This window comes from Miscanthus floridulus, chromosome 18 (assembly GCF_019320115.1).
Source record: "Miscanthus floridulus cultivar M001 chromosome 18, ASM1932011v1, whole genome shotgun sequence".
NCBI classification, from domain to species: domain Eukaryota; kingdom Viridiplantae; phylum Streptophyta; class Magnoliopsida; order Poales; family Poaceae; genus Miscanthus; species Miscanthus floridulus.
In genome coordinates, this window is record NC_089597.1 from 7,067,191 (window position 1) to 7,208,110 (window position 140,920).

The following is a 140,920-nucleotide window of genomic DNA, read 5'->3' on the forward strand; positions in this document are numbered from 1 at the left end:
ATACTATAGCTGAGGGCTTCAAGGGTCGTAGGCAGCTTCCATATGCACACTGGATCACATTCCTAATGCTTAAGTTTGTGCAAGTTAGGACCCCAGAGATGGTTGCCGAGTACAAAGATGACACCATAGAGTTTCTGGCCTATAACATGGCACAGAGGATCAGGCACAGCACACCACAGGCACCCACTCAGCCTAGCCATCGTCCAGATGTTCCAGAGTCAGCAACTCAGTAGGACGAGATTATCAGAGGCATAGCCGCTACTGAGGAGGAGCAGCTTGAGGCATAGCAGGAGGTGACAGAGTCTAGTGACAGCTCAGATGACAACTATCTACCGATTCCTCATATGCCTCCACGCAAACATGATGCAGAGGCCGGCAGTTCCAGCTCAGCTCCACCTGCACCGTAGATGGACCTCGCTTTGATTGCTATTCTTGAGCAGATGCAGCAGGATCAGGCACGACAGGCTCAGGAGACCGCTGCTAACTTTGCATAGTTTCAGGCTCGTCAGGACAAGTTCTAGTGGCAGCAACAGCTCCTTTAGCAGCAGCAGCAGATGCATCAGCAGTAGTTACTCATGCAGCAGTAGCTTATGGGATTTATACAGCATGTAGTAACAGCACTTGGGGCTCCACAACCATAGTTTTCGCCCCAGCTTGCTCAGCCTGCCACCACTACGATGACTCTAGCAGTACAGCCCAATGGGCTTCAAAGTCAGGGACAGCCTCCAGCTCTATTTGCTTCTCCAATAGTACAGGTGTCCCAGTGGTTATCCTCGCCAGTGTTAGCCCCATGTTTCACACCACTTCAAACAGGCTTCACACCGGAGCAGTCATCCTCGCTTTTTGTGCCTGACACGTCAGTCTCCAGGAGTCTTGGAGCATCTTTCAGCGAGTTGATAGGCATGCCTACATCACCACATATGCATGCCACCAGTCCTTCTATAGCAGCTCCAGTTGTCATGACTACTTAGAGGCTCTCGTCTTCTGTCGCATCTTCAGATCCTACGATAGATGTTCTAGCAGCTTCACAGGTAGCACCTGCCCTAGCTCAGACCCAGACCGCTTCAATGACGCTTCTTGCCACAGAGGGTCAGTCAGTACAGAGCTCAGGGTCAGATGATGATGGCGCCCAGTTTCAGCTTGCCCCTCATACTTCAGCGCCCGGCTCGTCCGCTACAGCCCCACCAACCGACCCTTAGGTTTTGGTGTTTGACGCTAAAGGGGGAGATGGTTCGAGTATGTAGACTCATGGGGAGCGATGTTTAGGGGGAGTCTTAGTTAGTTATTAGTCTATTATATACATTTAGAGTTTTATTTGTGTGATACACTATTACTATTATGCATTCGTGTGTTTACTTTCATGCATACTATTATATCTATGTGATAGTGATATCTACGTGATTGTGATATATGACATGTGTGCTCTCTACTTTGAATTCCTTTATATGTCATATTACTTGTGTTATGTTCATTTGCCTTTGCTTTCGCGTTTATACTCTGATACAAATGAGCTTTATTACTTGTACTCATGCTTAATGAATATCCTTTGAGTACATCGTGTTGGCTTGGGTCATATAAGCTTGCCTAACTCTTTTGTTCTTATTGACAAAAGCTTATATGAACCAAGCCCGTTAAAAACCTCACTCTTTCAAATACTCGAGGTGGTATTATCATCAATCACCAAAAAGGGGGAGATTGAAAGCATCTAGGCCCCTTGTTGGGTTTCGGTGATTAATGACAATACAAGATTACTATGACTAACGTGTGTTTTGTAGAGGCAATTAAGTTAGGTCATGGTAATGAAGATCGATTGGGCAATCGAGGTGGTCATGCCCCTACGATGGAAATCATTTTGGTTTTCAAAGGATGGATGATAAGGTTAAGGATGACTAGTTCTAAGTGTCGATTGGAGTTGGAGAGACACTTAGAGTAGTTTAGGACTTTGTTTTTCATTTGGCCGTACTATTAAGAGGGGTATGGATGGGTAGCTTGACCTAGTGAGTCTAGTGAGTTAAGTGTGGTGCACACTTGTTAAAATTAGCACTAGGTAGCTCCTATGAATGCCTAAGATCTTTTGGAGCAAACTTCATTCACATATGATCGAGAGTTAGAAATGAATGGAGGGTCAAATGCTGATCGGACGCTGGCTTCGGTGCGACCGAACGCTGGCCGCAGGGTCCGGTCAGTTCATTTGATCAAGCAGATTGCGTTCGGTGCGACTGGACGTTGGAGTGGTCAAGTGACTGGACATTGAGAGGCAGTGTCCGGTCGACTCCAGTAAGGTTCCAGAGAAGGGAATCTGTGACCGGATGCGTCCGGTCAGTGCTGACCGGACCCTAGGGGTTCAGCGTTCGGTCGAGTACAGTAAGCATCCAGTGAGGGTTTAATGCGACCGGACGCGTCCGGTTAGTGATGATCGGACCCTGCCAGCGTCCGATCAACACGTTATCACTGGTTTGCGGGTTGAACTGACTGGAGCGTCCGGTCACCCCGCAGAAGCTCATAATGGTTCGTTTTTTAGGCTGCCTTATAAATAGAAGCTCCACTCATGTGTGGAGTGACTTTTGCTCATTCCAACAGCTGAGAAACACGTTTGTGAGTGCCAAGAAGAGTAAGGTCCTAGTGAGGTGATTGAGATTTGAGAATCCAAGAGAGTAGCCTCATTAGTGAATCAAGAGTAGCAAAGTGTGCATCCATCTTCTCATTAGGCTTCACGTGGTCAAGTGAGAGTTCGTACTTGTTACTCTTGGTGATCGCCATCACCTAGATGGCTTGGTGGTGATTGGGAGCTTGGTGATCACCCGACGGAGCTTGTGGGTGACCCAACTCAAGTTATGAGCGGCTTTGGGTGATTCACCACGATAGAGTGTCAAAGAATCAACATGTAGAGAGCACTTGCTCCTTACGCGGATCAAGGGGAAGCTACACCCTTGCGTGGATGCTCCAACGAGGACTAGTGGGGAGTGGCGACTCTCCGATACATCGGCAAAACATCGCCGCGTTCCTCTCTCTCCATTTACTTTGAGCATTTGCTTTGAGCATTTACTTTGAACAATTCAATACTTGTTCTTACATTCATAGAATTGTCATGCTAGAGTAAGTTTGGAACATAGGTTGCAAGTCCGTTGTGCGTTAGATTAATAGAAACACTTTTCTAGGCACAAGGGGTTAATTAGGCTAACCGTAGGATTTGATTATTGCAAGAAAATTTAGAATTAGCCCAATTCACCCCTCTCTTGGGCATCTTGATCCTTTCAAAGTCCAAGGGCGTTATGGTCCAACCCGGGGTAATTTTGATTCAATGGCCACCGCGCCTTCTCATGAGATAGCTTTGCCTCGACGCGAACTCCTCAATGCCGTCATGTGCCGTCCGTTCCTCCTCAGAACCTCTGCCCAAGTTTTGTGGCCCAAACCCGTAAACCCACCACCGATGGTTTTGAGGCCCAAACCACCGATGGTTTTGAGGCCCAAACCACCAAACCCGCTCGTGAGTAGCGTACTCCATATGCGTCCCCCGCCGCTCGACACGTGTCACCGCCGTCCTCGACCGGCCGGGCGCCAAGTCTTATGAGCCCTGCTCGGCTTGCACGTCCTCCGTCTTGACTCGGTTAACACGGTCACCCATGTACACTTGCGCTCGTCGATGTCCCAGGTGCCAGCCACCACGGCTAGTCACCCGGCCTCCTGGTCCGTCGGTCCAAGCCTCACGTCCACCACTCCTGGTCTGTTGGCGCAACACGTCTCTACCTTCACCTCGTCGTCGACCACCGCCTCCGAGCTCCACACCTTCATACACACAAGCCATGAGACATGTCGCACAACCCAACTCACGCCGGGGTTAGGTCACACACTCAACCTACGCCCTGTTCGCTTGGCAGAAAAGCCATGACAGAAAGTATTGTTCGCTGATTTGTTGTGAGAGAAAAACACTGCTGAATGACTGACTGATTTGGCTTATAATCTCAAGTGAACATGGTGTAGATCGTGAATCACGTTGACAATCACTCATCACAAAACGAATCACAAGGGTACATCTCAACCTTGTGTTCGCACATCTGCAAAAGTAAACATGGTACGATCACTTAACGTGTTATATATTGATGGTTCACCAGGATATACGTATGTTAGGACAGGAAATTAGCTAGACCAAATCATCCAGTCAGTCGGCATCTATCACTGAGCTCCTCAGATCCACCAATCTGTTCATGTTCTGCAATCTGAAAAGCATCATACTCTATCATCCTCAGTTAATAATGGCACCGACAAAATGTTTCTCAGGTAGCGCAGATGTAATGATTATTGATGTTTGCTGTTGACAATTAACTTGACACGTACACTTACTTATCTAACAAGCTCGAAATCTTCCTGTGTTCTCACAGGATGTCATGTAAGGCAACAATCATCATTCAAGGAAGAGACATCTGTTAGAATACCCAGACATTTGATAGATATGCTGGCAGGTATTCGAATGCCACTTCCCAGAGTTGAAGTGCTTCAAAAAGGCCGCGTCAGAGCAGTTTTCACTAGCTACATCAGAAATAATGAAAAGGAAGTTAGCAGTTGTTACTAGCTACATCAGAAATGAAAACAAGGGGCAGAATCGATGGATATACAAAGGAAATGAAATGACGGAAATTGTAGTATTTTGTTCCCAGAGTAGAAAGTTGTTATTACTGGCTCAACGTGATGATTATAACAACCTCTCAGTGTCAGCCGCTGATCCACAAATGTTATTACTTGCTCCACACCAGCGGTGTAGATACCAGTGTGGAATTTCTTTCTGAAAATGAGACAGCACCAAAAAGGGAAAAAATAAAGAAATACAGGAGCTAGTTCGACACTGAGAGGTTGTTATAATCAGGAAAGAAGGTTAACAAAAAAAACATCACCCATAACAACCGCAGCCACCGCACTGGTTGGAGACATCAACAATAGCTCGTTTAAATAACATCTTCTAGGAAAATATAGCAACTCTTAAGTCTTAAGATATGAGACAATGACACGGAGACATCAACTACATTTAAATAACACATCTGAATCAAGCGAGTTCTAGGAATATATAGAAACTCAAGTCTTAAGATGTGAGAATAACATCAGTACCAGGTACTCATATGACAAAAGATACCACTTTTACAACTTAAATACTACTAGTACAAGAAGCTGAATATCTCTGAAACAGGCGAAGGTTCATCACTTATACTAAAATATAATATTATGCTAGGCAGCCTTAACTCGTTACCACACCAACCACACGTGACAACAGTGCTACACCAACTTGTGGTCATCGTTTTCGTCATCCGTGACCTCCACCTGGTACTCAGCATACCCCTTGATGAAGGAATGGCATTGCAAGTACTCAAGGAACACACAATCAACCTCATCATGGGCAGTAATCATATCAAGCATGTGTTGGTTCACGTAAAGCGTATTGTAGATTACAGGCTTGGGAGGGGGCTGATTCATCAAAATATCAAGGAGAAATTGGCTGGCGAACACCCACAGTGGTGGTCGTTTGCTGACGAACACCCAAAGTGAAGCAGTATGCTAGAAGACACTCTGGTTTGTTGTAATTATGTCAGAGGACACCGTGGACCGGTTTCCACCGGTTGAGTAGAGAGAAAAATTCAGTTTGGACATCCGGTGCCCCTGAGCCACGTTTGGTCTGGTCCAACCAGACCACGACGAAGCGGTACAGCGGGAACGACCGGCTGTCCGTGATCCGGTTCGCCACGGGGGCGGTGCCCTCGGCCACGACAACGCGGGCGGCCTCCACCTCTCGGGGCAGCACCGCGCGGAGCTCCTCCTCGAACTTGGTGATCTTGGAGAACATGGAGGGCTCCCGCTCCGCGTCGCCGCTGCTGAGGGCGTGGTCCACCAGCACAGCACGTAGCTTGTGCATCAGCGGCAGGCTGGCGCTGGCCGAATCCTCCGCGTACGTGAACACAAGCGCCCTCGCTGTCGATGGCGGTGATGAGCTCCTTCTCGCTGAACCACGCGCTGGCGAGGTCACCAGAGGGGTTCATGGTCAGCACCGTCTTCGTCACCTGGGTCACCGTGTTCTTCACCGACGTCTTGATGTTCTCCTCGAGGTGGCGCAGGTCGATGGCCTGGCACAGCGCCACGATGTAGGTGGACGACATGAGCTTCAGGATGTCGATGGCCTCCGCGGTCTTCCTGGCGGAGATGAGGCCCAGGGAGTTGACGTCCTGGTTGTGCTGCTCCGCGCTCTGGACGTGGTTGGTGATAGGGTTGCCCAGGTACTGGAGCTCAGAGCAGTAGGAGGCCATGGCGATCTCTGTGCCCTTAAAGTCGTAGTCCAGGCTGGGGTTGCGGCTGCCGGCCAGGTTGGAGGTGAGCCCGTTGTTGTAGAACTCGTTGACGAGCTCAGAGAACTGCGTGAACATGAGCTTGCCGATGTTGGCGATGGCGAGGTGGGCGTTGTCCATGGACACGCCGATGGGCGTGCCCTGGAAGTTGCTGCCGTGCAACGCTTTGCCACGGTGGACATCGATGATCGGGTTGTCGTTGACAGAGTTGACCTCGCGCTCGATGGACTTGGTGGCGGCGCGGATGACCTCGATCTGGGGGCCCAACCACTGCGGCGACGTGTGGAGCGCGTACCTGTCCTGCTTGGGCTTGAGCAGCGGGTCTAGCTCGTTCACCTTCTTGGCTTGCTTCATGAAAGTGCTGCCGTCCAGGTTGTGCTCCATGATGGCGGCGGCCTCGATGGACCCCGGGTGGTGCTTGAGCTTGTGGGTGAGGTAGTCGGTGTACTCGGGCTTGCCGTTCATGACCTCGCAGAAGACGGCGGACAGGACCTTGGACAGGACGGCGAGGACGTTGGCGTCGTACATCACGGTGGCCGCGAGCGTGGAGCCCATGGAGGTGCCGTTGACAATGTCTTGAATGCCTCGGCAGCGTCCACCTTCCTCCCGTCGACGGTGGTGGCCTACGCGTTGGGGCGGCCCTTGATGAGGCCGACGATGTAGGAGAGCGAGACCAGGTCGCCCGACACGGTGATGGTGCCCCGGAGCGGCAGGCACGGGCTGACCTCGGTGTTGAGCAGCTTGGTGATGGCCTCCAGGATCTCGAAGCGGATGCCGGAGTAGCCCTGGAAGAGGGTGTTGATGCGCACAGCATCGCCGCACGGATGACCTCCGACGGCAGCGTGTGGCCATCGTTGCCGGTGCCGAAGATTCTGGCGTTGAGATGCCTGCAGGGGAGCGCACATGGGTCAGTCTGACAGCACCGATAGATGGCGAACCGGATCACGGACAGTCGGTCGTTCCCGCTGTACCGCTTTGTCGTGGTCTGGTTAGACCAGACCAAACGTGGCTCAGGGGCACCGGATGTCCAAACTAAATTTTCTCTCTCCTCAACTGGTGAAAACCGGCCCGCGGTGTCCTCTGGCATAATTACAACAAATCATAGTGTCTTCTAGCATACAACTCTACTTTGGGTGTCCGCCAGCAAACGACCACCACTGTGGGTGTCCGCCAGCCAATTTTGTGACAGAACCGACCAATTATACGAAATTAAGTAAGAAAATCATCCACCAGAGCAGACGATTGACAAACTTAAGCCCGTATAACCCGGTAGTCCGTGAAATCACGAAGGATTTCAAACCAACTCGTGTCCCAGCCATGATCGTAATAAGTTTAGCGGTCACCATCACATATTACATAAAAGTTTGCATCACGGATACATCAGAGTTTCAACATAGTTATTACAAAACCAGTTCGGATAAAAGTAGCGGAAGTCATTTGTTCAAACCACACACACACTCACGCAGAGTTTAAATATAGTGCCAGCGAATGATCATCTCCAACAAAAGCATCAGATAAGACATAAGGAATGACCATGCCCATGGTCCTAAGCATCACCCATCGCAGGATAAAGGCAGTTGATACAGTAGCCATAGTACATCTGCCCATCTGCAACAAGTGGGAATAAAACCCTGAGTACGAGAAGGTACTCAGCCAGACTTACCCGACATAACCGAAAATAATTGACACCAAGGATTATGAAGGGCTTTATAGTAGGGTAGCTGACTCATTTGCAGAAAGAAGCATTTTTAGCATTTCAAGAACCTTTCTAAAAGCATTATTGACAAGTTAATTATTATTACCTGTCATCTAGATTTGCACCTTTTCTAGAGTAAACATGTGATTAAGCAGATAATGATAACCAATGATCATTAAGCAACTTCCATACTGTCATATTCACTATAACTGTCCAAGTGTTCCATAACATTTACTACGATGAAGTAACTCAAGTCAAGTGCTCACTATCCAGGAGCGATGGCGATTCGAATCGATTCCTAACCAGCTGGTGATTTATTCTTTACACAAACCTCACTCACCCGCTAAAGTGAGATATTGATCACCGAGTCAACTTTCCAGGAATCTCGAGTTTGCCAGGAACCTCATGTACCCGGGGGCCGACCGACTGCACTTTGGTCTTATCATCCCGCCCCCGTGTCCTACCACACCTGCTCCGGTACAGTGCGTTGCGGGCAATCTACTCGGCCCGAAAAATCTCCCAGCTTCGCGGTCGGAAGGTACTTTATCCGGCCAGCTAAATGTAAGGCATGTGTTCAACATGACTCGAGGCCCAACAACGGTCGGTCCTTAATCGACACAGACGGAAACACTACAGTCCAAAACTCTGCAAGTCTCCGTCTGGTCTCAACTTCATTTAACCCTTAGTTATACCATGACTTCATAGTCATCCAAGCAGATCCAGATAACCACCTATAGCTCGCAGGTGACAGGAAATCACCCGACTTCTACCGGTCTAAGCCAGCTAAGCATTGACTCGACTGCGGATACCAGGGTAACAAGGATATAGTATAACAAAGGTAAGCAAGGTATAATGCAGCAACGGTTGCAAACAACTCCTGAACGTAATGCATCCATTTAAAGTAAAGTATTTAATTAAATAATTGCAAACCGGGAGAAAATGCTCCGGGGCTTGCCTCTCTCGAAGGAGCTCGGGCGGTGATCGGGGCACTCCGGAAGTTCCTCAACGTCCTCCTTGTCGACTTCTGGCACTTCCTGCTGCTGCACCTCGAGCTGCTCCTCGGGCTCCTCGGGTATGACAACTGGGTTCTCGGTTTGCGATCCTGTATGATGCAATGCGCGTAAGTGATTATGCAAACGGTGCATCGAAGGAGATGAATGTAATGGATATGTTGAAATGCAAGGTAGTCAACATCATCCAAGAACTATACTACAAGCACATGTCATCTACTGCATTCTCTTCTACTACTAATATGTTAAGTTAACCTATCTTATGAAATGCTTCAAAGATACACCAAAGCTTTACTACTTTCTTAATCACACTTAAAGCAACACTTGCTTAAACCCTAATTAATAATAGGTTTGAATAGCAACCTATATTTTTGATGCTCCTAAAAATCTAAGAAAATTGCAGTAGCATACTACTACCCTAAATAGACTACCATAAAAATTTCATGGCATTTGGATAAGTAAACTATCCTACACAAAAATGACAAGCTATAGCATGAAGATGAGCATGAAATTACTTTGTACTATGAAAAGTGTCAAACAACAGAATTAATATTTTTCCTAGGTTCTTCATAGCATATAATGACTGTACAAAAATTACCACATGCATGTTTTATACAAAGTTTGCTCTCTATCAAAAATAACAAAAATCAGCCATTAAAGACACTTGAACTACACCTCCAAAGTTTTCCACAGCACATGCATGAAACATATTTTCCTTAGGAAGTACATGACATAAGAAGATGAACAAACTTGAAATCATATTTTTCTAAAGCCTATATATTTTTATACACATTTTTCAAGTTATCAGCAATTTACATGATTAAATAAAATCCTATAGAAAAGTATCTTAAAAATGACATGCAATAATTTTCCCAAGTAGATCTGGTGATAAGGAACCTAGAAAAATTTGTTTCAACAAATTTGGAGCAAGTTTGATCATCCTAACATTTTTCAAACCATTTTTGATTTCAAATAACAAATAATAAATGGAAAACAATTCACTTAAGCGCTGCTGGGCCGGCCCAAAGGGACCCGACGGCCCACGACACAGCGCAGCCCAAGCCTGGCTCTCTTCGGCTCGGCGACTGACATGCGGGACCCCCGTGTCATTGACACGGAACAGGGGAGACGGCACACATCGGCGCGGCGATGGCCGAGCTCACCGACGGTGATCTCCCTGACGAAACCGACGGCACCGGCGTGTTCCTAGTGACGATACGCACCTACCCATACCCTTTTCCCGACCGCTACCACTCTCTAGCTATGACTACGTCGGCAATGGCGGACTGCGGCGAGGTCGCTGTGGAACTTCGGCGACAGCGAGTCCCCATTGCCCAGACCAAGCTCGGTATGAGCTTCACGGGGTCATGGTGACGCTATCCAAGAAGAGAAAGGAGAAAGGAGACGCCCCCAATGCTCCAGCCATGGTGAGCCCAACTCCGGTGAGGTCGAAGCATGGCGGCTGCGGACTCGGTGTAAGCGCCAACGACACAGCACGATAGGCTCGACCAGAGGGAGGAATAGGTACAGGAGATGGTGGGAAAACTATGGGCAAGATGTAGCAAGGTGAAACGCAGCAGCGAGCGCACGGGAGCTCGATGGAGTTCACGGCGGCAATGGCGTTCGACGCGGGGAAGAAGAAAGAAAAAAAAATGCGAGCTCAACTAAGACTCACCGGCTCAACCGCGAGGTGGACGCGCTAAAGGCAACTACGGCAGCGCTGTGGCTAGCTGAAGGCGGCAAGGATGCAGTGGCGAGGGAGATGGAGGCCGCAACGCTCTCGGCGGCAAACAGAGGGCACTGCGCTCGGCTTCCACGGGTTCTGACGAGGCGAGACACGGCGTAGGCGAAGCAAATAGACGAGCCAACAGCCGCGTGGCGATGTCGTGGCAGCGACGGTCTGACCTGCGGGGGCGGCGACGGCGTACGGACTCCACTTGGTGCACTTGGCTTGACGGCGGTCGGCCACTCGGCCTGACGAAGGCGACCATCAGACCCGCGATCAGAGCCTGACGGCGCAATTTGACAACGTTCTTTCTACTAAACCGTGAAGTATTAGCTCATACCATCTACACAAGAGTTGTAGCTCTAAGTACCATCTGTAATTCATCTTAAATGATCAAGACCTAATTTGCAAAGGACAGAGAGTAAAATCATGCCAAAGTCGGATTCAAGAAACTGAAAACTGAAGTTTATACTTAGAAATTTCTAAGTGTTGAAATCAACCCAAATTCTGACTTGTGGGACCATTTTGAGCATGTTGTGCACATTTTCATGACTTGGTCACAAAATAACTTTTGTTCCTTATGTAATTTGCTACAACTTTGTTTTAGGTTGCTCTGACATGCAAACATTCTAAGTGGTATTTTTTAAACAGTCAAACCAAAAAGTCCTAGGGTCAAAACAAGTCAAACCATGATTTGAAATCGTAATTAGGCAAAATGATCAACATGAACATGGTTCCTAATGACTTTCTAAGCATAGCTAAGATGTTTAACAATATATTTAGCTATACCACACCTTGGTCATACAATAATCAAGCACTAAAGATACTAAAACGATGAAAAACACTTGAAATGATACATTTGTTTCAAAGTCATGTTTCCCATGTTTCAAGTGACATATGCTCATGAATTGATGAATGATGCTCATGAATATGAAATGCAAGTGCAATTAGGCAAGAATAACACCAGGGGTGTTACAGCCCTCCCCCCTTATAAAAAAATCTCATCCCGAGATTTGGGTTACGAACCATTTGTTATAAAATTCTTCATAAGCTTTCTGTAGATACTCTCCTGTTTCCCAAGTTGCATCTCCCTCATCATGATGATCCCACTGTATCTTGTATGTTTTCACCACACTATTCCGAGTAGCACGTTCCTTAGTGTCTAACACCCGGACTGGTTGCTCACGATACACCAAATCTGATTTGAGTTGAATACCTCGAGGTTCTATTCTTTCCTCCGGAACACGCAAGCATTTCTTGAGATATGATACATGGAAAACTAGGAAAACTGTACTCATTATCTCAGGTAACTCTAACTTGTAGGCTACCGGACCTCTTCGTTCCAAGATCTTGTATGGTCCTACAAATCTCGCGGCAAGCTTTCTTCGAATTCCAAACCTTTTCTTCTTCATTGGCGTGACTTTCAGATAAACATAGTCACCAACTTCAAACACAAGGGGTCTCCTTCTTTTGTCTGCATAGCTTTTCTGACGTGATTGGGCAGCTTTCATATTCTGCTGAATAATATGAACTTTCTTCTCGGCTTCTTCTACAAAGTCAATGCCATAATACCTTCTATCACCAGGCTCGATCCAATTCAATGGTGTTCTACATTTTCTGCCATATAAAGCTTCGAATGGGGCCATCTTGATGCTTTCTTGATAACTATTATTATAAGAAAACTCAGCTAACGGTAACCATGACTCCCATGATCCCTTGGAAGACAATACACAGGCTCTCAACATATCCTCCAGAACAGCATTTACTCGTTCAGTCTGACCATCTGTCTGAGGATGATAAGCGGTACTGCGAATCAAACTAGTTCCTAAGCCTTTGTGTAAATGTTCCCAAAAATGAGCCGTGAACTGTGAGCCTCTATCAGATACTATGGTCTTTGGTATTCCATGTAACCTCACAATTTCTGTGATATATCTCTCGGCATATTGAGGTGGTCGATAATCTGTTTTGACAGGCAAGAAATGAGCGGTCTTGGTAAGACGATCCACAATTACCCATATCGAATCATGTCCTTTTTGAGTAGTGGGCAAACCCGTGATAAAATCCATGCTGATGTCGTCCCACTTCCAACTAGGGACTGATAAGGGTTGCAACATACCAGCAGGTTTCATGTGAATGGCTTTCACTCGACAACATGTGTCACATCTGGCAACATATGCTGTAATTTCTTTCTTCATTTTGGTCCACCAATAGCGAGATCTTAGTTCTTGATACATCTTACTACTTCCAGGATGGATAGATAGCTTAGAAAGGTGAGCTTCATCCATGAGTTTATTCCTAAGCTCTCGATCCTTGGGAACCACAAGACGGTTGTCAAACCACAACACGCCCTGTTCATCCACTTTAAAGTGTTGAGACGGCTTTTCTTTTATTTTCTCTTTGATGTGGAATATCCCCTTGTTAGTTTTCTGGCCTTCTATTATCTTACTCTCCAAAGAACAACTAATCTGAATACTATGTAACACAGCAGGATGCATTAGATCGAATCCATCTTCAAGTAATGGCTGCACATTCAAGTAATGTGACTTTCTGCTCAAAGCATCTGCCACTACATTGGCTTTACCAGGATGATATTGCACATTCAAGTTGTAATCTTTGATCAATTCCAACCATCTACGTTGTCTCATGTTTAGCTCTGGTTGGGTAAAGATATACTTAAGACTCTTGTGATCCGTGAAAATATTGCACACATTACCAAGTAGGTAATGTCTCCAAATTTTTAGGGCGTGCACAACTGCAGCAAGTTCAAGATCATGTGTTGGGTAGTTGACCTCGTGCTTTTTTAATTGACGTGATGCATAAGCTATGACTCTCCTTTCTTGCATAAGTACACAGCCTAATCCAGTTTTCGATGCATCGCAAAACACATCAAATGGTTTCTCAATATCTGGTTGTGCTAGAACAGGAGCAGTGGTCAACAGTTTCCGCAAAGTGTGGAAAGCTGCGTCACACTCCTCCGTCCACACAAACTTGTAATCCTTCTGTAGGAGGCTTGTCATCGGTTTGGCGATCTTCGAGAAATCTGGTATAAAGCGACGGTAATAACCCGCTAGTCCTAAGAAACTTCTAACCTCAGGAACTGTGGTCGGTGCTTTCCAATTCATAACTTCTTGCACCTTACTTGGATCGACTGAAACTCCATTCTCTGACAGAATGTGACCAAGGAAAGGAACTTTCTTCAACCAGAATTCGCATTTGCTAAACTTAGCATACAATTGATGATCTCTAAGTCTGGTCAAGACAGTTCTCAGATGCTCTTCGTGATCTTTCTCATTCTCGGAGTACACCAGAATGTCATCGATGAATACTACCACAAACTTATCCAATTCTGGCATGAAAACTGTATTCATCAAGAACATAAAGTATGCAGGAGCATTTGTCAAGCCAAAAGACATGACAAGATACTCATACAACCCGTATCTGGTGGAAAATGCAGTTTTCGGTATATCCTGTGGCCTAATCTTAATCTGATGATAACCGGATCTCAAATCTATTTTTGAGAACACCTTGGCCTTGGATAATTGGTCAAACAGAACATCAATATGTGGCAAGGGATATTTATTCTTGACGGTCACAGCATTGAGTGGCCTATAATCTACGCACATTCTCAACGTGCCCTCTTTCTTTTTCTTCACAAACAAAGCGGGACATCCCCATTCAGACTTGCTTGGCCGAATAAACCCCTTTTTTGACAAATCTTCTAATTGCTTCTTCAGCTCAGCTAACTCATCTGGAGGCATCCGATAAGGTCTCCTTGAAATCGGAGCTGTTCCGGGGACTAGCTCGATTTCAAACTCAATCTCCCTATCCGGCAGAAGACCAGGTAGCTCATCCGGAAATATGTCTGGGAATTCACACACTATCGGAATCTGATGAATAGGTGTGACTACCATAGCACATGTAACACTTATAAGGTCTGTCCTTCGAGGCAATGGTACTTGAAAAGTACCCTCACCTAGGGGATCCTTAAGGGTAAGTACTCGACTTCCAGTATCTATGATTGCTCCCCAATCCTTCATCCAATTCATCCCTATAATGACATCCAAGACTAACCCAGGCATAACTATCAAGTTCACTCGGAACTTCCTGCTACCTAATTCAAGGGTTGCCCCTCGAACCATCCGGTTGGTCAAAACATCAGCCCCTGCTGAACTTATACGGTAACCATAACCCAATTCTGTGCATAGTTGTTCATGTTTCTGTGCAAATGCTTGACTCATAAAAGAATGCGATGATCCAGAATCAAATAGAACAACTGCATGGTTTTCATTGACAGGAAACTTACCAGCAGTGACGGGCTCTCCCTCTGGAATTTCATCCACTGTTGTACTATACACTCTAGCGTTATAAGTCTGCTGCTTCTTCTTGGGCGGGTACGGACAAAACCTCGAGAAATGACCGGGTTGATCACAGTTATAGCAGGGTCCTCTTACTGTCCCGGCAGATCCCACAGTTCCCTTGGAACTGCCTTGTACCGCAGTTGCGGCTGCTTTGTTGGGCTGTACTGCCATCTTGTACGGCTTTTGAGGTCCACGGAAATTTTGGCTTCTTGGCTGAGGTGGCCTGAATCTAGCGCCAGGTGCCGATGGGCGATAAGGAGGACGACCTCCCATAGGTGCTCTAGCTTGAGACGGCCCACCTTCGAAGGCTCTCTTGCGTGTCTTGGCTACGGTGCTGGCGTTGTTATTCTTCTTCTGCTTCAGACAGTCGCTGATGAAGTCGTTGAATCTGACGCGGTTGTTGATACCAACATGCTTCATCATTTTTGGATTAAGACCCCTCTTAAAACTGGCTATCCTTTTAGCATCTGTGTCAACCATGTCGGGAGCATAGCGACACAAGTTGTTGAAGGCATGCAGGTATTGCGTCACGGTTTTGGTGCCCTGGTTCAATGCCAGAAACTCTCCCAACTTCATCTCTGTCAGTCCGGGTGGAATATAGACTCCACGGAAGGCCTCGGCAAACTCTCTCCAAGAAATTTGAGCATTTGGAGGGAAGGTGGTGCGATGGTGCTTCCACCACATTCCCGCCGGTCCTTGCAATTGAAGTGCAGCATATTCCGTTTTCAGCACCTCAGTCATTCTCAACACACGGAATTTGTCTTCCATCGTGTTGATCCATTCCTCAGCATCGAGTGGCTCTGTTGCTTCCTTGAATACTGGTGGCCTGGTGTCCATGAAATCTTTGAAGCTGCTATATTGGTTCACTCCCATGCCACCACCTTGATTGTTACCACGTTGAACGTTGTTGGCAATGGTTCTGAGAAGATCCTCCATGTTCTTCTGAGATTGTTCCGTGTTGCGCTGACTCCCGAGCAGCTGTGCGAGGAACATTTCGGGGGTAAACGGGGGAGGAGGTGGCAAATGCGGTTCATGGGGAGGTTCATTGTTGTTGCTGTGGTTTCCACCACCACCACCACCACCGGTCCCCGCACCGTTGGCACCGGGCTCAGCGGCCTCATACGTGGTTCGACGAGTGTTTGTCATCTGCATATTTCAGCAACAAGTACGATTGAGTGACGCTGTAATAATTGCGAGTGAAGGAAAAATTATGCCATACTGAATTTACTGGAGAGAATAAATTCATACAATAAAAACAGAGGCACAACAATCGCATTCCAATTAAAACAACAGCACTTAATCGAATTACTTCAACGGCAAACATTGCGTCCATACAATCACATTGCCAGCATACATACACTGGACTTTTTATGCATTCAGATATCGCATTCTAATATCAAGTTCCAACCATATGCCAAGTCTCATACATTCGAAGCAACATACGATAGATTACATGCCAACAAAAGAAAGGTCATCGCGACAAGACCTAGATACTAGCACAAAGCAACTAGCCTACTCCTCGGGGCCATCGTCGGGATCGGAGACGTCACCATCGCCCCCAGGTGAAACTGCAGGCTCGTCCTCGTTGTCGTTGTCAACGTCCATACCAGCGACGTTCGGTGGAGCATATGGGCCAACCCCATTGTAAAGCGCGTGAAACTCCTCGTGCAAGTAGCCGTTGTATTCCTCTAGCTCATCGACCCTCTGCAGCAGAAGGTTTCTTGCGTTCCAGGCTTCATTCCTTTCTTGAACCAACTGTCCAATCATGCGATCTGCATTGTTGTTGGCTTGAGGCAACGTATGCACTCGCTGCATAGCTCGATCACCTCTCTCAACCGCTTGGTCTCGCTGTAAGTTCATATCAGCCAACTGCTCCTGCAAGCTAGCTATAGCTCGTGCCTGTCTCTTCTTCTGCTTCTTCCCTTTGAGCTTATCCTCACTACGCAAGCCAGTCAAAGTCCAGTAGGTACTCTTGAGACCCTCATATGCTCTGATGGCGGCGAACATAGCACTCATTGCCTGGTTGTCGCTAGCCTGTCCCTCAGCTGGACCTCTGACCAATGCACTTCCCGGAGGCTGAACCCAAATGGCATCACGAGGATCATCCCTAGGAAAAGTACCAGCTAGAGCTGCAGCAAGCTCACTGGGAAATCTGCTCATAATGTCCCTGATGACACGGAAGGCTGCTCCCTCTGCACCCTTAGCTGGGGTGCGACCTTCAAACTCAAAATGCCAACCATCCCAATCTGGAGCATCACCGAGAGCAGGAACTGTGATCTCCACCACTGCAAGTCCATCATCTGCTAACTGGCTCTCATTCCAAGAGTACACCGGCTCTTGACCCTCTGGGTACCCCACATCATGGAGCACTCTCCAAAGCAAGGTCGGCATGCCAAACTCGCTCAAGAAGGTGTCCATGGTGTGGTGCTCCCTCAGGGCCAACGGACGTCGGGGTGCTCTTCCTCCGGTGGACTTACGGGCGGTCTGCTTCGTGCGGGCCATCTGTAGCAAAAGTTCTCTTATTACCTCGGGGAAACATATTTTAGGTGATACACTTTTATCAAAATGAGATAATCAATTTATAAGGGGAGGTATGCATGGGATGAATGAGATGCACAAGTAACATGATGTATGTACGGGTCGTACGTTCTCACAAACTTAGGAAATAATAATTTCTAACGACGAATTCGGTGGCATAACAACGATCTCTCAAATACGTAGTTAATATGTTCTACACGACAGCGTTGTTATGTACCTGCAGAAGATCCATTTCAGCCCAATTCCCAATGAATGCATAAAAGCAGTAAAGTTTTATCTACACGCTCTACATGAATCCCCAGATACGTGTACAACGGTAGTAACTACCCGAACCATCGTCCTATTGACGGCATCGCCTCCACAGACGGAAGACCCATACATGAGATACCTTTGTAAAACATGCGTAGAACATGTAATTACTCCAGCATCATATAAGCATTCACCCTAGATCGGCGGTGTATCCGATCATGCTCTCACAACTCACACTTACCGAGGTGTAGAGGCAAATGATCCATTCATTACCACTCAAACAAGTGGCACTCATACAATAGCACGCCGTATGAGCGACGAAAGAGAAATATGATGCAAGAACCCCAGTCAGTACTTAATTAAGCCACCTAAAGTCCTTAACTGGGCATAAAGGATATGATCACTGGCACACTTTATAGTTTTAAAATCACGTTTTCCAAATGTCTTTTTGTTTTAAATACACTTGTGAACAGTGACACGTTAAACCATACTCTGATACCAGCTGTGACAGAACCGACCAATTATACGAAATTAAGTAAGAAAATCATCCACCAGAGCAGACGATTGACAAACTTAAGCCCGTATAACCCGGTAGTCCGTGAAATCACGAAGGATTTCAAACCAACTCATGTCCCAGCCATGATCGTAATAAGTTTAGCGGTCACCATCACATATTACATAAAAGTTTGCATCACGGATACATCAGAGTTTCAACATAGTTATTACAAAACCAGTTCGGATAAAAGTAGCGGAAGTCATTTGTTCAAACCACACACACACTCACGCGGAGTTTAAATATAGTGCCAGCGAATGATCATCTCCAACAAAAGCATCAGATAAGACGTAAGGAATGACCATGCCCATGGTCCTAAGCATCACCCATCGTAGGATAAAGGCAGTTGATACAGTAGCCATAGTACATCTGCCCATCTGCAACAAGTGGGAATAAAACCCTGAGTACGAGAAGGTACTCAGCCAGACTTACCCGACATAACCGAAAATAATTGACACCAAGGATTATGAAGGGCTTTATAGTAGGGTAGCTGACTCATTTGCAGAAAGAAGCATTTTTAGCATTTCAAGAACCTTTCTAAAAGCATTATTGCCAAGTTAATTATTATTACCTGTCATCTAGATTTGCACCTTTTCTAGAGTAAACATGTGATTAAGCAGATAATGATAACCAATGATCATTAAGCAACTTCCATACTGTCATATTCACTATAACTGTCCAAGTGTTCCATAACATTTACTACGATGAAGTAACTCAAGTCAAGTGCTCACTATCCAGGAGCGATGGCGATTCGAATTGATTCCTAACCAGCTGGTGATTTATTCCTTACACAAACCTCACTCACCCGCTAAAGTGAGATATTGATCACCGAGTCAACTTTCCAAGAATCTCGAGTTTGCCAGGAACCTCATGTACCCGGGGGCCGACCGACTGCACTTTGGTCTTATCATCCCGCCCCCGTGTCCTACCACACCTGCTCCGGTACAGTGCGTTGCGGGCAATCTACTCGGCCCGAAAAATCTCCCAGCTTCGCAGTCGGAAGGTACTTTATCCGGCCAGCTAAATGTAAGGCATGCGTTCAACATGACTCGAGGCCCAACAACGGTCGGTCCTTAATCGACACAGACGGAAACACTACAGTCCAAAACTCTGCAAGTCTCCGTCTGGTCTCAACTTCATTTAACCCTTAGTTATACCATGACTTCATAGTCATCCAAGCAGATCCAGGTAACCACCTATAGCTCGTAGGTGACAGGAAATCACCCGACTTCTACCGGTCTAAGCCAGCTAAGCATTGACTCGACTACGGATACCAAGGTAACAAGGATATAGTATAACAAAGGTAAGCAAGGTATAATGCAGCAACGGTTACAAACAACTCCTGAACGTAATGCATCCATTTAAAGTAAAGTATTTAATTAAATAATTGCAAACCGGGAGAAAATGCTCCGGGGCTTGCCTCTCTCGAAGGAGCTCGGGCGGTGATCGGGGCACTCCGGAAGTTCCTCAACGTCCTCCTCGTCGACTTCTGGCACTTCCTGCTGCTGCACCTCGAGCTGCTCCTCGGGCTCCTCGGGTATGACAACTGGGTTCTCGGTTTGCGATCCTGTATGATGCAATGCGCGTAAGTGATTATGCAAACGGTGCATCGAAGGAGATGAATGTAATGGATATGTTGAAATGCAAGGTAGTCAACATCATCCAAGAACTATACTACAAGCACATGTCATCTACTGCATTCTCTTCTACTACTAATATGTTAAGTTAACCTATCTTATGAAATGCTTCAAAGATACACCAAAGCTTTACTACTTTCTTAATCACACTTAAAGCAACACTTGCTTAAACCCTAATTAATAATAGGTTTGAATAGCAACCTATATTTCTGATGCTCCTAAAAATCTGAGAAAATTGCAGTAGCATACTACTACCCTAAACAGACTACCATAAAAATTTCATGGCATTTGGATAAGTAAACTATCCTACACAAAAATGACAAGCTATAGCATGAAGATGAGCATGAAATTACTTTGTACTATGAAAAGTGTCAAACAACAGAATTAATATTTTTCCTAGGTTCTTCATAGCATATAATGACTGTACAAAAATTACCACATGCATGTTTTATACAAAGTTTGCTCTCTATAAAAAATAACAAAAATCAGCCATTAAAGACACTTGAACTACACCTCCAAAGTTTTCCACAGCACATGCATGAAACATATTTTCCTTAGGAAGTACATGACATAAGAAGATGAACAAACTTGAAATCATATTTTTCTAAAGCCTATATATTTTTATACACATTTTTCAAGTTATCAGCAATTTACATGATTAAATAAAATCCTATAGAAAAGTATCTTAAAAATGACATGCAATAATTTTCCCAAGTAGATCTGGTGATAAGGAACCTAGAAAAATTTGTTTCAACAAATTTGGAGCAAGTTTGATCATCCTAACATTTTTCAAACCATTTTTGATTTCAAATAACAAATAATAAATGGAAAACAATTCACTTAAGCGCTGCTGGGCCGGCCCGAAGGGACCCGACGGCCCACGACACAGCGCAGCCCAAGCCTGGCTCTCTTCGGCTCGGCGACTGACATGCGGGACCCCCGTGTCATTGACACGGAACAGGGGAGACGGCACACATCGGCGCGGCGATGGCCGAGCTCACCGACGGTGATCTCCCTGACGAAACCGACGGCACCGGCGTGTTCCTAGTGACGATACGCACCTACCCATACCCTTTTCCCGACCGCTACCACTCTCTAGCTATGACTATGTCGGCAATGGCGGACTGCGGCGAGGTCGCTGCGGAACTTCGGCGACGGCGAGTCCCCATTGCCTAGACCAAGCTCGGTATGAGCTTCACGGGGTCATGGTGACGCTATCCAAGAAGAGAAAGGAGAAAGGAGACGCCCCCAATGCTCCGGCCATGGTGAGCCCAACTCCGGTGAGGTCGAAGCATGGCGGCTGCGGACTCGGCGTAAGCGCCAACGACACAGCACGATAGGCTCGACCAGAGGGAGGAATAGGTACAGGAGATGGTGGGAAAACTGTGGGCAAGATGTAGCAAGGTGAAACGCAGCAGCGAGCGCACGGGAGCTCGACGGAGTTCACGGCGGCAATGGCGTTCGACGCGGGGAAGAAGAAAGAAAAAAAAATGCGAGCTCAACTAAGACTCACCGGCTCAACCGCGAGGTGGACGCGCTAAAGGCAACTACGGCAGCGCTGTGGCTAGCTGAAGGCGGCAAGGATGCAGTGGCGAGGGAGATGGAGGCCGCAACGCTCTTGGCGGCAAACAGAGGGCGCTGCGCTCGGCTTCCACGGGTTCTGACGAGGCGAGACACGGCGTAGGCGAAGCAAATAGACGAGCCAACAGCCGCGTGGCGATGTCGTGGCAGCGATGGTCTGACCTGCGGGGGCGGCGACGGCGTACGGACTCCACTTGGCGCACTTGGCCTGACGGCGGTCGGCCACTCGGCCTGACGAAGGCGACCATCAGACCCGCGATCAGAGCCTGACGGCGCAATTTGACAACGTTCTTTCTACTAAACCGTGAAGTATTAGCTCATACCATCTACACAAGAGTTGTAGCTCTAAGTACCATCTGTAATTCATCTTAAATGATCAAGACCTAATTCGCAAAGGACAGAGAGTAAAATCATGCCAAAGTCGGGTTCAAGAAACTGAAAACTGAAGTTTATACTTAGAAATTTCTAAGTGTTGAAATCAACCCAAATTCTGACTTGTGGGACCATTTTGAGCATGTTGTGCACATTTTCATGACTTGGTCACAAAATAACTTTTGTTCCTTATGTAATTTGCTACAACTTTGTTTTAGGTTGCTCTGACATGCAAACATTCTAAGTGGTATTTTTTAAACAGTCAAACCAAAAAGTCCTAGGGTCAAAACAAGTCAAACCATGATTTGAAATCGTAATTAGGCAAAATGATCAACATGAACATGGTTCCTAATGACTTTCTAAGCATAGCTAAGATGTTTAACAATATATTTAGCTATACCACACCTTGGTCATACAATAATCAAGCACTAAAGATACTAAAACGATGAAAAACACTTGAAATGATACATTTGTTTCAAAGTCATGTTTCCCATGTTTCAAGTGACATATGCTCATGAATTGATGAATGATGCTCATGAATATGAAATGCAAGTGCAATTAGGCAAGAATAACACCAGGGGTGTTACAAATTTCCCCAAATATCAATGGACTTCTTGTCCAACCTCTTAGTCACCATCTTAGTCTTCCTATTTCTGACAGCCGATTCGCTGTCCTCCATCTTTGCCTCCTCCTTCGGTTGAGGCTTGACAGGGGGCTGATTCAAAATCTTGACGGTCTTCTTGAGCAACCTCCTAATCTCCATCTTAGTCTCCCTATTTCCATCGACCGATTTGATGATGTCCTCAATCTCCATTGCCCTCCATCTGTTAGTTAATGATTTCAATTTCATTAAGAAAAACAAACTAAATAAATGGAAAATAAAAATAGATAGAATTCCTTTATTTTTTCTTCAAATCCAAAAGGAAACTCTTTTTTATACATAGGTCACCGATTTGGCATTTTAAAAGAGGATGTGTGCCCTTCTAGTAAATAGTTCCAACTATTTTATCGATATAAGTGTTCTATATCATACAAATTCGATGCTAGCTATTTCCCGCTTAAAGCATTTCGAGACTAATACTAATGTAGTTAGATAAAGAGTGCCCTTTTTGCCCTGAACTTCAAAGCGGTTTAGCTAAAAAAGAACTCATTGAAATAAATATTTTATTTTCCTTTTACCATTCTCATCTATCCTTCTAATCGAACTTGAAATTGAATTCAAAAGAAAGTTATTCTGAAAATAAAAGAAATACCTCGCTCGATCTCTTAGCCTTCTTTGATTTGCTGCCTTCGTTGTCCTCGCTCTTCGCTGTCTTCTTCTCCTTCAATCCTCCACTAGATCTCTTGCCCTCCTCCCTCGATCGTTTTGACTTCTGCTCTGATCTGGCGTCTGCCACCATAGCGTCGTCCTCCGTCGCAACCTTCTTCCTCTCCTTCCCACCCTACGATGGAAGGACAGCCATCAACTCGCTGCCCTCCTCCCTCAAGCTCTTCTTCTTCTCCTTCGATCCGGGGTCCGCTACCATCGCCTTGTCCTCCTCATCGAGCCCGGGCTTCTGTAACAGTGAACGGAAGCAAGTCGGGCATGCCTCTAGCAGCGAACCAGAGCAAGTCGGGCACCTCTTGGTCTCCATCATAATCCTCCACCTCCTCTGCAGAACCTGCCACTGCTTCTTCGTCGCCTCAGCCGGCTCTATCTCCTGGAGGGGCCCGTGCAGCAGCACCACCTTCATCAAGTCTCGCATCTTCTCGGCTTCCATCACCACCTCCTCGTCAGGCTTGGGAATGGCTGTGCGCCTCTTCCTGAACACAAAACCGGAGCACGTGGAACACATGACCCACTCCGTGGGGGGGGAACCTCTGCATCGTCCCACCCCCAGTTCTCCATCGCCCTCCTAACCTCCGCCCGGCGATCAGCTCTTCTTCTAGACGTGGATGGTGAGCTTGCGGCGGTGGTTGGCTTATGGACCACCGGAAAGACAAGTCCGTAACGACATGCGGCCGCATATCTTATCTTCTGCCGTCGAACAAGCTTCAAGATCTATGTGCCGGTCAACTGTCTTTCCCACCCCTCCCGTTCCCCCACTCGCACACCTCCTTTCCCATGTTTGCAACCATTCCCTCCTTTGTACCGCGCCCCTCTTTATTGATGAGAAAAATCATTTAATTCCGCAAAAAAATGATTCGATATGATTAATATATCTTAGAAAAATCATATTTTTTATGGAATTAAATAAAAATAATTTTTATATGAAAATTATAGATCTCGACGAGATCTACAACTTTCTAGTTTTGAGTTTTTTTCATTTGAAGTCGTTAAGATGCTAAAAAAATTAATAACATATTTAGACTTAAGGGTATTTTCGTCTTTTCACACCTGCAGTTTGACGGCGTTAGAGCCCAAACCGACGGAAGTGGCATGGAGGACACGAAAAAGTTAGAGTAGTTGCGCTGAAGACCGCTAAACTTTTCCAAAGGCACACAGAGTATTGCGATCTTTTTTAATGGAACACAGTAAATTCCCCCAACATGAAGAGGGCTGCTGCGAGCGGACTAGCGCCTGGCAGAGGCTGAGCACTGGCCGTCTGGACTCAAGATGGCAACGGGCACAGAATGCCCGCATGCCCGCGGGCATGGAACCCGATGGGCAAGGATACGGGCACCACTTCTTGCCCGCGGGCTCAAGCGCGGGCACCATCCTGAACCTAGAGGATAGTTCTTCGCGGGCAAAGAAATTTGCTATCCTCGCCCGCTTATCCACCAGACCCGCTCCACAGGTCTAACATGTGGGACCTACAAGCAAATATATGTATATATACACGATTTGTTGTGAATATGTATCTTCGTATCTCTTGTAATGCACTATGATTTATGTATATGCTCAACGTGGCGGGCACACGGGCATGCCCGCGGATGGAGGGCGTGGGCGTGGTTTGTTGCCCGTGGCGGGGCACGGGCGTGGGCGCGGGCTAGAGATTTAGCTGGCGGGCGCGGGCGTAAGAAGGTAGTATCCGCAGGCACCACGCTCATTGCCATCTTTAGTCTGGACGGGGCCGAGTGGCCGACTGACTGGCGGAGCCGCGGCCAGGGCCCAGACCTAGGGTTGGCGCCTTGGTAGCATGCGGCGGCGTCGGGTGGATGCAGGATTTGGCGGCGCTGGTTCGCGCGTGGGTGGGCGTCGGTGCGGTCGGCTCAGGCGTCGGGGAGATGTCGCACACGGAAGAAAGGAGGTGGGCCATAGGATGTGTCAGGCTTAGAAAGGGTGGGACGCCATCTGGGCCTTACTAGGCCAAAGAAGGAAAGGTCGACCAGTGGGGAAAAAACCCAGGTCGCGACTCCAGTCAGGGACGTAGCCAGCGGTGGGGCTAGGGGGGCTTCAGCCCCCCTACCCATCCTGAGCATGTGAAGTTTTCCTAAGTCCTCTCTTAAATTTTTATACATACATGTATTAGGTAGGAGGGGCTAAGGTTAAGAGAAGATAAAAAAACCTCTATTCTTTTGTTTAGCCCCTCCTAATTTTTTTTCTGGCTTCGTCACTGACTCCAGTTGTCTTCAACCTCCAGATCGGGATCTCAGCACCTCCTCCTCTTAAAAAACTGATGCAATGGTTCAGATTTTTTTTTATGTGCTATTAGATCCCCTTTGCGCATTCGCTTTTTTTCATATGTTTTTTCAAATGTATTCTATAATTATGATTACCGATTCTGAAAAAAGTGCCACCACTACTCTTGGGTCCTGGACTTTATCAAGTGCTTACTCCCTCCGCCCTAATAAGTGTCGGTTCTTGTTTCCCGATAAGTCAAACACTTTTAATATATATAAAATATTTATCACAAAAATATTAATATTTATAGTATACCACTAATATAATTAGATACTCTCTCTGTCAAAGAATAGAAGTCATTCTCGCTTCCTGAGAAGTCAGCTTTTTTAACTTTGATCAATTATATATAAAAGAATAATTATATTTATACATAATTAGTATCAAAATTGAGAAAGTTAGACCAGCACACATTCCATAACATCATCTACTTTGGGATAGAGGGATTAGATCGTTGAATCTATTTTTATATTAAACTAATTTTAAGATAAGTATTACTAATATTTTTTATAAGTTTAGTTAAACTTAAGAAAGTTTTCACTGACATGAATACTGTAGGGACACCGAGGGGTACTGAGTATCTCTAATTGGCAGTGACATATTCAGGGAAAAAGGAACCTCGGAATTGGCAGTAGTGCAATTGGAAAAAGTTAGAAAACGGTATGGATATTTTTGGACTGTATTTGAGACCGAATCCGTTAATAGGGGTTCAAATCTGTCTATATCCGAGTCCGGATATTCAACATCTGATACCGTATCCGTATCTAAATACTCAATTCGTATATTTATGATGTCGATATCCAATCATATTATATCCGGCATGACTGACACTATCCATATTCGAATTCGAATTCGACCAGAAATATAGAAACAAATATGATATAAGTGATATCACTCCGTATCCCCATCCGTTTTCGGCCCTACATGCATGTGAAACAGTGAAGCGGTGGCACGGTGCTCCATGAAACCTGCAAAAGCAAGAAGGGACGGGACGTTACTGAGCAAGGGGCAGTGCCCAGCCAAAATCATATCATGGCACGGACATGCAAGCTGTTAATCAAAATTTGGAAGTGATGAACAAAGCTACTAGAAGAGAACCGGTTGCATGGGCGACGTCGGTAAAAAGTATCAGTGCAAAGTTGTTCAAAAAAAGTATTATCGCATAACTACTTGAACCCTCAGATTTTTTAGAGGTCATGGTAGTATTTAAAAGGGTTACAGGAACAAAAGGGACTAAGGGATTACAACTAGTTAGTGCGTTTGATAACTCGAAGGAAAAATCATGGAGACAAGTAGAGACAATACTACAAACACTGAAGGTTTTTGCTTGAATTGAATTGAATACTCGCCGCACAAGCCATTGACGCTGCACGTACGTCACATCTTCGTTGATTTACCCAATAATGCTAATTAGAATTATTATTATTATTTCCTTATATATTTGATCAAAGTTGGAAAAAATAGCTTTTCAGAAAAAGTGAGTTTTTTTTGGGACAAGGGAGTATTATAGCATTTCGCATCTACTCCGACAAATTCCCTCCACCCAAAAGAATGTAAATCTCGCTACGAGGAGTCAAAGAATCAAGTTTGACTAAATTTATAAAATATATTATCAACATTTGAATTTTTAATTAGGTTTGTCATGAAAATATATTGCGTGATTAATCTAGTAATACTTATTACGCATCATAAATATTAATGGTTTTTTATATATTTGGTTAAAATTAAAATTGTTTGACTCGAGAAACATGAGATTTACATTCATTTTGGGACGGAGGGAGTACGAAAATGATATGTATTTGTTTTGAACATTGAATCTAAATACTAATGAAAGCTCACCTGCGAATTCATCAATATATAATCCTTGACGTCCCTGCCAACGAATTAATTTATTTATCATTAAATTTTATTAACGCCACAATTTTTACAAATATATTTTGTTAGATTCATACTCATAATTGCTTTGCCGTATCCTTTATTAATTCTTTCCATAATAAAACAAATTTCACAGCATATTTTATGAGTATCCTCCTCCAACGGACCCACACTCATATTGCTTTGCCGTATTTACTAGTGCTCTTTTAGTAACGCCTCACTTTCTTCAATTGGTGACTGAGATATCCTCAAACAGTCCCCCAACCTGAATTTTCATCACCGATGAACAGTAAACTAACACCATCATCATCCGTACGTATTGATCCATATAATGCCAGTTGCTTTCTTTTAGCTTTTCTGAAGATCTTTGCAAGTAGGTGACGCGTTGATGCTGGCGATCGGCATTTGATACTAAAATGGATAGCTAATCAACAATTAGGGTATTTGGTTATCTCTAAAAACGATAGGCATTTGATTATTATCAAGTTAAATAATAAAAACACACACAAATCACAAACCTCTTCAGTTTTATTTCTTCAGATGACATGGACTTTATTACCTCCTTGAACATTGTTGAAACACTCGTAATTAAAATATTACAGATGTCATAAATAAATCTATTAGGTTAATATTAGTCCCTGTTGGACAACGAAGAAGGGGCCAACTGATATAGCTAATAGTTGATCATATTTCATTGAGATCTTCTGGCGAATCTTGATTGTCTTTCCCTGTGATGAGGAAATAGAGAAGCTCTCATCGAGGTTCAGACAAGTTGCTCTGCATATCAAGTCTATAGTCAGTTGCAGAATATGAAATAATCCACACTGTACTAACCAAATGATCATAAATAACTAGGCAGTTCCCCCGCGCAATGCGCGGCAGCGCGGGCGCTAGGTGAACGTAGCAATCGGCGCTGCATTACATATATGTGAATGTACAAAACAAAAAGATCATAAAAGGTTCAACTTACATGTAACCTAGCAGAAGACATGACCAATTCCTGGGCTTGGGCACCCTTTTTGTATACATGACAGTAGATCTTAGTTTGCGACTTTGGATTACCTGCACAGACACGTAAGCGAAGCACTTAGTGTTGAAATGGTAGCAAAAAAGAATGAAAATTGGCCTTTATACGCTGTCAAGTTTAGCACTCATTGTAACAAATTTCGTTAAAGTAAGCGAATAAGGGAAGTGACTTGAAAATTGAAACGTTTGTTCAGATTTATGAATTACCCAGGTTGAAAGAACATAGTCAAGCAAGGTTGTTTAGTTTATCAGATTTGTGTGACTGCACAGATTCAGAGTGGAAGAAAAGAATTTAGTGAGGTTTCCGAAAACTGTCAGCACATTATCTTTTAGTTCAAGCTAAGGCTAATGATACCCTGCATTTGGGCAGTACAGAATCAGGTAGTGCATCCCTCCTAGTCCACTTCAGCCGTGCCACTCCTATTGTCGTCAGATGGACGGATGTTCTTGCTCTGCTTCAAAGCTACCTCGTCTCCTGCCGTGGGTCAATCCCTCTGTAAATAGTGTATGTGAAAATGCAGAGGCATACAAATTTAAGTGTCACAGCACAAACTAAAAGAAAAATATAGTATAAAATATATTCAGAGTCAATCACATGGTCTGAAACTCTGAAGTACTAACAGATCATATTCCAAGGAGCATCTAAGTCCTCTATCTAAACTACATTCCCTCTATTGGTAACTTGCTGTTAATATGTTACTTTGTTTTACTATTGTTTGCAAAAAAAAATTAAAAAATCCGAAAGTAATGTTTGGTTATGTTTCTTGAACAATGACCTGAACCTCAGAAGTTCAGATAATGTATATTCAACTGGGAATGTGTTATGCAACAGAATGAGCAACCTCAGAAGTTCAGATAATGCATCGTTCCTCAAGTTAATTTAATTGGACTCCGGCATGGTTTTAGAAGCAGGATGTAAAAGCAGCATAGTTGTAAACGTCAGTTAAGAATGACTACAATGTGCTTCAGATCACGAAGCTAAAAGCATGATGTAAAAGCACATTGCTAAATTGCATGACTGTATGTGGGCTCCATGAGGTCATTATATAGAATGTTGAAGAAACTATGTATAGCATGGGGTTTGTAGAATGTTGAAGAAACCATGAGCACATTTGATTGGGTTTGTAGAGATCTCTTACCAATGTACTTTCATGCCTGACAGCTGCTTGGAGATGACAAAGTGATATATATTACAAACACGGATCAGCTAAACCAGAAAATAAAAGAAAAGGGTGAGGTGAGCGCATTCAGATACCATTGTACTGCTACTCTCAGATTTGAATTAGTGAAGTATAATTGACTTAAGGCTTGGTCAAAGTGAATTAGTGAAGTATAATTTAGAACAGAGGGAGTAGTCCCCGGAACTCACTAAGCACCCATTACAGTAATTTATGGCACACAGGCATCCACTTTGTTGAACAGAAAACTGACAGGACCATACATTTTTGGAAGGAGAATTACAACTCTGTCTCGGCACTCAGTAGGTAAACTGAACTATCAAAATTGATGACTGCATGCAAATATAGATAAAAAAAACTATGACATATCTTCAATAAAAAATAAGTTATAATAAAATCCAGAGCACCAGGATCTAAGTAGTCAATGAAAAACTTATAAGATATATAAAGAATGATATACATTCCTCCAACCATAAAGAGTGTTTCAAGCATCGCAGTAACATGGTTTAAGGTGCTTTACAATTATATTTTAAAAGAACCAGTGAAGCATTAAAAAATAGAATTACAGTGTGGTTACAATGGGAACTATGAGAAGCATGTCTGGTCTAATTGCATAAGAATTAGAACCATGTGACACTTTTTTGTTTATTTTCAAGATTGGTCGCAAGGGGATATTTGAGAGGAAAATGATGTGTAGTTTTAGTGTTTTTTTGTTAATTTGCAAGAAGATTGGTTGAGCGAGAAATAATATGTGATTTCAAAGTTACGGAAATCATGAATGATAGGTAGGGACTTTTGGTCTACAGTCAAGCGGCACAGGATAGAGCGGGGAAGATTTTGAAAAATTAGGCGTCTGAGAGGCAGGAAGTTTTGGGTGGGAACGAGACGAAAATTTTGGTGGCAACAAGTAGTGCTCCTAGGTCTAAATAGCACGACAGAGTGCAATTGTTAAAGTAAAGCAATACTTTACGGTAAAGTCTTTACCATAGACTGCTAAAGTGGACGGTATGTACAATAAAAAATAGTGCTACAGTACCAAAGAGCTGATGTGAGTAATGGAAAGTGTTGCAGTAGAGACAACCCGATGTGAGTGATGGAAAGGGTTTCAATTCTACTTTGAAACAAACCACTCTTCTAACTATTCTTTTTTGTGGAAAAGAGCTTAAAATTCTCATGTTTCAAGCTAACAAGGAAAGAGCTCATATCAATGTAAGCTTCAGCTGAGCAGATTATGACAGGAAACATAAGAGGAGATACAGTAAGAACTTACCCACTCGCTACAGATTGTTTTTACTGCATCAAGGTCCAAATGTGTGTTCGCCACGGTTGATATGAAGTTGCTTCCACCTTGTCCTTTTCTTCTGAAAGTCAAATTGGGTAGTGTCTTGTTCAACCTACCAAGAACAAAAAGAGCAAAGATCTTAAAAACTTTTTAAAATAGGAAGAAAAAACTGACAAAGCGAATGAACTAGTTATAAGGAAACTAAGGAAACATAAGCCGCAAGAGAATTCAGCATGATTCAGTATAAATTAATGAGTGCAACATCCAGGAAATGAATCAAGCCATGTAGGTAACTGATAATAGCTAAATGATGTCTTCCAGATTGGGAGCAAAGAAAAGATCACAAGAGGACTGATGGGCAAGCTGTTTACATGTTTCAAACACTAGCGCCTGCAAAAGTATGTCTGTACACAAGACATAACTAATGCCAAATCCTTCAAGCTAGTTAGTTGCCCAGTTTCCCCTACATATTTAGTAAAGCTGTGAAATCTTAGCTACAAAGTGGACATTTTTTATGAAGTATAAACCATTCTGAAGTAAGAAGTGTTGGTGCAGGTGTGTGTACAAATTGTAGTTACGGATGATTTTACAATAGGTGAGTGCTGTTCATAGAATAACACAAATCCTATAAAGATAGGACAGTTCCTGCATACTATGCAATGACCCAGTTATGCCCATATAAGGCATACTATGCATAGGTGTGTAGAATGATGGCGGTGGTGGCGGTGAAGATGATGAAGAGTCAATAACAATGGCGGCCACCTTCTCGTTGTCACTATCATCATCGGATGAGCCACTAGATGAATCAATGTCCATGAGTCAATCACTGACGATGTATGTCTTTTCACTTTTCTTCTTCTTGTGGAAGTCCTTCTTGCCATCTCTCTTCTTGTATGGCTTGTTTTTTTTCTTCTCATCTTCTTCTTCATTGCTTGAGTCATCTTTCTTGCCCATGTACTTGTTCTTGTACTTGTCTTTTTTGGACTTTGTACATTGATGTGCTAGATGACCAAGCTCTCCACAATTGTAGCAGTCATCTCCGAGATTGGCTTTCTTCTAGAGTTTGTGAAGAACTTCTTCTTCTTGCCATCGAACTTGATGCCACTCTTGTTGAGCTTCTTTAGCATCTTGACGGTTTTTTTCACCATTAGAGCAAGGCTTGCATCATCAATTTCATCATCACTTGAGCTCTCGTACTCAAGACTTGCTTTGCCCTTCTCTTGGCTAGCTTTGAATGCTAAGTCTTTTTCTTTCTTCTTTGTAGAGGATGAGCCATCTTCAGGTGTGATGTGCATGTACATCTCATGAGCATTGATCTTTTCTAAGATTTGTGTCGGTGTAGCGGTGGAAAGATCAACTTGATGAAGCACGGTCACAATATGCCCATATTTGTCAATGGGAAGGACACTCAAGATTTTTCTTACAACGTCGGATTGTTGTATTTGAGTGAGCCCAAGCCCATTGACTTCCTCTACAGGAATATTCAAACGGGAGTACATCTCATTAGCACATTCTTTAGGAAGCATTTCAAAAGAGTTAAGCTTTTTCATGATGAGATGATAGCGTTTCTCATGCTCACTCTTTGTTCCCTCATGGAGCGCACAAACGTCCGACCATAGTGCATGGACGTCTTTGTGGTTCCTCACCCGGTTGAACATATCTTTACAAAGGCCTCTAAATATGGTGTTTCTAGCCTTTGCATTCTATTTTTCGTAATTCACCACATCGTCTTGTAGGTGTGTAGCATCCCGAGGTTTTGGGAAGCCTTGTAAGGCGGCTTTAAGTATTCCAACATCTAGAGCTTCTAGATACGCCTCCATGCGGATTTTCAATATGGAAAATCATCCACCTCAAAGATAGAAGGAGGTCCATCCCCGTGAGACATATTTCACTAGGCGGTTAAGCCTAAATACGTGAGCATGAGGCTCTGATACCAATTGAAAGGATCAAGATGCCCAAGAGAGAGGGTGAATTGAGCTAATTCTAAATTTCTTTGCAATAATTAAATTCTACGGTTAGCCCAATTAACCCCTTGTGCCTAGAAAGTATTTCTATTAATCTACCGCACAAAAGTTTAGCAACCTATGTTCCAATCCTACTCTAGCATGGTAATTCTATGAATATAAATGACAAGAATTGAATTACTCAAATTAAATGCTCAAAGTAAAGAGAGAAGAAGGAACACGGCGGTGTTTTGTCGAGGTATCGGAGACTCGCCACTCCCCACTAGTCCTCATCAGAGCACCCGCGCAAGGGTGTAGCTCCCCATTGATCCGCGCAAGGATCAAGTGCTCTCTACGGGTTGATTCTTCGACACTCCGTCACGGTGAATCACCCATAACCGCTCACAACTTGAGTTGGGTCATCTACAAGCTTCGCCGGATGATCACCATGCTCTGAATCACCACCAAGCCGTCTAGGTGATGACGATCACCAAGAGTAACAAGCACGAACTCTCACTTGATCACGACAAGCCTAATGAGAAGGGTGGATGCACACTTTGCTACTCTTGATCTCACTAATGAGGGCTCTTTTTTGGATTCTCAAATCTCAATCACCTCACTAGGACCTTGCTCTTCTTGGCACTCTCAAAGGTGTTTCTCAGTTGTTGGAATGAGCAAAAGTGCCCCCACACACGAATGGAGAAAGTATTTATAACACCGGCTAAAAAACGAACCGTTATGTGCCTCTGCGGGGTGACCGGACGCTCCGGTCATGTTGATCGGACGCTTCGGTCAGTTCACCCCGAACTCCAGTGATCAAGTGGTGACCGAACGCTCGAAAAAGTGTTAAAATTAAAAAAAACCATGGTACGACCCCACCGGGGGATCTTTGCTCGGTCAGGCTCGCCATAGAGCGGCTGGAGCGAAGCGTCTCGGGTTTCGACTACTTAGTGACCATTTGTTGGCCAGGCCTTCCGAGCAAGGGGAGGTCGGTCAACCATCCCATTGCTCAGAGTATAGACAGAGGCCTAGAGGCTTCAATCGGTACTTAGCGAGGGTGTGAGAGTGCACCCGCTAGGTGTAGCGCCTGAGTCACTGACCGATCTATAGAATCAGTCAAGGGATTAATTCCGTTGTAAGGGTATTTAGTATCAGGCTTATGTAACCTTGGATTGGTATTTGTCAGTATCTAAATTGGAAATGTAGTTTGTGAGATACTCCTTTGCATTCTGAAATGGTTATTGTATTTCATACAAGAAAAGGTCAATTTTACAAATTTTGATCAACAATTATTCAAACTACATACAAGTTTAGGACAAAAAACTTACAACAGTAGATTTGTATTCAAGTACCTCTGGCATGATATTGTTTCTTTGGCAAATAATAACAATCTGTTAGAGAAATGGGTGGTCAAAATCTATTATGCATGACTTTTTGCTTATCAAAATACACTTATTTTTTTTTTTTTGAGACGGAGGGAGTAATATGGTTTAAAGATTGTTAGGCCAATCTCAATGGTGAGTTTCATCTCACAGTTTCCAAGAGTGCCACGTCATCTTTACGATGAATGAAACAACATCTCTTAGTGTATAGTTTCATCTCACAGTTTCATAGACTAGACAAAGCTTTAAATTATTGCAAGTCATTGTGATCTAATGTTCCTATGATTATGTGGCCACGTTTGGTCAAACGTAACACAAGAATGCACAAGCAGTAGGACGTTTCACACTCTGAATGCCACTCTAACGCTCACGCTCCAATTTGGCCAAAGAGCAACCAGACTATCTAGTGTTTGGAACTATAGAACGCTAGCACCATGCAGTAAGAAAGAAAGAAGATAAACTATGCATATGCTGAGACAAAACAAAAGAACGTGTCACAGCTCACGAGATGGTAGACGCGCGTATGGCTACTGGTAGTCTGAAAGTGCTGCCGAAGACAGCTCACGAGATGGCAGGGAGTAGGACAGGCACAAGCCGCACAGGCACAGCGGATCGGAAAAAAGGCCGTGGATGAAACGACGCAAGTTTCACACAGTTTCCTATGCGTTGGAAACGTTGCACGCTGCTCCATCCGTATCCTAATTAGTCGTTTAGGACATGAGTTCGGTTACGGGATGATTAATTAGGGGGTAATTTTTCTGTCTTGCCTCTATTAAATAGAGCTGCAGGTGCTACTTGTACAGCAATCTACCATAGCTCGGTTGGCCAAGGCTGCGCGGCCCGAGGCCGGAACTCCACCGTTCGAGTGCTGGCAGCCGCGGATTTTTTTTTATTTGCATGGAAAAGTGCTCGTTTGCATGGATTTGCATGGTACTGTGCTTGCGCGCGTTTTGGCCCTCCGCTTTGCCCTCTGAGCTGCTCACGCGCGCACGTGTTTTGGCCGTCCACGGGATTTCGCCGCGCGCGGTTTTTTTTCGATTTTTCGCACAGTGCACGCTCGTTCTGTTCGGCCGGTTGTCCAGCTACCCCTTCCTATTTAACCGGCGCTTGGACTGCTAGCTCCAGTGCTCTTTCTACCTCATTTCTTTCCACTTAACCGTGCGATGAGTGATTACATCCCTGCCTTTGATCTCAACGTGCCATTAGAAGAAGATGACGACGGCAATCTGCCCTTTGATCTCAACGCGCCATTACCGGAGGACGACAACAACAATGGTAAGGAACAATATTTTTTCAAACTTCTCTGTTTGTTGCATGTGACACGTCCGGCTGAATGGCCTGTTCTTTTTTTTTAGAAAATCAATGGCTATGTGTTTGCCTTTCCTAATATAATCCATGACATGAATATGCTTCTTTTTTCCCGTTTAATTAGATCTTGTTGTGAGTGAGCACGCCGACGCCGACGACGTGTTTCAATTCGGCGAGCTAGAAGATGACGACGGCAACGACGTCCTTGATGTTGACGACGAGCAAGAAGACCACGACGTCGGCAACGACTTCCTTGATGTTGACGAACAAGAAGATCACCACGGCGGTAACGTACCATGTCATTGTTTCCTTTTATACTATGAGCCTTCAATCTTCTCGTTCTAAGAACGCAGTTTTTTTTAAGGTTTCGATTTGAACTTACCACTAGATGAATTTGGTGCCGTTGACTTCGATTATGAAGAGAACCTTGCTGGTAACTTTTTTATTCTTGCCATGAAGTAGTACTATGAACTTGCTTGTTCCATTAGCTCCAACTTGCTGTGAAGGAGTAGTATTATGAACTTGCCGTGAACAAGTGTTACTATGAATGAACCTTGCTGGTATTTTTTTGTTCCCTATAAATAGAAAATGCCATGGCTAAGCTCTGCCGAGAAGTATTTTTTTCATGCATTTGTAGAACTTGCCGTGAACAAGTGTTACTATGACTAAGCATTGTTTTCTTTAACAGAACATGCAGTGGACAACCCAACCATGGAAGTACAGGTTGGACAACCCCACCGAAGACCAGAAATGTCTGAACAACTCCGTAAACGAGTTTATCAAGTTTTGTTGACTAGAAGCAACAATGGCAAACTACGCAAGAAGGACACTGCAATTGTTGCCGAGCAATTTGGGCTTCATATACGGACAGTTCAGAGGTTATGGAGGAGAGGTAAAATACAACTTGCAAACTCAGTTCCGGTTGTGGTTTCTAGTCTAAAGAAGGGTAGAGTAGGCCGTAAGGTAACCCCTGTTGATTTAGAAGCTTTGCGAAACATTCCTCTAAAACAAAGAATGACTATAGAGGATGTATGCACCGCACTAGGAATGAGCAAATGGACGATTCAAAGGTATTTGAAAAAAGGTTACCTTAGACGCCACTCTAGTAGCATCAAGCCATATCTCACTGAAGCTAACAAGAGGTCTAGGTTACAATGGTGTGTTGACATGGTTAACAGGGAGTTGCTTGATGATCCAAGGTTTAAGGAGTTGTATGACTTTGTGTTCATTGATGAGAAATTGTTCTACCTACATCAAAAAAATGAAAGATACTATTTGTTACCCGAAGAAGATGAGCCCCATCGGACTTGTAAGAATAAGAACTACATCCCTAGGCTTATGTTCTTGTGTGTTTGCGCTCGACCAAGGTTTAGGGATGGGAATTGTATTTTTGATGGTAGGATTGGTTGTTTTCCACTTGTTCGTTATGAACCGGCTATGAGAGGTAACGAGAGAACCGGTCGTGTCCGTGGAGACTTGGTTATGAAGCCCATTACATCGATCACAAGAGAAGTGATTAGAGAGTTCATGATCAACCAAGTGTTGCCGGCCATTAGAGCCAAATGGCCAAGAGAAGATGTGGGTAGACCAATCTTCATCCAATAGGATAATGCACCCTCTCATTTGAAGTTGGATGATCTCTATTTTTGTGAGGCTGCTAAGATAAGTGGATTTGATATTCGGCTAACTTGTCAACCACCAAACTCTCCGGATTTCAACATTCTAGACTTGGGCTTTTTTCGAGCTATACAAGCAATTCAATATAAGAAGAATGCAAAAACAATGGTGGATCTAGTTCCAGCCGTGCAACAGGTAATTTGATCAAATTGTTCACACATATTTCAATGTTTTTTTAACAACAAATTTGCTCATTCATTCATTTCTTGCACAATTTTTTTGTAGGCATTTTTGGAGTACTCGCCACGGCTTGCAAACCGAATGTTTGTAACACTACAAGGTGTCTTCATAGAAGCTATGAAAGTGAAAGGTTGCAACAAATTCAAGATACCTCACATGAACAAAGAAACATTAGAAAGAGAGGATCGGTTGCCATCTTGTATCCCTTGTGATCCATCATTGCTACATGAAGCCGAGGTTACTCTTGCTGCATGAAAAAATTATAATGATGCTTGTTAGCTTTTGTGTAGTAGAGACATCATCCTTTCTTGTAATGCCGATTGTTGCATGAACTAAATTTGTAATGCTGCATGAACTAAATCATCCTTTCTAAGTTATCTTACCGATGCTTTGGCGTCGTCCTTTGTCGGCAGCAAGCCCTTGTAGTGCTCCATGAAAAGCTCGCAGTCCACGTTGATGTGGTCGAGCATGGCGTCGATGGAGTAGTCCGCGTGGATGAGACCGCAGCAAGGGCATGGGTAGAACCGCGAGTGCGCACGGTTCCACGCTTCGCGGTCCTCATGGACGAGATGGCAGCGACCGCAAACGAAAGCGCCCGGCGGCAAGTACTCCGGCACCATCTCGACAGAGTCCGGCACGATGTCGATGGGGTCTGCAACCATCTCGACGGAGTCCGGTACCACCACCGGCGCCTCGACGGAGTCCTGCGCGATCACGGAGTCCTACGCGACGACGGACTCCAGTCCTTCGACGGACTGCAGCGGGTCGACGGAGTCCAGTGCCTCGAAGACGTCCTCGGTGGTGACCTCCTGCGAGTCCAGCCCGACGTCCACCGCAGCGACCTCCTTCGACTCCGGCCAGACGTCGTCCGCGGCAAGCAGCACCCGCGCGCCGTCGGGCTCCATGGCGAGCGTGCTGTGGGCGGCGGGGTCAAAGAAGACGGGTCGCGCAGGTGAGGCGCCCCACGACGCCACGACCGGCGCGTGGTAGGCGTAGGCGAGGTGGATTCGTGTGGTTTCGTCGGTCGGCGTCGCCACGGCTTTCGCGGGTATCTGCAAACCGAATGCTTGTTAGCTTTTGTGTAGTAGAGACATCCAGTCGTTTGGAATCGCTTGGACTCGTCCATGCGGCCGGCGCGAGTTCGTGTCGATTAATGGAGGCCAGTCCAGGAGTCCCGAGGGGGCGTGCATGCGGACCGGCGGCGCGTGTGGGAGGCGAGTCGAGGAGACGCGAGGGAGGCGCGTGCGGACGTGCGGCCGGGCGGCGCCGCGTGGCCCCAGGGGCAATCGCGTCCAAAACAGGCTTCGTGGACGCGGATGACATCCTTTGCCGCGAACGCGCTCGGCTCTAGAACGACTGCTAATTAGGATACGGAGGGAGTAGTTTCGTCCCTACCAAACTCTCTTCTTATAAATATAGTGCCAAATCATTATATTTGCTGGGGTGGCACCTCATTTAATACCAATGAAACTCTAATAAAATCACCATTTATACTGGCCTTAGTCACGAAATACATGTCATCATTATTTGGCGCCAAAATTTTTGGCGCCTAAGATCTAGCCCGCACAAGCAATGGACAATGGACCATAATTGACTAGACAAAAAAAAATTTTGGACGGAGAGAGTAGCTTCCAATCAAACCCTAGTCAAATTTTCAAGGAAAGTCAATTTTCTTGACCTACTTCCTCTGTCAAAAAAAATATAAATCTCGTTTTACGAGGAGTCAAATGATCTTAGGTTTGACTAAGTTTATGGAACATATTATCTATATTTAGATTTCCAGTTAGATTTATTATGAAGATACATTGCATGATTAATCTAATGGTACTTATTACCATCATAAACATCAATACTTTCTTAAACAGATTTGGTCAAAATTATGAATCTTTTGTCAAGCCAAAATTACTTTGGCAATTTGTTTTTTTTTTAGCAAAACTTTGGCAATTTGGTATGCACAAAATTTGGCAGGACTTTTGTGGGTCATAAACCAAACAGGGCCCTGCGACCGAGTTGGGCTAGTTGGCCCATTTGGCACCTAGGGTTTGCGGGGAGTAATATATATAGGTTAGGAGGGCGATGGAGAGCGGGCGTGAGAGGAGGGCGACGGAGAACGGGGGAGGGAGGATGCGGAGGTTCCCCCCCACGGAGTGGGTCATGTGTTCCACGTGCTCCGGGTTTGTGTTCAGGAAGAGGCGCACATCCGAGGTGGTGGAGGTGGTGAAGGAAGCCGAGAAGATGCGGGACTTGATGAAGGCGGTGCTGCGGCACGGGCCCCTCCAGGAGATAGAGCCGGCTGAGGCGACGAAGAAGCAGTGGCAGGACCTGCAGACGAGGAGGAGGATTATGATGGAGACCAAGAGGTGCCCGACTTGCTCCGGTTCGCTGTTAGAGGTGTGCCCGACTTGCTGCCATTCGCTGTTACAGAAGCCCGGGCCCGATGAGGAAGACAAGGCGATGGTAGCTGACCCCGGATCGAAGGCCGGATTGAAGGAGAAGAAGAAGAGATCGAGGGAGGAGGGCAGCGCTGACCCCGGATCGAAGGCTGGATTGAAGGAGAAGAAGAAGAGATCGAGGGAGGAGGGCAGCGAGTTGATGGCTGTCCGTCCGTCGCAGGGCATGAAGCAGAGGAAGAAGATTGCGACGGAGGACGAGGCGATGGTGGCAGACGCCAGATCGGAGCAGAAGTCGAAGCGATCGAGGGAGGAGGGCAAGACATCTAGCAGCGGATTGAAGGAGAAGAAGAAGGCGAAGAGTGATGATGAGGAGGGCAGCGGATCAAAGAAGAAGAAGGCTAAGAGATCGTGCGAGGTATTTCTTTTATTTTCAGAATAGCTTTCTTTTGAATCCATTTTCAAGTTCGATTAGAAGGATAGATGAGAACAGTAAAAGGAAAATAAAATATTTATTTCAATAAGTTCCCCTTTTTTAGCTAAACTGCTTGAAGTCCGGGCAAAAAGGGGTACTCTTTCTATAACTACATTAGTATTAGTCTTGAAAATCTTTAAGCAGGAAATAGCTAGCGTAGAATTTGTTTGATATAGAACACTTATATCGATAAAATAGTTTGAACTATTTACTAGAAGGGCACACATCCTCTTTTAAAATGCCAAATCGGTGGCCTATGTATAAAAAAAGAGTTTTTTTTTGGATTTGAAGGAAGATAAAAGGAATTCTATCTATTTTTATTTTCCATTTATTTAGTTTGTTTCTCTTAATGAAACTGAAATTATTAACTAACAGATGGAGGGCAGTGGATCGAAGGAGGAGGTGAAGATGGAGGGCAGCGGATCAGAGATGGAGGGCAGCGGATCGAAGGAGGAGGCGAAGATGGAGGGCAGCGGATCGAAGGAGGAGGCCAAGATAGAGGACATCATCAAATCGATTGGCGGAAATAGGAAGACTAAGATGGAGATTAGGAGGTTGCTCAAGAAGACTGTCGAGATTTTGAATCAGCCCCCTGTCAAGCCTCAATCGAAGGAGGAGGCAAAGATGAAGGATAGCGAATCCGCTGTCAGAAATAGGAAGACTAAGATGGTGACTAAGAGGTTGGACAAGAAGTCAATTGATATTTTGAGGATGCAGCCCCCTCCCAAGCCTGTCATCTACAATACGCGTTACGTGAACCCACACTTGCTTGATATGATTACTGCCCATGATGAGGTTAATTGTGTGTTCCATGAGTACTTGCAATGCCATTCCTTGATCAAGGGGTATGCTGAGTACCAGGTGGAGGTCACCGATGACGAAGACAATGACCACAAGTTGGTGTAGCACTGTTGTCACGTGTGGTTGGTGAGTTAAGGCTGCCTAGCATAATAATAATTATATTTATATTTTAGTATAAGTGATGGACCGTCGCTTGTTTCAGAGATATTCAGCTTTGTTTGCTTGTACAAGTAGTATTTAAGTTGTAAAAGTGGTATCTTTTGTCATATGAGTACCTGGTACTGATGTTATTCTCACATCATAAGACTTGAGTTTCTATATTTTCCTAGAACTCGCTCGACTCAGATGTTATTTAAATGTAGTTGATGTCTCCGTGTCAGTGTCCCATATCTTCAGACTTAAAGAGTTGCTATATTTTCCTAGAAGATGTTATTTAAACGAGCTAAACCAGCACGGTGGCCGTGCTATTGTTGACGTCTCCAACCAGTGCGGCGGCCGCGGTTGTTATGACTGATGTTTTTTCTTTTCTTTTGTTAACCTTCTTTCCTGATTATTATAATCGTACTAGCTCCTGTATTTCTATATTTCCTCTTTTTGGTGCCGTCTCATTTTCAGAAAAGAAATTCCACACTGGTATCTACACTCACATTTTCAGAAAAGAAATTCCACACTGGCACCGGTGTGGAGCAAGTAATAACATTTGTGGAAGTTGGAACTAATGTGGAGCAATTAATAACATTTGTGGTTGGATCGGCTGGATCAACAACTTTCTACTCTGGGAACAAAATACTACAATTTCCGTCTTTTCATTTCATTTGTATATCCATTGACTCTGCCCCCCTTTTTCATTTCTGATGTAGCTAGTGACAACTGCTAACTTCCTTTTCATTTCTGATGTAGCTAGTGACAACTGCTACCTTTCCAGTCTGTTGAGGCAGCCGTTTTAAAGCACTTCAACTGGCATTCGAATGCTGCTAGCATATCTATCAGTCTCGGTATTCTAACAGATATCTCTTCCTTGAATGATGATTGTTGCCCTACATCCTGTGAGAACAAGATTACGAGCTTGTTAGATAAGTAAGTGTGTCAAGTTAATTGTCAACAGCAAACATCAATAACCATTACATCTGCGCTACCTCATAAACATTTTGTCGGTGCCATTATTAACTGATGACGATAGAGTATGATGCTTTTCAGATTGCAGAACATGAACAGATTGATGGATCTGAGGAGCTCAGTGATGCCGACTGACTGGATGCTTTGGGTCTAGCAACTTTCCTGTTCTAAAATATACCCTGGTGAACCATTGATAACAGGTTAAGAGATCTTACCATGTTTGCCTTTTGCAGATGATACTGGGATTAGTGAATCTAACAAAACTGTATATGAAGAAGGTCCTAAAGGAATTTGAACAGCAGGTGCTTAACAAAAAATATTGTGGATTTAAAATACATATAAATTGATATACATGGTTCGAGGTGATTATAAAAAATATATAGTTCAACTTCAAGGTGATTAAGGAGTAGAAATGATTGCGTAAGCACCAGGGTCAAGTAACACAGGTGGAAAACAGTATCACACCCAACAACGCTTGCAACTGGAGCTAATTAAGGATTGGCATCAATATAATGAACTCGCAATGTATAGAACCAAATAACAATCGCTCTAAAATTGTTCTACACGAACCACTGCTCTTGTTATCCCCAAAAAAGGAGTATCTTCACAAAGCATTATCACCAGGATTCAGGACATATATCAAGGTTAATGGTGTCCCAAGAGATCAAATTTGGTTTAATAAATAACTTATAAAGTTAATTTGGTGTAATAAATAAGTTGCAGAATTATAAGGCTAAGTGGCCTCAGTGATCAAATTCCACTAGAGATTAGAGAAACATGTACTCTGCAGATTTGGATTTCTAAGAAACATGTGTTTAACTGAGCATGTTTGTTGACTACATTTGATGGTGATGAATGGTAAAGGTGTGAAACATTAGAGTGCCTTATGTAAATATATCTCATATAAGAGCCTTTTTTTTTTCTCTGCAGCTCCTTTTTCTACACGAATAGCATCATTGCATTAAGTCTTCTGTCCTGACAGATGTCCATCTTAAGAACAGAAGCATCTAAATCACCTAAACCAAATGTAACTAATCCAAAAGTATTTGATACAGATCAAAACTGAAAAAAAGACAAGTTATGGCATTCTTCCAGTTCAATAGTTTTTGACTTTTGATCATCCTGGTACCCAAAGAAAAGAGGAAAGGTTTGAACACTTTGATCATCCTAGGTGCTTGGCTTCTCTGGAAACATAGGAATGCTTGTGTTTTCGAAGGAGCGAGCCCGAGCATGAATGATTTGCTCCGCTCCTTTGATGATGAGCACCATCTTTGGCGTCTCGCAGGGGCACAAAAGCTTGGTGCTTTAGGTCAAGAGGTGGCAACAACCTAGCTGTTGTCAATAGTTTTGTGTTGTGGGTCAGGTCCTACCCAGTGTGTGTGTTTTAGTGTTCTAGGCCTTGTTGTAACTTAGCACCCCCACAGCTCGGGCCGGAGTGGGGGGAGGCTTCTTGTATGGGTCCATTTTTTCCTCTCTTAATGCAATGATACGCAGCTCTCCTGCGTATTCGAGAAAAAAAAAGTTTGACTTTTAGAGAACTAAAATGGGAGCATACTTTAGAACATGTATCTTAAGAGTTCAAGTCAAAACAGCACTGAATATTATATTTACCAACTAAAAATGTCTGAAAGTTTCCATGCTGTTGTTTACAGCTCTTCCAAAGAAGTCTCCTGAAACCAAAAGGAGCACATTATTAATTTGATCGAGCAGACTCTACCACCAGTCCCTCCACCGTCACTACCCCCAATTGAAAGAGTTGTTGCAAATCCCATTGTTCCACCAGAAAAGCAATAGGGTCCTCCACTGAAGAAAAGTAACTCGACTTCTGCCACACCATTCTCTGTTGCATCTCTTCAGCAATATACAAATAGTTTCAGAGAGGAGAATGTGATAAGAGAGAGTAGAATAAGAAATATTTACCTAGCAGAGCTTCCTGATGGCAAGGTGTATTACCTGTCTTGATGGAAGAGCAGCCAGAGTTCAGTATAATTGTATTTTGTGGAGTTGTTGGAGGTTATGAAGATTGACAGCGCTAATGGAAGAATATCAGTAGATGACTTTCTAGAACCTGTAGAACATGTTGAAAATATCTCAGAGATCAAGCATCCTAACATTCTTGAGTTAGTTGGCTACTGTGCTGAATATGGGCAGAGGTTACTCGTGTACAATCACTTTAGCATAACGGACACTAGATGATGCACTTCATGATAGAGGATACTGAAAGTGCACTGGCATGGATGCCTGCCTCCAGGTTGCTCTTGGTTCAGGAAAAGCCTTAGAGTAAGTGTAGTTATTGTTCTATTATCAGTACAATAATCCACATACGGTGTTGTTATTTAAAGCGGTAGAGCTTTCACTGAATTTATTTTCAAATTACTTTTTCCCTGCAGGTATATCTATGATAGCTTCCAACCTCCAATTGTGCACCAGAATTTTGAACCAGCTAATGTGCTTCTTGATAAAAAAAATCTCAGTGTGTGTTGCGAAATTTGGACTGGTAGAACTGATGCCATCAAGTTCCGTCACTCAGGTAAGTATATATATATATATATGTATATGTATATGTATATAGCTCGTGTTTTTAGAATGCCTAAAAATGGGGATGATGCATTCATGGTTTTATTTACATCTTTTTTGCCATTTCCAATATGTTTGAATTACTCACATTACTATGGCTGAAATAGCTCAAAGTTTGAATGTCATCTCGATCCATTGGTGTTAATGGTTAACAATGAGTTATCAGGCATAACATTTACTTGCTCACTGCAGGGATTCCCCATGTTGTAAACTGTAATCAACTTAGCTATTGCAGTTGCCTATTACCACATTTCTATCTTCTCTTAATACTTGATTTGTCAACATTCTCCGTATCAAGATCTATTTCATCTTCCATTATACTGTCCATAATATGACTGTTAACCTTCGGTATTTTGACAACTTGCTGCAAGAGAAAAAAAAAGAAAGTTCATCAGGTTTGTAATATAGAGCCTGTACCACAGATAAGGAGGTGAAAAACATACCGCTATACGAGATTTTCTCTGAGCTTCTATTTTCTTTTTCTTTATCTCTTCTTTAATTGTCTCGTACTCAACAGGAGCAACTTCTGCCCGTTGCTGCAAAGAAATAGAAATCCTGGTAAATATCGTTTCATGTCTTTTCTTTAACCCATCCAACCATACAGAAAAATAATATAACCAGTCCATAATAGAGATCATTTATACAGTAAATGCCTAACAAAGATCTAATTTATAAAGAACAACCTAGTATGTCAACAAAGGGAAGTGCCTTAATTTCAGGAAATCAAACATCTAGTCGTAACTAAATGAATTGCTAAGTATAATAGAGGAAACAAAATGTCCAGCACAAGATAAATTGCGAAACATTCTAAAGAAACTCTAATGAACTATATGTAAATGTGTAAAAGAAGCCAATTTTACCTTCTTGTATAGTATATAACGTACGACAAATCCATGTAAATATGCTCTTACACCGCTGCTGCCAATGTATTGAGTAAGGTTCAGTCGCTCCATCTCTTCTTTAGTCAAGAACTTGTACTTTTTTTTTGGAGCGTAAAATACAGCAGGGGAAACCCCCACTGTGAGATTTTATAAATAAAAAGGGTGAGGACTGTACAGGGAAACAAGCACAACAAAAACCACCCAAGAGGCTGAGAGAGCCACTTAGCAGCTAGAAAACTAAGAAAAGCGATCTATACAAAGGAGGAAAGAAGTGCGTTTGTCCTCAGACATCCTAAGAGCTTGCAGTCTAGCCTTGTCTAAGAAGGAGCATTTCCAGGAGGAGAAAGAAGGCCGTCCTCTGTCATCAAGAACTTGTACTCATCAAACAGTGTTGTCTCTGGTTTCTCTTCCATCTCCTATAAATGGAGGAACGCAAATGATGAAATGTTCACTTAAGGATTACTAGATCAAACTATTAGAAAGCAATCGAAGCAGTCTCACGCACAGTTAGGTTATCAAGATGTGAGCACCACTTTGGAGCAGGTCCAAGTGCAGGAATGAAGTGGGCAGGTATCTGGCTATTGTCCAGGGCTAATAGCATTAAACCACTATTCCAGAAGATGCAGACATCGTTTATAGCACCACCATCTGGTTCAGTGCTAGTCATGTTGTTTCCCTGCAGAAGAGATTGAGGGCATCATGGCACCATCCAACAAAGAGCTTCGAATAATGAAAATGCATATTGAAATTGGAAAGATATTAAGGAATGAGTTTCCCCAAAGAAATAAAACGTTAAGAAATTATGCAGGTTTATAGTGGACTATGGCAGCCCATGAGAGTATTGTTATGTTCTTTCAAATAGAATTGCAAATTACGGTTCAAAAAGACATACACCTTGTTGCCCAGACATAGAAGAACTCAGATTTGGGTGGAAAGCCCAGAGGGCAGCTTGGCCATAGGCCGCTTGGATTGAAACTGAAAGTTACAAGACTTGCAATACAAGAAGATATGCCACTGCTTATATAGAGCAAAAGTGGCTTTAGCTACCTCTACCTACCCTTAGCATATTCTGCTGTATAAAGCAGACATCTTGATTCCTACTTGGAAGCCAAGGAACTGAGAACTACTTGACAGTGAATAGTAAATGCAGGAAAGTAAGATACAAGTAGCTAGGCTTAACTATCAATCTCCCCCTAAGCCTAGTACAGGGTGATTTGCTTCAGACCAATTCTCCTCATCTCCTGGAAGCAATCCCTGATGAAATGGTACTTGATCCGAATGTGCTTGCTTCTGTCATGGAAGACTGGGTTCTTGGCCAGAGCTAGAGCAGACTTGATGTCCACCTTCAACTCCACCACATCCACATCGTCTGCGGCAGATCGATTTGCTGGAGAACCCGGCGATTGAGGATGTCGTCCTGCTCCCAGTGTTTTGATTAGTTTCTCTCTACTGTCAAATTGGATATTAGCAAGGCTTCCAAGTTAGAAAAAAAAAAAACTTTCTGTTCCATCATGGCCTTCCCGTCTCCACCTTTTTTTTTGTTGATGGAACCAGCAGATAAATAGAGGTGAGATGGCATTTTTTATCAAAAACTAATTTGTGAAAAGGAATTCTCCTGAAATAGATACATCTTTTTTATCTGAATGTTACCAAGATCTGCTAGACAAATGTATGATCAAGATCGCTCTGGCTAATTATGCATGTTATTTAGGTATCAAGAAGAAAGTGGCGGCAGTAAACTCAGCCTTGTGTGATTGGTCAGATACGTTTGATTCTCTAATGTTTCCAGCTACGGTATGTGGCCCAATATCACACGATACTTTTCACAATTTGTGCAGTTTGTTCATAAGGTTGAAGTATGTTACCAGGGATTTATTTTACAAAATCATGACCCCATTTCTGTATGACTGTCACAGTTCCATGCAAGCTCATAATTAAGCAAACCGAACTTGTTATTATTAAGAATGAGATATTAGAATGGGGAAGTATATGTTACTTGATTTTGTAGTTCTTGTTAGCTGATACAGTTGTCCTTTGTTTTGTTCTGCTGGGATGAGATAATGCGCAGATGCAGGGGAGCCTGAGGTTGATGTGGATGTGGAAGATGAAGATGTCAGGAAGGTTGGGGACCTGGAGATGGATGCCTCGGCGTGTCACATTCAGTGCTTAGGTCTGGTAAGCGTCGGTTTGATGACAACGACGATGCAAAGTATCCTATATGGTTTAATTTTGTTCACAAAGTGTTATCAAAATTTTTTTTGTTCAGAAAGATAGATTGTTTGCCTGACTGTAGTATATGGTACAACATTTCAATGAAACGGCTTATTGGCAAGTTCACAATGGTAACCACAAACTATCAGCGCACCTCATGGTTGAAGATCTTGAATTGCTTGAGTGATGAGGAACTTCAAGTAAGTGGTGGCTTTTTGTCAGGGATTATACAAGTCAGTGCTGCGGGAGCAGTTCAAGTCCTTCAATGCTGCATTTGAGCATGCGCATGGGGTGCAATTTGGGTGGGTGTGCCAGACAACCAGCTGAGGGAAGAGCTCAGGATCTCAATTTGTTGAGAAGCTGCTGCCAGCATACCGGTCAACTAGCTGATGTTGCTATTTATTCTTTTATTCTTCACAAGGAAGCTGGTGCTGGCATTTGGGCTTGAATTATGCTGTGCTGATAGACGTGAGTATAAATTTGGTGATCTTCAATCAGAGATGGCAAATTTACCTAGACAAGGGTGGCCTGCTCCTCGAGCGGAACCACCGTCCACGTCACCCGGAATTTCCTCGTCCGTTAGATCTCGCGATACATGGCCATGATTTGCTAGATCTGCTTCCAATAGAATCAGCTTCAGTGCGTCGGCTCCTCGCACAGAAGCCACGTCCACCTTGTCCGAAATGTTTTCCTCCGTTCGATCTCGCCATCCAACGACCTAGATTGGTCCGACCGGCTTCCGCCGGAGCGGCTTCTCCTGCTTCTCGTGCGCTTCTCCGGCTTCTTATCAGCTTTTTCGGCTTCGCGTTTGAATCCAGGCCAATAAATATATATGTCAGCTTCCGCTTCACCTGAGTAAAAAAACACAGCTCTTCCGTTCCCTCCCTCCCTCTCTCTCTTCGCTTCCTCCCTCCTCCTCCCGACATCAGGGGCGACGGCGTCGGGCGCGAGCGGCGCGCTGCGGCCGCCCTCCTTCTCCTCCGCCTCCTCCTCGTCCTCCTCCTTCCTCCCGCGGCGGCGGCGGCCGCGAGGCAGCGGCGCAGCCTGCAGGCGGCGCGGGTGGGGCCCGGCGGCCCCCTCCCTCTCCCCCGTCCTCCGTGCGGTCTCCTCGATGCCTCCTCCCGCCGGGGCGCCTGCGCTCCTCCTGTCGGCGAAACCCTAGGTACGATGCCGGATGGGCCAAACCCTAAACTCCGGCGTGCGCTCTCTCCCCTTCCTTAAACTCCCTCTCCTCACTGCGGGGATCTTGGCTCCCCTCCCCTCTTCGCTGCAGCGAGCAAGCTCGCCCAGTGTCCATTGTCTCTTGCTGTTATCTTTTGTGCACAACTGATATCCTTCCATGTACAGTGATTATAAATTGTTGCATTCATGCTATCTACTGAGGCTTGGGGATGGTGCAATGATGATCTTTTTAAGACAGAGATAATGGAGTTCTGCAGTGATGAGTACATAGTTATTTCATTCTTCAATGAATCTTGTGACAATGTCGTTCTATTAGTTGCACATTTTATCCATTTGTTAGTCAGCATACATCCATTGTCAATGATGTCTTTGCTTCATACAATTCATCGGTTCTTCTATTACTGAGCACAACCCATTGCCAATGATGTAATTGCGATTGGCCTTGCTAGAAAGGTAATTTACTACTTAGTGAATGTCAGTATCAGGCTTAGTTTCCTCTTTAACTGTCCAAACTATACCTATTATTTATGCATTGTACCTTTGCTTGTCTCAGATTACTTTTCATGGTTTGTGTTAAGTGTTTGTGACAAAAATACACTAATAGTGTTCGGGCAGCCCGTTGGAAATCTTGCATGTAGAAACAATTTGGACTCATCTTGCATTGGTTGGTTGTTGAAAGGAATTTTAATACAAGGAGGTTGCCTGCATAGTCAGTCGTCATTGATCAGTGATGGAATATAATTACGTTACCTTGTGTGCTGTCGTACTATAACTATCTTGGTTGATAACATGCATGAACCTAAACTTATGCATCCTATTCCTAATATTGATCCTAAACTTAGAAGGTGTCTCTTGCACCAAAGTACTCCTAAAATTAATTGTACTTTCTTTTTGTCATTCATCTTAATACCATTGTTTGAACTCTGTGATCAGCACTTCTTTTATGAGGAGGTCAGTTAGCACATAAACTCAGTACTGCCATACATGGTTGCTATTTACTACTTAATGAACAAATGGTATGCCATTTTTATCTTCCAGAAATAAATTTGTTACGATTATCCCTTTGAAACCTACTTCCGTTTTTCCTGGACATGAAATTTTCCATGACATTGTGCTCCACGTCATTCATCTATAGCTTACCTGCTCAGTTACTGCTAATTGTTCCATTCATTGCTCTGCATAAGTCATTTACCTGCTTATTTTTTTGCCATGCTGTTTCTCTTTTTTATGCTCATCTCTTTATTTTTTCAACTGAACTGGTCATTTATTCACTTCCAGTATAATTTATGTTGCTGGTAGCAGTTGTCCTGTTACCCAGCCTATTGCACTTCCACGCTACTGAAGCACTTATGAATGCCTAGACAACCTAAAGTTCAGATACTTAGACTACGACGCTTTTTGTACAATAATCCTACCTCTGTATAAATGAAATAGATAAGATGGTGAGCTCACCTACGTTACTTATACCAAAATTTAGTCAGTTTTGAGTGAACTATCATATGAAAGACATAATATTTGGGCTCCAATGGTTGTCTAATGATCCAAGCAAGTTTGGTGATTCTGATCTCCAATTCAGGTGTGTAGCTAGGCAGCTTAGTGAGAAGCTACATGAGGTAGTACATTTTAGATGGATTGCTACAGTTACTGGATGTATATTTTTATTTACAGTTTCCACTCAATATTCTACTTTAGCTCTTCACCATGCAAGATTGTCCTTGAGGCTGCAGGTTGATGAACAAACGATGGTTTACACATCACTGAGGTCTCTACGAAGCTCTGCCAACTTTCTATATGCTCCAAGCCTCTTTGCTTATGATCTCGTGTTCTAACCATTTACCAATTTATGTCATGCGTTCCTCATTCACTATGGTCTCAAGCTCTGGCCATTTTTCATTTGCCATTTTTTCCCTTCTTCAGCCTGTGATGAAAATTTGACATCCGTTGCTCAACGCTATGATCTGATGTTCATTCGCTTGTGAGGTACTGGGCATGCCTGCAATTTATGAGAGCAACCCATTTGTCAGCATGCCTTTAAGCTCCAAGTTCATGAACAAATGATGATTAACACATTACTGAGTCCTCCAACAAGCTCTGACACTTTTGTATGTGCTGCAAGCTTCTTTGCTTATGATCTCCTGTTGTAACCATTTGCCAAATCATATCATGTGTTCCTATCGTTATAGTCTGATGTTTTGACCATTTGCCATTTTTTCCCTTCTTCAACCTGTGATGAAAATTCCAGATCCATTGCACAGCAATATGATCTCAGGTTTATTCACTTCTGAGGCACTCGGCATGGCCTGTTACCTATATTATGCAGTTTCTGAGAGTAACCCATTTGTCAACATGCCTTCAAACTCCGGGTTCATGAACAAACGATCATTGCCACATTACTGAGCCCTCTAAGAAGGTACGGCAACTCACCGCCATAAATTTGCTAACCAAAACTAATAATCTTTTCCCTCCATTCTTGTGCCTGCAGTTGCGTATTTCATTTTATAGCTGCGTGCCCACCTCCCAAAACACATAAACACATAAACACTGACCCAAAACACATTATCCTGACCCAGAACTTACTAAGTTCAGATTAAAACTACTCTCTATCCATTTCTATAGCTGCAAGTTCTTTCAAAATATGATACCGCATGCTCTAGCTTATAAGATATGAGCCTGTTGGATGTATAGTCTATTTGTATCCCCATAGTACTATAGAATTTACTGATGCCATCTACAAATTGGGAGTTCAAGCCAGAAATATTAGTCCCTAATGAGTAATATGGTGTCTTTAACCGCATCAGATTTATGTATTTGGTCCATTATTAATTTTTGTAGTCCCTGCAGTTTCTTCGGTATTCCCTAGGTCTGTTCAAATAATATCTTACATTTGCTTTTCCATGTTTTTTGAGGTTTTAGGCTCACTTCCCATTGCATTATTAGTCTGTATATTGTTTGGGGTCAGACCTGCTGGACCAACATCAGATATTCTATTCTATGCACACATGAAACAAAGCAAAGCTGATTGTGATGTAGTTCCCTGGTAAGCTCATCCTCCTTATTTCCTGCCCGTGTGGTGTGGCGTGTGTCTACTTCTGTAAAGAAAATGTCTCTATACACCTATAATAATTCGAAATTCTTTGTTTAATAATATTATTATGTCTTATACTCGATCCAATACTGTACTGATGAGTAAATCCAGTGTGCTTGTTTTCGGATACAACAATCCAATTTTATGGCCCCACAGTAGTGACTGCTGCTGTGCTGTGGTTGATTTACAAAATCAAAGGACTAATCCCTCTTGTTTGACTTCCTTGGCTCTGCCGCATGATCTTGTGCCTCCATACTTTATGCCATCACGTGTGATCCTTGGGAATGATGACACAATGCACACTTGAGGTTAGCAGTTAGATTTCAAGGCTGTCTTTGAATTTAACGTTTCAAATGGCCTACCGATGCCAAATAATATTTACGAGTATCTAGGCCGTTCTTCTGTGCTCCTTTTAGTGCCATGATTAAATTTGTGACTACTTAGACATACAGGAGAATTTTATATATGCATTTTCCTTTCTAATCCCTTCCATACAACTCTTTATCGTCGCACACTTGCATCATTATAAGTGACAAACTATTGTGTATTTTCAGCTTAGGATTATGGCTGACTCTACTTTTATCTATGCCTCTTACCAGATTTAACCATTCTGTTGGAACATCAAACTTGATTGGCTTTCGCTTTCACATGCTAACTGAATGTTGCCAATGGCCTTTGGCATTTCCTCAGTTTTTTTCTTTTGTCTACGGATCTGGTGCAAGCGGTAGAGTCTTACCGCCTGTGACCGGAAGGTCTCGGGTTCGAGTCGTGGTCTCCTCGCATTGCACAGGCGAGGGTAAGGCTTGCCACTGACACCCTTCCCCAGACCCTGCACAGAACGGGAGCTCTCTGCACTGGGTACGCCCTTTTCTTCTGTCTGCGCACTACAGATTCAGATTGTGGAATCTTCTGGTGTATCTATACTATAGACTATCCTGGTAGATATAGTACAATATAGTGTTGCATTTTATACTAGAGCTTAGGACTCCAGGAAAAGGACAAATATTGATCAGTATAAAATTGACCCAACAGCTCATTTTTATGTGTCTGGATGCTCTTTTTTGCTAGAGTAGTTTCCGGTGGAGCGGTTCGAATGGAATTATATGTGTGTTCAGTTTACCTGCAATACGAATATGGCACCAATGACCACGTCATGGCTTGGAGAAGTTGCATACTAAGTGCATCTCCAAGAGCATCTCCATATTCAGGTATGCAAAGCAATACACACCATGTTGGTTGCCTGACCCATCGTTATTTATGAGGTCAAGAGTTTGCCTCTGCAGTTCACAGAATTAATTACTTGATACAAACATACTGTTCAACTGCACTTCAAATGAAACCACTCGTGTCATACATGCTCGTGATTACATCTACAGAAATATAGCTACTGCTATCCTGTCTATTTGTTTTTCCTAATCTTAGTTCTTACCAATGAAGCCACTTCTACGGCTTCTGTTTACAGGGGGACCGTTTCAGCAACAAACAAGTTCCAATGGGATAGCAAGGACAAATTTCAACTTCGAACTAAAGTTCCTATACAGTTTTCTACATTAGCAATCGAAATTGAATTATTTTCCCTACTTTAGATATTACAGCACAGCGAGTGTAGGATCAGAGCTGTCAATAGAAATTAAATTTACATACCGCTCGGATGAGATCGGCTCTGGATTCTTCTATCAGATGCATCATGCCATGAAATTTGAGGTTATATGATGCACGCAAAATAGAAATTAGAAATATTTTGTAACCAGACCCTATTGCTTCTCCGTTGAAATATTTATACTTAGATTCAATTTAAGGCATGGAGCTACTGCACTCCATTTTTCGTATTGTTCAGTAGATTCTGTCAGTGTTGAGGTTCTACAATAAGATTGCTTGTGTCAATGCAATGAAGTGATCACATCAACACCTCTGCTTACAACATGGAGTATGAATGCCTTCACCTTAGATTTCAATGAAGTGAATTTGCACTGCCATAAAATTTGCTCTTAGAAAGTTATCAATCAGTTTTCTACATTAATTAGATGGCATGTTGCCTATTGCATCCTTCAAATTAAATGTAGGCTATGTAGAATTATATAAGCAAGGTTCAGCCTTTTTGTATGCTACAAATTAAAATGAAGGTTATGTTCAATTATATAAGAAGGCTTCTTTGTTGCCTCCCAGACTGGGACTACTAGCTAAAAGCAGAATCATCAGTTGAGGTTGTTTTCCCTTGGTAACCTTCTCGAACTTACTTTTCTTCAGATTTAGATGCCCATACAAATGCATGATTCAGTTGAAATTTATGCGGATGACATTCATCCTTCTATCTCTCAGTTTGTCACTGTGTTCTCATGATCTTTTTTCCTTTTTGCTTTTCACTTCTTTTTCAAGGTTTGCACTTCCAAAGAAATTGTATCCATTCCTGTTGCCGAGATCCATAGACATCTACAGGTCTGTCAGTAAATAAAGGTATAGCAATCATCAGATTATAAATACTAATTACTGAATCCTAAAGCTAGATAGTTATATGTGTCCCTTTTATTATGCTGCCAAAATAAGTCAACTGAATGGCTATGGTCACTTCGTCTGTTCCCCTTTTTTTTTGGTGGTCTTCCAATTATGCGCCTTAGCAATACGCATCGAACTAAATGTGTTCCATACTTATCCACCGTCATAATGCTACCACACTATGAACCATACTAAAATCCTTTACCGTCGCGCGAAGGCGCGCGCCTGCCACTAGTATGAATACATTTTGGGAGCTTCCTGAAGCTGTTAATCGGCACAGTGGCTCCTACTCTGTAAGAGAAGTTCATTTGGTTACTACTATTATATTATATAATTTGCAAGTAGGATGCCCATATAGGAAATTCTTTCAGGAACGCTGGATAGCTGGAACTCATGGTAAATAGTCTATGCTTTGTGGATTAGATTTAAAAAGATTTATATGACTCTCATGTACCATATGAATTTGTAATATGATAATAACATGCTGTTACAAATTCCAAAGAAAACTTGAGGTCTTCTCCATGGCACAGTTCTTTTCGGCTGTCGAAACTAATATAAAGATGTACTCCTAAGTGGAATTGTTGATTTCTCCAAGATTTACACTATGTTACTATTTTAGTATATGATCAGTAGTAGGGATGAAAACGGATCGGATACGGACGGATAACACTGATATTATATTTGTTTTCATATTTATGTCCGAATTCGGATTCGAGTATATGATCAGTACTCAGTAGGTTAGAAAATGGATGCTATTTGGCAGGGATGTTTCAAATTTTTTATTGTGTTCCAAGTAGCATGCCCATATAGGAAATTCTTTCAGGAACCTGCATAGTTGGAACTCATGGTAAACAGTCCTTTGTGGATTAAATGTAAAACAACATGATTTTGTACAAATTCAAAATAAAAATTCAGGTCTTCTCCATGGCACAGTTCTTTTGAGCTGTCTAAACTAATATAAAGATGTACTGCTAAGTGGGTGTCGGTGTTTCAAAAACGAGTAAATTTATGTTTGCGCGTCAAAGCTCGGATGGTGTGCAAGGTGATACGAGGATGTATACTGGTTCGGGCAGAACGTCCAGTGGCGAGCGGTTGCTCGTGCTTGCACTAAGTCTGTAATAGGTGGTTACAAACTGTGGAGAGAGGGAAAGTTCCCTGATCTCTGTGAGCGAGTGTGTATGTGAGAGCGATGGTTCGTGTTCTCCTATCCTAGATGGGAAGCCCTACCTTTCCTTTTATAGCTCAAGGGAAGGACATGTTACAGAGGTCAACACTACTACACAAATGATTTTGCGCGACACCCCCCCGGAGGCCACCGAGGCGGGCACCTATTTTTACCCGTCACGGTAAATGCCACGGTTTACCTAGGCGGGCATTTTTTATTTACCACGGCGGGCTTTTTTGCCCGCCACAGAAAATACCCTATTTTCCGCGGCGGACATCTTAAAACGTCCGCCACGGTAGACGTCTTAAGATGCCCGCCGCGGAAAATGTGCAGACCCAATAGCCATCTCCAATATAAACCGAGGCCCTCGCACCATCGTCGCCGCCTCCCCCACTCTCTCTCTCTCTCTCTCAGCTCCCCGCCTCCCCCACTCTCTCTCTCAGCTCTCTGCCTCCCCCACTCTCCCTCTGCCTCCCTCTACTCTCCCTCGATGCAGGCAGCGGCGCGAGGCGCAGCTCTCCTCCATAGCGCCGCCCCCTACAGCGGCGCGCGCGGGACGACGGCGACGGTTGTGCCCTCCTCCCCCACGGATCCTCCATGAACGACGACGGCGCGGGGCTAGGGTTTCAAATCCAGTGAGTTCATCTCCCTCTTCCTCTCCATCTCTCTCTTCCTCTTTCCATCTCCCTCACTCCTCCCTCTTCCTCTCTCCAGATCCGGCGACGGCGACCTATTCCTCCACGGATCCGGCGGCGGCGACCTCCTCCCCCACGGATCTGGCGGCTGCACCCTCCTCCTCCATGGATCTGGCGGTGGAGCGACCGGATCTGGCGGTGGATCTCCACCACGGCCACGACGCTGGGACCTCCACCACGGCGGGCGAGGATGCGTCGGCGCGGCGGCCTCCCTCCACCACGGCGCGGCGGGATCCGCGAGGAGGCGTCGGCGTGGTCCCCTGCGAGCGACTGGCGAGGTGGTGGCGACCGTGGGAAGCCCGGATCCGTCGCCGGTGGGCTCGCCAATGGGCTCGAGAACAGGCTCACCGGTGGGCTCCTGGTTTTTTTTTGTTTTTTTAAATGATTAACCGCAGCGGGCATCCTAACGTGCCCGCCGTGGTAAAAGTATATTTACCGCGGCGGGCACGTTACACCGCCCGCCGTGGTAAATAAGCCACAATTTACCATGGCCTCTAGGCCGCGGCGGACGGCTTTGCCCGCCGCGGAAAACCGAAAATGCCCGCCTCCAGTAAAGTTTGTGTAGTAGTGCAAGGAGGAAAGAAAGAAAGAGAAAAACAAAAGATAGGGTAGTCAATGGCTTCGTCTTCTCTTCCTTCCGGGTCATCCTTGTGGATAGCGCGGTTACTGATGGCGACAGGTGCCACTCCTAGCTCTGGTTGCTTCGTACGGGTTCGACTGACTGGGGTGAGGCCCTCCATCTCGTTATAGGGGACGAGATGGCCAAAAGCTACGATGGGACGTCTGCCTTACATGGATTAGGCAGCACAGTGCCCTCCTGTAGCCACACCCTAGGCCGTCGTGGGAGCCCAGGCTTGATATGTCACTCTTGGGCTGACGGGCTCTGCCCAGGGGTGGTTGAGGATGACGCAAGCCACTCGTGGCCCATTCATCCCCGTACGGGGTAGTCAGAAAGGACGCAGGGATTCGGGGCCTTGGCCTTAACTGCTCCGCCCGAGGGCCATTCTGCATGATGTCACGAGGCGGAAACCCGCACAGGAGAGTCGGGCGAGACGGAGCGTGCCTCCGTAGGGTCGGGCGAGACGGAGAGCGCCCCCGTGGGTCGGGCGGTGCGGTGCGCTCCTCCGCGGGGTCGATTGCTAAGGGACCAGTGTCCCTTGGGTTGGTCTCATCATCCCGCGGGCCAGCCAGGGCGGGCCCACCTTCCGGGGTCGGGCGAGACGGAAACCTAGGCCAGGGCAGGACCCATGTCCCTGCTTTATTATGGGCTGGATCAGTATTTATGCGGGCTAACTTCTCGTCATCAGTAGTCGTGATATTTATATCAGACAGTGGGATTGTTGATTTCTCCAAGATTTACACTATGTTACTATTTGGAAGCTATTTGGCAGGGATATTTCAAAATTTTTTATTGTGTGATTATTTTCTATGTAAGGACCACTTTTGGGATGCTGGCCCTGAGACCTGAGATGATTTGGTTACTTGCTGGCTTGCCGTTACCCTCCATACCTCGAAATTGCATTTACGCTTTTCTTGACTAATAATTAGATTTGATTTGAAGAGTCATTGAGGAATCTTGGGTTTTCGGATGCTTGTCTAACCACTCTTTCTTCTGAAGGTATGCAAGGAAAATATTTTGGCTATCGCAGCCGGTTAATCGACTTGTGCTTGTCGTAATAATATTTCTCGCTCGCTACTAACCTTTGGCTTACAAGATTTCTCTTTTGTCATGTAGATTCAGTCATCCAATGTCCCTGAGATTCTTAGGCCTCTCGTAGGAGGAATGTACTAAGAAATGCAAGTAACCCTTATGAATATGTTTAGGCATAAATCTGTCATAATAATAGACACGTGCGTGCCGCTCGAGCATAGGAACTAGTCTATATAATATAATAAAACCTGCTTGTAGGCAGGATCAGGTGTACGGCAAAGTGTAGATACAGACGACAACCAATGGGCGGCCAGCGCCGCCAACCGATCTTCCTCAGCGTCGGCCCAGACCCCACCGCCGCCGCTCTCCCGTCGAGGAAGGCCCGAAGCTGAACGGCGTGCACGGTGCACCCCACTTCCCCCGGGCCCCGGGTATATGCATCGTTCCCCACGACAACTGTACGCTTACGCTTACACGCAGCACGTGAATTTCGATCTACACAAACAAGCAGTAGTAAGGCGAATGATGAATAGAAAGAACACTGCTTGGAGATGCTATGACACTCATCGTTTCCACGGGTGACCATTTCTTATTCTGCCACAGGTCACACAGTGCCTTCATCAAGCTACAGATTATTTAAGAATTATTAGCCTACCAGACATCACCATTGCCGTGGTTACCGCGGACGCAGATTCAGTAACTTACCTTGGGTAAGTCACGGCGTAACTTGCTGTGCCGCATCTACCGTCCAAGCCAGATCAAAAGGCTGCAGCCGTTTTCACCCTGGGATTTGGCCTCTTGCGCTTTTGGCCGTGAAGACACTGCTTTGCACGGCGAAAGTCGGCCACCGCATTTGCACTCTCCACCGGCGGGTTCACAGCATCCTGTCCAGCAGCCATGGACGCGGCGTCGCTCCGCTGCTTCTCCTTGCCCTTGTGATCTCCTTGCTCCTCTTGTGGAGGCTTGGTAAGGGGCACGGCAACGTCGGTCCGGCCCGCTGCTCAGCCAACTCCACCGCTCGGCAAGCCACTGCACTGCTCCCTGGCCACGCCTGCGCCCGCGCATGGCGCCGGGACATGGTGGCGCCGCTCTGTCCGTGCGCTGCTGGTGTCTGCGCACGACGCAGCATCGGGTGCTCGCCGGTGCTTCAATCCACGGAGTTCTGCGCGGTGGACGCGTCCATGATGCTCGGCTACTCCATGGCGGAGTTCTGCGCGATGCAGCATGCCGCGTTCGGGCTGGAGCGCTAGAGCGCGCGACGGTGGCGCCCAGCGGCAACCGATGGGACACTGGGCGACAATCGCATTTGGAATGGTGGCACAGCTTCTTTGGTACCAAGACTGCCGCGTTTTGCTACCGGCATGGAGGGCGGCGTGGAGAGCGGGCTCGTGACCATCGTGAAGGGCGACATGGCAAGCTCGTGACCAGGCGGTGAGCATGCGCAGCTGGAATTGAGGGCGGCGCGACGAGCGGGCTGCCGGCATGGAGGACGACGAGGATTGGTCTCCTACGGGCGACGCATGAGGGCGGTGGCGGCTCGGCGTGGGAGTACTCTCGTGTGGCCTGTCTTTCACGGGTGAAGAGCCAAATTCTAGATGAAATCGCTGGCAGCCCTTGGATTGCCCATACACGGTGGATGTGATAGGGTAAGTTACAACGTGACTTGCTTGAGGCAAGTCACCGGATCTGTGTCCGGTTATCGCCACCTTGCGTGGCAACCAACCTACTAGTACACGCTACACGCAGAGCTGAGAGTTCCATCCGGGATTTATGTCCTGCTGACAACGATGCCATCCATCAATCGGCGACGCACCAAACCAATCTCTGCGTATGCAGCCGACGCCCTCGTGTACACCAGCAGCTGCCAAGGCCACAAAGAAGAAATGAAACTCCTGCTGTGTCTTTTCCACAGAACAGAGGACGAGCATAAGCAAGGGTGGTACAGGTACTCAACTTACCTGGTAGCAAGCAATCAGCGAGCTGGCGAAACCGAACGCGCCCGTGACACGAGGCCAGCTGCAGGAGCCCCACGGCGACCACGATGTTGATGAGGGCCAGCAGCCGCTCGTTGGACTTCTGCAGCTTCATGCTCGTTCTGGCACACAGATTACAGTCAATTTCTTTTTTTAAGAATACACAGATACAGCAAAATGCATCAGAGAGAAGAGACGTGGAGAGCAGTTCCATTTTCATCGAGGTGACAAGGTGTACAATACGTATGTCTTTGGTTCAACAGAAAGTGTACCTTGTACAACTCTTGGTGTTTCAGCTCCTTCTCTAGCTTCTTCATTGACGCGGATAACCGTTGGAGCTCGGTTTGAGCAAGCATCAGGTGTGGTAACAACATCGTGCCGAAAACCGTATAGGTTCACATGATAGAATTGTTTCCAGACGAAGATGGTTACATGCTTATACATGATACGTATAATACACTAGAAGCAGCGACGTACCTCGATAATGGTTGTGCAGCTGTTTGAACCGAGGAAGCAATAAAATGCTATCCTTCCAAGGAGATTTTTTTAATTTTAACCCTTTTTTGAATATAATTTTAAATCTAACACTGTCGATTTTTTAAACTAACACTTTTGGCCGCGCCTATTGCTCTAGCGCGGCCAAATGCTTATGCCGCGCTATGCATGGTGGCGCGGCATAGGGCTGACGTGGCGCGGGCCGGCCCGGGGGGGCTGCTGACGTGGCGGGTCCTGCCGCGCCACCGACCATGGCGCGGCAGTGCCGCGCCCTGATCTGTGGCGCGGCAGGAGCAGATATATACCCCGCGCGTGAGCCTGACCGCCCGCCCGCCCGACGCCCGAACGCCGCCGCCACCAACCGCTGCCAGCGCCCTGCCTGCGGCCGCACGCGCCCGCGCGCGCCTGTCCACGCCGCGCCCGGCCACTCCTGCTGCGCAGCGCCCTAGCCGGCCGCGCCACGAACGCCGACGCGTCAAGACCGCCTGCTCCTAAGGTACCTCCCTCTTGATTTCATATTTTTTTATTATTATTATGTAGTATAGTTAGTATTTTTTGTATCTACTATTAGTGTCTTTGACCAAATTTATATAATAGCGTACTAATATTTATGAAACATAATATGTACTATTACATTAAGCATGGAGTATACTTTCGTAATAAACTTATTAGGAGATAGAAATATTGATACCGTTTATTTAGTTTTGATCAAACTTAAACATATTTGACTACTCGAGAAGCAAGATGTGTATTTATTTTGAGACGGAGAGATTACTTGTAATTTTAGAACCAAAGTTTTATATGGATTGATTATGTATTTATTATCTAGTATAGTTAGGATTTTGGGTTTAGAGATTTAGGCTAGTTAAGTTAGTGAATTTGTTTGTGAACTTACTAATGTTAACTTGAATTTTGTTAATTTGAATACTCTAACGTTTTGTTTATCAATTTGTAACAGGATGACCCCTCCCACGCAGCACCCGTTGTACCCCCATTCTGAAGGTAGAGTACGACGACCAGCACCGAGCACATATCTTGAGTGACAACGACGCAGAGGTGTCCTTGCCTCCTTTGAGGCCCCGCACTCACACCAGGGCGCATCAGTGGGACGAGCGTTATACGCCGTACATACGGCGTGCCGGCTTCCTCGAGCTTGTCCGTGTTGTCAACCACGGTCTTCCGCCCCTTGATCCAGCACTACTTACTGCAGCTGTGGACAGGTGCGAGTGCATTCTTTGTACGTAAACTTTCTTGTAACAAATTGGAGGCAACTAACAGTCGTTCTATTCTTATAACAGGTGGAGGCCTGAGACCCACACGTTCCACCTACCGTGTGGCGAGATGACCTTGACATTGCAGGACGTCAAGGCTATTTTAGGCCTTCGGTTGGGGGACTTCCAATGACAGGGATAGTTGACAACGATCACTGGAGGGAGCTGGTGGCTCAGTTTACTGGTTTTCTTCCACCGGACGACGATGCTTCCAAGAAAAATAAGTGAGTAATTCAAGCCTATTTAATACTTGCATTGCTTTACAGCTGCATCGGGTCTCATTTTCTTTGATCAATTTCAGGAAAAGTTCTGGTGTTTCGTCGTCCTGGATCACAGAGTGCTTTGAGTACTTGGACCCATAAGCTGAGGAGGCACAGATCGACAGGTTCGCTCGAGTGTGGCTCTGTCACTTTCTTGGTGCTTTCCTCTTCCTAGACGCCTCGGGCAACACCATCAGCTGGATCTTCCTTGACATACTTCGCCAGTCGTGGGAGAACATAGCGGGGTACAGCTGGGGCAGCGCTGTCCTGACATGGACGTATCGACAGCTATGCGTTGCCTGCCGTCGCACCTCAGGACATGCGAACCTTGAGGGTTGCTCCTACCTACTCCAGGTTTGGTGTTGGGAACGACTGCCCGTTGGGAGGCCCCTTAATAATGGTTTACCGGTAAGTACTTCGGTTCATTATATTCTTTCAGACAGTTAGATATGATGAGATTATTTGTTGCTAATTCATTATCGTGTTTAATGCAGCAATGGAACGGGCATGATACACTCTCTACAACTCTGTATATCTGGACGGAAGCACAGTTAGTTAGAGGGAATGCGTGACGCAAGTATAGGGAGTATACGGACGGTCTTGACGTCCTGACACAACACTAGTTACGCTCTCTATACTATCGTAGCAGTGTCTTCTTCGATGTACAATATATCACAACCTAACACAATTACGAAATTTCAGGTGTTTTGGTGTCCTTGGGATTCTCTGAAGCTCTAGAACTATCTGAGTCCTGTCACTAGGGACGAGTCACACGAGTATCGCTGCGACGTCCCTCTTATTTTCTTCCATGTGGTCGAGATTCACTTACCCATCCGGGTCTGTAGACAGTTTGGAAGAATGACAGGCTGCCCACCACCGCTTTACTCCACCGATCAAGTATTGCATGGGTGCGTTATCGATTAATAATAATGCTACAATTCAGAGGTGTGTTTGGTACAACTAATATCGTTTTGTTGCAGGTTTGACCGCAGGAAGAGGTACAAGACCAAGGATTAGCGCGTGACACACAGCTCGTATATCCATTTGTGGCAGACCAGGGTACCACATGTGGTCCTTGCGTGTCCTCCACACGACTAGCACACCTTCGATGAGTACCTACGGTGGCTTCACAGGTCTACGAGGACACATATCAAGCCTTCGTACACTGACGTGGCGATTGACGAGGACTCGGAGGAAGATGTCATCGAAGATGTGTACGACGTCACCACTAGGGAGGACACACAGCTACAGAGAGCCCCGCTTCAAAGATACGTGGTAAGATACTTGAATGGTACAATTTGTTATCCTTTTGGTATTAAGTATGTGTACTAAAACTGTCCAACCGCGTTTCTGTACCCAGGCGACACAATTGGCAAGGCTGTCCAACGAAGCAGCGTTTCGGCTTCACGAGTCTAGAGGGCAGGGGCTAGTCGTTCTCGTAGCTTTTGTGGAGGTAAACATAAACTTGTCCGTTTCGAAAATATGTCTTTATTGTATATGCGTTTGACTAATGAACTAACTTTAACGTCTATTTATGCAGAAGGTGAAGAAGAGCTGCAGGAAGCTAGCTCAGAAGTTGAGCTGCATGGACACTCCTTACGATGAACCGCCACTCCCCGCGCGGTCGGGTGGCACGTCTTCAGCCTCTTTGAGGACACCAGCCGCCTCTTCTCAGACAATGACGCAGGGTGCCACTTCCACGGTGCGTACACCACCACATCATAGCGCTGGGAAGGACCCTGCAACCGAGGACGAGGAGGAGGACGATGACGACGACGACGAACCCCTGGACTTCCACAGACAGCACGGCCAGTGGGACAAATGGCCGCAGGACGAGATCGGCATGTCTCAGCTAGGTGGTGCCCCGTTTGGCACCCAAGGAGCCTCACAGGTACTAACAAAGATAGTTTGTTTCAATACGTATGCTCCATAAACTAACGATCATAAATAATTATAAGTAATCGTGCGTATCATATACCTGCAGGGTACGAGCCGTACGCACCGTCGACGCGACCATACCGACGTTGGCTACACTCCCAATGTGTTGCCAACAAATCCGAAGAGACAGAGGCGTCCGAGGGATCCTTACACTCCTGGGTCTTAGTTTGTTTAGGTCAAACGAATATTGGCATCCGAAACTTACGGGGTTATTTGGTTATGTTATGTCAAACTTATGTCAAAACAATGAATATGTTATGTGACAGCTTGTCAACTTGCTTCTTATTCGTTTCGTTGAGTCGTGGCAGCACTGCCGACGAGATTAAGTACCCCGTGTTCGGGAACCGACAGTCCCGACGTATCTGGACACCGGTGGCAATTTTTCATAATTGATTAGTTAAAATGGTGCGTAACCGTATTATGAAAGACAAAAAACTAATCATTGGCTTATCAAATTCTCTATTCGTCCGTGAAAAAAATCAATAAAATACGGGCACGACGTGTTTCGATTCTACCATCCAGGTAGCCCGGGCCGGCGGCAGGCGCAGCTGCCAGGTGGTGTGGCTGCTCGCGCGGTATGGTCGGTCCAGCCGCGCCACGCAACAGGGCGCGGCACTGCCGCGCCAGGGACTGTGGCGCGGCTGGACCCGCCACGTCAGCGCCCCCCCCCCCCCCCCCCCCCCCGCGCGGCACATGCATTTGGCCGCGCCAGAGCAATAGGTGCGGCCAAAAGTGTTAGTTTAAAAAAACGACAGTGTTAGATTTAAAATTATATTAAAAAAGAGTTAAAATTAAAAAAAAAATCTCCAAGGAACTCCGCTCGCTCCTTGTTCTGTACGTAATGTATAAATAATCGGATTAGTTTCCTGTCTCTTGTTTGTCATCATGTAGTTTCTCTAACAGAGTTCTGTATCAACTTTTTCCCCCTTTTGTTTATCTGAACACAAAGGATAGCAACACCCAGTCCTTTTCTCATGCCAAAATAGAAGACACAGGGCAAGACCAAAGCAAATCAAACTTTTTCTTGCATGAAGATGTGAAAGGAAATTCATACCTTGTATATTCCTGTCCTCCCAGCCCACACAATTTGGTCCAGGAAGAGGAAAGCTGACAGCATCGCATTTTTCGACTGGAATATGCATAAACAAAATCAATCAGAAAACTTCAGAGCAAAACCATCCTCAGCTGAACAAGTTCTCATGTAATGCAAACTTCAGCAATCATCATACCTTCCCGAGTAAGATCAGTGGAAGTGGAGTTCCCTTGGCAGGAGGACTAATTAAAGCGTGAAGATCGTTGACAAACTGTAAATAAGGAAAGACTGGGTCATAAATCACACCAAGATGCTAAGCCTTTCAATTTGAAAGCAGTAGTACTAAGCAAACGATTATGCAGTACCTTAAAAAGCCGGAAAACTTTCCGAGCTAAACTAGTTGACTTGTCAACATTCTGTGCAGGCCCTGGTTCTCCATTGCTCAGGAACTTTGATCCATTCTGTATCGCTCGGCAGATTTTGTCCCTTGCCTCAGCCTTGTTTAGGTACAAAATAACCAGAGCAAGGTCTCCTCTCACGGTGTCCAGAGAACCCATACTGAATCTTCAGTAACTGCATAAGTGACGCTGAGTCAAAACTATGGAGGTGAATGGATGGACGTCACAATGACAGGAGCAGGTATGCAATTGAAGCACACACGGAGAAACTGAAAATTGGTGTGGACACTCAATGAATCAACTATCCTGCATAGTTAATTGGTTATGCATAGATAAATGATTCTACAATCCGTAAGATTAAAAGTAGCTAATACGGTTGGGAGGAAAAGATCAGTTAGCTCAATTCCATGAGATGTAATTTCGCTTGCGCCACCAAACTTAGCTCGATGCAAGATCCACGCTGCGGCCATCGAGCTGGAGCTGGGCAGCAACAGCCACCTGAGGCACCAACATCAGCAGCGCCGCCACGAGTTGACGGCGTGAGCCCTCCCAAGTCGCATCCATGGTGCGGTAATTCCTTGGAAGGTCGCCGGGTGGCACATCATCGGTACGTTGGCTTTATTAGAAATTTCTTGTAAGTCCCAAATATCGTTGGTATTCATCGATTTTATTTCATTTTCCATAGCTGGTTTTCTAATTCTTTGAGACTTTTTGGGGGCCTCAACTACTGGCACTTCTTCCATATAGGACTGTTGTTGCTCTTTATTGCCAAGAGACAATTGATTCTATAGGCTCCTATATAACAAGATCCTTGTTTACATTATTCATCTTCTTTGAAGAGCTAACAAGACATGTTGTATAAGTCATACAACATCAATAGGTATTGAGAAATTTGTTGCTCTTGAATCACTGGAGTGGGCACATAGTTTCTCTTCTCTTCAAGTCTTAGGTCTCTACATACCATGCTCCTCCAGATTATCCCATCTTCTATAAAGATAGTGTATCTTTAAATTTCTTATTTAGGTTTAATCTATTAAAACCTTATATGACGCTTTAAGCATCGTCTTAATATCTTTGAGGCTCGTCCAGTATAAATTTTGGCTGACTACGCTATCTTTCTATTAGAACTGTAAAAGGTTTAGAAATTTAACTATGTCTCTGCTTAGGGGTATCGTTATTATGACCGTTGTTCTCCTCCGACGGTCACATTCATCTTAATTGATCTTTATCTCACTCTTAATGGAGAATATCTTTCTTAATTGATCTTTATATTATCTTTCTTAATTGATCTTTATCAATATCTTTCTTAATTGATCTTTATCTTATCTTTCTTAATTGATCTTTATCTCACTCTTAATTGATCTCACAATTCTCTCCTTCGAAATATGGCATAAACTTTACTGCCATAATTTCGAAAATCATTCATAACTCCTGTGAACGAGGAGACACTTATGACTTACTTCATTAATATGATTATGTCATGCAAACAAAGTTATTTCTTAATTCATATGGGAGTACACTTTCCTCATTCCACTTCAAGAACTCAACAAAGTCCTTTATTAGCAGTACTTCTGCAAGTCATGCTCGCATGTTTTTCTTATTTTTGGTTCGTATGCAACTTCCTTTTGTCGTTAAACTCATTTTATATCAAAATGATACAAGGAAGGATTTGAATTGTTCATTTTCTAATTGATGTGCTCATCTCAATTGATAGATTCAACCTCTCAAGCCTTAATCTTTCCCTTTCCTTTCGATTCACGTCTAATGACTCCATCTTATTGGCCATATTATACATTCAAAAATCCACATTCTTGAGATTTAGCAATGGTGTGATTTTGGGATTGCTCCCCTTATGGCCCTCAACCCATTGAGTGCTTAATGACCATGTGTAACACCCCGGTGTTACGATTTTATTTAGCACCATATTTTAGACCTAAGTAAAAATTTTCGTAACGAGTTTTCAAAATTTGTAATCTAAACGTACTTGAGGCGATAAGCGAATCTTGGGTGACTTAGTTTCGCGGACTCGAATTAAGCGCTTAAGTTAAATTACGCAGTGAAATATTTAGGAATGTCCATAACGATTCTAGCAAATAAATAGCGAACGGTTTGATCTATTAGATTAAGAGGAAAAAACAACTTTTATAAATAAAATAAAATCCATTAATAAATAGAACGATCCATATATATATATATATATATATATATATACGCCCGGGTTTATGTTGATAAGCACGAAATGAATGTTACATTGCATGTCACGTTATATTATTTGGTGTCCTAAACGGATTTTTTATTTAAACAAAAAGGCTAATGAACGCATGCATGTGAATTTGCTCTTGCTTTCATGTTTGCATGCATGGCCATGCAAAGTTGTCGTCACGTGGGCTTGGACGGTGGCCGGCTAACCAAATGAGATGGCCCATCTTTGTTTTTCATGCACGTGTGAAGGACGAACGAAAGTACAGATCGGTGCCTAACTCGTCACTGTGCGGTAGTACGATGTCGGAGAGGCAATTCAAGTTTTCGTCATCACCGGCCGCTTTAAGTTCCGAACGCGGTCGCCTCTACAAGTAGCTTAGCAGCACTCCATCATTTTTCCAGTTAGCCATACTTCCATCGCGCTATTCGGCATCGAGCTAGTAACAACGCCGACGAACTCCACCGCACCGCGTCCGAGCAAGAAAGCAGAGCAGCCAGAGGTGCGTACTGTTGTTGTTAGCTTGTTGACATCAGCATGATGTCACCCCTACGTCACACATGTTTTGTGGCCGCTTTCATGTAGGAAAATAAAGCCGCAATACGTTAGAAATACGCCTGGGCCTGCTGACGCTAGCGCTTGCGCTCCTGCTGGGCCTCGCTGCCGCGCTCGCCGCGCCCCCGCCGTGGGCCGGCCTTTCGCGCCGCATCCACGCGCCCGCTTCGCTGGGCCGCACTGCCGCTGCCCGCTCGTCGCTGCTGGGCCCTGCCTGCCGTGCCGGACCGCGCCTGCGTCCACGCGCTCGCCGCGACCGGCCTACCTGCCCGCGCGCTCGCCTCGCGCCCGCTGCCGCGTGCTAGGCCGCACTGCTCGCGCCACGCTCGCACGCGCCTGCGCTGCTGGGCCAAGCCGCGCCGCAGCCACCTGGGCCAGTGCCCATGCGCCCGCGCTCACGCCGTGCTCAGCCCGTTGCCGCGCTGCGTCCGCCCGCTTGCTGGGCCGAGCCAAGCCGTTGGCCCTTTAGTTTATAAAGTGCTTGTTAATTTAGTTTCGGGCATAAAACTTGTATAGTCAATATAAAATTGTGTAGTTATCTAAAAATGATGAAACCAGTTTTGTTAGTCTCCTAAAACCAGGATCTACCTATTAGTATGGTTTGTTCACATAGTGTGATAATACTCTTGAAAGTTATATAATTAAATTAAGATACTTAACATTATAAAAATATAAACCTTGCAGGAATTGTTGTAATCAATTGGTTATAGTGTTAGATCCGAAATTGGTACAGTAGGCTCCTAGAAATATTAGGTACGCGCTGAAATATTAGGTACGCGCTGTAAGTTTTGCAGCTCCAAAATAATTAGTTTGCTAAATAGATACTGATGGCTTATGGCGAATAAGGATTAAATCGATAGAATGAAATAAAGAAACAACTTTGGTTTATATAACTAAAATAATTATTGGGAAATAACGTCTTATCCGACAACGTGTATATGAACCTAAGTACGGTCGTCGTTAAAACTAGTTCGTTAGTTTGAGAGGCGTAAATCGTATTTTTACAAGTCACCGTTGCAATCGATTAATTATGTCTTTGCATTGCATCGCATTGCATATCATATAGGTACGATGATGGATCAACGGGTCAATCGAAGGATGATTGGGAATCCGCGGATGGTGTACTGGTATCCCCTCTAGGAGATGATGCAATGGGCTTGTTATCCAGCTGATGGTGGATGATCTGAAGATGCAGATACTAACTTTAAATATATCTTACCCAGGCAAGCCCCGGTGCACAACCCCTACTTTCTGCAGTTTAAATTATATTTGTGCATTAAGTTTTAAGGAGTTGGATGAAACCCACTTGCATATATATATATATATCTTTATCCTATGAGTCTTACTAGTATGACAGGATCGTGTAGATTGCTATGCTACAGAACTCCGGTAGAAGTCGAGTGATTCCTGTCACTCACGAGATATAGGAAATATGTTACTATATGATTATCACTTGGAATATACAAATTGTGGAAAGGAAAATGGTGATCGGACAGGGATATGGTTTGGGTATTGGTGGGTATAAGAAGTTGTGTCGCCACGGAGGCGGGTCATAGCTTGGTTACACCGTTTTTTTCCCTGTCTGGTCGGTTAAGGACCGATCGTTGCATATGACTCTAGGCAGGTCACAGACTATTGTCCCGAGCACATACTTGGATATGGGCGCAGGGAAGACTTGCTGCTCTCTTGTCGTGGATCCGGCTCTTTCCGAACCGACTGATGGGAAGAGGAGGTGGTGGAGGTCCTTGCACCGCACTGAGTCCGGGATTCAGAGGTGGGGGCTTGGAGTCCAAGTTTGGACGGGGACCTGGACACCCGGGACAGGAGAGTGGTGGGTTAGTCCTGCTTGTGCCTGGGGCACAAGCGGGGCATGTGTCTTCGGGGCACCCAGCTGGGTACATTGATTCACAAATCGCCGGGTGATCCGGTACGGCTTGTCTGCGGTTTAGCATCGTAGTAAGAACTGAAAGATGAAAGCTGAAAGATGGACAAAGGAAATCTGTTTGCTTACCACCTGCTTGAAAGTAGCACAGGTGCATACATAGAATGGTTAGTTAATGAACCAATGCGGCGATTAATAAAAATCGAACATAAGGACGCACGATTAGTAATGCTTCCTGCAAATGTAATAAACCCATCAGTCAGATAACCTTGCATATCCTTGGAGTCTTTTCTTTTCTCCTATCGGGTAAGTCTTGCTGAGTACAATTGAGTACTTAGGGTTTTATTCCCCCTGTTGCAGGTAACAGGTGGAGGCTTGAGCTGACCTTTGTGTGTGGATTTCTTCTGGTGGGCTCAGAGAGGATTTCCTTTACGCTGCGATCGTAGTTGTTATTTATAACTCTCACCAAATACTTTTATAAATGAAAGTTTCATAATCTGTTGCCGTAGTCTATATATCAATACTTCATCATGACATTAATAGATGTTTATTTTCGCTGTAACTCTGTTCACATGTTTCTATTCCGCTGTTCAATTAAATTGTTTATAACTCTGATAATATGATTTCCTTTCGCTATTATATTAATAAATATTATACTCTGATGTTGTATTAAAAGTGATGTAAGAAATGGTTACGAATGATGTAAGCTTTATTCTCTCATTTGTGATCCTAGTGGCAAAAATGTGGATTTTCGGGTTCTCCCCTGGGGTGTGCCCGGAATCGAGTAATTTAGTGTTCTCCCTCGAGTGCTAGTGTCTAATGGAAGGCAAACACTCCTGTGAGGCATTAGATTAGGCGGTTCTCCCACACCATGACACAATAGAAATGCACGGTCAATACTAGGATAGCATAAGAGCTACCCTAAACTTCTCTTGCTGTGCGGGATACACAAAAACACATGAGGCATCGTAAAACTTATCTCGCAATACAGGATTGATTAGCATAAGTACTATGCCAAACTTCTCCCCATGCGGAATAATTCCCTAAATGGGATATAAATACCAGAATTAGCTCTCAGGACACAGAAAGTGTTTGAACATTCAAGACATTAAATTCAGAAATAAATCCAAATACTCTGTAACACACGTGTCATGTCTAATTTGACTTATTGCAACTCTTATTATAATGATGGAAAAAAATGTACTATTTACAGTAATGAAAACTTAGTCACGATGACTAAAACGTTCACTTTAGTTAAATCTTCTCGTTGGTTCTAATTTAATCAAAAAATTAATAAACTAAGCAACAAGGGAAACTTAAGTGAGAGAATTGCTAAAACTCATTTTGACCCAAAAACAACCCTAAATTGGCTCAACTCATTTTGGGCCAGCTGAGTTCCCTTTTCACATTTGTCGTACCGGCCAAAAAACAGAACGGCGCAAAACCTTTTCCTTCACATAGCCTAGCAGAGCAGCCCGTTGGTTTGCAGCTGAGTGATCTCGTTGGCCAAAATTAAAACATACAAGGTGCTTCTGCATTAATTATACATCACTGTTAGGCAGAAAATAGAATTATTGCATAAAACTCATAAGTAAAAAATTATAATATTGCTATCATCAACTTCGGTCAGAAAATAGCAATATCATAAATCCAACATTTTTCTACATTAATTCTACATCACCGTTGGGCAGAAATAAAACTAATGCATAGAAAACTCATAAATTATAAATACAAAATTCTTCTACATTAATTCTACATCACCGTTGGGCAGAAATAGAACTAATGCATAGAAAACTCATAAATAAACTTGTAATATTGTTATCATCAACGTTGGTCAGAAAAAATAACAATATCATAATTTAACTTTAACAAAAATGACTACTCCTCTAATTAAATTTTCCCTTTGGTTTGAAGTTAATTAGAGGATAAACATAATTATAGGAGCGGAAACTTTAAATAAAATATGCTCTACTTGTTCAGAAGCATTTCACGGTCCTCATCTACTCTCTGAAAAATTATCCCGTTGGTTCAAATTTTGACAGAGATTTAAACTTCAAACTTTGAGTGAAATTCATCAAGAAAAAACTTCTGAAAATAATAAGACTAAAACAAAACGTGCACTGTTCATGTGGCCCAGATAGCAAATCGCCCCGAGGCCCATCTTCGCGCGTGGCGCGCCCGCGCACTAGGCTGCAACCTGGGCCTAGGCTCGGTTTTGTCCTTCCCGCCTAGGCTAAAAGGCGGCCCAGCTATCCCTGGCCGTAGATCTCAATCCAACGGCCGAGTGTGGATTTCGCTCGGACAAAACCCCCCTTCCTCCCCTCCGCCGCAACCCCAAACCCTAAACCATTCTATCCTTTCTCCTCCTCTTCTCTCTCGTCTGTGCACCGAGTGACGGCGGCTAAGCGGCATCGGAGGAGGAAAGCCGGCGTTGTCGTGGGCCCTCTCGCTAGCGCACGCGCTCCTCGGAGGAAGAGCGCGCCACCGTCGAGCGACTCCGCGTCGGTGCCCTGAACCTATTGAAAGGTCCTAATGGCTAGAGGGGGGTGAATAGTCTATTAAAAATTTCTACAATAACACTTAATAAACCGGCTAGAGGGGGTGACCAATGTGCCAAATCTTGAAGGCAAGCATCTCAAGAACTTGTGGAAGAAGTCATTGTCCTTCACCTCTTCTCCAAGTGCTTTGAGATCATTGACAAGCACTTGAAGCCTATGGAATATCTCTGGCACACTCTCATCCTCCTTCATCTTGAAGCTTGCAAAACTTTTCTTTGAGAATATATGCCTTTGCACCCTTCACGGCTTGAGTGCCTTCAAATGATTCTTCCAACTTCTTCCAAGCCTCATGAGCCATATCAATATTCTTGATTTGCTCAAATGTTCTCTCATCAATTGCATCATGAATGGCACTTAGAGCAATGTCATTGTTTTGGAGAAGCACTTCTTCGGCCGCGGTGGGATTTTCCGGGTCCTCAATCTCAATTTTGGTTTCTACCACCTTCCACACTCTTCTATTGATTGACTTAATATGTGTGGTCATCTTTGATTTCCAATATGGATAATTTGTGCCATCAAATTGGGGTAGCTTCTTAGTGTTATTGATTTGAGCTATTTTTACACCGAAGGTTGTTAAGCCTCAAATCACGGTGACCTCGGCTCCGATACCACTTGAAAGGTCCTAATGGCTAGAGTAGGTGAATAGCCTATTAAAAATTTCTACAGCAACACTTAATAAACCGGTTAGACAATTATGAGGCGAAGCAAGTGTTGCGCTAGCCTACTAAAAATACAAGCCACCTACCACAATTCTAGTTGATGTAGTTTCTATCCACACAATAGCTATGACACTACACTAAGTTAGTGTGCTCTCAAAGACTAACTAAATGGCCACACTAACCAAACTAACACGCTCTCACAACTAGCTACACTAAAGAGCTTGATAACTAGGTTGCGGTAATGTAAAGAGAGAGAGCAAGATAGTTATACCGTCGTGTCGAGGAGTGAACCAATCAATCACAAGAATCAATATCAATAAAGACCAATCACCTCGGAATCAAATGATTTTTTTACCGAGGTTCACTTGCTTGCCAGCAAGCTACTCCTCGTTGTGGCGATTCACTCACTTGGAGGTTCACGCGCTAATTGGCATCACACGCTAAACCCTCAATAGGGTGCCGCACAACCAACACAAGATGAGGATCACACAAGCCATGAGCAATCCACTAGAGTACATTTTGGCTCTCTGCCGGGGAAAGGTCAAGAACCCTTCACAATCACCACGATCGGAGCCGGAGACAATCACCAACCTCCACTCGACGATCCTTGCTGCTCCAAGCTATCTAGGTGGCGGCAGCCACCAAGAGTAACAAGCGAATCCTGCAGCGAAACACAAACACCAAGTGCCTCTAGATGCAAATACTCAAGCAATGCACTTAGATTCTCTCCCAATCTCACAAAGATATTGAATCAATGATGGAGATGAGTGGGAGGGCTTTGACTAAGCTCACAAGGTTGCTATATCAATGTAAATGGCCAAGAGAGTGAGTTTGAGCTGGCCATGGGGCTTAAATAGAAGTCCCCACGAAATAGAGTCGTTGTACCCCTTCACTAGGCACAACACGGGGTGATCGGACGCTCTGGTCATATTGATCGGACGCTGGACCTCAGCGTCTGGTCACGTGATGCATGCCACGTGTCCCCTCTCTTCAAATGTTGATCGCCCGATCTCAATGGTCAAGTGACGACCGGACACACCAGCTCAAAGTGACCAGACGCTGATCCTCAGCGTCCGGTCGTTTTTAGTAAGCATCCAGAGACGACTTTACACGACCGGACGCGTCCGGTCATGCTTGATCAGACACACCCAGCGTTCGGTCACACGGTGACTCTTCTGTGCGCTACCACGTCAGTAGGACCGGACGCACCCCTCCAGCGTCCGGTCAGAGACCGACGCCAGCGTATTCGCATAAACTTTAATATGTGTGTTTCTAGTTGATCTTGCATAAACTACTTAGTATTTCATATATTATAAGTTAATATGCAAATGAATACAATGGTATCTGAAATTTCATACTCTCTTCAATGAGAGATTAAAGAGAAAATCATGTACTACTTCTTAGAATGTCAGTGCATCTAGAGTTCACTTTTCAAATGTCCAACGGTCCAAGTCAAAAAATACTAGAGATATGGCCCCTGGTATCCAAGATACTCCAGCTGACCAGCCCATGTACACCAAACCAAGGCATCCCTACCATCTCCCCGTCTCCCCATCTCCCCGTCTCCATCTGCTCCCCGTCCCCATCTCCCCATCTCCAACATCAGGCATGGCTGGCGCTGGGCGGCCCCGATCTGCTTGCCCGGTGGCCACGGCGCCTCCTCCATCCCCACCCCAGGCGCGCTCGCAGCACACATGGCGGCCCCTTCCTTCACCAGCAGCAGCGGCCCCTTCTCCCACCACCAGCAGCGACGGAGGTGGCCCCTTCCCCACCAACAGCAGCGGTTACGGCAACCACTTCCCTCACCGGCGGCTGCGGCGCCTTCCCCACCGACGGCGAAAGCGACGGGTTCCTGTGCGACGTGGACGGGATGGGGATCGAGGGCGTGGTGCTCGCGGTGCGGGACGCGGAGGCGCTCCGCGCGGGGCGGATCTACTTCGTGCTGCCCGCCGCCGTGCACCGTCGCGAGGAGGTCGCCGCGCTCGCCGTCAGGGCCTCCACCGTGCTCTCCTCCTAGGCCGCCTCGGCCGCAGCGCCCGACCTACCCTCTCTCCCTTCCCCTGCTGATGCGGGCCTCGGGCCGGCCTAGCCTGTTAAAAAGGCCGTGCTTTCCAGGCCGACCCGGCACGGAAAGTGGCCCGACGGGCCGTGTCTGGGCCGTCGGCTAGGCACGGTGGACTGAGGCGACACGGCCCAGCGGCCTGTCGTGCTCTACCGTGTCGTGCCCTACCGGGCCGGGCCTGGCATGGGCCCGTGCCGGGCCAGGCTGGGCGGCCCGAATGGCTAGCTATAGTTGCGTGTGGGTGAAGGGGTCGAGATGGCGACTAGAGGGGGGTGAATAGTCTTTTCTAAAATTAATCGTGTCGGCTAATCGAATCAAGTGCGGAATTAAGACGATCGGTCTAGCCAAGACTACACCCCTCTATCTATGTTCACTAGCACCTTCCAAAGATACTAATTAATCAACAAAGGTGCTAGGCTAGATAGAGCTCACATAACCAATTCTAGGAGTAAGGTCACACAAACCTATGCCACTAGTACTTTAAGCTACAAGGGAGCTCCTACACATGCTAGTAAGCAAAAGCACAAAGCCAACTAAGCTCACTAGCAATGCTCAATAACAAGGCAACCAATGCCAAATTAGAGAGCGCAAATACTTAGCTACACAAACTAAGTAATGTGACTAACAAGGTTACACAAACCAAATTAGTCACGCAAGGGAGCTACTTCTATGCTACACAAACAAGAAGGTAATTAGCAAGCTACACAAGCTATCTAATTACAAGAGCAACTACACAAGCTTAATATATATAAAAGTAATTGCAAGCTTGTATAATAGGGATGCAAACCAACGGGAAGAACAAGGTTGACACGATGATTTTTCTCCCGAGGTTCACGTGTTTGCCAACACGCTAGTCCCCGTAGTGTCGACCGCTCACTTGGTGGTTCGGCGGCTAATTAGCATCACCCGCTAAGCCCGCACGTCGGGCACCACAAGAACCTACCCCTTGAGTGAGGGTAGCTCAATGACACGCTTTACTAAAGTTGCTCTTCGCGACTCCCGTGGGGCGAGCACAATGCCCCTCACAAAGCTCTTCTCCAGAGCGCCGCACAAGCTTCTTGCGAGCTTCCACGGAGACCACCACCAAGCCGTCTAGGAGGTGGCAACCTCCAAGAGTAACAAGCACCACCGGCTTGCAACTCGATCACCTAGTGCCACTCGATGCAACCTCATGATGCAATCGCACTAGAATCGCTCACTCACACAATCGGATGATCACTATCAAGTATGTGTGAGATGGAGGGCTCCTAAGCACTCTCAAGCATGGACACAAAGTCCCCCAAGGTGCTCAGCACTAGCCATGGCCGAAGGCCACTTCTATTTATAGCCCCAAGGGCTAAACTAGCCGTTACCCCTTCACTGGGCAACTGTCGGGACGATCGGACGCTCCGGTCGTGTTGACCGGACGCTGGACCTCAGCGTCCGGTCGCTCGATGACAGCCACATGTCACCTGCGTTCAACGGCATTCTTCCGATCTCAACGGTCATATTCTAACCAGACGCACCAGCAAAACTGACCGGACGCTGAAGCCCCAGCGTCCAGTCGCTTCCAGTAAGCTCCCCGAGGCGTATTTCTTTGACCGGACGCGTCCGGTCCACCTCGACCGGACCCAGACCAGCGTCCGGTGCAATACCCTAGGTACTGTGTCGACCGACCAGTTCGACCGGACGCACGCTGCCAGCGTTCGGTGCTTTCAGACCCAGCGTCCGGTCAGTTGACCGATGCCAGCGTCTTCATGACCAACTCGTTTTCACTTCTAACTTCTTTACCAAGTTGATCCACATAAACTCCAACTCCATCTCCTTTGTAAATGTGCCAACACCACCAAGTGTACACCACCATGTGTATGTGTGTTAGCTTTTCATAATCATTTCCCAAAGGATGTTAGCCACTCAACTTGCCACGCCACTCGATCCTAGCGACGATGCAAAGTTAGATCACTCGAGTGGCACTTGATGACCGATATGCAAACAAGTTTGCTCCTCTTGATAGTACGGTCATCTATCCTAAACTCGGTCATAAACTTCTCTACACACCTATGACCGGTGAAATGAAATGCCCTATGTTATACCTTTGCCTTGCGCATTCCATTCCATCTCCTCCAACATCGATGCAACACATGCACCAACACGATCAACAATGATATGATCCACTTCATATCATCACGTGATCATATTGGTTCATCGATCTTGACTTCACTTGCTCTTCACCGTTGCCATCGTCCATCAGCGCCAAGTCTTGCTCAAGCTTCACCGACACGCGGTCCATCACTCCAAAGCCTTCGACTTGCCCTTCATGCTTGCAACCGGTCCATCAAGCCAAGTCTTGTCTTGATCTTCTCCACCTTGATCACATTACTCAATGCCATGTCTCATGTGCATTTAAGCTCCTTCATCATCACATGTGTGAGCTTTGCAACATCTCCAAGCCATTTTCACCTTCATGGCATATGTTGCTCACACACATGTACCTGTGGACTAGTTACCTGTGTATCTCACATAAACACAATTAGTCTACCTAGGTTGTCACTCAATTACCAAAACCAAAATAGGACCTTTCAGTAGGTTTAGCCATTTGGTAGTGTATAAAAAGTTGCATCCTTCGCATCGAAGCACACGTGACGAGGATGTTAGTCATTAGGCACTAAAAATCCCCAGATTTGCCGATGTTTGGAAGGTCGCTCAAGACCCTTCATTTGGATTTATATCATTTGTACCATATATATAAGACTGACTCTTGTGGTCATCTTCTTCTATAGTTGGTAAATACTATAGTTCTTATTAGTTTTTTTAAGAAAAGTTTCCCTTTGAAGGAACTTTAATCAAATCAATATTTTTTTTAAATTAATTGAATCAATAGTTAAGTCAGACGCTACAACTCTAAGAGCAATATAATAGCAGACTAAATGCTGAGGTGAAAGAGAGATGAGAGGAGAGAGAAGAGAAGCGGGTTGTAAGTTTACAGCCGGCTTAGACATTAGAACCGAGAAACTTGTGAAAGAGACAAGTGGGCATGTATTAATGGCGAAGAGCTAACTACTATATGGGTGGGTGAGAGACAGGCTGCAAAGATCATTATAGCCAGCAGGTGGCTATATTATTAGCCTTGCTGTGAGAGTTCGTTTCAATTCACATAAATTCGTTATGTGGACTGAAGTAGACTAGGGGGATTAAGGACACCTTAGTTGATCTCCGTTTCCAACTCACATGTGTCAGGTGAGAACGCATTTATCCAAATTAGTTGATTAATATGTCAATTCATTGGCTTGAAGTACTCACGCACTTGAACTTTTTTCTTTACTTAGAGCATCACCCTCTGGTCCTTCTAGACTCTGGGTATCAATTATCCTCTTTTTGTTCGGGCAGCCACAACAGGCCCGTTCGGCTTACCCAGAAACCGATTTGTTTGACTTGTTTTTTAGTCGAAACAGTATTTTTCTCTCACAACAATTCAGCCAGAACAGTGTTTTCAGCCAGTTTCAGCCAAGATTCAGCAAGCCGAACGGAGCCGACGAGAGAAAAAATCGATGCTTGGAAAGGAGAGAGAAGGTCGAAGCATCGTCTTTCATGTTGCAGTGTGCGGTGTTTAGATAAAAAAAAATACCGAAACCAATGCTTCTTCAGTCGTCATTGGTGCTCGGTTGTTAAAAAGTATTTCATCTCTCTTGCGCTTGCACGTATGTGTTAGGCGTGGGGAGTGCCACTGCGGATGCCCTTCCAACTCTGGCAAGTTGAAATCTATCGAATTGTGAAATTGGGGGGAGTGGGGGTGTTAGAGGGTTAGGGTCGATGAATTGGGGACTTCGAGGCAATGATCTAATAATGGCAAATCAAGAAACAAAGGTGGAGCAAAATTTACAGCGACATCTACACGTCTCCGGCTTCACTACCACGGTGAAAATTGAAGACCAGTATTAAACCATCACGAAATTACAAATACATTATGCCACATGTATATTAGATTGCAGATTTCAGAAATGATCAGCTCCCCCTCCTTCACCAGTAGCCAGCAGTCCAGACCCCACGTCTCAGAACAGCAGGTTGAAAGAATGTATCGATCAGTGCTAGTTGTTACACGTACATACATATATACACATATATTTATACACGTACTCACCACTCTTTTCAATTTGTGTGTTTTAGTGAATCGAATTTTCACCGTGCAATACATGCATCGATGCGACGACGTGCACGAGAGATCGAGAACAACTACGTACGACTGTTCAGTTGAGTTGAGTCAGTCAGATTGCCATGCCACGTACAATGTTGTTTGTGTGCGTGTCGGTTTGACGTACGATCGGCGATCGATCACCTCCCCTTCATGTCGGCGAGCTGCTGGAAGAGCTCCCCGGCGGCGGTGGTGGACGAGTCGGGCACGCCGCCGCCCGAGGCGCTGGCCGCGGGGACGACGGCGCCTCCGCCGCCGCCCTCGGCCGCGGCGCCGTCCTCCCCGTCCTGCTGCGCGCCCTCGGGCGGGTTGGCGTCCTGCAGCTGCAGCGCGTACTCGAGGTTCCACAGCACGTCGCCCATGGAGATGCGGTCGCTGCCGAACTCGGCGAGGCACTTCTCGGCGGTCTCGGCGAACTTGGCGAGCGACTCCGGGTTGACGGTGCCGGCGAGCTTGGGGTCCATGATCTTCTCGATGAGGCCCTTGCGCTTCCACTGCATGCCCCACTCCGCCAGGCTGACCTGCTCCCGGGGCAGCTGCGGGTCGATGGGCGGCCGCGCGCACAGCGCCTCCAGCAGTACCACGCCGAAGGAGTAGACGTCCGACTTGTCCGTCAGCTGCTGGCACCGGAAGTACTCCGGGTCCAGGTACCCGAAGCTGCCCTTCACGGCGGTGCTGACGTGGAGCTGGTTCATGCCGGGCCCGTCCTTGGACAGCCCGAAGTCCGACACCTTGGCCACGAAGTTGTCGTCCAGCAGGATGTTGGTGGTCTTGACGTCGCGGTGGATGATCCCCTGCGCCGTGCCCGTGTGCAGGTAGTGCAGGCCCCTGGCGGCGCCGATGCAGATCTCCAGCCGCTGCTTCCACGGCAGCGGCGTCACCCCTTCGTTGCCGTAGATGTGGTCCCGGAACACGCCGTTGTGCATGTACTCGTACACCAGGATCATCTCCTGGTTCTCGTCGCAGTAGCCGATGAGGGACACCAGGTGGCGGTGCCGCAGCTTGGACAGCATCTGGATCTCCGTGTTGAACTCGTTGATGCCCTGCTCCGACTCGGCGCTCCCGCGCTTCACCGCCACCTTGGTGCCGTCGTCGATCTCGCCGACGTACACGTTGCCGAACCCGCCCACGCCGATGATGTTCTTCTCGTCCCAGTTCCCGGTGGCGGCCTGGATCTCGGCGAACGAGAAGAACCGCCCCAGGCCCATGGTGGAGGAGAAGGTGTTGCCGCTCTTGTGGGACCCGTACCCGCCCTTGCCGCTGGCGGTGAAGGACTGGCCCGTGTGGATGGGGAGCAGCCACGACGAGAAGCTCTCCCGCCGCTCCCAGTCCTGCGGCCGCTTGTACCACTTCACCACCATGGCGCCCAGCCCCGCGAACGCGCCGAACATCATGGCGAACCCGACGGCCGCCACCGCCTTGCGCCCGCCGCTCCCGTCGTCGGCCTTCCGCCCGTCCACGCCGAACTCGCCGTCCAGGCTGCCCACGGAGTTGCTCATCTTGAGCACCTCCATGCCGTTGAGCAGCGCGTCGATCCGCCCCGTGTCCTGCCCCATGGGCCCGACCTGGACGCTCAGCTTCCCCTTGCCGTCCGCGCCCTCCAGCGACGACGAGTTCACCACGAAGTCCTTGTAGTAGGGCGCCGCCAGCTCGCCGACGGTCACCGTGGACAGGTCCAGCCCGGACACGGCCTTGCGCCCGCTGATGTACACGTCGAAGTAGAGGTCGTTGGTGGCCTTGCTCACGATGTCGGCGAAGAAGAGGCGGACCAGGTAGCTGAAGGACGGGTCCACGTCCACCTTCCACGTCAGGTTGAAGTTGGGGCTCCCCACGTCGGCGTCCGCCATCTTGGCGGCGCTCGCGTACACCAGCGTCGGCGCCACCAGCCGGGACGTCCCGTCGGGGAACTTGATGGTGCTGGTGGGCACCGACACGTCCTTCACCGCCTCCTTGGTCTGCACGTACGCCGCGTCGGTCTCCCACCGCCGGCCCAGCGTGTCATTGGCGGGGCCGATGGCGGGGCCGCCGACGTTGATCCGGTACAGGACCTGGTACGCGTCGTGCACGAGGCCGGTGATCTCGCCCAGCGGCGCGACGGCCAGCGCCGAGTCAGTGATGAGCTCGTCGGGCGCGTTCACCACCTCGATGGCGTTCACGAAGGCGGCGGAGCCCTTGAGCGGCTGGAACTTGAGCGCGAGGTGGTTCTCGGTGGCGTTGATCACGTACTCCTTCATCACCGGCTTGTTCTCCGGGGTGAAGCTGTGCAGCAGGACGTTGTCGTCGGTGACGACGCTGAAGGTGGCCGACGCGAGGTCCACGTCGCCGCCCTTGATCGGGAAGAGGTAGATGCGGATGAAGTGCCACCCCGGCACGGTGAGCGGGAAGCTGTAGACGGCCTCCTCCTTGAAGACCCGCGCGGTGGCGTACAGCGGCGACGGCACGTCGGCCTTGTCGGCGGCGGCGACGCGGATGGCATCGTTGGCGGAGAGGAGGTGGTTGGCCTGCGCGTCCGTCTTGTACGACTTGCCGTCGGCGGTCACGGGCGCCGTCCCGCCGCAGTCGATCAGGAAGCTGTCCTTGGGCGTGAAGCTGGACGGCGTGGGAGGCGTCTCCGCGCCGCTGTCGGTCACGGGCCGGCCCTGCCCGGACACAGTGGTTGTTGTCGCCACCAGCGCCGCGGCTAGCAGAAGCAGAAGCAGCGCCGGCGGGAGCGTCCCGCGGCGCGTCATGGCTGGTGTGCTACGTGCTCGACCACCACCACCACCAGCGCTTGCTAGCTACCTAGTCCAGCGTGCGTGCACGTCACCACCAGCACCGGCACCGGAGGGCGGCAGAGCAGCACCGGACGCCGGCACACGCTGCAGGCTCTGACTGGGTGGGTTATTGACGATGGCGGGGCCCTCTCACCCTCTCTCTGGTTGGTGGGCCCAATCGGAGGAGAGGGAGGAGGGAGGGGTGAAATGGCGGGTTATGTGGTGGCCACCGGCGCGCCAAGTTTAAGCAGCCCGCGCGGCCGCCCGCTATGTTTGGGGTGGTGGCCACTGGCCACAGGCCGGCGACCGGGTCACCGCCGAGACGTGCGCTCCACCGCATTCTCCGCCTCCCCCCCCCCCCCCCCCCCCCCCCCCCCCCGGTGCCGCTGCGTGCCAGCTCACCCTGCACCTGCACCTGTGCGCCAACCTGCCATGTGCATGCTGCCTATTCTTGGAGCCGCGTCGCATCGTTTTGCTTCCTTCCTAGGGCCCAACCAAATGCTGTAATATGCTGGGCTTCTGTGGGTCATAAACCCCCTGCTACCGAGTTGGGCTTGTTGGCCCATTTGGCACCCAGGGCTTGCGGGGGAATTATATATATAGACAGCCAAATGCTCCCCTCGGTCTAATCTAGACAGCCGCCGCCGACGCCGACGCAATCTCGCCTTCCACGTAAGAAGAGCTGACCGCCGGCCGGAGGTTATGAGGGGCGATGGAGAACGGGGGTGGGACGATGCGGAGGTTTCCAGCCACGGAGTGGGTCATGTGTTCCACGTGCTCCGTTTTTGTGTGCAGGAGGAGGCGTAGAGCCGAGGTGGTGGAGGTGGTGAAGGAAGCCGAGAAGATGCGGGGCTTGATGAAGGCGGTCCTGCTGCACGGGCCCCTCCAGGAGAGAGAGCCCGTTGAGGCGACGAAGGAGCAGTGGAAGGTTCTGCAGAAGAGGAGGATGATTATGATGGAGACCAAGAAGTGCCCGACTTGCTCCGGTTCGCTGTTAGAGGCGTGCCCGACTAGCTCGATGGAGGAGGGCAGCGAGTTCATGGTTGTCCTTCCGTCGGAGGGCGGGATGGAGAGGAAGAAGATTGCGACAAAGGACGAGGCGATGGTGGCAGATGCCAGATCGGAGCAGAAGTTGAAGCAATCGAGGGAGGAGGGCAAGAGATCTAGAAGCGGATTGGAGGAGAAGAAGGCGAAGAGCGAGGATAAGGAAGGCAGCGGATCAAAGAAGAAGAAGGCTAAGAGATCGAGCGAGGTATTTCTTTTATTTTCATAGTAGCTTTCTTTGGAATCTTATTTCAAGTTTGATCAGAAGGAAATATTTATTTCAATGAGTTCCCCTTTTTTAGCTAAACTGGTTGAATTCCGGGAAAAAGGGGTACTCTTTGTATAACTACATTGTATAGTCTCGAAATGCTTTAAGCGGGAAATAGCTAGCGTAGAATTTGTCTGATATAGAACACTTATATCGATAAAAATAGTTTGAACTATTTACTTAGAAGGGCACACATCCTCTTTTAAAATGCTAAAGAGGTGACCTATGTATAAAAAAGGAGGGTTTTTTGGATTTAAAGAAAAATAAAAGGAATTCAATCTATTTTTATTTTCTATTTATTTACTTTGCTTTCCTTAATGAAATTGAAATTATTAACTAACAGATGGAGGGCAGTGGATTGAAGGAGGCGAAGATGAATGGCAGCGAATTGAAGGAGGCGGCGAAGATTGAGGACACCATCAAATCGGACGGCGTAGATAGGAAGACTAAGACGGAGATTTTTAGGTACAAGAAGGCCTTAGTTGATCGATCAGCCCCCTGTCAAGTCTCAATGGGAGGTGGAATCGGCTGTCGGAAATAGGAAGACTAAGATGGTAACTCAAAGGTTGGACAAGAAGTCCATTCATATTTTCAAGAATCAGCCCCCTCCCAAGCCCCTCATCGACAATTCGCTTTACGTGAACCAACGCATGATTGATATTATTACTGCCCATGATGAGGTTGATCGTGTGTTACTTGAGTACTTGCAATGCCATTCCTCCATCAAGGGGTATGCTGAGGTCCAGCTGGAGGTCACCGATGACGAAGGCGATGACCACAGGTTGGTGTAGCGCTGTTGTCACTTGTGGTTGGTGTGGTAACGAGTTAAGGCTGCCTAGCATAATAATTATATTTTAGTATAAGTGATGAACCTGCGCTTGTATCAGAGAAATTCAGCTTTGTTAGCTTGTACTAGTAGTATTTAAGTTGTAAAAGTGGTATCTTTTGTCATATGAGTACCTTGGTACTGATGTTATTCTCACATCTTAAGACTTGAGTTTCTATATTTTCCTAGAACTCGCTCGATTCAGATGTTATTTAGTTGATGTCTCCGTGTTATTATTGTCTCGTATCTTAAGACGAGTTGCTATATTTTCCTAGAAGATGTTATTTAAACGAGCTATTGTTTATGTCTCCAAACAGCGCGGTTGATGTCTCCAACCAGTGCGGTGGCCGCGGTTGTTATGGGTAATGTTTTTTTGTTGTTGTTTCTTTTGTTAACCTTCTTTCCTAATTATAACAATCTCTCAGTGTCGTACTAGGGAAAAGCCATATCAAACAGACCCTCAAGCTCACCAGGAGGCGAGGAAAAATGTTTGGTACAAATGGACCCTCAAGCTCACCAGGAGGTGAGGAAAAATGTTAGGTTCAAACCACCTTATCAGCATATTTAGGAGTTTTTTTTTTGTTCCCCAAAAAAGCATATTTAGGAGTTTTCGGAAAATGTAAAACGACACATATTCATAGTGCATTTATAGATGTACATTCTCACCAAATTTGAGATTGAAAGTTGCAAACTCATTTTATAAAAAATCGTATGGAAAATGACAAATTTTGGGTGCATATATGCAAAAAAAAAATTGTCTTCTAGTGCCTATACATCTGAAATTTATTCTTTTTGTATGATTTTTTCTAGATGGAGTTTTGAATCTCAAATTTTGTTATAATAGTATGCATCTATAGATACACTATGGGTGTGCACAGTTTTCAATTTTTTGAAAGATTCAAAGGATGGTTGTTGCCGAGTGCAGGCTGCCGCAGGGGAAAAAAAACAGTGCGTATTTGGCAGAGATGCCGCTGAACGCCGCCGATTCCGAGGACTTCGGCCCCGTTTGCGTACTCTTAAATCCGATTTGATTCATTTTTTTTTTTTCATTCGAGACGATATTTTTCTCTCGTAAATTTCTTCAAAATTCCTCTGCCTTCGTCGCGGATGAGTTTGGATGGTTGAAAGATGACCGGTCGGCCGGAAAATTGGCATCACGTCACTGCACTTTTGCTCTGCGTCGAGGTCACGGGCTCGGTGCTGCTCTGGCTCAGCGGAAGCGTCGCCGCTCTCATGCTGTCGTGCACTGCCTGCAGATCGCGTCACGGTCGACCTGCAGCAGTGGTCGTGATGTCAGCTTTTTCCACACTGTTTGTCATCGTCGTTCCGGTACCGGGAAAATACAACAGTGAATGAAAAAAAAAGATTTGTGCTTAAGCCTTCGTTTAGTTTTCACCTTAAAACTTTACACTATGTCACATCGAATGTTTGACACATGGAGTGTTAAATATAGACTAAAAAAATAACTAATTGTACAGTTTGCGACTAATTTGTGAGACAATTTTTTTAAGCCTAATTAGCTCATGATTCGACAATAAAGTGCTACAGTAACATATACGTTAATGATAGATTAATTAGGTTTAATAAATTCGTCTCGTGGTTTACCGGTGGATTCTGTAATTTGTTTTTTTATTAGTATCTAAACACTTCATACAATATCTCCATATAACATCCGATGTAATCTAAACAAGACCAACTTGGCAGAGTGGACGTGATCTGCTGGAGGTAAAGAATCCTGGGAACAAGCGAGAATCAAGGGTAGTGCAGTATTGCTTGAATTTTTTCGACTGATTCGGTCCTTCACCCTGAGAATCCTGATGCATGCCGATGCAACGGTCTTAGAGCAAGTATAATAACATGCTACAAGCTGACTAAATACTGAGGTAGAAAAGAGAAAAAATGAGAGAGGGAAGAAGCAAGGTGTAAGCTTATAACTAGCTTAATAAGAAACAAATTTTATGAGGGAGATAAGTGGAGCATATATTAATAGTGAAGAGCTAACTAATATATGAGTGGACCAAGATAAGACTAAAACAAACTTAGAGACAACCAATCTGTTCGTTTCGGCTGGATTGGCTTATAAGTCATGGCTGAAAGTACTGCTGACTGATTTAGTGTGAGAGAAAAATACTGTTTAAGTTATGTATTATAAGCCAGATACGAGTAATCCAGCCGAAACATGCTGAACAATTATTAGCTTTGCTCTGAATCCAAGCTTTGCCTTCGACATTCCACCTTGGGGCCCACCAATAACATCCCAACGTCACTGCAGGTCATGGATGTGGTTTACAGAGGGGGACAGCCGCAACAACCAGCTGTTGACAGTTGCTTTGTCAAACTACTGCTCCGTAGTATTTCTTAACAACATCCACTGCTGGCGCAACCCGTTACTTCAGATGATGCTAATAACGCTGGGTATGCCGTGGCTGCAAACACCTAACATAATGCAGACGCGCCCAAAAAATCGATATGAGCACGGGATTTCCTAAGCTAACACGCGCTTAATAGCTTGTTGCCTATATTTATTTATTTCTAACTATCAGCCTGTTCGTTTGTTAGTTTCAGTCAGCCCAAACCAGCCAGTCAACAATATTTTACTTTCACAACAAACCAGCACCAGCCAGCCCAAACCAACCCAGAAACCAACCAGCGAACATGCCGTATATGGATGGAGCGGTGGATAGATCCTCGCCTCCGCGCGTGTCCGCGTGGGCGTGCAAAATCAACCAAGGATAGGAGCCGCGATATTCATCATCTGATAAAAATACTTTCAAAGGGTCTTGATCGTTTGACTAATAAACTATAGTTAAAAGTATCATTGACTGATTTATTGTGAGAATAAAATACTGTTTGTTAAAAAAGAAACGACTTATAAAGCACGCAAACAGAGCCCAACTGAAAGCAATGTAGTACGTGTACTACTCACCTGCCATCACGGCATCACCAACACCAACTGCCTGGGCTCCAGCTCCAGGTCGGTCAAGTCCCAATCAGAGAGCCGCAAAAAGCTCCAATGGTGCCAATTGCCAACTCCGGACCGGACGAGACGACACCCTGCAGCTAAGGATGAAAACGGAACGGAAATATCCCGAACCGAACCGCATCATTTTTTTATATTTAATCCGATCGAATCCGCATTTTCTTGTCCGACTTTACCGTTTTCGCTTTCGCATTTCAGATGTTTCGTATTTCAAATGTAAAAGTAGAAAACGGTTTAGACATTTTTCCGATCGTTTTCTACTTTTCTACTTTTAATTTGAAATATTCCGAATTGAAAATTCGGTTTAAACCGAATTTGGCTAACTGCACAGGTCATACAGCCCAATTATAGGTTGTTCACCACGCAGCTGTGTTTTTTCTACTGGTGGCCAGCTGCCCTCTCTTATAGACGGCGCTCAGCCTCGTCTCTCTTCACCTCATGAGATGGTGCTAAATGTCAGGAAACCGGCAGCATCTACACGAAAGCCCACCTGGGCCATAGCCCATCAAGCTCATCGGTTTAACCCCCACCTGCAAAGTCAATCATTTGATAGTTTTTGCATCAGCCGAATAAATCTTTGTTACTCAAAAGAAAAATCTAAATAAATCTTTAAAATAAAATACTACATCTATTCTAAAAAGATTAATAAAATTATTCTGACTCGGTTCGAGTTCATGTTTCTATAATATGCATTTGTTAATTATTATATGCACTTAAACTTGATCATGTATGCACTTAGTCATGCACTTGGTCTACGGGTCGGTATTCCGTATTGAGTTTTCGTATACCGATCGTGTTCGATATAATTCCGCTCGAATTGTTTCGTTTTCGAAATTCTCGATATTCCGTAAGTTCGTGTTCGTTTTCGTGTTCGGTTTGTCCGTTTTCGTTTTCGTATTCAAATGTAAAAATAGAAAACGGTTGAGGAGTTCTCCGTTCGATTCCGTCCGTTTTCATCCTTACCTGCAGCGCTGTCCGCTGTGCTCTCAGTCTGAGGTGGCCAGGTCCAACACGATCACCACCCGTGTCGCCTGTTTTTTTTTTCATTCGTATATACTACACTTATCATAGAAATTACCACCCGTATCATAGAAATTACTCCTACAAAAATAGTATAGTAGTATATATTATACATATACAGTACGCCAAATGTGCGAGCATACTGTCGTACTCCCATTGAACGACTTTGCAGCATCGTCATACTGGTAGTTACGAAAAAGCTTAAAAGTCATCATATGCGTAAACCCTGTTTAGCTCTAGAAAAGCCCAGTCACATGTAGCTCTAAAAATTCTGAATCTAGAACTGCAAGCTTGTTCAGTGCATTTAATGACTCATTTTGTTTACATATTTTTTTTACTTTAATTTAACCTGCAAACTACAGAGCTAAAGTTATGCTAAATGGACCCATGCTCAAAGATGGTTTTGATTAATTTTGTTCGTGAGGAAACGACGTTATTGCTTTTTGGCAAATAAAAATGATGGCTTGTACAACTTTATTTACAATGCCATTAATAAGATTGTTTTTAAGTAATTATTTGGATTGAGAAAGAGAAAATGTTATTTTGTGTGCCTATCCGGGTTGTATTGATCGATTGAGAAGGTGGGTGATATTTATCGATTGATGAGAAGGTAGCGAGTCACACCGTATTCTGCATTGGTGTCAACGTCATTTAATTCTACTAGAACGCAAGAGTTTCATTACAAGGGTCATTTTATTTTCACAAGAAATTGGAAAATTTCATGTGTTCTAAAAAGAATCTTAGTAGGTATTTCATCATTTCATATCACATAAATATTTGTTTTTTTTTGCAAAACCAATATACTCCCTCCGTCCCTAAATATCTGAATTGGAAAATTTCATGTGTTCTAAAAAGAATCTTAGTAGGTATTTCATCATTTCATATCACATAAATATTTGTTTTTTTTTTTGCAAAACCAATATACTCCCTTCGTCCCTAAATATATGTCGTTTTTTACTTTCCGAGAAACAACTTTGACTAAATATATATATATATATATTAATATTTATGGTACATAATTAATATCATTAGATATATATTTGAATCTAGTTTTTTAATAAATTATTTAGAGATACAAATGTTGCATATATTTTCTACAAATCGAGTCAAACTTTCGCCACGGAAACGAACTGCGACAGTTAATTAGGGACAGAAGGAGTAGATGCAAACATTGGCATATGACACTCCTTACGGACACACCCACGCTTATAAAAAAGCACACCATACCCTATGCGACATATGTAGAGATTGATTAAGTCATTATATGGACCTCGCTATTGATGGATATATTGCCTACCATAAAAGAATAGAACTATTGAATCCTAAAATAAATCTTGAAAAATACGGTCACCCATGTTAGCTTGAGAACTTAAACTTGACAAATTCTATCGTAAAAAACCTAGCCATTAGTTCGAAACGAATAGGCATATATAATTTTGTTAAAGAAGAGTATTTTTTTTTATCTTTTATTAAACCATATAACATAAGTAAAATTTGTTCCCCAAACATCAATTTTGCTCATGTCATTGTCAACCATATAACCATTTTGAACTTTTTGTTTACCGATGAAGCGATTTCATTAACAATTCATGCAGTGTCTAAGGATGGATACAAAGTAAAGCATGACATATCTACAGTACAGACTCAAGGGCTGGATTCATGGTGATACAAACCTAGAGAAAATGAATGTTTCCGTATTGATTGAAAGGTATGGCAGAGACCCTACCCATGTATATCGGGCACTTCTCCATTATATTTGTCATTTTATTTGCGAAAATGAATGTTTGTTTTCCCATAAAACAGAATTGGTTTAAACATTTTCTTCCTATTGTAAAACGATTTTCCAAAGTTGTCCTTGGGAGTACGATGATATGTTATTTTTGAATTTCATATATTAATTAAGTGTATTAAGGGGGTGTTTGGGACTGCTCCACAAACTCTGCTCCACAAACTCCACCGTAGAGCAGCTCCACAAAAAACTGGAGTTTGTGGAATACCTCTTTAGGTGCTCTCACAACTTCACCCTTTTTCCTGGAGCAGAGTGCGTGGAGCTGAAACCGTTTGGCTAAAAAACGTAGAGCGGAGCTGAAAAACATGGAGCGGAGCAGTCCCAAACACACCCTAAATACGTAAATAAATAAATAAGATGAATGAAAGAATAAAAAAATCCTGTCGCCTGCGACCAAAAGAAAAAAAAACTCACCCCCGCCCGCCGAAAAAAGGAACCCAAAACGGCGTGCGCGCTGGCCGGCTGACCCCAACTCCGTCCCCTCGCACAGGTGGAACCCAACCAAACCCACCCCCACCCCCACCCCTACCCCTACCCCTACCCCGACCAAACCGCCCGAGCCGCCGCCAGCCTAGCCCACGCTGTTGTTCTCCTCTGCCTGTCCCAGTCGCCTTGCCCCCGTCCCTTTCCCCCTCGGCGTCGTCAACCCACCGCACCGCACCCTCACCCGCTGCTGCTCGCCCGCAGGCCGCAGCTCCCTCCCTCGCTTCCTGCACCCACCGCCCGCGGCGCTGCCCAGATCTCGCTCGCCGGTGGTGGCCCCCCACCCGCCGCTGGCGCCGCCGGAGCGAGGGGGACTGCGCAAACCCTAGTAGGGCTAACATTCGGAAGCGGAGGGGCGCGAGATCCGGCGGCGGCCGCCCCGATGGGGGACTTCAACGTGGCGCTGGTGCTGCTCGTCAGCGTCTACCTGCTCGTCAACTACCAGCACCCCGACGACGCCAACCAGGCCTACTTCCCCAAGCTCGTCGTCGTGCTCGGCCTCACCGTCGCCGTCCTCTCCATCCTCATGCTCCCCGCCGACGTCGCCAACCGCCAGGCCTGCCGCAAGGCCGTGAGGTTAAACATGTGCCCTGCAGGAAGCAACTGAATTGGGAAAGAAGGCCAGGGAGTTGAAAAAAGCGGCTGAAGCTCTTCACCAAGAAGAAAGAAGCGGGAACAAGGGCCGGAAATGGCGCAAAAACGTGAAGGCTTTAGAAAAGGTACACATTTTTATTTATTGAAATTGCTCTTTCCAGGCATTGATAATGTTTAGCAATTACTTCCACAAAAACAACCACCACCATATTTAGCCTTTTACACGTGGTGTTATAAAGTAACCCCAAGAGATTAGTTAATGGCATATGTCCTTTACAGATGTAGGCATGCTACTTCAAATACGTAAAAGCTAAGTACCTAGCTATATATTTAGTGTAATGGTAACAACTTAGGTTATTGAGGATCTCTGCCTCCCTTTTAGCTACTGGGTACTCTGTGGTTTGCAATACTTAGTCTCATGTCTGTCAGTGATCAGAATAAAGAAGAGTCTCATGTCTGTCGATGATCAGAATAAAGAAGATATCAATTTCAAATATTTGGTTTAAAGAAAAGTTGGAAGTATTTCTAACATGCACTCCCTCCATTCCAAATTATAAGTCGCTTTGACTTTTTTGGTTCATTCATTTTGCTATGTATCTAGACATTATTATATCTAGATGCATAGCAAAATGGATGTATCAAAAAAGTCAAAGCGACTTGTAATTTGGAACGGAGGGAGTATTTATAGAAGTCATCGCATTTTGGAGTTTTGGTGGTTAACAAGTTCTCTCATTGAGTTGGTGTCCATGTGCATGCCACATTATGTTGTTCTTGTTCATATGGTACTTGGTCCCTGATTATTGTAGTGTAGACCTTTTTCCCAACGTTCCTGTCATTACCTTTTTGTGTATTGTAGTGACACTAACTGCTAAGTTCAATCTTTTAAATATCAGGAGTTATTACTTCTGGAAGATGACATGAAGGCTCTAGAAGAGATGTATCCTCAAGGAGAACAGGTAATCCGACGTAAATTATCATGTCATACGTTTTTTTATGTTTAAGATTCTCTCCTTGACACCTGTTATGGTACAGGCTGAGGCTAATTGGGCATTCACAGTCCTTGGGTACATCGGAAAACTTATATTTGGTGTTGTTGGGTGAGTGCAAAACTTTTGCCCTGTATCTTAATCAAGTGCACTTTCCAAAGTGATCTCTTTAAAACGTTGTTGTGCTTGCAGGTTAATTGTTTCAATAGCTCGGGTTGCACATATCGTCATATACTTGTTGATTGATCCTCCTCTATCTTCTTTCCTGAATGAAATCTTCATAAAGTTGGCTGGTGTTTGGGGTATATTCTGATCTTGCATTCTTGTTAACTTATGCTGCTGAGGAGAACAATCCAATTAATCTTCTGATTTATATACCAGGTCTCCTTGGGACTGCTGCTTTCGCGTTCTTCTGCTTCTATCTCCTTATTGCAGTGATTGCTGGGGAGATGATGCTTGGTTTGAAACTTGTTTTCATCACAATTCACCGGATGAAGTAACCAGCTCATACCTTGGCATACTATTTTTTTTTCCTGCAGTTTTACTTATTATAAATCTCATTAACAAACCAATCAATTTGTTTCAGATGGGGAGGCACTTTATTGAACTCCTTCCTGTTTAATGTTGGGCTCATACTACTTTGCTCCATCAGGTATGCCATCAATGCCTTCCTTACATGTTACGTTGTAACATGTTATGAATTGTTAAAGGGTTCAATTTTCATTTTCACTGAACATTACAGGGTAATGGATATTTATTACATTTCTGCAGCATGATTTGTATCTTTTCCACAATGGTCGAAACTGAATTTCATTACAAAACATGCATGATTTGTATCTGACATTGTTTTTAAGCTTTCATTTGGAAAGACAATCGTAGTCAGTTAGAATGATCATATTGGCACGTTCCTCGATCTACCATGGTTAATTGAACTATAATTTTCCTTATGTTGCATGCACTGAAGATGAAAATGACTTCTGTATGAGCATGAGTTTTGTTGATTTTACTTGGTTTAAAGAAATGTCATAACCCTTCCATGAGTATTGACTGCCTATTTTTGTTGACTTTGTATTTCGTAATTTAAAACCCCTCTTAATCTAATTATCATAATTTTCCTGCTATTCTACGTGCAGTGTGATTCAGTTCTGTGCCACGGCTTTTGCCTACTAATCTACTATGCACAAGCAACTGCCGTTCAAGAGATATTTGGCCACACATTGCAATCCCTTCGTGGAATTAAGTATCTTTACAAGTGAGTCTCAAATGAAGAGTGAAATTAGTTGCTTTGTTTACAAGTGTTGCAGACATTTAAAACTTGAATGTATTTTGATACTTGAACCACAAAATATGTAGGTACAATGTTTTCCAGTATGGCTTTGTTGCTCTTGCCATCCTCACTCTTCTACTATGCTATATTTGTAAGTCCTTTTCATCAAGTGCTTAGTCAATAGTTAGTTACATTAATAACTATAAAAGAAATAAGGTTTGACTGTATGTTATTATCAATACTTGTTAGCGATGGAGAAAGAGGAAACCAACAGGAAGGTTCCAGCTCTCAAATTGATTTGCTCTGTAAGTGAAGCTTGACGGATTCATCATATTTGCCCCCTGAGTGATAGTTCAGTTAGCGTCTTAGGGATGTACATGATCAACCAAACGAAACCAAATCATCTTGAGTTATTAATGTAACCCGCAGTCCATGGCACACTTCCAGAATACATTTTCCTATTCTGAAAACATAGTTTCTTCGATTGGATCCAAAATAAGCATACAATGCAAAAGCATTTTTCTTTCTTTAAAACCGAAGTGACGAATTACAGAGAGAAGTCAAAATCACGTAGATAAATATGTAACACGATATAGTTTTCAACATATGCATTCTTTTTCAAAACGTGGCAATTCTCATTTCCATTACAGAGGCAACAGAAACACAAGCAGTTTAAGACTAATTCAGAACAGAAAAAGAAAACGCTAGATGTAACTAGACCGCATCAGGAGCTAGAGCTAGAGATAGCTAGACCGAAACGGAAAATAGGAACAACACACTAGTTACATCCAGGTTTAGAGACAGAACATCACAAAATTCGTGCAGATTACAGAACGTTGATTCTGCATCAAGCGTCTTTCCACATCCTCGTCTTAGTAACTGTCCTTGATCATGAGAACATCATTGGCCTGCCCGTCCTCCTCATCCCTCCTTATCCACAGGAAAGCTAAGAAGTTGTCCAACCCGGTTCAAAAAGAGCAGGCCATGGTATGGAATATAAACTTATTCACACCCAATAAGTTAATATCTTCTCTCATCCTTTGACACAAGGCTACAAAAAAAAGATGATCTGTTTAAAGTTGGGAAGCAGTCCTAACTATATTTTTTTCCATTTTAACCTCTATATAATAACAACAATATATATGTTTATAGTTAAACTAAAATTTATGAATAGAGGTTCTGAAAATTTATGTAATATAATAGCAATATGTTCAATAACATATTTACAAAAATATGAGGACACTGGGCTAACTAAAAATCTTGTGTAACACAGGATTAATATTTTTCCACGCACGTAAGAAAATATAAGGGGAAGAAAACAAATCACATTTGTAATGTTATGTTTTTGTATATTCACCTCCCCTCTTTTAGAAAAATCAATCGGTTAACTTTGAAGCTCACACGTTGAAGAAGACTAAGGTAGCAACTCTTGTGATTTTTATCAACGATATAATCCTACCAAAACTAATATGTAAGAACCACATCTACATTGGCATTAGGAGGAGTTAGTAACTTTACCAGTTCTTCTTGAAAAAGTGATCAGATTGAATGAGATGCTTCATCGATTCCTTAGGAACATAATCCTTCATAGGTACCTTGGCCTGCAACTTTGGCGGCATGAAGAATTTACCTTTAATGGCTTTCACTTCTGCTAAAAAAGCTTCAGCTTTAGGAAGTAATCCATCAACCTGCTCTTGGGCACGTGCAACAATTTGATTAAAATATATATTAATCAAAACCAATCTGATAAAGCCAAACAATTGATAGAGGCTAAAAGGAACTTACGTGTAACTATAGCAAAGTTCAGCTGAGCGAGTGAATAATCATCAGTTGATATGAGTATGATGGCACTGATGACTATTCACTTACTCAGCTGAATTTTGCTAGAGTTGCACGTAAGTTCCTTTTAGCCTCTGTCAATTGTTTAGCCTTGTCAGATTGGTTTTGATTAATGTATGTTTTAATCAAATTGTTGCAGGTGCCCAAGAGCAGGTTGATGGATTACTTTCTAAAGCTAATATTTTTTTAGCAGAAGTGAAAGCCATTGGAGGTGAATTCTTCATACCGTCGAAGTTGCAGGGCAAGATACATGTGAAGGATTATATTCCCAAGGGATCGATGAGGCATCTCATTCAATTTGATCACTTTTTTCAAGAAGAACCGGCAAGTTACTAACTCCTCCTAATGCCAATCTAGATGTGGTTCTTACATACCAGTTTTGGTAGGATGATATCGTTGATGAAAATCACAAGAGTTGCTGCCTTAGTCTTCTTCGACGTGTGAGCTTCAAAGTTAACCGATTGATTTTTCTGGAAGAGTGAAGGTGAATATACAAAAACAGAACATTACAATGGTGATTTGTTTTCTTCCCTTATATTTTCTTACCTGCATGGAAAAATGTTAATCCTGTGTTACACAAGATTTTTAGTTAACCCACTGTCCTGATATTTTTGTAAAAATGTTATTGAACATATTGATGTTATTAAATAAATTTTCAGAACTTCTGTTCATAAATTTTAGTTTAACTACAAACATATATATTGTTGTTATTATATAGAGGTTAAAATGGAAAAAAAAAATAGTTAGGACTGTTTACCAACTTTAACACAGGTCATCTTTTTTTTGTAGCCTTTTGTTAAAGGACGAGAGAAGACATTAACTTATTAGGTGTGAATAAGTTTTCATTCCATACCATGCTTGCTCTTTTCAACCGGGTTGGAAAACTTCTTGTTTTTCCTGTGGATAAAGAGGGATGAGGAGGACGGGCAGGCCAATGATATTCTGATGATCAAGGACAGTAACCAAGACGAGGATGTGGAAAGACGCTTGATGCATAATCAATGTTCTGTAATCTGCACGAATTTTATGATGTTCTGTCTCTGTGTTGTTCCTATTTTCCGTTTCGGTCTAGAGATATGCGGTCTAGCTACCTCTAGCGTTTTCTTTCCCTGTTCTGAATTAGTCTTAAACTGCTTGTGTTTTCGTTGCCTTTGTAATGGAAATGGGGATTGCCACGTTTTCAAAAAGAATACATATGTTGAAGACTATATCGTGTTACATATTTATCTACGTGATTTTGACTTCTCTCTGTAATTCGTCGCTTCAGTTTCAAAGAAAGAAAAATGCTTTTGCTTTGTATGCTTCAATTTGACTTGTTTTAACTGCATCTTACTTTGTATCTTGAATGAAACTGTCAACCATATTGAATCATTTTAGGCAATGCCTCTTATGGAGATTCTTTTTTTGTGAAACCAACATATTATTTGAAATGTCATAATTTAGGACAATATGTTGTTCAAGTTTTTCAATGACCTTGTTTTGCCCAAATGTTCACATTCGCACCTGTAAAATATTCATGTGAAGAATCAATCTTAGCTTTCTACATATGTTCCTTATCCTTGAGATCTTATAATATGTAAATGTTTTGAATTTGGTATGAAATTTTTGCCCATTCTGATCTTAAAGTTTTAACCATTACCTAGACTCACATTTTAAAATGGAATGATTCATCACTTAATGCTATGCAGTGTCTCTCCTGTAGTAGTTTTTAACAGTCTTCTTTGGTGTGGAAACCAGAAAGTGTTTGCATTGCACAAGTGGTACTTTACTGCCTTCCAAACTCCTTAACATACTTTACAAGGTTGATTATGCTTTATCCACCTATTGTGTGCTTGCTGAGAGTCTAAGCCTTCATCATCATCTTGTGTCTTTCAGCTGAAAACCAATAAGCATAATCACTTGACACAGTCACATATCATTAGGCTTAGTTTATGGTTTTGCAGGGTGCTGATGTTGGACCACTATGTTGATCAAGGTCTTTGACTTGATCACTTACCTAGTTTCTATCAGCAAAGATTTGGGTTGATCTACAAGTTCTTCATGGCAAAAATGCTTTTCGGTCAGTGCACGCGCCCAACTCTCTTTTGCATTGTTACACCGTTGCATTCTCTTGATCTTAGCCAAAAAGTTCAGGGAAGGGGATCAAAGTATTGTATTGTTATGCCTGAAAGGAACAAGTATGGGGCATGTGTTCGATGGAGTACACGAAGAATGGTCCAAGGTCCAAGCCTGTATGCACCAAGGAAGAATCTTGGGGGATGTAGACGAGCATAATATTATTGTATATATTTGTATGAGCAAAACTACAGGCGCTGCTCTGATTTGGAACACACTGTTTCTGCATACTGAGTGGAGTGTGGGGCAGGATTAAGATACAGTAATCGTCACCCAGATCATTTGCCATTGGTTTATGTGCGTGTTGGAAGAGCAGGTGACACCAGGAAAGGAAATATGATGGAATCCCTTATCCTTGGGGATTGCTGGTGCCATTCAAAGTACGCTTGTAGTCCACTACGTCTCTCCTGTTTGAAACTTGTGTTGCAATTAGTGTATTGTTAACTGTTATTTTCTGTGAGATGATCATATCAAGTAATAAGAGAAGCCAAGATAAGATGCCTGTATATAAGAAAATAACTGAAGGAAGCTGATGACAATGGTGAAGAAACTGGTACTGATTGATCAAAACCAATTCATCTAACATGAATTCCACCTTGATTTAGATACCCAATCACCCAGTTGTTGTATCTTGTATCTAGCATTATTACTGCAAAAAATTATATCTGGCAGGTATCCTACCTAGATTTGTATAATTTGTGTATTTGTATAATCTACATGAGAAGACTAATCATGATCAGCAGTACTATTATATAAAAGAAATGGCTATGTGCAAAAAATTATGTATTTCATCCTGCCGTCAAAATTTAGGATGAGCATGTGTATCTTTACACCCTACATATATTTTTTGCCTACGCAACATGTTGAGTAGCAGAGTAGGTGCTCCGGTAGTCATACTGCTTTCTAGAACCTATAATAAATAAAGAAGTGAGGAAGGATTAATTGTTGGCTAAACAAGGAGCTAGGATTGAGCAATGATTGCAACAACCATTTGTAGCCAAAATTGGGCATCACCTTCACAGCTGATGCAGCATCTATCACCATTTGCAATTGTTTTATCACCTATGGCCTCATGCCAAATCTTAACACATTTTGTTCTTTTTTCTTGGCTTTAGCATAGTAACATGAGAACAACAGGCAAAACAAGAGTCAAGCGTATTGTTGCTCAGAGGGGATCCATCAAAGTGACACCTTACCAAACCTTTTTGATGCGATTGAGAAATTGGGTGTGCTACTTCTAGTGCTACTGATCAGAGAGATTATGACCTTTTGTTGTAAATAAACTCTAATAGCTTGAACAGCATTTACAGTCTCATTGACCAGCCTAAAATACCTGTAAATGAACTGAAAATAAAATTGTTTGAAGTTTCAACCAGCTGGTAGCAAAGTTGCTGGTGCTCTACTTAGCTTCAGAGAAGCTGAGAAAGAAAAGAAAAAAAAAAGCGCCAAATTATTGCAGACCTTATCCTTTTACTATTCTGCACCAGTAATGGGAATATTATTTGTCATAAAAACTGTCTCCTATTAGTGTAAGGAGATATTATCTTTTGCATCAAGAAGATCTTCTCTTCCAGAAAACACGCCAATGAATCACAGGACAAGAGAAAATGGAGGATCACCCTGTACACTTCATTCCAAAACTCTCTTTTATCTAGACCCCCCCCCCCCCCCCCCCCCCCCCCCCCCCCCCCCCCCCCCCGAAGTAAGTGCAGAATCAAATACCCGAATTTTTATGTACAGTATACAAGTTCATGATTTTCACAAGATGTTCCCTTTAAGTATCTTGTACCCTTCTACTGGTCATCAATATCTTGTACAACAATAAACATCACCTGGAAAATCAAGGGAGATTAAAGAGAAAGCACATAAACAACACAACCAAATCATTGAACAACTAACTTCTTTTTGTTACTACTGCAACCTCGCACCCTCTCTTATATATATAAAAATATATCAAAAAAGGGAAAGAAACCACACACACACTCTTATATATATAAAAACATATATATATAAAAGAAGAAGAAAGAAACCACACACACTCACACAAACAACACCAACAAAATCTCCGCGCAGATCCAAAGCCCCTATTCTTGAGGTGCAGTCTCCATCAGCTTCTTTTTTTTTGCCATCTTTTTCATGGCTTTGAATTTGTTTTTCGCAAATGTGACCTGCTCCTCTTTGCTCCCAGTCTTGGAGCTCGCTGCTTGCTCCCCACCCACCACCACTGGGCTCTTTCAAATTTTAAATTCGATTAGTTTGAAAGCCCAACTGAAATGAAGCCCACCGGCCACGATTATCTAAGAACATCTCTTTCAGTTCGGCAGGACCTTTCAGTTTTCCATCCTCTAAATTAATAGAGAATTTTCTCATATGGAATACTGAGTTTTGAGTTCAGAAAACCTCAGCTTTGAAAATATGCTCCAGCTACTTTGAAGTTGTGTTGGTGCAGTACTACAGAAATAGGATGCATCCACAGTATACTACTGAGTTTTTTTTTTGATGTTCTTCTCCATAGTAGTTGTAGTGCTCTGTTCTTATTAATCTTTCCTATCCATGAAAACAAAACAAATAAATCATTCGGTTAATTAATTACAATCAACAATGATATAAATTGCAAGTACCGAGCACAGCAATTTTAGTTATGAGGATATGCAATATGTCCCTTTTTGCTTGCAGGGTTGCCTATTAGTAAGGAAATCATTCTTTCACAAGAATCCTTCCAACTTTGTTGACTTGGGTGGTGGTGTACTGGGCTGTACGTGGTTTCATTCTAGTTTCAGAGCAGCCACTGCACTGTCACTCAATATTGGTCCGTTCTTATCATCTATAAGCCCTGATCTATTCTATACAATTGTCATTTCTCTCTATGCAGTTGATAATGTATGCAATTATTATTATGCTGTGCAGTGTGTCCACTACAATGATAGTGAAACCTGGTTCTGACATTGATTTTCTGCTTGCCAATCAGAAATTTGGTGTTCCTAGCATGATTGATTGGGTTGTGGTTGTTTCTGTAGTTGTTTCCGTTAATTAGGTTTTGGTTGTTTAGGTTTTCATGGTTTCTGGGTTGGTTTTTTGTCGTGTGTGCCGTTGCTTTTTCGCAGCCGCGGCAGATGACGAGCGACCGGGCGCTGGTTGGAGCAGGGTTGAGACCGGCAGTGCTGCTGCTGCTGCGCTCCTAGGTGGCACGACGGTTTCTGACAGGGGCAGGCGTGGATGAGGCCATTAGTGCCACGGACGGAGCCGCCGGGGCTGCTCTGTTCTTTCCATTCTTCATAATCTCTGTCTCCCTTCCTGCACTGACCTGCAGATCGAATAGCTTCAGTTCTGACCCGCAGAACCATAGTGAATTCACTAAAAAATTAACTACGGTGCTAGAATCTTGATAAAATCATGGGGTTTTGTTGATTAAAGTTGTTTAGTTTTGTAGAAACTTTGATGGTCGGTCATTCCTCGGTTTTTATTAATTTTACACAGATGATAAGTACTATAGTTAATTCTTAGAGCCCAGACGGTCGCGTTGTTGGTGGCGGAGTTGCCAGCTTGCTGGTCGTTTTGTCCTTGTCCTTTCGTAGAGAATTTTTTTTTCTGTGATTTGTGGTGCCCTTGTCCTTTTATAGAGAAAAAGTTGTTTTCTGATTTGTGGCAACTCATTTTAGAGGAGAGAATATGTGATTTGTGTTTGCCCAAGCCAAGTTTTTGTTCTTGTCCTTTCATAAAAAAAAAAATTATCTCTTATGATTTGTGCTAACACTTCATGAACTTTGTTAATTCTGATTTGTGCCAGCACACATCTCATTTTTGTCCTTATCCTTACATAGAAAAAATTGTTTATTGTAATTTGTGCTAACACATATTGAAGTTTGTTTTTTGTGATTTGTGCCAGCACACACCAATTATTTGTCCTTGTCTTTTCATAGAAAAAATTATTTCTTGTGATTTGTGCTAACACACCTTTGCATTGTTTATTGTGATTTGTGCTAGCACACATCACATTTTTGTCCTTGTCATCCTATAGAAAAAAATTGTTACTTGTGATTTGTGCTAGAGCATTTGTCATTCTATATTTGTCATGATTTTGTGGTTGTGTCCTAGTTTGTCATCTATCTTTGTTAATACTAATAAACAAGTCATCCTTGCTGGCTTTCCCTGTGTCGTGCATGTCTGCTTCATTTTCTAGGATATTTTGTGTTTTTTTCATAGTAATTTTCAACAAAAGACTTATAATATGTTTTTGTATCTCATATGACCTTTTGCTGCCACTAATTCATCCTCTCTGTCCTGTTTAAAGAATGCAAAACAAAGCACTGGCCAATGTGGTTTTAGAGTGTTGTCTAGTCAGTTTTGTGCTAGTCTAAAGCAGAGTCCTAGACACATGCCTCTTAGTAGTTTAGAGAGAATTCTGTGAGCTCAAGAAGTTCTGAAGCTGCACCAGTAGCAGTAGGTGCTGATGATGAATGTAGCTTTGGTTTTACTGCCTCACTAGGTTCTCAGGACCACAGTGCATCTTTCATGTGAACCCTATTTGCTTTAGAAAACCGACAGTAAGCGAAAGGTATTTATTTGGTTCCTTTGATGAATTCGGCTTACTAATTTGAACTGGTTCTGCTGTGTTTTTTTATATAATAAAGTACGTTATATATAGTGGTTTGCTGAAACTTTCTCGATTTTTCTCTGAACATTATCTTTCTTGTAAATTGCCCTGGTGGTCAAAAGTTACTGCTCTGCCACTATAAGTTAGTCCAAAAGACGAACTCATCATGGAGTACCTTTCGTCTGCTCTAGTCATCTAATGGGATGGACTTCATTGTATGCTTCTGAACATAGTTGTGACTTTCACTCCTGTGCTCTATTTTGTAAAACTCAAAACACTTAGCGAAAGGCAGATCAACATATTTGTTGCTTATTAACTTTTGGGATTCCTTAACTAAATTTATGCACCTCAAGGTGGAAGATGATAAGCTGAGTTTGTTCAAAAGCAGTTCCTGAGTCATCTGAACCTCTTCTTCAAAAGCAGCTAGCTATCATGTCAACTGACGAAAGGTCGCTAGCTTAGAATTCACCGCACGACACTCTTTTCCAGTGTCGTTCTAGCTTGTTATATGGAGGCTCTCATGGAAGTGATCGAGTGAAGAATCCTTTCAGAGGGAGTGGCAGGGCAGTGCATCCGGTATCCACTGCAACCTGGTGCATACCGCCACTCCCTGGCTGACACCTGTGCATACATGGAGAGTCCTCCGCTCCGCTCCGCTCCGCTCGGCTCGTGGTCCATCGACGTCGGAGTCGCACGGCACGGCGCTTCACAAGTGAACGTAGGATCTGCAGACTGCACACGTGTCCTCCATCCTGCAGCAGTATGCACCGGCTCTCGGTAAATATAATACTGTATCCACTGGATTTTTTTTTTCCAACCTGGCAGGTGCATGCTGCCTGTTCTTGGAGCCGCATCGCATGGGCCCAACCAAATGCTATATATGCTGGACAAGTGGACATCGTAGCATGCTACTGCTGTACTGCATATTCACATAACTCATCTTTATAGGTCATAATCGATTTTTTTTTTCTTGAAAGAATATATGTAGTTCATTCATGGTTCTGGGTAATGTCACGATCTCAAGCATTGTTTGTTGAAATCGTTTTAATTTAATGTGTCCCCTCGGAGCGTGAGCTTCCCTTCTCTAGTGAAGTACCTTTCTTCCCAGGCCTCCCGAGCGATGGTGGGCTCATCCGACCCTCCCATTGCTCAGGGTAGATGGAGGCTTCGATCGGTACTCAGAGGGCGTGTGAGTGCACCTGTTAGATGTAGCCCCTGAACATCCGACCGATTTATAGAATCAATCAAGGAATTTATTTTGTTGTAAGACTGACTCCAACGAAGAGGACCCAAAAGCAAGACGCATTCGCCGGTTTACATCGCGCACAGTGAAAGGGTCCATGACCCATAAACTCCGTTCTCCAACCGTCGGGCGCAACAGGGCGTCCTCTTTCCTTCTTCCTCTCGCGAGCGCCGCCGCATCTTCCCTTCCTCCTCTCGCAGGCCCGCCTCCGGTAGCAGCAGCTCCGAGGCCTCCCTGACGGGATTTGGTGCTGGGGCGCCCCCGTCCCCGCGGCCCTCCACGCGCCCAACAACGACGACGTCGGGCGCTGCCACCTCCGGCGCGGGAGCGCCCCTGGGGACGTCCTCCCCGTCCACGCCGTCGATGGCGCCGGGCCCCTGCGCCACGGCCACCACCTCCAGCAGCAGCTCCATCGAGCCCGCCCCAGCGGGATCCGGCTCTGGAGCGCCTCCGCAGGCGCGTGGATCTGGGCGGAGCTCCAGCGTGACGGCCAGGCGCGGAGGCAGGTGTGGCGGCGGCCCCCTCTCTGCGACGCCCATCGCGCCTCTTGCGGCGGCATCGCTCCTCCAGTCGCGGCGAGCACGGCTCCTCCACTCCCGGCGCGCGCCTCCTCCACTGCCGGCGGTCGCGGCTCCTCCACTCCTCCAGTCGCGGTCGCGGCTCCTCCACCGCCGGCGGTCGTGGCGAGCGCGGCTCCTCCACTGCCGTCTTCCCCGCTCCAAAGCTCCGACCCAGGCCGCCGTCTCCGCCCGTCGTCTCGTCCGCGGTCCCGTGCAAGATTTTGCGTCGTCTCTCGTCGACGACGCTTTTTTGCCTTCTGGATGGCGTCGTACCCAAAATAGGTCCTTTGAATGGGTCTTTTGTTGGAGGATGATTCTGGCAAGGCAAAGCACTGTGCAATACCGATTTTGCGTTTGGGTTCCTTCATTGGAGACAGTCTAAGGGTATTAATTAGTATCAGGCTTACGTAACCCTAGTATTTTGTATTCGTCTATATATATCTAAATTGGAAATGTAATTTGTGAGATACTCCCTAAATTTTGAAATGATTAATTGTATTTCATACAGGAAAAGGTCAAATTTACAATTATTCAAACTACATACAAGTTAAGTTTATGATATAAAACTCACGTCAATAGATTTGTATTCAAGTACCTCCGCATGAAGCATGATGATATTGATTCTTTAGCAAATAATAACATTTTATTAGAGAAATCAGTGGTCAAATCTATTATGTATGACTTTTTGCTTATCAAAATATGCTTACCATTTGGGGACAGAGGGAGTATGGTTTAAGGGTTGCTAGTCACGAAATATATGTCATCCTGTTCGCTTCGCTGAAAAGCCATGACTGAAAGTACTATTCACTGATTTATTATGAAAGAAAAACATTGTTCGTTCGCTGACAAAGTACGGTTCCCACCATTCGCCAAAACAAGGCACATTTGGCGCCCACCATCTGGCCAGTGCAAAGCAACGGAGAATGAACCATATCTAGGCTGGCCAAACTTTGGTTTTTTTTTTTTTTTTTCCGAACTGAGGGAGATCCCCCCATTTCCATTAAAGAAGTAACGGAAATACATCATCCAGATCGATAGTGTTTCAGGAGAAGCAAGCTACAAAACAGAAAGAAAGACTACGGTAGCTACCCAGTACTATGAGCAACTAACCATGCATTACCCGTTTATCAACCAAAACAACCTGATCGGGCGCTGGCCAAACTTTGTTACTTATTAGTCCATTCATCCATAAAAGAATTCAATTATAGGTTTTGGATAAGTCAAACTTTCTTAAGTTTGATCAAGTTTATATAAAATAATTATGCTTCCAAAAGGTTTATCATGAAAATATATTTCAAAATGAATCTAACGATACTTATTTGCCGTCATAAACGTTAGTATTTTTTATATAAATTTGGTCAAAATTAAAATTATTTGACCCCTAGCAAAATAAAAACTGCATTCTTTCTAAGACGGAGGCAGTAGCTTCCAATCAAACCCTAGTCACTTTTTCAAGGCAAGTCAATTTTCTTGACCTACTAAAGCCACAAAACATACATTGGCATAACCAAATTTTGGCAAAACACAACTTTTGTTTTTTTAATTTTGAAAGGAATTTTAAATTCCATTACTTAACCAGGTCAGCTAAATCGCTTGACACTAAGTGCATAATATAATCTGGCACTCTGGCCATTGCTACATGCCATGTTTTTCAGCACTACTTCAACAGTACTTTTCAACGAATGAACATTGTTTTTCTCTCACAACAAATCAGCATAATCAACAGCAGCCAAATTTCAGCGTAACGAACACTCAACTTATCACTCATACTTCCTATAGAGGCTAGCTCATGAGCTACCGATTACATTCACGCGGCACATACCTGGCTTGGAAATTCACAAAATTTTCCGCTGTGATCTCCTTCAACAAGCCACCCACCAAAGATCACCTACTGCGCGTCGGATTCCAGGCAAACATTGTTCGTGCCCAGAAGCGCTGCCGCCTTCACGCCTTCCATGCAGGCAACTAGCTTCATACACAGTATATCTTGGCACATGCTGACATGCACCAACAACAACAAGGCAAAGTAACTTTGGCAATTGGCATGCACAAATTTTGGCAGGACTAGTGGGTCATAAACCAAGTAGGGCCCTAATACCGAGTTGGGTTTGTTGGCCTATTTGGCAATTGGCACCTAGGGTTTACGGGGGAATCATACACATATATTGATCGGTCTATCTAAGGCAGCCGCAGCCTCGCCATCCACGTCTAGAAGAAGAGCTGACCGCTGGCCGGAGGTTAGGAGGACGATGGAGAACGGGGGTGAGATGATGCAGGGGTTCGCCTCGGAGTTGGTCATGTGTTCCACGTACTCCGGTTTTGTGATGAGGAAGGAGCGTACAGCCATTCCCGATCCTGACGAGGAGGTGGTGACGGAAGCCGAGAAGATGTGGGACTTGATGCAGGCGGTCCTGCTGCACGGGCCTTCCAGGAGAAGGAGCCGGCTGAGGCGATGAAGAAGCAGTGGCAGGTTCTGCGGAGGAGGAGGATGATTATGATGGAGACCAAGAGGTGCCCGGCTTGCTCCCGTTCGCTGTTAGAGATGTGCCCGACTTGCTCCCGTTCGCTGTCAGAGAAGCCCGGGCCCGATGAGGAGGACAAGGCGGCCGGATCGAAGGAGAAGAAGAAGAGCTCGAGGGAGGAGGGCAGCGAGTTGATGGCTGTCCTTCCGTCGCAGGGCGGGAAGGAGAGGAAGAAGATTGCGACGGAGGACGAGGCGATGGTGGCGAACGCCAGATCAGTGAAGAAGTCGAAGCAATCGAGGGAGGAGGGCAAGAGATCTAGCAGCGGATTGAAGAAGAAGAAGGCGAGGAGCGAGGATAAGGAGGGCAGTGGATCAAAGAAGAAGGCTAAGAGATCGAGCGAGGCATTTTTTATTTTCACAATAGCTTTCCTTTGGGTACTCTTTCTACAACTATATTAATATTAGTCTCGAAATACAACTACATTAATATTAGTCTCGAAATGCTTTTAGCGGAAATAGCTAGTGAATTTATCTGATATAGAACACTCATCTATAAAACAGTTTGAACTATTTACTAGAAGGGCATGCAGCCCTTTTTCCTATTGCAAATCGATGACCTATGTATAAAAAAGATTTTTTTTTTGGATTTGAAGAAGAATAAAAGGAATTCTATTAATTTTTATTTTCCATTTATTTAGTTTGTTTTTCTTAATGAAATCAAAATTATTAACTAACAGATGGAGGGCAGTGGATCGAAGGAGGTGGAGACCGAGGGCAGCGGATCGAAGGAGGCGGCGGAGACGGAGGGTAGTGGATCGATGGAGGGCAGCGGATCGAAGGAGGAGGCAAAGATGAAGGTCAGCGAATCGGCCGGCGGAAATGGGAAGACTAAGATGGTGACTAGGAGGTTGGACAAGATGTCCATTGATATTATTTTGAAGGATCACCCCCCTTTCAAGCCTTTCACCTACACTACCCACAATCCCTTCATCCAATGCATGTTTGCTGGTGATATCGCCCAATATGAGGTTGATTGTGAGTTCCATGAGTACTTGCGACGCCAGTCCATCATCAGGGGGTATGCTGAGTACCAGCTGGAGGTCACCGATGACGAAAACTAGCTAATGACCACAAGTTGGTGTAGCACTATTGTCATGTGTGGTTGGTGTGGTAACGAGTTAAGGCTGCCTATAGCATAATAATAATCTTAGTATAAGTGATGAACCTTCGCTTGTTTCAGAGGTATTCAGCTCTGTTAGCTTGTACTAGTAGTATTTAAGTTGTAAAAGTGGTATCTTTTGTGTGTGACCTAGCAGCATGCTCATTCACCCTGGTGTCATATGAGTGCCTTGCTACTGATGTTATTCTCGCATCTTAAGACTTGAGAGTTGCTATATTTTCCTAGAACTCGATTCAGATGTTATTTAAACAAGCTATTGTTGATGTCTCCAACCAGCCACCCTGGTGTCATTGTCATATGAGTACCTTGCTACTGATGTTCTTCTCAAATCTTAAAGACTTGGGCCTTGTTTGGATGCATGTGTGTCCACCTCAATCCACATGTGTTGCAGTGGAATGGAATGGAATTTAATTCAATTCCACTCCAATCCACTTCAACCAATGTAGATTGAGATGAATACATGCACATCCAAACAAGGCCTTAAAGAGTTGCTATATTTTCTTAGAACTCGATTCAGATGTTATTTAAACGAGCTATTGTTGATGTCTCCAACCGGCCGTGCTATTGTTGATGTCTCTAACCAGCGCGGCGGCCACAGTTGTTATGGGTGATGGTGTTTTTTTTTTTTTTTTTTTGTATGGTGTTGTTTCTTTTGTTAACCTTCTTTCCTGATTATCACAACCTCTCAGTGTCGTACTAGCTCCTGTAATTTGGTGCTGTCTCATTTTCATAAAAGAAATTCCAATATCTACACCGGTGTGGAGCAAGTAATAACATTTGTGGATGGAAGTTGGAACTACTAATGTGGAGCAAGTAATTACATTTGTGGTTGGATCAGCTGGATCAACAGCTTTCTACTCTGGGAACAAAATACTACAATTTCCGTCTTTTCATTTCCTATGTATATCCATCGACTCTGCCCCTTGTTTTCATTTCTGATGTAGCTAGTGACAACTGCTAACTTTCCAGTCTTTCGAGGCTAGCCGTTCTGAAGCACTTCAACTCTGGGAAGTGGCATTCGAATACCTGCTAGCATATCTATCAAATGTCTTGGTATTCTAAGTTTCTAACAGATGTCTCTTCCTTGAATGATGATTGTTGCCCTACATCCTGTGAGAACACTAAGGAAGATTCGAGCTGGTTAGATAAGTAAGTGTGTCAAGTTCATTGTCACCAGCAAACATCAATAACCATTACATCTGCACTACCTCAGAAACATTTTGTCGGTGCCATTATTAACTGATTGCAGAACATGAACAGATTGGTGGATCTGAGGAGCTCAGTGATGCCGACTGACTGGATGCTTGGGTCTAGCTACTTTCCTGTTCTAACATATATCCTGGTGAACCATTAATAACAGGTTAAGTGATCTTACCATGTTTACCTTTTGCAGATGATACTGGATTAGTGAATCTAACAAAACTGTATATGAAGAGGGTGGGTCCTAAAGGAATTGAACAGCAGGTGATTAATAAAAAATATTGTGGATTTAAAATACATATAAATTGATAGTATATGTACATGGTTCGAGGTGATTATAAAAATATATAGTTCAAGGTGATTAAGGAGTAGAAATGATTGTGTAAGCACCAGGGTCAAGCAAACCTCAAACACAGGTGAGCAGTATCACACCCAACAACGCTTGCCATTGGAGCTAATTAAGGATTGGCCTCAATATACTTTGGTTTTTGCTTGACCAAAATCAACTCGCAATGTATAGAACCAAATAACAATCGCTCTGAAATTATTCTACACGAACCACTGCTCTTGTTATCCCCAAAAAAGGAGTATCTCCACAAAGCATTATCACCAGGATTCAGGACATATATCAAGGTTAATGGTGTCCCCAGAGATCAAATTTGGTTTAATAAATAACTTATAAAGTTCATTTGGTGTAATAAATAACATAAAGTTAATTTGGTGTAATAAATAAGTTCCAGAATTATAAGGCAAGTGGCCTCAGAGATCAAATTTCACAAGATAATCATGTGCTCTACAGATTTGTATTGCTAAGAAACATGTGCTTAACTGAGCATGTTTGTTGACTAGAGTACATTTGATGGTGATGAATGGGTAAAGGTGTGAAACATTAGAGTGCCTTATGTAAATATCTCTCTTATAATCTAGCAGCCTTTTTACCTCTGCAGCTCCTTTTTCTACACGAATAGCATTATTGCATCAAGTCTTCTATCCCGACAGATGTCCATCCGAAGAACAGAAGCATCTGAATCACCTCCCAGTGCTCATGCTGACACACATGCAACAGGATGACCCATCCATGGACCCAAATGTGCATCAGGATAATCCACAAAGTATTTGATACAGATCAAAACTGAAGAAATGACAAGTTATGGCATTCTTCCAGTTCAATAGTTTCTGACTTTTAGTGAACTAAAATGGAAGCACATACCTTAGAACATGTATCATATAATGTGCAAGTGTGATCCCAGGCATACAAACGTGCAGTGTTGGCTGCTAGTGTTACTCGTTGGAGCAGGGGCAGGTAGATCTGATTCGTGTGCTGATGCAGTCTCTGCTCCTCTCGTCACCTGTCCTGTCCACGTCACGATCACGACGAGGATCGGCTGCCGCCTGCCGGCTGCCCTCAACTACTATAAACTATGCAGCAGGTGACGACAGTCGACACTCAACAGGGATCAGCTTCGTTCAGAGTTGCGTCTTGACAGAAAGAAACACAGGGTCTGAAGAAGTATTCAGAAACTCTTTGCATGCATGGCCATTCCATTCAGAAGCTGAGACTGCTAGTGCGCGTAGATTTTTTTTTGAGCAACTCTAGTGCGCGTAGATAGATCATTCTCGATCTCACCTAACTAGTAACTACTGCCTGTCCTCTGCTGTCGTCGAGGCTTTTCAGTTTGGCATGCATCACATCTGGTCGGCACTTGTTTCTTCAGAAGCATTTTCGGTGGATCACATTGTGCTCTCTGCTCTGTATGTGATAGGTTCAGAATTCATGATGATGTATACAGCATGTGTGCTGACAATGGGGACTTGGGGAGTGTGTGACATATAGAAAGCCTATGCTATACATACATGCTCCTAGATGGATTGGATGCCATCAACAGTACCAGAGGATTGCAATAATGCAACAAAGTGATCTGCTCTATCTCAAGATAGAGTACGCTCAGTTAGCATCATATCTTAAGTGAAAATATATGAGTATCTGACATTGTTATCATCACGAAGCAAACTGAAGCGGGAATTCTATCGAAGTGGTACTAATAATACTGTGAAACCCATACAGACCTGTGTACAACTAATGATGATGGACGGAAGTAGATCAAAGCAGAGTAGGAACACAAATTACAAATATATATATATATATATATATATATATATATATATATATATATATATATATATATATATATATATATATATATATATATATAGACGATCGACCAAGATCAGTTCATCCCATGCTTGTTATTGGCAATTTTTCACTTTTTCAGCATCCAACTAATGCTTACATCCAACCATGAGCCACAGCCTGCTCGTCAGGGACTTGTTGCGCTCCGCCTTCGTCAGAGACTTGCTGCGCTCCGCCTTCCTCTTCTCCTTCTCGCACGCGGATTTCGTTTCTTTCAGTTTGTTCACCTTTTTCAAATCAAATGAAACAACAAGATCAGATTTTTCAACTTTTTGCCCGCCTCTGGAATCCCTGATCAATGTGCGAAATCGATCAGAGAGTTTTTTCTGTCGTCGTCGTCGGTGGATCGTCGGAGCGGAGCTCACCTTGATGGGTGGGTTGGGCTTGCTGATGCTGCTAATGCTGCTGGTGCTGCGGTGGAGCTGGCGCGCGCCCCGCTGTAGGATCTCCACGGCGCTCCAGCTCCCGCCGGCCGCCGCCGCGGGCTTGCTCTGCACCTTGCCGCCGCCGAAAGCTGGGTCCACCACCGCCACCGGCACGGAGTCGGACCACGTGGTGGGATCCTCGACTGGCGGCACGGACGAGGAGGATCCCAGCCCCAGCCCCAGCCCGAACTGGTGATGGACGGCCTTGCTGGCGACGCCGCCGCCGCCGCCGTCCAGGCCCAGCTCGCAGCTGACCTGCCTGATGCGGGACTCCAGCAGGTGAGGCGGTCCATGAGGTCGCCCCGCACCTGCACGTGCTGCAGCGCCGCCGGCATGGACTTGGTGTGCTGGTGCTGCGCCGCCGGCGCGCGGCTGGCCGGGGCGGGCGCGCCGTGCTCGGCGTGCGATGGGCGGCGCTGCTGCTGCTCCTCCAGCTGCCGCAGCTGCACGAAAACACCACACGGATGGAGGCATCAATTAATGTGCTCGCGTCATCGGCGTGCATGGACGATGTATACAATACAAACGTCCATGCGCGCGGCCGGATGACCGGCCGGCCATCACCCATCAGCAACTACCACGACGACGTACGTACCCGGAGGTCGATCTGGTCGAGGCGGCCGAGCAGCAGGCTCTCTGCAGGCTGCGGGGGGAGGCCGTACCCGTATCCGCTGATGAGGACGCGGCGCTGGGAGTCCACCAGCACGTCCGCCATGACGGACGACGGCTCGCGGCGCGCAGGGGCTGCTGGCTGCTAGCTACCGCGACGCGTGGTTTATGTGACGGTGACGCTGCCTGCTGCGGCTGCAAGGACGACGCGCGTGCCATCGTCAGTTATAAAGGCACGGTGGTGAGGACTGAGGAGCAGCGCAAGATGATCGGGGCGGCGATCGAGGAGCATGCAGCGGCATGGCGACGACGGGGTGCGGTGCAGCGGACGCCGCCATGGTCGGAGCCAAGGTCGGGTCGTAGACTTGGCCGAGTCCAACAACGTGAACCATCCAGGGTGTGGTGTGGTCGTCTGGATCCTGTTTACCGGGCTAGATGACTACACGAGTTGTAGGTGAAGCCCATGAGTAGGAATAGGATGTGTGTTAGTGGCATAGAGAGCCGGCCCATCTTCAAGAATGTGGCCCATATAGTTCTGTGATTCAAACAATGGCCTGCTTGGTTGGCTTCCAATCATATGGTTTTTTCTCACTTTGTTGATTCTACGGCAGAAAACTGAGTGCTGGGCATAGAAGGAATCCGAAATATAAAGTTCTTTATAACAAAAAAAAGTATAACTTCTAGAATCTATAATAATTAGAGATATAGATACACGTTAGACTCATAATCCTCTAACACTACTCCCTAGCTATTTCAAAATTCTAACTTTGTTATTTTAATTAGCCTAACATACAAGGAGTTTATAGTACAAAAGGTGGTTTGTTTGATTTGTATTTAGAAATGGTTCCTAATTGATGCGCAAACTTTTGTTGCTATAAATTATATACTTGCCATAGATTATATACTATAAACATGTCTACCATATTTATCTTAGGCCAATCTCAGTGGCAAGTTTCATAGCATAGTTACCAAAGAGTGCCACATCAGCTTTTGTGTTGGTAGCTGTGACGGCGGCTTTCATGCTGATGAAACTCTCTCTATCTCTCTCTCTTCACAATTAACCTACCAAGTCATCAAATTTGTTGACGTGTCACAATATTAATGAAATGAAACTCATATGAAACTCCCACTGAGACTGGCCTTAGTGACATCCCCAATCAGGTTTTCGATGTTAATGGTATCTCATCAAGGTTGAGCACATTTCTCTGATGTTCTCCTGGCCATGCCCATATATCATTCATTGTTAGAGCAATTCCTTGCATAACCCTTGTGTCTCAGCTAATCACCATCCAGCTCGACCGCTAGAGCTCACTTTCTTATTGTCACTCCTCACTTGAGTTAACCAACCTGACAAAGGTTTAGTTAGAAAGTGAATCAACTTTTGGTTCATATCTATATGTGAATGTAATTGATGATAATGTAAAGATACAAGTTAAAGAATCATCAACAGTAGTGCAATTAAAGTTTTTCTTCTCTATTTAACTCCAGTGTTGATGAACCAATCATTATGATATGATCCATGTTTCTAGGAGCATCTGAACCAATGATACTTGCTAGAATTTTAGACAAATTCAGACATAACTTAATCCAGAAAAAGATTATTAAAAGATTTGTGACATCAATTATGTGCACGTTTGATCCAATTGAAACAAGTTAGTCGACATTTCCATTAATCGACATAGCCTTTATTGGTGTAGTCGTCCCGCTGGGTGTCGTACAAAAGGTTGTAGTGCCAATCACATCAACGAAGATGCTAGGAAGTAGAGGATCAGAAGGTTGCCGGGAAGTAGTTGATCACAATCGCATGTAGATGCTCACCAAAAACCTGATTGTCGGCCTTCACCTGAGCTGATGAACGCAGAGGATGAGAGGATGGTGTGGTTTTAGGGGCCAATACCTATTCCTGTGCGCATAGGAGCAGGACGGGTACTGGACCAAGGGTTTTGATTATAGTCCACCAGAAGAGGGGCGTTTCCCCATAATTGCAGTCACTCCCACAGGAGATCAGGAGTCTCGAGAGAGGTCAAGAGTCAAAAGTGCACCCGAATGCTAGAAGAGCAATCACGCAGAAGCATAAACTCTCGCATCAATTGCATCATCAAAAGGCCCAAGTGGCAAAACTAACCCTAGCCACACACCACAATGTGTCATCAAAAGGCCCAAGGAGCTTCGCCATCAGCCCCGGTATCATCGACAGCACCTATGCCAACATAAGGGTTTTCCATTGGGCCGACTACCCGCCATAGGTCTAGGCTGGCCCAAGGTCTGCTTGAAGACATGGAACAAAGGTGGCGTGATCTCCAAGTAATCAAGGACCGACCTAGTCAGATTTTAGGAAAGTTAGTCTCTGTAATAGAACTACAGCTCCTTAATTGTATCCGGCTAGGACTAGAATAATACGCCCTACCCTCTAGACTATATAAAGAGAGGCAGGCGTGCACGCCTTGTATCCAATCAATCATACACAACACCCCAACGCAAAGACACCACGCCTAACTAGACTAGGGTATTACGCTATTCTAGCGGCCTGAACCAGTATAAATCGTTGTCTTCGCGTTTACCACTAAGTTTTGCATATGTGAAAGCTCCCCAAACTCTGTCTGGGTAACCCCATGATAGGTTGTTGGTCATTAAACACCAACATTTATATCGAGAGGCTTTGCCATCAGCTTTGGTGTCACCGACGTCGCCTTCATTGCCAATTTGGAACGGGAGGGGGCTCACCATTAAGATCAGCGTCTTCAACTTCACATTCACCATCAATTAAGAGTGATGGGACCGCCATCAACATTGATGTATGTGCCTTCGCCTTAGCTGTCAGTTTGGAGCGGAGGGATCTTCATCAACATCGGCACGTTCAACATTAGCTTCGCCATCAATTAGGAGCGGGGTGATCGCCATCTACATCAACATCTTTGACTTCTCCTTTGCCGTCAATTAACAGCAGGGGGATCGACATCAACATCCTCAACATTGCATTGGACAAGCAATCTACTCAAAGACGCAAACCTTGCCAGACATCTGTGAATGAAAGTTTGAAAACGTGTCGGCTACATCATTGCTTTCATGAAGGCTCAAATATGAAGAGAATCTATCGAGGGCCCAAGCCCAGGCAAAAGTGCAAGCCACCAAAGGCGAGGTCTTGGAGGTTCAAGTGAAGTTTACCACACATGCATCTCTAGATGATCTCTGTATAGACAAAAGCCATGTGTGTGCTCTTTTTGTCATACCCTTTTCCCCGTAGGGTCTTTGGGATGAAATTTTAAGTGAGGCGTATACACGTAGGTTGTGAAAGGTGGTCCTCACAGCTGAGTCTGAGTTGTGATTAGGCCACACTTAGTTGTATTCAGCTATTGGGTCTTGTACTTTCGATTAAAATCAAATAGTTGAGAGGCTACTATTAGGGTGTATCATATAATAGGGACTCCATTAGAGTGTTTACGCCCAATTACAAAGCTTGAGGGCTTGTTTGAAAATACTTAGGGCCTATTTGTAGCCTCTAGAGACTCTTTTATAAATATAAGCTCCACTAGATGACAGAATGAAAAACTTCCAGCCCACCTCGCATTTAAAGAGGGGGAGGGGGAAGGCAGAGAGGACCCTTGGCCCATCAATCACTTTCTCTCTCTACCTCCCACTCTCCACTCCCACCTCATTATGTTCGGTGTAGGAACAACATTGCGACTTTCCATTTGTATTTCGTGGACAAAATGATAATTTTTTGTATAAGAGTAACTTTGCATTTCTATTTTGTAGACGAAATGATAAAGATCATTCACCTATCATCCCTAATGCCAATCTAAGGAGGTTCTTGAACATATTAGATTTGGTTTAACTATAGGATGTTGTCCTTGGTGCAAATCATAAGAAGGTTCTTGAAAGTATGAGTTTTAAAGTAAATAGGATCATATTTCTTCAAGAGTGTGGGCTTGATTTCTCTCTTACTGAATATTACAATGTTTTTTCTTTATTCCCCTTCTTCTATCTGTGCATGAGTTCCTTTTAGGCTTTGTAAATACTACCCTGTTTGAATGATAAGTACATTGTCTGGTAATAAGTTTAACCTGAGTACATCATTTCTTCTTAACCATTTAAGAACTCACTCTCCGTGTAATCAACCATCTAGCCGCCATAACTCAAATCTGCTAGTGTAGCAATGAATTAATCATGTGTTACCTAAGTTGTTTAGCTAGCCTAGAGTTCTATTAAATGATCTAGGCATGTGCTGTCCTGATGATGAAATGAGTAAAGAACTTAGGTACAATTTTTACCTGGATAAATGTTTTTGTGTTGTAACTGGTCTTTTTTTTGCAAAACTTGTGAATACCAAAGTTGTAGGAACTTTGATATCTGTGCTCCTGAAATTTTGAGAAACATTAGGATTGGGTGTTGTGATTTTCTGAAGATTACTATCAGATTGGACACTTCTGTGGGGCATTGCTTCCTGTTTTTTTCGACCTTGTTAACCTCTGTTTTAGGCTTGCGATGTAATTAGAAAGTTGAGTGTGTTTAATAAACTTTCCAAGATGTTAATGAACAGAAATTTTGGTTAACTACAACCCTAGTACTACTATCAAGCATTTTCAAAACCTCTGTTCACATGATGTGGCTGTATACATAGCTCCGTTAGAGCATATTTCTATATGTGCAAATATATATTCTGAACCTTGATGCAGAGGAGAACGATGAGGGCCATGCTATGGATGATGAGGGCCATGCTGCGGAGGAGGATGATGAGGTTCATGGCGGAGATGGAGCAGGCTCACCATATCATTTTCTTGTCGTAGGATGACGAGGTGGACCAGGAGCATGTTGGGGAGGACCATGGCATATCATCCTCTTGTCGTCAGATGACGAGTAGCAGTAGAGTGTTATGTAGAATAGCTTTCATGGTCACAGAAGATGTGATGTGAAGAATCTTGTATTAATTTTGCGTACGACTACTATTCTAGAAAAGACAGAATAACTTCCATTTTGCGTATAACTTGCATTTTGCGTACGGCCACTATTCTAGAAAAGACAGAATAACATAATCCTGTATCAAATTTGCGTACGACCAATATTCTATTATAATCAATTTGTGTCATTATGATTTTGCCGAATATTTATCAATCCTGGTCCGAATCCTGTATCAAATTTGCGAACGACCAGGATTGGTGCCATTATGATTTGCCAAATGTATATCAATCCTGGTTTCACTGGTGACACTACAACCTTTCATATACCAAAATTACAGCAGAACTGTACCAGAAAGACCTCGAGCATACTGTCAGGATTAGGGTCTGAACTAATGAAATCCCCTACACTCAATTTTCACAATATTTATCAATTCGGTCATTTGAAGTGCACAGCCAGAAATGTCAACACTGATATACTTTGTCCAGGAAAATTCAAATGATACATTTGTTTCAGCAAAACAAGAGTGAAAAGCCTCAGAAAAGTTGAAGTCCAGTAAAAAAAGTATGGCATATTATTAGTTGCTTTTTAGTGAACAAATATTTGTCATGCGTTTAAAAAGTGACAATGATTTTACATTGGTATAACCACATTGCAACACATAATAAGGTAGGCAAGGTTTTTTTATAACATGTTTTTTCTAACCGCATTGATGGATGGAGGCAGGTCAGCACAGGCTCCTAAAGTATCATTAGAGCAAGTACAACCCATAGACAGCATGATGTCTCTAAGATTTTGAAACTCACGTACAGACAACCAAATAGACAGCTCGTACAATGGGTTATACATTTAACTGTCTACAGGTTGTTTAATGCTTACATGTAGCCACGATTAAATATGAGTATGATCCTTGTATACCATTGTGTTGCTAGTTGATACAAATCAGATCAAGCATAATTAAGATGATATAATTACACTATTTTAGACAAGTAATTTCGGCAACATAATTCATCATGAATATATTTTTGCATAGTGTCGTACTGATACGAGTAGGTTACCGTAATTTTTGAATTTTTATTGAGCAAAATAGTTTTTTTTAAAAAAATATACGAATGATTACACAAAATAAAATATACAGAGGACCTCCAAGGTGTAACATGTGTTGTATCACTTGTAGGTTATAGTTTCAGTCGAAAAGAACCTAACAAAATTTGAATCATAATTTTGGATTCGAATTTGATTTTATATGGATTTTATAAGTTTTAGTAAATTTGTGCACTGCGTCTCTCCCACCTCTCATCCACACCCACACCCACACACATTGGTCCGTAGTTGATTCCTCGGAGCACAGGCCGAAGCCGACGCTCACAAGACGACGAGCCCATCCTATCTTGTGAGGGATGTTTTTGCAAATTTTCTCAAATGCAGACGGCTCAAAAAGTCCCGTTGTACGTGCCCTTAGGAACCTCAACATCTTTAAGGCCAAGACCATAATGCAATATCATAAATCTTAGGAAAGAGATAAAAAATTTATGCCCAAGAGAAGATAATAGAGCCAATAGAAATGAAAAAGGTAGATACAGGAAGTGACATGACACATAATCTTTTTTTTTGTCAGGGATAGTATTCTGGTTGTCAAGGATTTGGGCTGCTCCATAGACTCTGCTCTACAAACTCCACCGTGGAGCAGCTCCATAAAAAACTAGAGTTTGTGAAGCACCTCTTTAGGTGCTCTCACAACTCCACCCTTTTCCTCGAAGGGAGTGTGTGGAGTTGAAACTGATAGAATAACATGACCTTAGCCGTAGATCTAGCGGCTACTTCCTTTTCTATTCGGGATAAAATATCCTAGAACATGAACAATGACGAGGAACTAGAGAGAGAGGGGTGCGGATGTGAGACACAACCGACCGTCGGAGGGCTTAGCGGAGGAGCTGGAGCAGTCCATGGCGATGTCGGTGTTGCTGTGGAGTCCGATGGTGCAGTCCAGCAGTGGTGCGGTGTCCCGACGATGAAGTCCGGTGATGTAGTCTAGTGGCGGTGAGGCAGTGGAGCTTCCCATCACTGGTTGCGCACCCTCTAGATTGGATTAGGGTTCTGTCAGTGGGGCGACTATGGCTGCTCACGGTGAACCTCGTGAAAAGAGCCGCCGGCCCCCACATTTCTTTATAGCACAGTGTGACGAGGGCCCACCAACCATGTAGGGTTGGATGCCCCCGATCAGGGCACGAGGTCAAGGCCCAACTCGACCGTTGGGCCGAGCTAGAGAGATCACCACTAACAATCTCCCCCTTGATCTCATCTTATTACTTAAACTTAACTTACTTACTTTATCTTATTCCCATTCCATCACAGATCAGTACATAGAGCGTGCCTCATCGTCATGGTCAGTTGCTGTTAGATTAAACAGCTACAATGCACTTCTCTGTTTTGAAACAGATTCTCAACTAGGCCCTTATTATCTAGGAACCATAGGCTTTCCTTTAAACCTATACCGGCTAGGTGTTCTCTGAACACGCTGGGTGGTAAGCCTTTTGTAAGCGGATCTGCGAGCATCTTTTCTGTTCTTATATGCTCAAGACTAATTATATAATCCCGGACTTTGTCTTTCACATCATAATACTTTATGTCAATGTGTTTGGCAGCACCACTTGACTTATTGTTGTGGGCATAACATACTGCTGGATTATTATCGCAACATAACTTGAGTGGTTTATGTATGTCGTCTACCACTTTCAACCCGGGCATGAATTTCTTCAGCCAATTTACCTGCCCCGTGGCCTCATAACATGCTACAAACTCGGCATACATTGTGGACGATGTAGTGACAATTTGCTTTGAGGTTTCCATGATATAGCTCCTCCTGTGAGAGTGAATATGTATCCTAACGTGGATTTTTTGTCATCTCTGGCATAATCAGAATCTGTATACCCCTCTATGTGCAGGGAATCAGATCTTCTGTACGTTAGCATGACACCCTTCATACCTTGTAGGTAACGCAAAACTTTTTTTACTAATTTCCAGTGTTCTATTCTTGAATTACTCTGATATCTACCAAGTAACCCAGTAACAAATGCTAAATCAGGGCGAATACATACTTGAGCATACTGTAAACTTTCGATAGCTAAATTATATAGAACCGATTTTATTTGATCGATCTTATAGTGGTTCCTAGGACATTGAAATTCTCCATATCTATCGCCCTTGACTATGGGAGCAGGTGAAGACTTATAATTTTCCATATTGTATTTCTTTAGAACTTTTTCTAAGTATGCCTTTTGTGACAATCCTAAAACCCCCTTTTCTCTATCTCGGTGAATCTCTATTCCTAGGACGAACGAAGCTTCACCGAGATCCTTCATATCAAATTTCGAGAATAAGAACTTCTTTGTTTCTAGTAGTAGATTAACATCACTGCTAGCGAGCAAGATGTCATCCACATACAAGACTAGAAAAATATATTTCTCATTCTTAAACTTTGCATAAACGCAATTGTCCTCTATATTTTCTTGAAACCCAAACTTTCTTATTGTACTATCAAACTTCAAATGCCACTGTCTTAAAGCTTGTTTTCATCCAAGCTTGTTTTAATCCGTAAATGGATTTCTTCAGGCGGCATCCCATACGTTCTTTTCCTTCCACAACAAAACCTTTTGGTTATGCCATGTAAACATTTTCCTCCAGATCCCCGTTTAGGAACGCCGTCTTTACATCCATCTAATGTAATTCCAAATCATAATGTGCTACAAGCGCCATTATGATTCTAAAAGAATCCTTACATGAGACTAGAGAAAATATCTTATTATAATATATACCTTCTCTTTGCGTGAAGCCTTTCACCACAAGCCGCGCCTTGAATCTTTCTATATTTCCTTTGGAGTCATGCTTGGTTTTGTAGAACCATTTACAGCCTACTGTCTTGGCTCCTTTAGGAATTGTTTCTAAGTCTCAAACTTCATTGGTTTTCATTGATTTCATTTCATCTTCCATGGCTTCAAGCCAATTGGATGAGTGAGTGCTTCTCATGGCTTCTTCAAATGAGGTGGGATCATCCTCCATTTGAAATTCCTCATATTCATAAATTTCGTAATCATTAGGAATGGCTGATCTTCTGACTCTTTGAGACCTTCTAGAGGCCTCATTAGATGATGCTTGTACTATATGAGGCCGTTGTTGCTCGCCCTCATGTGTGACAACGGGTTCTAGGGGATCCTGAAAGATAGGTTCCTCATGTTCATTCATTGTTGCCACAGGAGAACTAACAATAGGTGTTGTTGCTATAGTGTCTTGCACTATTGGTACAACAACAATAGGTAGCTTGAAGAATGTCTCCTGAACCATAGGAGTGGGCACATATGCTCGCTTCTCTTCAAAACTAATTTCTCATGCTACCATTCTCCCCCTGATCATTTCATCCTCCAAGAAGACAACATGTCTTGTTTCTACAAACATCGTTTATCTGTCAGGACAATAGAAGCGATAACCTTTTGACTTTTCTAGATAGCCAATGAAATGGCAACTGACTGTCTTGGAGTCTAGCTTCTCTATGTTTGGGTTAAAGACTTTTGCCTCAGCTGGACAACCCCACACATGTAAATAGTTAAGTGAGGGTTCCTTTCCTGTCCACAACTCTGAAAGCTCTAGTTTTGTTTTGGTTAATTGATAAAACCCTAAGTACTAACCTAGTATATCAAAGTGATTATGAGATAGGTAGCACTACTCGAAGTAATGAAGCAATGATGAAGATCATGATGATGGTGATGGCATGGTGATGATCAAATGCTTGAACTTGGAAAAGAAGAAAGAGAAAAACAAAAGGCTCAAGGCAAAGGTATAAATAGTAGGAGCCATTTTGTTTTAAGTGATCGAGACACTTAGCAAGTGTGATCATATTTAGGATCGATAGCCGTACTATTAAGAGGGGTGAAACTCGTATCAAAATGCAGTTATCAAAGTGCCACTAGATGCTCTAATTCATTGCATATGCATTTAGGATCTAGTGGAGTGCTAACGCCCTTGAAAATGTTTGTGAAAATATGCTAACACACATGTGCACAAGGTGGTACACTTAGTGGTTGGCACATTTGATCAAGGGTTAGGAACTTCACCGACGGAGTGTCCGCCCGTAGAGTGCGGACAGTCCGACGGTGCCACCGACACCCTAGACAGAAAAGACGGAGGTCACTGTAAGTGACCGGACGCTGGTCTCGGTTGGACCAGCGCGTCTGGTCAGTGGCAGTAGAGGGTGCGCAGCGTCGGTCTCTGACCGGACATTGGGTCACTCAGTGACCGGACGCTGACAGGGTGTGTCCGATCCTACTGACATGGCAGTGGACAGAGGAGTCGTCGAGTGACCGGATGCTGGGTGTGTCCGGTCGAGCATGACTGGACACGTCCGGTCGTAAAAAGTCGTCTCTGGATGCTTACTGGAAACGATCGGACGCTAGGGTTCAGCGTCTAGTCACTTTGAGCTGCTGCATCCAGTTGTCACTTGACCGTTGAGATCGGGCGATTAACATTTGAAGATAGGGGACACGTGGCACGCATCACGTGACCGGACACTGAGGTCTAGCGTCCGGTCGATTTGACCGGAGCGTCCGGTCACCCTGTGTTGTGCCTAGTGAAGGGGTACAATGGCTTTATTTTGTGGGGGCTTCTATTTAAGCCCCATGCCTGGCTCAAGCTCACTCTCTTGGCCATTTGCATTGACATAGCAACATTGTGAGCTTAATAAAAGCCCTCCCACTCATCTCCATCATTGATCCATCATCATTGCGAGATTGGGAGAGAATCCAAGTGCATTGCTTGAGTGATTGCATCTAGAGGCACTTGGAATTTGTGTTTCGCTGCGGGATTCACTTGTTTCTCTTGGTGGTTGCCACCACCTAGACAGCTTGGAGCAGCGGAGGAGGATTGGCATGAGTTGGTGATTGTTCGTGGCCATCTTCGGTGATTGTAAGGGGATTTGTACCTTCCCCGGTGGAGCACCGAAAGGTAACTCTAGTGGATTGCTCGTGTCATTGAGTTACCTCACTTATGGGTAAGTTCTTGCGGTGTCCAATTGTGTGGACGAGGTTCGTGCAACACCTCTTAGCTGCCGAACCACCAAGTGTTGGTCGACATAACAGAGACATAGCGTGTTGGCAAGCACGTGAACCTCGGGAGAAAATTGGTTGTCTCTTGCCCTTTGGTATTCTTTCGGTGATTGATTTAGCATTCATCTTGTGATTGGTTCACTCCTCTACACGGCGGTATAATCACCCTACTCTTTTATTTATATTCTTACAAACTAGTTGTAGCAAGCTCTTTAGAGTAGCTAGAATTGAGAGCTTGCTTTGTAGTTTAAGTTCATCTAGTGGAGCTCTTTAGTGTAGCTATTGTGAGAGCTCTTAGTGAGTAGTGACCTAGTGGATTGTGTGCCTAGTGATCATAACAACTAGAATTATTGGATAGGTGGCTTGCAACCCTTGTAGAGCTAGAGCAAGTTTGCATTTCACTATTTGTTATACTAATCAAATTGCTCTAGTTGATTTATAGATTTTTAATAGGCTATTCACCCCCCCCTCTAGCCATATTAGGACCTTTCAAACTCATACGGCGTTTTGGGCACCGACTTGCTTGGCACTCAATTAAGAATATGAATGGCGGTTTTTAACGCCTCCATCCATAAACTTATCAGTAGGGTAGAGTAACATATCATGCTTCTCACCATATCCATTAAGGTACGGTTGCGTCTTTCAGCTACTCCATTCTGCTGAGGCTCGTCCGATGTAGAATACTAGGCTACTTTGCCATTTTCCTATAAGAACCTTACAAAAGGTCTAGGAACTTGGCCATATGGGGTGTGTCGACCATAGTACCCCCCGGTCGGACCTTACTACCTTAATCTTTAAGTTGTGCTGATTTTCAACTTCAGCCTTGAATATCTTAAATTTATCCGATGCTTCCGATTTTTCCTTAATTGGATAAATATAGCCAAAACGAGAATAGTCATCTATGAATGTTATAAATGAATCATAACCATCTACACGCTTTATAGGAAAAAGACCACAGATGTCTGTGTGAACTATTTCTAAAATTCCTGCTCTTCGTTTGGCATCTTTCTTTATTTTCTTAACATACTTTCTTTTTATGCAATCAATGCATTGCTCTAAATCTAAAAATTCTAAAGGCAAAAGAATTGATTTCTTAATCAATCACTCTATTCCCCCTCGAAATATGGCCTAAACGACAGTGCCATAATTTCAAAGATACAACATGAACTCTCTTTCGCTTATTACTTGCATTCATAGACGAGGAGGCATTCTCATTATCAGTGCTTACATCATTCACGTTCTCATAAAGTGATAATAAATAAAGCTTGTCTTGTCGGAAGGCAAGACCAACACATTTATTATTATAAACAATCTGACATTTGCCATTACCAAAATGGCAATCATATTCATCGTCATCTATACGTGAAACACTTATTAAGTTTCTTCGCAAAGAGGGTACATATAGAACATCTGAAAGCTTAAGTATAAAACCATCAACTAATTCTAGAGAGAGATCTCCAATGGCTTCAACTTCAGCTTCAACTCTATTTGCTACTTTAATTTTTCTTTCTCCTCTTTGCAGGGTCCTCCTCGTATGGAATCCCTATAATAAATTTGCAACGTGAATAGTTGCACCTGAGTCAATCCACCAAGTAGATTTTGAATAACTTAAATACAAGGACTCGTCGATGAATGTAATAATGTCTTCACCTTTCTTCAGAAGGTTCTTCAGGAACTCTGGACAGTCCTTCTGATAATGTCCACGCTTCTTGCACCATTTGAACTGATCCTTGTCAACTTGTACATTGTTGTTCTTCTGCTGGTGATCAATCTGAGGGGCTTTCCCATGAGGTTGGGCATTAGAATTCTTCCTTTTATGTTTCTTCACAAGGTTTGCAGAGTCACCTTGTGAGCTTTTAAGCCTCTCTTCCTCTTGCACAAACATTGCAATGAGCTTCTTAATGTCCCACTTATCGGGCTACATGTTGTAGTTAACAACAAAAGTTTCATACTCTTTTGGTAAGGAAGCAAAAACCAAATGAATCAGGAACTCATCTTTGAGACCCAATCCATTGGCTTGATCTTGGATGTCGTGTTGCACATTTTCAATATGTGTTCTCTTATACCTCCACCAGAGTATTTCTCATTGAATAATTTCTTTATCAAGGTGCTTGCATAAGCCTTTTAAGAGCCAGTAAACTGACTCTCCACTTTCTTAAGATACTCGGTGACGGTATCACAATCTGGGATTGATCCCCTTATGGCATCTGAGATAGTGGACTTAGCCACCATCAAGCACTTACGGTTCGAGATGTCCCATTTCTTCCGATCAAGATCGTATTTCATTCTAACTTTTGCATGATCTCGATTTCGAGCATTGAAATCAGCATCAGTCTCATTTTCTACCCTCATCGGGTCCTCTGGCTCAATAGGACATGGAGAGGTAAGTGCTAAGTCATTCTCGGACAGCGCAAGTGCGAGCTCATACTTCTCTCACCATACTCTGTACTTGCCCCCTTCAAGATGCGAAATATGCGAGATAACAACCATTGAGTTGGGTCCTGAAAAACACCGTCAGAGATAGTAAGAAAATATGACATAATTATTGCATGCTTTAATTTAACGTTGGTCAAAATTAAAACATATAACATTCTTATACACTAATTCTACATCACCGTTGGGCAGAAATAGAATTAATGCATGGAAAACTTATGAATAAACATTATAATATTGTTATTATCAACGTTGGTCAGAAAATTAACAATATTATAATTTACTGACTAATAATGACTACTCTTCAAATTAAATTCTCCCGTTGGTTCGAATTTAATTTGAAGATAATAAACTTTAACATTGCAGCAGAAACATAAAAAAATTATTTATCTACTTTTCAGAAGCATTTAACTGTACTAATCTACTCTCTGAAAAAATTATCCCGTTGGCTCAAATTTTGACAGAGATTGAAACTAGACGAAAATCATCAAAATTTGCTTCTGAAAATGAATAAAACAATATATGACAACCCGTTGAAACAGTGCTCGGCCCAGCGGCGAAAAATCGCCCGCGCGCCTGCGCTCGTGGGCCATCATCGGCCCAACACAGCGCGCGCGCGCGCCCGCTCCCCCGCGCCCAGGCCGCAACCTGGGCCTGCGTCGGGAATGTACCGCCCCACCTAGGCCGAATCTAGCCCAAAACGATCGCAGCCATTCCCTGAGATCCGACGGCCAAGCGTTGATTTCGCGTGATCAAAACCCCGGTCGCGACCTCGATCGAGAAACCCTAGCTCATTCGCATTTTCCCTTTCTCTCTCTTCGCCGCGCCCCTCTCTTCTCCTCAGCGCTGCAGCCGATAGAGAAATGGAGCAGCGGAGCGGCGCCGCCGCCGGTCCCCTCGTCGGCGTGCGTGCTCGCCCTAGGCTAAGCGCGCCGCCGTCGAGCGGATTGGGCGACGGTGCCCTAAACCCCCACACGTGCTGCGGTGGGCTCACCCGCAACCCTAGATCTGCCCGGCATCGCCGCGGGTCCCCTTGCCGGCGCGCGCGCTCGCCCTAGGCTGAGCGCGCCGCCGTCGAGCAGCCTTGTGGCTGCACCCTGGATCCCGAAACCCGCACGTCGACGTCTTGGCGACGAGCGGCGGTTCGGCTACCCGCGCCGCCACGCGGCATGGATGCCAGCGGGCGGTGGTGCTTTTCGGTGAGTAAACCAAGTAGGTTCCTCCCCGTCCATCCGTTCCCCATTAGGGTTGGGGTTAGGGTTTGAAGCTCGATCGGGATTTACTTTTCTTTCAAATAAAAATTCGTGTCATCTCCTTCTAATTGCTAACCCGGTCTAGATCTACACCTAGACTGGCATCTCTGATACCATTGATAGAATAACAAGACCTTAGCCGTAGATCTAGCGGGTTCTTCCTTTTCTATTTGGGATAAAAGATCCTAGAACATGAACAATGACGAGGAACTATAGAGTGAGAGGGGTACGGATGTGAGACGTCACCGACCGTCGAAGGGCTTAGCGGAGGAGCTGGAGCCATCCATGGCGATGTCGGTGTTGCTGTGGAGTCCGATGGTGCGGTCCAGCAGTGGCGCGGTGTCCCGGCGGTGAAGTCCGGTGACGCAGTCCGGTGGCGGCGAGGCAGTAGAGCTTCCAGTCACTAGCTGCGCACCCTCTAGATCGGATTAGGGTTCTGTCGGTGGGGCGACTATGGCTGCTCACGGTGAACCTCGTGGAAAGAGCCGTCGGCCCCCACCTTTCTTTATAGCGTAGTGTGACGGGGACCCACCAACCATGTAGGGTTGGACGCCCCCGATCAGGGCGCGAGGTCAAGACCCAACTCGGCCGTTGGGCCGAGCTGGAGAGATCACCACTAACAGAAACCGTTTAGCTAATAAACATGGAGCAGAACTGAAAAACGTGGAGCGGAGCAAGTTCCAAACACCCCTTAACGTGTAATGGAGATGTCTTCCAGTGACACAGAATCTTAATATTTAAGGCATGATGAATGCATCCTCATCAGATAGCAATGGATCAAGCAGACTCCTTTCTGTCCTAACTGCAAAAACTTAGCTCTGCAATGCGAGCACCCACCAGCAGGCTAACTTCATACATGCAGAAACAGAGGATCCTGCAATTCTTGCCTAGCTCGTTAATCTTGTTATTTACTCGCTTGAAGATTAGCATTTTGCAGTGTTAATCCTATTTCAAAAAAATGTAAAAGGAAAAATAAAAATAAGGAGAAGAAGAAAAAAGGTCCTCTTCTCTTTTTTGTTTCAAAAAATAGTACTGTATTAACTGGCAGAGTTGCTGGTCTTTATTACATTATTAGTCTGCCCCAAAAATGGAAGAAGAACGGCAAACACATTCTTGCATGCCCTTCTGCCGTTCCCTCGTGTACAAACTTTGAATTTAAATTCGAACTCCATCCTCCCTATCAGTCCAGCGTGTCTCCTCTCTGCTCAGTGCTCGAGAGACTACGGAGTATAGAGTAGCAGTAGCCGGTGCAGCCAGCTCAGTAGTAGCTCCAGAGCGTTATGTCGCCGGCGCACCCGGCGGCGCCAGCCCCGTCGTCCTCGCTCTCCACGCTGCTATGCCACGCGCTGCCTCCGCCGCCGCTCTGCCAGTCATTCCCGCCCAGCATCCCGTCGTCGTAGTAATACGAGTGGCCGAACTCCATGCCGCCGCCATCCGCCGCCGCGTACTCGCCGCCATACATCGCCGCCGCGGCGTCGTCCGCCTGCTGGTACGCCATAAACTTTTTTTGCCATAAATTATAGAGTTTTGCTCCGCTGAAGCTTCCGAAAAAGTTTTCAGACATCTTAAAGTAACTTAATATTAATTAATATAATATCCCCAATCAAGGCTGAGCACATTTGTCTCATGTTCTCCTGGTCATGCCCATATGTCTTTCCTGGTTAGATCAATTCCTCACATAAACCGCTTGTGTCTCGGCGGATCGCCATCGAGCTCGAGCCCACCTTGTTGAGTCGTTGTCACTCCTCACTTGAGTTAACCATCCTGGCGACTGTTTAGTTGGAAAGTGAATCAGCTTTGGGGTCATGCCGATCTGTGAATGTAAGTAATTAACGGTATTGTAAAAATACAAGTAAAGAAATCATCAACGTATGTCATCAACGGTGATGTGATTAAAGTTTTTCTTGTCTGTTTGACGACTCAATAATGTGTTGATCAGCCAGTGGTCTGTTCCATGCATGTTTCAAGGAGCATATGAACCAATGATACTTACGCAAAATGGAATTAACAAATTGACACTCGAAGAAGGAACAAACGATGAATTTGTCCATACATATGTTTGTTACACAAGTAACAGTGAAGATTTTCTTTCTCACTTCTTTTGATAAGTTTATATATTTTTGTTAAATAAGACGGCGGCGATGCCTCCGGCCCTGTGCCAATGATGTCTGAAGCTGTAGACATACAGACACCGACCATGCATATAGAACCAATGATGGCAGTCAAAAGCTTTTAATTTTGTTTTGCTTTCCGGTTTCGTTTCCAATGGAAAAAAAATTGCCATCTACATATATGCAGCCTGTTCGGTTGGCTGGTTCGTATCGTTGCTGGTTCGTGAAGAAGTACTGCTGGTTGGTTTGTGTGAAAGAAAAATATTATTCCGGATGGAAATTTACGATCGTTTACGATAAGCCACAGCCAAACGAACAGGCTGATGAACGAGAAGTGGTCATCCTCTGTCTCTCTCTCTCTCCATTTCACACTTAACTAGCTGGCCGGCGCTGCTTCTCTTCTGCCCTGAAAAAAGAAAGGAGAAAGCCCAGCAATGGTTTGCGAGTGAGTACCAGCTTGCAGAACACATGGAGCGTCCGAAAGTCAGAACCCGGATGATTGGTCCGGAACGGGGGCATCTATCCCCAAAGTCAAAACCAACTACAGTGTGGATCAGAGAGAGATCGATAATGGGCACAAATCAGTACCACCATGGATGCTTGTATTTGTATACATACAAGTAGCTGTCTCGGGATCCACAATCAACTTGCTCGATTGCATTGCTTGGGGGCCTTTTGGCTATGCCTGCCTGACAGTACTGCATCCCTCTCTGACCGGCCGTTAGAACGTTCTGAGCATCCACGCGGTTCCGATCCCGTGCCTGAAACTCGTGCTGCACTGGCTAAACAATTCCATCTTGTTTCCTTGGTCAGCGTTGCATGCAACTGATGACCAAATGTGCATATTTATATAAAAGTTCATGCAAACACTGGCTCACTTTTTTAGATAATAATGAACCACTGGCTCACTAACCTTTACTTTTCACCTGACACCCCCCCAAAAAAATAAACCTTACCACTTTTCACCGGTAGGACTTTGAAATGAAAGCAATCTTGAGATAAGATGGATTATTATATAGGACGTGTGGAAGACTACTACAATGCAGAAGAAGCACAGTCGTCGTCCCTCCACAAGTCCACATGCATGATCGATGTACATACAGACGTAACCACTGATGATTGACTGATTGACCAAACGAGCTAACAAATGGGAACGAGACAGATCACATGCAGCACATGGCTAGGTAGGATGGACACTGATAACCTTGATCCTGCATGCATGCATACATAATCCATCTCGCCTATTATTAGAGTATTATATATCAGTTATTATATACTCCGTATATTAGGAGTACTGCTATATGCTATATCAATAGGGTAGTTGCAGATGGCATGCATGAACGACGAAGGTGGCCATATGAGCTAGCTAGCTAGCTATCCAAATACATGTTCCAAACTGTGACTGTACCTAGCTAGCTAGTTAAAGTACTACTGCAGTCTAATATATGCCTGTATAAGCAAGAAGGCTGCAATATGGTGCTTCTCGAAGCAGTGTGTAGCTGTACTGAACTGAAGCGAACTCTGTGCGTGTGTGCTCATGTGATTGCTTGCATGTCTATACTCCATAGTGACTGCATGGCACTAGGAGTATCATGCATGGGTACAGCCTGCCGATGGAAGAAGAAGATGGAGGGATCGGAGCTACCAAACCTGTTCCAGGTTTACTAGGGTCGACGTCAGGAGGTGGATCGATCGGAATGATGGCCCGAACGAACGAACGAGCCGACACTTGTCTGCATAGCCGAGCCGGTCAAATCAATATAATTCGGAGCAGAAGCTTCCCTCGTTTCCGTGGAGGATAGAGATGACCATATCGCTCAAAATTTTATTCGGACCATTAGCAGATGAGAAATGACGGAGCTACCTAGCTGCTTTATATATATATATATATATATATATATATATATATATATATATATATATATATATATATATATATATATATATATATATATATATATATATATATATATATATATATATATATATAAAACTACTATTCTGTAGCTGGCCATAGAATAACTTATTCTGTAGCCACTTTGAGTTACGATAATTACTATATTAATTTATAGTAACTCCTTACTAAGTGGTTTACTATAACGTTATGGTAAATATTCTCATGTGTTATAGTAACCCAACTATTGTAAATATGTATTGACATTATGGTAAATTAGTATATAAAATTATGGTAAATAGAGGTGGCTACAGAATAACTTATTTTGTAGCCGGCTGCTGAATAGCCTCTCCCTATATATATATATATATACACACACACACACTACCCTGTAGCTGGCTACAAAATAACTTATTATGTAGCCACTTTGAGTTACGATAATTACTATGTTAATTTACGAGATTATAGTAACTCCTTACTAAGTGGTTTACTATAACGTTATGGTAAATATCCCCATGTGTTATAGTAATTCAACTATCGTAAATATGTATTGACATTATCGTAAATTAGTATATAAAATTATCGTAAATAGATGTGGCTACAGAATAACTTATTTAGTAGCTGGCTACTGAATATATATATTCGTTTAATTTTATTCTCCTCACTCACGTGTATGGACTAGCCAGCTACTAGTTGGGGGGTACCCATACCAGAGCAGTGGAACCCCTCTGGAGCCCCCATGAATTTTTAGGCAAAGTTCTATAGTGTAGGTGGGGCTGAGACTTAAGATCGAGCAGCAGTCGGAGGTATGTGTTGTTCAGCCCCCCTAAAATTTTTTCTGGATCCGTCGCTGTAGCTACTATACTATAGGTGACGGCGTCAAGATAAAAGAGCTCGTCGCAGCTCTAGCTAATTAGCTATGGGCGTGGCTTGCGCCCGCATGTCCGGTCCGCCCCGTCCACCTTCGCCCAGTGCCCACGAGTGCACTTCACCTCTATCTCTGTGCCTGCCGGTCCTTCCCCTAACCCCATCCTCTCTCTTCAACTCTCCACGCGGGTGACACTCGGGAGCCAGGACGAGCGCGCCCCGACCCGTCGGCCCCAGCTCCCCCGTCCGCCGCCCCACCCCTCGGGCGCCGCGCGCCCCGTAGAAAGGTCCTTGTGTGGTTTTGGTAATTGAGTGACAACCCTAGGTGAACTAATTGTGTTTATGTGAGATACACAGGTGATTAGTTCACAAGTACATGTGTGTGAGCAACATATGTCGTGAAGGTGAAAATGGTTTGGAGATGTTGCAAAGCTCACACATACGATGATGAAGGAGCTTATTGCATATGAGACATGATATTGAGTCATGTGATCAAGGTGGAGAAGATCATGACAAGACTTGGCTTGATGGACCGGTTGCAAGTGTGAATGGCAAGTCGGAGGCTTTGGAGCGATGGACCGCGTGGCGGTGAAGCTTGAGCAAGACTTGGCGCCGATGGACGAAAGCAACGGTGAAAAGCAAGTGAAGTCAAGATCGATGAACCAATATGATCACATGATGATATAAAGTGGATCATATCATTGTTGATCATGTTGGTGCATGTGTTGCATCGACATTGAAGGAGATGGAATGAAATGCGCAAGGCAAAGGTATAACCTAGGGCATTTCACTGGTCATAGGTGTGTAGAGAAGTTGATGACTGGGTTTAGGATAGATGTTCGTACTATCAAGAGGGGCAAACTTATTTGAATATCGGTCATCTAGTGCCACTCGAGTGATCTAACTTTGCATCATCGCTAGGATCGAGTGGCGTGGCAAGTTGAGTGGCTAATCCTTTGGAAAATGTTTGTGAAAAGCTAACACATATACACATGGTGGTGCACACTTGGTGGTGTTGGCATATTTGCAACGGAGAAGAAGTTAGAGTTGTCGTGAATCAACTTAGAGAAGAGAAAAAGGTTTTTCGGTGTACTCCGAACTATAGGATGGTCCTTGGATTAGAATACTGTTTTGATCCATTGTGATTTGAATCAAGTATGCATGTGGGATGTGTAGCCCTCTAAGTAAACTTTCCAAAATATCCAAGATCATCGAAATCGGAGTTCGGAGCTAAGAGTTGTAGCCGTTTTAGCGCTAAAAGGTCTGTGACCGGACGCTGGCGCGAAAAACGACCGGACGCTGGGGTCCAGCGTCCGGTCAGCACCTGCGAGTCTGGTCAATGTTTTTAGCGTGTCCAGAAGCGACCGGACGCTGGGAGAGTCCGGTCGTTGAAAAACGTCGCTGGAACCTCTCTGTAAGCGATCGGACGCTGGGTTTCAGCGTCCGGTCGTTATGACCTGCGCGTTCGGTTAGTACGTGCTTTGCCTAGTGAAGGGGTAACAACTATTTTAGCCCTTGGGGCTATAAAAGGAGTGTGTGGCCGGCCTTGGGCTGGTTGCTTAGCACCCTCACGCCTATGTGGCTTGTGTAGGAGTGCTTGGATGCCCTCTAACTCACTTGTGCTTGCAAGAGTGCGAATCGATTACGAGTGAGTATGATTCTAGTGCGTTGCATTGTGAGATTGCATCGAGTGGCACTAGGTGATCGAGTTGTAAGCCGGTGGTGCTTGTTACTCTTGGAGGTTGCCACCTCTTAGATGGCTTGGTGGTGGTCTCCGTCGAAGCCCGCAAGAAGCTTGTGCGGTGCTCCGGAGAAGAGCTTTGTGAGGGGCATTGTGCTCGCCCCATGGGAGCCGCGAAGAGCAACTCTAGTTAAGCGTATCATTGAGCTACCCTCACTTTCGGGGTAGGTTCTTGCGGTGCCCGACGTGCGGGCTTGGTGGGTGATGCCAATTAGCTGCTGAACCACCAAGTGAGCGGTTGACACAATGGGGACGTAGCGTGTTGGCAAGCATGTGAACCTCGGGAGAAAATCACCGTGCCAACCTTGTTCTTCCCGTTGGTTTGCAATCCCCTTACACAAGCTTGTGATTACTTTTATATACATTGTGCTTGTGTAGTTGCTCTTATAATTAGTTAGCTTGTGTAGCTCACTAGTTACCTTCTTGCTTGTGTAGCATAGAAGTAGCTCTCTTGCGTGGCTAATTTGGTTTGTGTAACCTTGTTAGTCACTTTGCTTAGTTTGTGTAGCTAAGTATTTGCGCTCTCTAATTTGGCATTGGTTGCCTTGTTATTGAGCATTGCTAGTGAGCTTAGTTTGGATTTGTGCTTTTGCTTACTAGCATATGTAGGAGCTCCCTCATTGCTTGAAATACTAGTGGCATAGGTTTGTGTGACCTTGCTCCTAGAATTGGTTAGGTGAGCTCTAGTTAGCCCGGCACCTTTGTTGCTTAATTAGGATCTTTGCAAGGTGTTAGAGAACATAGATAGAGGGGCGTAGTCTTGGCTAGACCGATAGTTTTAATTCCGCCCTTGTTTCGGTTAGCCGACGTGATTAAGTTTTAGTAACGACTGTTCACCCCCCCCCTCTAGTCGCCATCTCGACCCTTCACCCGTCCGCACGAACACCGATCCCCCCGGCCAAACAACGTAAAACACTTGCAACATGAATGCAACATACGTCTGGAAATATATGAAACATTTGAAACATGCACCTGCAGCATGTGTATGAAGCACATGAAACATCCAAATAAAACACTTCCAACTTGTAACATGAAGCCACTTGATGCAATATATGACTAAAACAGATGAAACATTTGGAACATAATGTTGCAACATATGTGTGAAATATATGCAACATCTAGATAAAAAACGATTGCAACATACGTCTGGAAACAGATGAAACATTTTGACAAACGTTTGCAACATACCTCTGAAACACTTGCAACATATGCAAACATGTGCGGCATCCCTCCGATCTACCTTTGCAACATCAAGATGAAACAATTGCAACATACATCTGAAGCATCTGAAATATTTAAAACATACATGTGCAATATAGAGGAGGGAAGGTCGGGCCAGTCGATTCTGGCCTTCTGGGTGGGAGTCGGTGGTGAGCCGTGGCGTCCGAGCACCACCAGCACCGGACGCACTTCGTGGGTGCCCTTGGCTCTGTCGGGGAAGACCTGAGGCGCCATGGCACGTGCGCCCCAGCGGCCATGGTGGGGTCAGCGGCACGCCCGACGGCAATGGGGGACGGACGAACTCCGAGGGAACGCGCGATGCTGGTGACTGGGATAGGTGCGCGCGCGGCGCGGTCGGTGATGGGGGGAGGGCACGGCGCGGCAGTCCAATGAGTGCGCGGTGGGGGAACGGGGCAGACGGATGAGGGGTCACGCTGCTTCATGCGCCGGGCGGATAAGCATGTGAGGGGGGGAGGGGGCGGACGGATGAGCGACCATGCTGCTTGAGGCTTCGGGGGGATATGCCGACGAGGAAGTGGAGCCGTGTCCAGACGGACAGACGGCCCGTGGCGAATCATTATCCATTAGCTATGGGTCGCCTATCTGGAACTCTGGACGAGGGCAACCAGCTTGCATTGTGTGGCACACGTAGATCACAGTCGTCACCGGACGTACGTTCAAAATCGATCGACGGCCGCCTGACAAATGTTAACGTCTGGACGCTGAAACATACTACTACTATAAAACACCGGTAGAATGTACTCCGTAGAGGTGAACACACGAACGTGCGCAATAATGGAACTATATACTTATATGTATGCAATGATGAGCCCCAGCAGGTGCCAGCACGCTGGCACAAAGAGCCAAATCTTGTAGATTCTACTACATACCTAGGTGGTGAGTTGAGGTGTAGCCACGTAGTACGTACGGCGATGATATGTGTCGTACACTGGTGAATTTGTCATCAACAGGTCCGGCCGGCCCGGGAGGATTTGGTGAGGGGACGCCGTCGCCACGCCTGTGTGCCGGCGTGCCATCCCTACCCACCCAGCTGGTGGTGAGGTGAGGGTAACTACGGACCTGCATGCCCCCTGCTGCTCCGCTCCATTCCTCTCTCCTCGTACACGGCAATCCACCCACCTTTCCTTTTTCGGGCCTTCTATCTCCGGTCATTGCACAAAAACAGACGGGCCCTCCAATTTCATCTCATTTTTATTTTTTTGTATGTACGGTCTCCTTTTGTATTTAGGGGAAAATACATAAACGGAGCGAAAAACAAGCATCATACTTCATCTTATTTTTTTATTCTCCTACGGTCCCTTTTTTTGTATTTAGAGAAGAAATACAGAAACGGAGGGAAAAACAATAGAGGGTTTTCCGTCCATTTTCATAAGCCCATAGTACATCCCAATTCTCAGCATTAATCCAAACAGGCTCCCTCCATACTTAGGCTTTATTTGGATGCACATATATACATCTCAATCCACGTGGGTTGAAGTGGTTTGGAGTAGAATTAAACTAAATTCCATTGCAATCCACTTCAACACATATAAATTGAAGTGGATACACATGTATCTCGGCTTTATAGTGAGAAAAAATATAGGAGTAGCTAGCTGCTGCAACTGCAAGAAGGCATGCAGGAGAGAGGTAGGTAGCTAGTAGCAATAGCAATAGGCCATCATGCCATGGTGGATGGCTTGGAGCTTTCGCTGGGGGACGGATTCCCGATTCCTTCTCGTCGGCTGGCCGGGCGCGTCGACGTCCACCTGTCAGGGACGACGAGCTTAATACTACGAACGTGGAACATGCCTTGGCCACACGTTCCTCAAAATTAATAAATCTCGATCAGCCTGTTTATGCATACTACTACGTCAAAAGACGAATTCGGCCGAAATTCGATCATGTCGACTGCCGTACCCAACCCAACTCGATCGACCGAAATCCGCGGGACCAGCTAGCTATATATGCATGGTTTATTTGGAACGAACGAACGAGTCTGAAGAAGCAAACGTGGTTAGCAACAAGCTGCTGCTGGGTGTTTTGTTTTGGCACGGCACGAGCGAGGTCCCTCTAACTGTTGGGGCCTGCCAGGGTTGCGCCTGCATGCGAGGCTTGCCGCGCCGGGAACACACGAACATGAACAGACACACGGCCGCCGGCCGGCCGGCCGGTAGGTAGGTTCCTTCCAGCGTCTTTTCCGGCGGCGGTCAACGCCGGCCCCGGCCCGGCCGACTGATGGATGGAATGGAAGAATTGAAGAGCCATGGAGATGGAGGGGCCCAGGGACCAGGGCGGGCGGCGGCCAGCGTGGCATGGAGAGGACCCCCGGCCCCCGCGGCACTCCTCACTGTCGGTGGAGCGCAGACTGTCACGTACGTGTCACCTTCTGCAAAAACAAGCGCAACGATCATATCAGTATCACCTTCGGCAACTTTTGCTACTGCTCTCATATTCTCGATGTATGACCACCGGTTTCTTTTTTCCAACCTTTTTTTAGTGCCGCAGTGTTAGTTACGACTCCTAGTATTATTAATCATCCACTGTACGTGAATGCTGTATATTTAGCATGGGACACGGCCCTGTCACCCACATGCTCACTGGAGTACTACCCACTGAGTTCGTTGTACTACTATTTCCACAACGGCAAAGGTGTACAGATACTGTAATAAACACATATAAAAAAGATATTAATACAGTGTTCACTATATTAAATAAGCATTGTTAGAATATATCTATTTAGAGTTATAAATGGTGATACTATTTTTAAAATGGACACGGCTATTGCAGGGTCGCCCGAGCGTTAGGCCAGTGGCACGGCCCGCCACTCTGCACGTGCGCTCTCTCTCATGTTCTTCTTCTTTCTCGACACCGCGGTCTCACTGCTGAAACCCTAGCTCACCCGCGGTGCCATCTTCTTTCCTCTCCCCCCCTGGCCCTCGCCCCGACCGCCTCCACCACCGCCAGGGCCCCTAAACCGCCCGCCGGCCTCCCCACATCCTGGTCGGCCTTCCTCCCCAGCCCCCTTTCCTTGTAAGGCTGTCAGAGTTTGGGAAGATGAGGGAGAGAGCTCGCCGGAACCCTGAAGAGCGGATCCAGAAGGAGGAGGAGGCCTACCTCGCCGGCGCCAGAACCTGTCGCCGCCGCCGGAGAGGAGAGAGGGAGGATCCGTGTGGTGAGGAGGTGGAGGATTCGTGTGTGGAGGAGATGGGGCTTGGGCGTGGGCACGGGGGTAGGTCGCCGTCAGGGAGGAGGTCGCCCTGGAGTAGCTCGCCGAGCGTTAGGGAGGAGCTCGTCGGGAGAGAGAGAGAGAGCGCAGGCGAGCGGCCGTGCGTGGCATTAAGCGCCCATAAAGAAGTCTTTACCTGTTAAAATATATATCTATTTAGAGTGATAAATAGTTTGACCGGCTAAATCTATAATCAAACTTTTTTTGAAACAGAGGTGGTACAAGAAAACGTATGCCTTTCTCAACTAGGAGCAAGAGCAGCGGCAGCAAGCAGCAGGGGTCACTGTTACTGTTAGTGAGACGGCCAATGTACATATAATGGCGTCCTTCCATGATTGGAGATTTGACCCGGACGCGATGACGCTATGGTAGCTAGCTTTGCCACCGTCTGATTAGATCGCACTGTTCACTCCTCCTCTGTGTACTCCCACTGCATGTTTGGCCCCTTGTATTAATGCCCATGGACATCCATCACAATTCATTTATTTCTGTCTGGTTTTATTTTTTTCCCTCGTAAAAACACCGACGACGATTTTCCGTGTACCTAATCGTACCAGCATCAGCATGCCGATCCGATCACGTCGGCCGGACGCTGATTGCACACTTGCTAACGTAGTTCTGTCGCTTCAATTCGCCTTCGCTGCCAGGAGCGAAGCCGGTGGATGATACATTTCTCCTACGGGGACAAGAGTTTGTACTACATTTCTCTAGTATTACACGTGACTGATCTTTTTGTTACGGGAATTGGTGGCGCCCAGACGTCCGATGGAATAGGATTTCACTAGACGGTACTAAACAGCCCAGCACAACGTGCCGCACTCTCACCGTATTGCTGCAGTCCTTCCCCGTCTGCCTCGTCCCACCAAGCACACATACCCCGCCCCCGTCCGTCTCGCCCCACCCTGCACATGCCGCTCCTTCCCCCTAGCTCCCTCCACTCTCTCCACGCGGGCAGGACCCGGGAGCCGGGACAAGGATGAGCACGACCCGTCCGCAGGTGCCAGGCAGGCCGCTCGCCCTATTCGTCGGCCCTTGGCTCGCCGCGCCCCTTCCTCCGGAGCCCAGGCCGTGCCCCCATGATTCTCTGAACATACCTCTGAAACACGAAACGCTTGAATTGAATGCAACAAAAGTCTGAAGCAGATGAAACATTTGGAACATATACTTACAACATGTGTGTGAAACATATGTAACATCTAGATAAAACACTTGCAACTTGCAACATGAAAACACTTATTATTGCAACATAAGACTGAAACAACTGAAATATTTCAAACATACTCTTGCAACATATCTGTGAAACATAGGCAACATCCAAATAAGCACACCTACAACATATGTCTGAAAAAAAACAGATGAAACATTTAGAATGGATGCTTGCAACATACGTGTACAACCATTGCAACATGTACACCATCCATATGAAACACTTGCAAATCTCTGGAACATCTAAAATAATTGAAACATACTCTTGTAACATTTGCTTTCAACGCAACATCTCCTTGTTGCTCGGCACAATGGAGGCCCATCGATGTGTGGTGTTCATCGGAGGCAGCGGCCTGATGACAGTGGCTGCCCGTCGCGGAAAGGAGGCATGGGCCGCATGAGCGCGCGACTTGGAGAGGGCAGCAGGGCGCCGCGCCTGGCAAGGCCGGCAGCCAACCGCCGCGACTCGAAAGCGGTTGCGTGCCGTGCCTAGCAAGGCCAGCGGCCGAGCGGTGCGCCTCGGAGGCAACCGCGCGTCGTGCCTGGCAAGGCTAGCGCTCGAGCTGTGCGCCTCGGAGGCGGCCGCGCGCTGCGCCTAGGAGGGCCAGCAGTCTTGTGTTCGGAGGCGGTAGGCGAGCGGATAAGAGCGATAGGAAGAGTAACGAGTGGATATGAATAAGTGGATGAGGAGTTTTTTACAAATGAAGGAGCGTGGGTTGTTGGACTGGCGTCGTGGCCCAGGAACGGAGCGTCCGGGCAGACGGACGCCCGGTCCAGAGCATTACAGTTTGTTATTGTTCAGGCAACATATAATTTTACTGTTGTTTGGCTATAGAAAGAAAGGAGTCTGTCTATGTCATAGTCAGGTGTTTTTTCCGGTTTCAACACCCGAATTTTTTTCAACTATACGATGAAGATCTAACGGTCCTGGTCCTTTCTTCTACCTCCAGACGCCGCCGCAAGAGCTCGCCCCCGCCGCCGCCCACCATAGGAGCTCGCCCCGCCGTCACCCACCGCGCCCACGGCGGCCTCTCTCTTCCCCTCCCCTCTTCCCGCCACCAATTTTTTTCTCTAACTCCGGCCAACGGTCGCGACGCCCCCGCCCCGACCTGTCTCGGCCGCCTCCACCAGGGCCCCACCGTCCCCACCGCCTGGCCTGCCTGCCTCCCCCGGCCGGCCCCTTCTATACCCGCCGGAGTTAGAGAAGAAAGAGGGGGAGAGGCTCACCGGAACCCTAGTCACCGCCACCATCGTCTTCGTCTGCGGTGGAGGAGGAGGAGAAGGCCGCCTACCTCGTTGGAGCCGGAGCTGGCGCCGCCGCCTCCGGAGGGGAGAGAGGAAGGCGTGCGGGCACGGACGTCGGGTTGTCGGAGTCGGGGAAGAAGGAGAAGGAGGTGGGGGAGAGGAGTCGGGCGCAGGAAATTCTAGCACCGGCGGCCAGAAAAACACTCGGTTGTGCGTTAGCTTTTCTGATAAAAAGTGTAAATTGTCTCTTCTTAGCTTACCTTTAATTATCCTGGTAAGTTGTGCAAGATTGTTGTGTGAAAGTTTAGGCCCCTGAGATAAAAAGCAGCTCCTTTTATACTACGAGGGTGTAATTCTTAGTCCCTGAACGGTGAACCTGATGAATGAAGGACAATACAACAGTATTATGTGACAGCTTCAAACCGTTTGCTGTTTCCTCAAAACTACAGTATCATCCGACAAATAAAGCCGCGTATTAACACCGCAGGTTTAGTTTGTTCAGGCTTCAGATTAGTAGTTGGATCGGAGCTAACTAACCCAAATCATGCCTCCTCCGATCCGGCGCTAATAATGCTCTTGCTCCTCCCCTGATCACACCCTTTCTCCGCGATGATTCGTTCATTTCCATCA

General features: G+C 44.9%; 3 protein-coding genes, 1 long non-coding RNA gene and 5 pseudogenes across 19 annotated transcripts; 5 read left to right on the plus strand and 4 right to left on the minus strand.

Annotated features, from left to right (window-relative positions):
- Positions 1-4,159: 4,159 nt before the first annotated feature.
- Positions 4,160-7,413, minus strand: LOC136523218 (phenylalanine ammonia-lyase-like; annotated as a pseudogene).
- Positions 7,414-39,577: 32,164 nt separating this feature from the next.
- Positions 39,578-55,303, plus strand: LOC136523039 (uncharacterized). 14 transcript variants are annotated; one of them, XR_010776075.1, is made up of 11 exons: positions 39,578-40,306; positions 40,739-40,819; positions 40,853-41,290; positions 42,065-42,241; positions 42,362-42,480; positions 43,933-44,560; positions 44,671-47,532; positions 47,807-52,524; positions 52,816-53,074; positions 53,290-53,424; positions 53,654-55,303. XR_010776075.1 is itself a non-coding variant. In XM_066516822.1 (2 exons), the coding sequence occupies exons 1-2, from the start codon at positions 39,623-39,625 to the stop codon at positions 41,267-41,269; spliced, it is 1,215 nt and encodes a 404-aa protein (XP_066372919.1). In that variant the 5' UTR covers positions 39,578-39,622; the 3' UTR covers positions 41,270-41,495. The 14 variants fall into 14 exon arrangements, 1 of the variants encoding a protein (XP_066372919.1); XR_010776074.1 differs by having other exon boundaries at positions 40,739-41,290; positions 47,807-48,080; positions 48,172-52,524; positions 53,654-55,301; XR_010776063.1 differs by having other exon boundaries at positions 40,739-41,290; positions 47,807-51,541; positions 52,045-52,524; positions 53,654-55,300.
- Positions 55,304-58,365: 3,062 nt separating this feature from the next.
- On the minus strand, positions 58,366-65,747 carry LOC136521777 (peroxisomal membrane protein 11-5-like; annotated as a pseudogene).
- LOC136521778 (uncharacterized) lies at positions 64,008-64,440 on the plus strand. The gene is made up of 2 exons (XR_010775666.1): positions 64,008-64,110; positions 64,204-64,440. It is a non-coding gene; the product is annotated as an uncharacterized lncRNA (long non-coding RNA).
- A 13,673-nt stretch (positions 65,748-79,420) lies between the features above and the next one.
- Positions 79,421-82,626, minus strand: LOC136521839 (probable receptor-like protein kinase At2g21480). The gene has a single exon (XM_066515602.1). The coding sequence runs from the start codon at positions 82,399-82,401 to the stop codon at positions 79,813-79,815; it is 2,589 nt and encodes an 862-aa protein (XP_066371699.1). The 5' UTR covers positions 82,402-82,626; the 3' UTR covers positions 79,421-79,812.
- Positions 82,627-83,070: 444 nt separating this feature from the next.
- On the plus strand, positions 83,071-85,227 carry LOC136521840 (protein pxr1-like). Of its 3 annotated transcripts, XR_010775685.1 has the most exons (4): positions 83,071-83,677; positions 84,081-84,518; positions 84,881-84,925; positions 85,000-85,226. XR_010775685.1 is itself a non-coding variant. In XM_066515603.1 (2 exons), exons 1-2 carry the CDS (start codon positions 83,138-83,140, stop codon positions 84,276-84,278), a joined length of 738 nt encoding a protein of 245 aa, XP_066371700.1. In that variant the 5' UTR covers positions 83,071-83,137; the 3' UTR covers positions 84,279-84,751. The 3 variants fall into 3 exon arrangements, 1 of the variants encoding a protein (XP_066371700.1); XR_010775684.1 differs by having other exon boundaries at positions 84,881-85,227; XM_066515603.1 differs by lacking the exons at positions 84,881-84,925; positions 85,000-85,226 and having other exon boundaries at positions 84,081-84,751.
- A 6,196-nt stretch (positions 85,228-91,423) lies between these two features.
- LOC136522141 (LIMR family protein Os06g0128200-like) lies at positions 91,424-98,388 on the plus strand (annotated as a pseudogene).
- A 7,894-nt stretch (positions 98,389-106,282) lies between these two features.
- LOC136523219 (uncharacterized) lies at positions 106,283-107,618 on the plus strand (annotated as a pseudogene).
- A 3,478-nt stretch (positions 107,619-111,096) lies between these two features.
- LOC136522876 (uncharacterized) lies at positions 111,097-112,537 on the minus strand (annotated as a pseudogene).
- Between the last annotated feature and the right edge of the window lie 28,383 nt (positions 112,538-140,920).

Bases quoted from the DNA above. Each gene is read 5' to 3' on its own strand.
- LOC136523039 (XM_066516822.1), top strand. From the start codon at position 39,623: ATGCGGAGGTTCCCCCCCACGGAGTGGGTCATGTGTTCCACGTGCTCC. The intron at 40,307-40,738 runs GTATTTCTTTTA...ATTAACTAACAG, and splicing joins AGGCTAAGAGATCGTGCGAG to ATGGAGGGCAGTGGATCGAA.
- LOC136521839 (XM_066515602.1), bottom strand. From the start codon at position 82,401: ATGACGCGCCGCGGGACGCTCCCGCCGGCGCTGCTTCTGCTTCTGCTA.
- LOC136521840 (XM_066515603.1), top strand. From the start codon at position 83,138: ATGGAGAACGGGGGTGGGACGATGCGGAGGTTTCCAGCCACGGAGTGG. The intron at 83,678-84,080 runs GTATTTCTTTTA...ATTAACTAACAG, and splicing joins AGGCTAAGAGATCGAGCGAG to ATGGAGGGCAGTGGATTGAA.